Source organism: Ylistrum balloti, unplaced genomic scaffold (assembly GCF_031769215.1).
Source record: "Ylistrum balloti isolate Yb309-2 unplaced genomic scaffold, AGI_CSIRO_Ybal_v1 Utg370000, whole genome shotgun sequence".
In the NCBI taxonomy this organism is placed as follows: Eukaryota; Metazoa; Mollusca; class Bivalvia; order Pectinida; family Pectinidae; genus Ylistrum; species Ylistrum balloti.
Genome location: NW_026782078.1, coordinates 688,373 through 832,551, shown reverse-complemented (window position 1 = coordinate 832,551; position 144,179 = coordinate 688,373). Strand labels below are relative to the sequence as shown.

At 36.8% G+C, this 144,179-nt stretch overlaps 11 protein-coding genes across 11 annotated transcripts in view; 3 read left to right on the top strand and 8 right to left on the bottom strand.

Moving 5' to 3' along the window:
* LOC132548098 (ubiquitin-protein ligase E3B-like) overlaps nucleotides 1–15,683 on the bottom strand; it is a 25,502-nt gene extending 9,819 nt beyond the window's left edge. The window contains exons 1-14 of the mRNA XM_060211923.1: nucleotides 15,564–15,683; nucleotides 15,086–15,135; nucleotides 14,631–14,701; nucleotides 11,967–12,031; nucleotides 11,701–11,757; nucleotides 11,291–11,395; nucleotides 10,337–10,436; nucleotides 9,974–10,059; nucleotides 9,631–9,713; nucleotides 9,358–9,463; nucleotides 8,286–8,406; nucleotides 7,879–7,913; nucleotides 7,595–7,624; nucleotides 6,511–6,623 (exon numbers count right to left, since the gene is read on the bottom strand). Of these exons, the coding sequence (XP_060067906.1) occupies nucleotides 6,511–6,623; nucleotides 7,595–7,624; nucleotides 7,879–7,913; nucleotides 8,286–8,406; nucleotides 9,358–9,463; nucleotides 9,631–9,713; nucleotides 9,974–10,059; nucleotides 10,337–10,436; nucleotides 11,291–11,395; nucleotides 11,701–11,757; nucleotides 11,967–12,031; nucleotides 14,631–14,701; nucleotides 15,086–15,135; nucleotides 15,564–15,677 (1,136 nt within the window). The 5' untranslated portion in view covers nucleotides 15,678–15,683. The remainder of the gene's footprint in view (nucleotides 1–6,510; nucleotides 6,624–7,594; nucleotides 7,625–7,878; nucleotides 7,914–8,285; nucleotides 8,407–9,357; nucleotides 9,464–9,630; nucleotides 9,714–9,973; nucleotides 10,060–10,336; nucleotides 10,437–11,290; nucleotides 11,396–11,700; nucleotides 11,758–11,966; nucleotides 12,032–14,630; nucleotides 14,702–15,085; nucleotides 15,136–15,563) is intronic.
* Nucleotides 15,684–22,678: 6,995 nt separating this feature from the next.
* LOC132548097 (collagen alpha-1(XXII) chain-like) lies at nucleotides 22,679–37,642 on the top strand. The gene is made up of 7 exons (XM_060211922.1): nucleotides 22,679–22,760; nucleotides 28,749–28,782; nucleotides 33,958–34,114; nucleotides 34,378–34,669; nucleotides 35,549–35,675; nucleotides 36,597–36,659; nucleotides 36,969–37,642. Exons 1-7 carry the CDS (start codon nucleotides 22,716–22,718, stop codon nucleotides 37,511–37,513), a joined length of 1,263 nt encoding a protein of 420 aa, XP_060067905.1. The 5' UTR covers nucleotides 22,679–22,715; the 3' UTR covers nucleotides 37,514–37,642.
* Nucleotides 37,643–37,927: 285 nt separating this feature from the next.
* LOC132548079 (uncharacterized) lies at nucleotides 37,928–41,398 on the bottom strand. The gene is made up of 4 exons (XM_060211903.1): nucleotides 41,269–41,398; nucleotides 40,421–40,515; nucleotides 39,597–39,644; nucleotides 37,928–39,037 (listed from the first exon to the last, which is right to left on the bottom strand). Exons 1-4 carry the CDS (start codon nucleotides 41,396–41,398, stop codon nucleotides 37,928–37,930), a joined length of 1,383 nt encoding a protein of 460 aa, XP_060067886.1.
* Nucleotides 41,399–50,297: 8,899 nt separating this feature from the next.
* Nucleotides 50,298–52,779, bottom strand: LOC132548048 (uncharacterized). Its single transcript, XM_060211871.1, has 4 exons — nucleotides 52,590–52,779; nucleotides 51,071–51,174; nucleotides 50,676–50,744; nucleotides 50,298–50,423 (listed from the first exon to the last, which is right to left on the bottom strand). The coding sequence occupies exons 1-4, from the start codon at nucleotides 52,777–52,779 to the stop codon at nucleotides 50,298–50,300; spliced, it is 489 nt and encodes a 162-aa protein (XP_060067854.1).
* Nucleotides 52,780–54,376: 1,597 nt separating this feature from the next.
* LOC132548078 (uncharacterized) lies at nucleotides 54,377–61,981 on the bottom strand. Its single transcript, XM_060211901.1, has 4 exons — nucleotides 61,789–61,981; nucleotides 58,410–58,495; nucleotides 57,398–57,508; nucleotides 54,377–54,430 (listed from the first exon to the last, which is right to left on the bottom strand). The coding sequence occupies exons 1-4, from the start codon at nucleotides 61,979–61,981 to the stop codon at nucleotides 54,377–54,379; spliced, it is 444 nt and encodes a 147-aa protein (XP_060067884.1).
* Nucleotides 61,982–63,485: 1,504 nt separating this feature from the next.
* LOC132548046 (uncharacterized) lies at nucleotides 63,486–66,895 on the bottom strand. Its single transcript, XM_060211869.1, has 4 exons — nucleotides 66,182–66,895; nucleotides 65,868–66,005; nucleotides 64,544–64,648; nucleotides 63,486–63,974 (listed from the first exon to the last, which is right to left on the bottom strand). The coding sequence occupies exons 1-4, from the start codon at nucleotides 66,893–66,895 to the stop codon at nucleotides 63,486–63,488; spliced, it is 1,446 nt and encodes a 481-aa protein (XP_060067852.1).
* Nucleotides 66,896–74,052: 7,157 nt separating this feature from the next.
* Nucleotides 74,053–75,774, bottom strand: LOC132548077 (uncharacterized). The gene is made up of 3 exons (XM_060211900.1): nucleotides 75,642–75,774; nucleotides 75,068–75,228; nucleotides 74,053–74,817 (listed from the first exon to the last, which is right to left on the bottom strand). Exons 1-3 carry the CDS (start codon nucleotides 75,772–75,774, stop codon nucleotides 74,053–74,055), a joined length of 1,059 nt encoding a protein of 352 aa, XP_060067883.1.
* Nucleotides 75,775–81,146: 5,372 nt separating this feature from the next.
* Nucleotides 81,147–84,426, bottom strand: LOC132548047 (uncharacterized). Its single transcript, XM_060211870.1, has 4 exons — nucleotides 84,273–84,426; nucleotides 83,713–83,855; nucleotides 81,721–82,188; nucleotides 81,147–81,245 (listed from the first exon to the last, which is right to left on the bottom strand). The coding sequence occupies exons 1-4, from the start codon at nucleotides 84,424–84,426 to the stop codon at nucleotides 81,147–81,149; spliced, it is 864 nt and encodes a 287-aa protein (XP_060067853.1).
* Nucleotides 84,427–89,930: 5,504 nt separating this feature from the next.
* On the bottom strand, nucleotides 89,931–91,433 carry LOC132548049 (uncharacterized). The gene is made up of 3 exons (XM_060211872.1): nucleotides 91,217–91,433; nucleotides 90,468–90,646; nucleotides 89,931–90,023 (listed from the first exon to the last, which is right to left on the bottom strand). The coding sequence occupies exons 1-3, from the start codon at nucleotides 91,431–91,433 to the stop codon at nucleotides 89,931–89,933; spliced, it is 489 nt and encodes a 162-aa protein (XP_060067855.1).
* Nucleotides 91,434–106,457: 15,024 nt separating this feature from the next.
* On the top strand, nucleotides 106,458–108,975 carry LOC132548076 (uncharacterized). The gene is made up of 3 exons (XM_060211899.1): nucleotides 106,458–106,551; nucleotides 106,943–107,039; nucleotides 107,433–108,975. Exons 1-3 carry the CDS (start codon nucleotides 106,458–106,460, stop codon nucleotides 108,973–108,975), a joined length of 1,734 nt encoding a protein of 577 aa, XP_060067882.1.
* A 15,294-nt stretch (nucleotides 108,976–124,269) lies between these two features.
* LOC132548055 (sodium-dependent serotonin transporter-like) overlaps nucleotides 124,270–144,179 on the top strand; it is a 71,274-nt gene continuing 51,364 nt past the window's right edge. The window contains exons 1-2 of the mRNA XM_060211880.1: nucleotides 124,270–124,292; nucleotides 130,245–130,930. Of these exons, the coding sequence (XP_060067863.1) occupies nucleotides 130,342–130,930 (589 nt within the window). The 5' untranslated portion in view covers nucleotides 124,270–124,292; nucleotides 130,245–130,341. The remainder of the gene's footprint in view (nucleotides 124,293–130,244; nucleotides 130,931–144,179) is intronic.

Sequence of the window (144,179 nt, the reverse complement as noted above, 5' to 3'; positions counted from 1 at the left end):
CAGCTGAGGACTGGGTCAGGTCAGACTTACCACTGATCTGTGTTCTGGGAAAACCAGCCGAGGACTGGGTCAGATCAGACTTACCACTGGTCTATGTTCTGGGAAAACCAGCCAAGGACTGGGTCAGGTCAGACTTACCACTGGTCTGTGTTCTGAGAAAACCAGCCAAGGACTGGGTCAGGTCAGACTTACCACTGGTCTGTGTTCTGGGAAAACCAGCCGAGGACTGGGTCAGGTCAGACTTACCACTGGTCTGTGTTCCGAGAAAACCAGCCGAGGACTGGGTCAGGTCAGACTTACCACTGGTCTTTGTTCTGGGAAAACCAGCCGAGGACTGGGTCAGGTCAGACTTACCACTGATCTGTGTTCTGGGAAAACCAGCCGAGGACTGGGTCAGATCAGACTTACCACTGGTCTGTGTTCTGAGAAAACCAGCCAAGGACTAGGTCAGGTCAGACTTACCACTGGTCTGTGTTCTGAGAAAACCAGCCGAGGACTGGGTCAGGTCAGACTTACCACTGGTCTGTGTTCTGGGAAAACCAGCCGAGGACTGGGTCAGGTCAGACTTACCACTGGTCTGTGTTCTGAGAAAACCAGCCGAGGACTGGGTCAGATCAGACTTACCACTGGTCTGTGTTCTGGGAAAACCAGCCGAGGACTGGGTCAGGTCAGACTTACCACTGATCTGTGTTCTGGGAAAACCAGCCGAGGACTGGGTCAGATCAGACTTACCACTGGTCTATGTTCTGGGAAAACCAGCCAAGGACTGGGTCAGGTCAGACTTACCACTGGTCTGTGTTCTGAGAAAACCAGCCGAGGACTGGGTCAGGTCAGACTTACCACTGGTCTGTGTTCTGGGAAAACCAGCCGAGGACTGGGTCAGGTCAGACTTACCACTGGTCTGTGTTCTGGGAAAACCAGCCGAGGACAGGGTCAGGTCAGACTTACCACTGATCTGTGTTCTGGGAAAACCAGCCGAGGACTGGGTCAGGTCAGACTTACCACTGGTCTGTGTTCTGAGAAAACCAGCTGAGGACTGGGTCAGGTCAGACTTACCACTGGTCTGTGTTCTGGGAAAACCAGCCGAGGACTGGGTCAGGTCAGACTTACCACTGGTCTGTGTTCCGGGAAAACCAGCCGAGGACAGGGTCAGGTCAGACTTACCACTGGTCTGTGTTCCGAGAAAACCAGCCGAGGACTGGGTCAGGTCAGACTTACCGCTGGTCTTTGTTCTGGGAAAACCAGCTGAGGACTGGGTCAGGTCAGACTTACCACTGATCTGTGTTCTGGGAAAACCAGCAGAGGACTGGGTCAGATCAGACTTACCACTGGTCTGTGTTCTGGGAAAACCAGCCGAGGACTGGGTCAGGTCAGACTTACCACTGGTCTGTGTTCTGAGAAAACCAGCCGAGGACTGGGTCAGATCAGACTTACCACTGGTCTGTGTTCTGGGAAAACCAGCTGAGGACTGGGTCAGGTCAGACTTACCACTGATCTGTGTTCTGGGAAAACCAGCCGAGGACTGGGTCAGATCAGACTTACCACTGGTCTATGTTCTGGGAAAACCAGCCAAGGACTGGGTCAGGTCAGACTTACCACTGGTCTGTGTTCTGAGAAAACCAGCCGAGGACTGGGTCAGGTCAGACTTACCACTGGTCTGTGTTCTGGGAAAACCAGCCGAGGACTGGGTCAGGTCAGACTTACCACTGGTCTGTGTTCTGGGAAAACCAGCCGAGGACAGGGTCAGGTCAGACTTACCACTGATCTGTGTTCTGGGAAAACCAGCCGAGGACTGGGTCAGGTCAGACTTACCACTGGTCTGTGTTCTGAGAAAACCAGCTGAGGACTGGGTCAGGTCAGACTTACCACTGGTCTGTGTTCTGGGAAAACCAGCCGAGGACTGGGTCAGGTCAGACTTACCACTGGTCTGTGTTCCGGGAAAACCAGCCGAGGACAGGGTCAGGTCAGACTTACCACTGGTCTGTGTTCCGAGAAAACCAGCCGAGGACTGGGTCAGGTCAGACTTACCGCTGGTCTTTGTTCTGGGAAAACCAGCTGAGGACTGGGTCAGGTCAGACTTACCACTGATCTGTGTTCTGGGAAAACCAGCAGAGGACTGGGTCAGATCAGACTTACCACTGGTCTGTGTTCTGAGAAAACCAGCCAAGGACAGGGTCAGGTCAGACTTACCACTGGTCTGTGTTCTGAGAAAACCAGCCGAGGACTGGGTCAGGTCAGACTTACCACTGGTCTGTGTTCTGGGAAAACCAGCCGAGGACTGGGTCAGGTCAGACTTACCACTGGTCTGTGTTCTGGGAAAACCAGCCGAGGACAGGGTCAGGTCAGACTTACCACTGATCTGTGTTCTGGGAAAACCAGCCGAGGACTGGGTCAGATCAGACTTACCACTGGTCGGTGTTCTGGAAAAACCAGCCGAGGACTGGGTCAGGTCAGACTTACCACTGGTGTGTGTTCTGAGAAAACCAGCCGAGGACTGGGTCAGGTCAGACTTACCACTGGTCTGTGTTCTGGGAAAACCAGCCGAGGACTGGGTCAGGTCAGACTTACCACTGGTCTGTGTTCTGGGAAAACCAGCCGAGGACTGGGTCAGGTCAGACTTACCACTGGTCTGTGTTCTGAGAAAACCAGCCGAGGACTGGGTCAGATCAGACTTACCACTGGTCTTTGTTCTGGGAAAACCAGCTGAGGACTGGGTCAGGTCAGACTTACCACTGATCTGTGTTCTGGGAAAACCAGCCGAGGACTGGGTCAGATCAGACTTACCACTGGTCTATGTTCTGGGAAAACCAGCCAAGGACTGGGTCAGGTCAGACTTACCACTGGTCTGTGTTCTGAGAAAACCAGCCGAGGACTGGGTCAGGTCAGACTTACCACTGGTCTGTGTTCTGGGAAAACCAGCCGAGGACTGGGTCAGGTCAGACTTACCACTGGTCTGTGTTCTGGGAAAACCAGCCGAGGACAGGGTCAGGTCAGACTTACCACTGATCTGTGTTCTGGGAAAACCAGCCGAGGACTGGGTCAGATCAGACTTACCACTGGTCTGTGTTCTGGAAAAACCAGCCGAGGACTGGGTCAGGTCAGACTTACCACTGGTGTGTGTTCTGAGAAAACCAGCCGAGGACTGGGTCAGGTCAGACTTACCACTGGTCTGTGTTCTGGGAAAACCAGCCGAGGACTGGGTCAGGTCAGACTTACCACTGGTCTGTGTTCTGAGAAAACCAGCCGAGGACTGGGTCAGATCAGACTTACCACTGGTCTTTGTTCTGGGAAAACCAGCTGAGGACTGGGTCAGGTCAGACTTACCACTGATCTGTGTTCTGGGAAAACCAGCCGAGGACTGGGTCAGATCAGACTTACCACTGGTCTATGTTCTGGGAAAACCAGCCAAGGACTGGGTCAGGTCAGACTTACCACTGGTCTGTGTTCTGAGAAAACCAGCCGAGGACTGGGTCAGGTCAGACTTACCACTGGTCTGTGTTCTGGGAAAACCAGCCGAGGACTGGGTCAGGTCAGACTTACCACTGGTCTGTGTTCTGGGAAAACCAGCCGAGGACTGGGTCAGGTCAGACTTACCACTGATCTGTGTTCTGGGAAAACCAGCCGAGGACTGGGTCAGATCAGACTTACCACTGGTCTGTGTTCTGGAAAAACCAGCCGAGGACTGGGTCAGGTCAGACTTACCACTGGTGTGTGTTCCGAGAAAACCAGCCGTGGACTGGGTCAGGTCAGACTTACCACAGGTCTGTGTTCTGGGAAAACCAGTCGAGGACTGTGTCAGGTCAGACTTACCACTGGTCTGTGTTCTGAGAAAACCAGCCGAGGACTGGGTCAGATCAGACTTACCACTGGTCTTTGTTCTGGGAAAACCAGCCGAGGACTGGGTCAGGTCAGACTTACCACTGATCTGTGTTCTGGGAAAACCAGCCGAGGACTGGGTCAGGTCAGACTTACCACTGGTCTGTGTTCTGAGAAAACCAGCCGAGGACTGGGTCAGGTCAGACTTACCACTGGTCTGTGTTCTGGGAAAACCAGCCGAGGACTGGGTCAGGTCAGACTTACCACTGGTCTGTGTTCTGGGAAAACCAGCCGAGGACTGGGTCAGGTCAGACTTACCACTGATCTGTGTTCTGGGAAAACCAGCCGAGGACTGGGTCAGATCAGACTTACCACTGGTCTGTGTTCTGGAAAAACCAGCCGAGGACTGGGTCAGGTCAGACTTACCACTGGTGTGTGTTCCGAGAAAACCAGCCGTGGACTGGGTCAGGTCAGACTTACCACAGGTCTGTGTTCTGGGAAAACCAGTCGAGGACTGGGTCAGGTCAGACTTACCACTGGTCTGTGTTCTGAGAAAACCAGCCGAGGACTGGGTCAGATCAGACTTACCACTGGTCTTTGTTCTGGGAAAACCAGCTGAGGACTGGGTCAGATCAGACTTACCACTGGTCTGTGTTCTGGGAAAACCAGCCGAGGACTGGGTCAGGTCAGACTTACCACTGGTCTGTGTTCTGAGAAAACCAGCCGAGGACTGGGTCAGATCAGACTTACCACTGGTCTTTGTTCTGGGAAAACCAGCTGAGGACTGGGTCAGGTCAGACTTACCACTGATCTGTGTTCTGGGAAAACCAGCCGAGGACTGGGTCAGGTCAGACTTACCACTGATCTGTGTTCTGGGAAAACCAGCCGAGGACTGGGTCAGATCAGACTTACCACTGGTCTGTGGTCTGGAAAAACCAGCCGAGGACTGGGTCAGGTCAGACTTACCACTGGTGTGTGTTCTGAGAAAACCAGCCGAGGACTGGGTCAAGTCAGACTTACCACTGATCTGTGTTCTGGGAAAACCAGCCGAGGACTGGGTCAGGTCAGACTTACCACTGGTCTGTGTTCTGGGAAAACCAGCTGAGGACTGGGTCAGGTCAGACTTACCACTGGTCTGTTTTCTGGGAAAACCAGCCGAGGACAGGGTCAGGTCAGACTTACCACTGGTCTGTGTTCCGGGAAAACCAGCCGAGGACAGGGTCAGGTCAGACTTACCACTGGTCTGTGTTCCGAGAAAACCAGCCGTGGACTGGGTCAGGTCAGACTTACCACAGGTCTGTGTTCTGGGAAAACCAGTTGAGGACTGGGTCAGGTCAGACTTACCACTGGTCTGTGTTCTGAGAAAACCAGCCGAGGACTGGGTCAGATCAGACTTACCACTGGTCTTTGTTCTGGGAAAACCAGCTGAGGACTGGGTCAGGTCAGACTTACCACTGATCTGTGTTCTGAGAAAACCAGCCGAGGACTGGGTCAGGTCAGACTTACCACTGGTCTGTGTTTTGGGAAAACCAGCCGAGGACTGGGTCAGGTCAGACTTACCACTGGTCTGTGTTCTGGGAAAACCAGCCGAGGACTGGGTCAGGTCAGACTTACCACTGATCTGTGTTCTGGGAAAACCAGTCGAGGACTGGGTCAGATCAGACTTACCACTGGTCTGTGTTCTGAGAAAACCAGCCGAGGACTGGGTCAGGTCAGACTTACCACTGGTCTGTGTTCTGGGAAAACCAGCCAAGGACTGGGTCAGGTCAGACTTACCACTGGTCTGTGTTCTGGGAAAACCAGCCGAGGACTGGGTCAGGTCAGACTTACCACTGGTCTGTGTTCTGGGAAAACCAGCCGAAGACTGGGTCAGGTCAGACTTACCACTGGTCTGTTTTCTGGGAAAACCAGCCGAGGACAGGGTCAGGTCAGACTTACCACTGGTCTGTGTTCCGAGAAAACCAGCTGTGGACTGGGTCAGGTCAGACTTACCACAGGTCTGTGGTCTGGGAAAACCAGCCGAGGACTGGGTCAGGTCAGACTTACCACTGGTCTGTGTTCTGGGAAAACCAGCCGAGGACTGGGTCAGGTCAGACTTACCACTGGTCTGTGTTCTGGGAAAACCAGCCGAGGACTGGGTCAGGTCAGACTTACCACTGGTCTGTGTTCCGAGAAAACCAGCTGTGGACTGGGTCAGGTCAGACTTACCACAGGTCTGTGTTCTGGGAAAACCAGCCGAGGACTGGGTCAGGTCAGACTTACCACTGGTCTGTGTTCTGGGAAAACCAGCTGTGGACTGGGTCAGGTCAGACTTACCACAGGTCTGTTTCCTGGGAAAACCAGCCGAGGACTGGGTCAGGTCAGACTTACCACTGATCTGTGTTCTGGGAAAACCAGCCGAGGACTGGGTCAGATCAGACTTACCACTGGTCTGTGTTCTGGGAAAACCAGCCGAGGACTGGGTCAGGTCAGACTTACCACTGGTCTGTGTTCTGAGAAAACCAGCCGAGGACTGGGTCAGGTCAGACTTACCACTGGTCTGTGTTCTGGGAAAACCAGCCGAGGACTGGGTCAGGTCAGACTTACCACTGGTCTGTGTTCTGGGAAAACCAGCCGAGGACTGGGTCAGGTCAGACTTACCACTGGTCTGTGTTCTGGGAAAACCAGCCGAGGACTGGGTCAGGTCAGACTTACCACTGGTCTGTGTTCTGGGAAAACCAGCCGAGGACTGGATGCCAGTGGGTCAGGTTGGACTTCTTGTTTAGCACATACACTTTACAACTCTCCAACAAGCGGATCACAACCGTCTATAAAGCAAAAATGTGTTAAAATGTATTATTAGATTGCTTTATTCCCATTATATCTGTCCAGAGGGAAATTAATAATGGTCTAAAATTAGACACACAATTGAAAAGTACTTTATTACTTTATGCATTTTGATGTCACCAGAGAAAAGTATACAGAATAAATAAAGGATATTCTGTACTTCTTGATGAAAAGAAGTTTTAATTCATCAAGTGGGGTGAAAAGTGATTTTGTTTGTGCCTATGCTAGCGTGTTTGAACAATATGACAGTTTCCACTTCCTACCACTTTACTGAGCTTTCTTTGCCAGAGTTATTCTTCCTAGTCTACAAATGTTGTGATCTGATTTGCTAAAAATGAGAAAACTTATATTTACTGTACAAGAATGTAGCAAAATGATGTTTGTACTTGTGTCTGTAAACAATATCAAATTATGTGACAAACAGGTTTTTTACTTTACTGTGTCTGTGGTAAAATGAAAAATTCTTTACTACCATTCGAAAAATCTTGTCAGATGTAAAATGGTATCTTGCGTAAGACACAACATGTCAATTTATCTGTATGAATAGATACCAAGAAATCATATAACTGTGACATGTGTGTTCACTGTTTTATTGTAATGTATTATAAATTTTCTCTGTTTACATCAATTGTGAAACAATATGTAAAGAATAGAGCCAACGCTGCTGTTGCATCAATGGAGGTCTGCAGGTTCTTTGCCTTCCGCCTGGATACCTGAGGGGTATGCAGGGGATTGATGAGAAGGGGTGAGCTTAAATAGGGATGGTTCAATCCAACAGACTGGAGGTAGTCTCTTCAAAGTATTATTAGGTAGTTGGTCAAAGTTGGGACCTACCACTTAATAAAACTTTGAAGAACCCGCCTCCAGTCTGTTGGATTAATTCATCCCTATTTAATTGTGAAACAAGTTATATCAACTACTTTAGTTGGGACAGATCTTGTTGTATACTTACCATGAAGCTCAATGTATTTTCCACCAGACCCTGTAACATAGTAGTGGTATAATCATAATACATGTAAAGTTATCTAACTGAAAGTTAACAAGAAAATCAGCACCCATTTAACCATCATATTGATTATCATAATTCACACAAGTAACTCAAAAATTGGTTTACCTTATACTGTATTGTTAGAAATGTGCAAAGACAATTTTATTTTAGTATATTCAAAGTCATTCAAAATGGTGTGAAACAAAGTAACAAAACTGCACCAAATTTACGAACATTATGGTACTTACCTCTAGCTCCAAGTAACCAAGCTGCACGAGATTTGCTAAAAAATAAAGACATATTAATTAGTCATATAATACAATTGATGATATGTCAATAATTATACAGTATCTCATTAATTTTGTATATTCTCTCTCAAATGTTGTTGTTGTTATAGAACCATAAGCACAATTTCATTAGGAAAGTGACTTTGTTAACTCATAAGGTCTGATAAAGTATACATAAGAAAATTTTATTTGGTACTGCATTTAAAGTTAGCCCCATGTCACATATCTAAAACAGATACAGCTCTGTTACTTACAATAACTTATCACAAAATGTTTGTTTATCATGACAATGAATAACACTAGAAGCTGGAATGATTATTTTTTGTTTTACATCTGTAACAATCTGATAATCAGTATAAACAGGTTACCAAGGAGACAGAGGGCGTAGTTGCCCTCTAGGGAGTTGAAGATGATCCTGGTGCTTTGTTCATTGGTCAGAAGATCCAGGGACCGTTTGAATATTCTGTGAGTGACCATCTGGTTAAGGCACTGTAGGGGAAATCAGGACATATTAAACATACTGGCAGTGTCTATCTACACAAACATATATGAACTATAACTTGTATACACAGAACATTAACTAGCTCAATGTTGTGTTACAGTTAAAGTTATATGCTACTTTTTGATAAATTTGTACACGTATCTGTAATTTCTGATAAAGTTACATTTTACTGTATATAAGCCTTCACTTAAATAAAGCTTCCAGGAGTGGGGAGAGGTGTCATCTTAGTAAGGCTCCATGCAACTTTTGATGATTTTTTTTTTCATTGGAGGAGGGAGTTTATATACAGCAAAATACCTACACTGTATATACCAGATATGTGGACAGTGTTAGGACAAGGACATTTCTGCTTTAGTATACCTAATATATCAAGTTGCCAAATTGCCATACTTAAAGATCTTGTATTTAACATTTTATTGAGATGGTGTGTTCACAAAAGTTCAGTTCCTGTGTATAATTATTTACTGATATAACCCCTGGTTACCATACTTATAAGATCATGTATATAATTATTTACTGAGATAACCCCTGGTCACCACACTTATAGATCATGTGTATAAATATTTACTGATATAACCCCTGGTCACCATACTTACAGATCATGTGTATAAATATTTATTGATATAACCCCTGGTCACCATACTTACAGATCATGTGTATAAATATTTATTGATATAACCCCTGGTCACCATACTTATAGATCATGTATAAATATTTATTGATATAGCCCCTGGTTGCCATGTGTATAAATATTTACTGATATAACCCCTGGTCACCATACTTACAGATCATGTGTATAAATATTTACTGATATAACCCCTGGTCACCATACTTATAGATTATGTGTATAAATATTTACTGATATAACCCCTGGTCGCCATACTTTCAGATCTTGTGTATGAATATTTACTGAGATAACCCCTGGTTGTCATACTTACAACAGGAGACAAGGTTGACATGTGACACACAATAGCAGGCACTGAGAGGATGTGTAGTATAAACACGTTCATCAGGTTTTCAGAGAAATTGGAAGCAATGAGAGGCCTGAAAACATAAGGTTTATAAGATCATACTGATAATGTGGATATATGATCAGAGTATCCTATTAATCACTATTTAATCTTTGTTTGAAACAATGGAATAACATTTAACATGTATAGTAAATTGTTTCAGGAAGCAATATTAATGAATGTGCAGAATGAAAGAGATACCTTAATGCCAGGGTGATGACTGCAGACAAGGAGGCGTGTTTGAAGGCAGGTTTGGAGGCAGCCAGGCCCCTGTTGAGTAATCCCTATAAAAACAAAACATTCTACGTAATAACGACAGAAAGATAGTCAGACAATGGAGATAGGGGAGGTAGAGTGGGAGGGGGAGGGGGAGGAGGTGGGGTTGGTGGGGGGAAGGGCCTTAATAGCTCTGTTGGTATTAGGTTTAGTATTTGCTACTTGTAATCATGTGAGAGAGATAATTTTCACAAACATGAAGTTTTGGATAAATATTCCTTTGGTTAATATCCAGTTTGTAAATATTCAATAAAGGGACATAACTCACCTGAAGTATTGGGTACATTCCTTTAGTGTTGAGATTTCCCATCAAATTGTTGCAAAGTTGATTCATCATAGAGGCCAGAGGTTCACCTGTAGGTTAAATCAACTGCAGTAAACCTTGACCTTAGTTAACCATGACTTTTTGGTCAAGGTCACTGAAAGCCATAACACCTAACAATTAGACTTAAAAAGTGTTATTTGAGAAAAATTGGTGTATCTAAGTGGTATCATTTTAATGTTTTCTTTGTATTTTAATATACATCCAAAATTACGTCTGAAATATCAATAAGATTTTAAATGTCTGTAGTATATTTTCTTTCATCTTTCCAATGAGATACGAGATGTCTGTAGCATCTTTTTCTTATACCTGTCTTTCCCTTGAGTATTTTCCATGTGCTGGTGCTGGTAAAGGTGATCAACAGTCGTAAGTGTAACATAATGGACTGCATTTCTGTGTGGTTTTCAGGCTGTAATATGACACCAAAAAATCCTCCATAATATTAAAAAAAGATAATACATTGTTGTTTAAATCATAAGTTAGGTCTTAATTATTCTTCTTTGTGAAAATATCTCTGGATAATTTTCAGAATGATAGCAACTTTTAAAAATGTAAATCTTACGCAATACATTCAACGAGACAAAATTAAAGTAATACAAATTTCTATTTACATGTCTTTGTGAAATACTCCTGACCTTAAGTAATGTCTACAGAAGAATGATAGAAACCGACCCTGGGGGTAAAATGATAGAAACCGACCCTGGGGGTAAAATGATAGAAACTGACCCTGGGGGTAAAATGATAGAAACTGACCCAGGGGGTAAAATGATAGAAACTGACCCTGGGGGTAGAATGATACAAATTGACCCTGGGGGTAAAATGATAGAAACTGACCCTGGGGTTAAAATGATAGAAACTGACCCTGGGGGTAAAATGATTGAAACTGACCCTGGGGGTAAAATGATAGAAACTGACCCAGGGGGTAAAATGATAGAAACTGACCCTGGGGGTAGAATGATAGAAACTGGTCCTGGGGTAGAATGATAAAGACTGCCCCTGGGCATATAATGATAAAAACTGCCCCTGGGCATAATGATAAAAACTGCCCTTGGGGGTAGAATGATAGAAACTGACCCTGGTGGTAGAATGATAGAAACTGACCCTGGGGGTAGAATGATAGAAACTTACCCTGGGGGTAGAATGATAAAAACTGACCCTGGGGGTAGAATGATAGAAACTGACCCTCGAGATATAATGATAAATACTGACCCTGGGGGTAGAATGATAGAAACTGACTCTGGGGATATAATGATAAAAACTGACCCTGAGGGTTCTGAGACATGAACAGCTCTGCCACATGACATTCTTCGCTTGTTGAATCCACTCAACGACATAAGGTTTCATCAGAGCCACAGATACATAGCACAACTGAAACAAATTAAATTAAAACTGACTCAGCAAACTTGATATCATACATACCGGGTAGCTGAAAATCTAATGACTGATACAAGAGAGGAGAGGTAACTGCTTACACTGGGTACAGAGATATCAATTCATACAGAAACAGTGATGTACAAGAAATGTTCAGTGAGGCTTTTCTTTCACATTAATATCACTTTACTTTTTTCACTTGCAGACCGTCAAATTAAGTATAAGTTTTTTCTTTACATGAAACAGAGTCTTAGAGAATAATTATTGTGGTCATTTTACACTAATTGGTAACAGTCACCTACCTTTATCTGTTCTGTATCCATGGAGGCCAACAGATACCGACATAAAAATTCAAAATTCTACAACAAAAAGCAACATGTATAAGTTACTGGTGTTTTTCTGATAGGTAAAACATAAAAGGACAATTAGTCATTGGAAAGGCTATTCAACTGTGTGCTTTTCTTTTCTGTTTTCTTTTTTTACATCAGTATCAAATATCCAAGTATAAATTGTGTAGACATTGAAAAAAACAGCTTTATACACACATAGGTATATCTAATAACTTTACCTTTTTGTCATTTTCTGGTGAAAATGTAAAGAAAAATTGTTTGATTTTCTTGTAGGCTTCCAGGGCTGTGAAAGAGAATATAACAATATGAAAGGAGAATAAAAATTCAAGTACACAGGCATCAAATGGACGAGAATATTGCGATTAAATAAGACAGGTAAAGAAATGTTAAAATCTTATCTTATGTCAAGGGCAGACAACCTATTCTGGGACAAATGCCATGTCTGTTATGTTTAATATCTGTTAGGTTGGACCACTAGAGAATATATATTCACCATATTGTTGAAAAAAAAATTGTACACAGGATAACATATCTTTGATATTTTTTGTTTATGCATTAAACAGAGAATATACCATTAAAATTTTATCCCTCTATATACATTTTGTACATTTACAGGGCAAATCTAACCTTTCACATCCTTACACATGTACCAGTATATACAGTGAAATATATCCTTCTATGTCTAAAAAAGTAAATTTTAATTAACCACACTGCATACAGTAGCTGACTGGTAGGGCTTACTCGTAATGATCTTTTGTTCTGACTGGAAGGGCTCACTCATAATCTTTGTCATAACAATCTTTTGTTCTGACTGGTAGGACTCACTCATAATAATCTTTTGTTCTGACTGGTGGGGCTCACTCATAATGATCTTGTGTTCTGACTGGAAGGGCTCACTCATAATGATCTTTTGTTCTGACTGGTAGGGCTCACTCATAATAATCTTTTGTTCTGACTGGTAGGGCTCACTCATAATGATCTTGTGTTCTGACTGGTGGGACTTACTCATAATGATATTTTGTTCTGACTGGTAGGGCTCACTCATAATGATCTTGTGTTCTGACTGGTAGGGCTCACTCATAATGATCTTTTGTTCTGACTGGTAGGGCTCACTCATAATAATCTTTTGTTCTGACTGGAAGGGCTCACTCATAATGATCTTGTTTTCTGACTGGTAGGGCTTACTCATAACAATCTTTTGTTCTGACTGGTGGGGCTTACTCATAATGATCTAGTGTTCTGAATGGAAGGGCTCACTCATAACAATCTTTTGTTCTGACTGGTAGGGCTCACTCATAATAATCTTTTGTTCTGACTGGAAGGGCTCACTCATAATAATCTTTGTTCTGAGTGGAAGGGCTCACTCATAATGATCTTGTTTTCTGATTGGTGGGGCTCACTCATAATAATCTTTTGTTCTGACTGGTGGGGCTCACTCATAATAATCTTTGTTCTAACTGGAAGGGTTCACTCATAATGATCTTGTTTTCTGACTGGTGGGGCTTACTCCTAACAATCTTTTGTTCCGACTGGTGGGGTTTACTCATAATAATCTTTGTTCTGACTGGAAGGGTTCACTCATAATGATCTTGTTTTCTGACTGGTAGGGCTTACTCATAACAATCTTTTGTTCTGACTGGTGGGGCTTACTCATAATGATCTTTTGTTCTGAATGGAAGGGCTCACTCATAATAATCTTTGTTCTGACTGGAAGGGCTCACTGATAATAATCTTTTGTTCTGACTGGAAGGGCTCACTCATAATAATCTTGTGTTCTGACTGCTAGGGCTCACTCATAATAATCTTTTGTTCTGACTGGAAGGGCTCACTCATAACAATCTTGTGTTCTGACTGGAAGGGCTCACTCATAATAATCTTGTGTTCTGAATGGAAGGGCTCACTCATAACAATCTTTTGTTCTCACTGGAAGGGCTCACTCATAATGATCTTGTTTTCTGATTGGTGGGGCTCACTCATAATGATCTTTTGTTCTGACTGGAAGGGCTCACTCATAATGATCTTTTGTTCTGACTGGTAGGGCTCACTCATAATGATCTTGTTTTCTGATTGGTGGGGCTCACTCGTAAGTGATCTTTTGTTCTGACTGGAAGGGCTCACTGATAATAATCTTTTGTTCTGACTGGAAGGGCTCATTCATAATAATCTTTTGTTCTGACTGTTAGAGCTCACCCATAATGATCTTGTTTTCTGATTGGTGGGGCTCACTCATAATTATCTTTTGTTCTGACTGGAAGGGCTCACTCATAATAATATTTTGTTCTGACTGGTAGGGCTTACTCATAATGATCTTGTTTTCTGATTGGTAGGGCTCACTCATAATGATCTTTTGTTCTGACTGGTGGGGTTTACTCATAATGATCTTGTGCTCTGACTGGTAGGGCTCACTCATAATGATCTTGTTTTCTGATTGGTAGGGTTCACTCATAATGATCTTGTTTTCTGATTGGTAGGGCTCAATCATAATGATCTTTTGTTCTGACTGGAAGGGCTCACTCATAATGATCTTGTGTTCTGACTGGTAGGGCTCACTCATAATAATCTTTTGTTCTGACTGGTAGGACTTACTCATAATGATCTTTTGTTCTGACTGGTGGGGTTTACTCATAATGATCTTGTGGTCTGACTGGTAGGGCTCACTCATAATGATCTTGTTTTCTGATTGGTAGGGTTCACTCATAATGATCTTGTTTTCTGATTGGTAGGGCTCAATCATAATGATCTTTTGTTCTGACTGGTAGGGCTCACTCAGAATAATCTTTTGTTCTGACTGGTAGGGCTTACTCGTAATGATCTTGTGTTCTGACTGGTAGGGCTCACTCATAATGATCTTGTCTACATTAAACAGCTATAAACATACTTACATGGCAGTAACTTGGGTTTATATTCATCGTCTGGATTTTCTGGAATCTGGAGTAGTTCATTAATACTAGCCCTGTAAAACATGATTCTTTTGTCATAAATTTATCACAAAAAAGTGAACAACATGTATTAAATTTTTTAGTGTTCTTTTGTTTATTTAAGGAGATAACCTCATCAACACACAGTAACATTATCATACCTTTATCAGTCTGGTTTTTACTTATCATAACATGGCAATGCCTTGACAATCAATATTGCATCCAAATGTTTTCTAGGATCAATAGCACATACAAATGAAGTATAATTAACAGACAACTCCAATTATTCAGCAGGTCACAGACACAAGTAGTTTGATATAGAGGTTAGACTGCAGGTCTAGAAAAAAATTTTTACTGTATCTGAGCTAATTATAACTGCTTGGTTTGAACCAGAACTATACAGGAATATAAAAACGTACTTTAATCCTTTCTGAAACCGACGCCTGGTCAGAAAACCTCTGATGTGTGCCTGAAAAAAAAAATTGCAACAATCATTTTAACCAAATAAAAATATAAGGAGAAAATATCCTAGCTCATCATCATGTAAAACAATAATTAAATCATGCACTTCCCCTTAAAGGACCAATGTCAATCATTGATTGAAAAGCACTATGTCCAGATAACAGTCAGACAATATCTGTTGCCATTGTTAAAACAACAAAATATTTCACAGTCCTATAATAAGCCTATCCTCGACATAATGTAAATAGGTAAGTTCCCTCCTTATGTTTACTTCAGGATCAATACAGTCATGATATTGTTACAAAGAGTTCATGATCAAATAGCACATCAAGCTATTTCATTGTGAACTCTGTATTACTTTGTATTGTGGTAGAAATACAAGATAGTTTTTGTCTTTCTGAATGACAAATAATTATATATATATATGACACTTACCTGTAATGTTATAGCATACTTTTCTCGTTCCTTTCCCTGAGCTCTCTCTGCTCGTGCAGCCTTTGTCTGCTCAAGGAACTGGTTCTTTGAACTGGATCCTAACTTATTAAACATTTCTGTAATAATAAATGATAAAATGTCACCATTTTAAGTTATTAAGCCAGCTTACAGTAAATAAGTGTACACAACATGAACTGCAGATGGACTTTGTGTCCAGGCAGACTTTTTTACTAACATTCATTATTCATCATCTATGCGATATCTCTGCTTTTAAACCAATCAACACTTAATGTCATCTCTGGTTGAACCTGTTATTCACCATTAACAATAAACCTAAATAATTTTAATGTTATAGATGTGAAACAATAACAATAGATCTTGAGTTTATTCTAAATAGCTATAACATAGTTTATAAAAACTGTTTTTTGTATTCAGTTCCTACATTGTGTTTGTCCCAGCAGGCCATGATTGACCGAGAACTGAAGGTATGAGCTACACTTGAAGAGATGCTGTAACTGCCTTCCTAAAACAGCAGCTTCAACCTATTATTTAATCGGGTAGCAGAGTAAGAGAGAATTATTGTCATTTTTGCATATTTTCATTAGTTATTATGAACAATTACTATTTATTGATTAATGAGCATCATTACTATTCAATGTATATCTTTTCTTAATGTAAGTGTTTTTTATGGTATTTTCATCTCATTACTCAATAATCTTAATAACATTTCCTATTGACAGTACAAACTCACTCCCTGTCCTGGAGACATACAGTCTGACTCCAAATTTTCTTTGTTCCAACACCAAACACTGAAAATTTGATGGACAGATAGATGTCACACCAGACATGTACATACTACAAAATGTAAAAAATTTGATTTTCAGAACCAGGTGAAAATAGGTGGCCATTTCATGAAATATCAAAACTACTCATGTAATCTCTGACCTTTAAGTACCTCCAGATATGTACTTTATGCATGTTAGTATTAATTCTGCTGTAAAGCTAAACCTTCGTCCCCTGTTTCATCAACGGATGATCCCAATTTCTGTACTCTGCAGAAATATTTGAATCATGACTACTTAAATCACTCAAAAAATTTACAAGAAATGATGCGATTTCAGGGATGATCTTGTGGGTGAGTACAAGGTGTCCTGGGCCCCTCAAAACTAAAAATGACCTGACAGTTTTTCATTTTACATATGATGACCAATCTTACACATCACCAAGACTGTCAAAAAAGCCCATTGTTCTCTCAGCTTCATTATCTGTAACCCAAAACACTGCCCACACTCCTTCTGAACGTCAGTCTACCTCTGCCTTGTAAGGTTAATCTTGGAGTATGAATGTGTTGTTTTAGGACCCATTACGACATAGCAATCCTAAAAAGGGTATACATTACCACCATTGCCTACATCAAACTTCCTGACACCTGAAGGCAACTCCAAAAAAATATGCCCTAGATATTTCAGTGTTTTTCCCCTATAGCAATACAATATTAAAACATTCAAGTAACCACAACTAGAGATACAACGTTCAAGACGTTAGAAGCAACGAGTTTAAGAACGTCTTCTTCCCATGTAACATTATCGCCTGGTACATGCTTGATAAGAAAACAGTCAACAGTGCCACAACTGAGACCTTCAGTCATTGGCCTCCAGGAAAACTAAGTAACACTGAAACCTTCCCGGAATGCATTACATGTCCATAAGGGCATTGCATTGTAAACACACATCTTATTTATGGCATTGACTTAACAATGTTTTAAATGGCCAAGTCCCCAGGATTTTCTTTCTTCTCCGTAGTAGTACCCTGCTATGGTGAAAAAGTGTCCTTTAAAGCTCTAAAGAAAAGATGATCATTTACTTGGTATACAGAGCCATTATACCACAGGGGCTAGTCTAGATAAGTTAATTACATTTTATTAATGATTAAAATACAGAGTAAGAAAATTTGTCTGGACGAGCCCCTGTGAATATATACAAATCGATAGCCATATTTAACATATCAAACACGAAACAGTGTAGAAGAAAGGTGTATAATAATATGAAAATTATAATGGCACTCTAGTTCAAACGAGCATACTTTATGGCACCAAGCATCGTCGGCAAACTTCTTGTTTAATACGTAAACACAGCTGAGATCTTCTTCGGTACGGATTGTTTTCACGGAAGTAGATTCACAGGTGGCGCTCTTATTTCCGGTTTACAACAGGGATGATCTCAAAACTATTAAAACCATGGTTCCGTCATCTAAAGTCAGTACATTGGGGAACAATGATGTTTGAGCCATTGGTAGCATTTTTTGACTGAGTAGCAACAAACCTTAGATTAACAGAGACGTTCTTCCATGTCCCGAAACTAGAAATAAATTAGTCTGGAGAAGGGTAGTGAGTAATTATTTGTTGAAGCTACTATGCAATGTTATTACTGTAAGTTCCCGTCTGCATGCTGCTCGATATTGTTTTATGAAAATAATTTTTTACAATCGTTCATATTTTTTAATAATTTGGAATCAACATAATGTTGATTTGTTTTATCATATAAAAAATAAACTCATCCAAATTGATGCTTTCTAATCTAAAAATAATAAAATATAGAGAAATACGTGGCGACTATATATACAGCAGTCCATATTAATGACTCATCGATACAAGTACATTGATGCCATGTTTACCTGTACTGAGTTGGGAACTGAAATTATGTGTCATTTTCACCTAAAATATGACACAACTAATTTTTAATTAAAGTTTGTCAAAGTTATATCAATGTGATGGAAAATTACTATACTTGATAGCCAGAGACGAGATTTGTACATAAGACTGTTTTTATTTCACATTGAAGTGTCAAAATAATCGTTTTGTTAAGAATTTGACAAGACTATGAAGGAGATTCATGAGCGAGTTTCAACTAAAAAATGACACAACTAATTTTCTTTTAAGAATTTTGAAAATTATATATTTGTGATGAAGAATTGTTTGATTTCCTGACCAGAGGCATACATTTTGGAGTTTTTTTTATATAAAAAACGATACATTAACATTTTTCTGAAATGCCGCTTTATAATCTATAGTGAAATTATCGTTCACCTGGAGCGAGAAACTGCGCATGCGCAGCAAAACATGTCCAGAGCCAAAATACAACTTATATCTTAAGACACTGACCATGTACTCTATATATCCCGCAACACTGATTGAAAGTCAGACTATTGAAACTTAAACAGTTTTGTTGTTCATTCTGTGTTTACCTGATGTTGACGCTCCGCTGAATTTTGCCTTATGACGGACGCCAAAGTAATTGCTTCCAACCTTAATCGGATAAAACAGCAATTTTATGAATTTTCATAGATCAACATGTCCATTGCAACGTGTAAATCGTTTATTTCAACAACTATTTACATTTCTAAATGTAATATTTAAGTAAATTCAGAGAGGAATTCTGTCGAATTACCGCACGTGCTAAAACAACTGAATCAGTCAACCTTACAGCAGCATTCCATTTCTGGAAGACTTGGATGTCATTGGAAGAGTGCCTGGTCCTACAGTATAGGCATATCCAATAGTAGTGGCACCCAAGCCGAAAAACCCTGGAGAATGACGACTTTGCGTGGACATGCAACATGCTCCCAACACACGTAACGATATTAATTCACTGTTGATAACTGATTATCCATATCCAAAGAGGAGAGGGATGTAGTATCATCAGACTAAGAGTTTATTAGATTTACGTTGACAACAACCTTAAGGTCATCGTCTGTCTCAATCTCGGACAGTCTCTGTCCGGTACATGCTAGTCTGTATTAATAGGTTAGGTCTAGTCTAGTCTGTATTAATTGGTTTGGTCTAGCCTGTATTTATATCCGGTACCTGATAGCCTGTATTTATATGCGGTACCTGATAGCCTGTATTAATTGGTTAGGCCAAGCCTGTATTAATTGGTTTGGTCTAGCCTGTATTTATATCCGGCACCTGAAGTCTGTATTTATCTCCGGTACCTGAAGTCTGTATTAATTAATTTGGCCTAGTCTGTATTTATATCCGGTACCTGATAGCCTGTATTAATTGTTTTGGCCTAGTCTGTATTAATTGGTTAGGTCTAGCCTGTATTTATATCCGGTACCTGATAGTCTGTATTAATTAGTTTGGCCTAGCCTGTATATATATATCCGGTACCTGATAGCCTGTATTAATTGGTTTGGCCTAGCCTGTATATATATCCGGTACCTGATAGTCTGTATTAATTGGTTTGGCCTAGTCTGTATTTATATCCGGAACCTGATAGTTTGTATTAATTGGTTTGGTCTAGCCTGTATTTATATCCGGTAACTGATAGCCTGTATTAATTGGTTAGGCCAAGCCTGTATTAATTGGTTAGGCCTAGCCTGTATTTATATTCGGTAACTGATAGCCTGTATTTATATCCGGTAACTGATAGCCTGTATTAATTGGTTTGGCCTAGCCTGTATATATATCCGGCACCTGATAGTCTGTATTAATTGGTTTGGCCTAGTCTGTATTTATATCCGGAACCTGATAGTTTGTATTAATTGGTTTGGTCTAGCCTGTATGTATATCCGGTAACTGATAGCCTGTATTAATTGGTTAGGCCAAGCCTGTATTAATTAGTTAGGCCTAGATTGTATTTATATCCGGTACATGATAGCCTGTATTAATTGGTTTGGTCTAGCCTGTATTTATATTCGGTACCTGATAGTCTGTATTAATTAGTTAGGTTTAGCCTGTATTTATATTCGGTACCTGAAGTCTGTATTAATTAGTTAGGTTTAGCCTGTATTTATATCCGGTAACTGATAGCCTGTATTAATTAGTTAGGCCTAGCCTGTATTAATTGTTTAGGCCTAGCCTGTATTTATATCCGGTACCTGATAGCCTGTATTAATTGTTTAGGCCTAGCCTGTATTTATATCCGGTACCTGATAGCCTGTATTAATTGGTTTGGTCTAGCCTGTATTTATATTCGGTACCTGATAGTCTGTATTAATTAGTTAGGTTTAGCCTGTATTTATATCCGGTAACTGATAGCCTGTATTAATTAGTTAGGCTAGCCTGTATTAATTGTTTAGGCCTAGCCTGTATTTATATCCGGTACCTGATAGCCTGTATTAATTGTTTAGGCCGAGCCTGTATTTATATTTGGTAACTGATAGTTTGAACCGTACCATTATATATGGTTTTGAGCTATACCAGATTGTATTTCTATAGGTCTATTGTAAAGAACTATTCTGACACTGAAATAAAGGTTAGATTCCTTATTGAAATTATCATCGTTGAGCAATTTGCATATCCACTGGAAGAAATTACATTACTTAACTTTTTTTTTATTTAGACGAGGTTGGATTTTACGGAGACAGGTAACATTGGCCTTTCCAAGTCCCTTACGTTCATATGTATAATATATATATATATATATATTGATGATATCTTGTCATTAAATAAAAAAAGAAAATTGTGCATCACCACTAGTAAATCAAGAACTCTAACCAATATGGCCACAGTTTTCACCTAGCTGTATAGTAGGCGGGATGATTTCGATTTCACGGTGATTGTGAAAGTCCTATTTTACTTTCCAGCTTCTGTATGAGATTGTAAAAAAGGCACACAAGCGAATAGTAGTGTTCATTAGAAATTTAGCATTAGATAAAGTACAGCCATTCAGTATTGCATCATACATGTGTTTCGTCTTTCTAGGACTTGTCAGTGACATGAAAGGCATTTGAGGAAAATCGGAATTAATCGAAACCAGTATCCAACACCTAATAGGGAGATGCACTGGCTTCAAATTTCTATACATTTAATATATTTATTAATTTTAGATATTGAATGACAGGATTATTGTGTATTGATATCGCAGTTGATGCAATATTCCAGAGTTTGTTCCCAATATCACAATTTCCGTGTCGACAAGAGATGAACTATCAACAAAGGGTTTCGAGAGATGCATTTTGACCAAAACTATGATCACCAGTATGAGGTCATTTAGAAATATTACATTAACTCGGGAGATATGACGTAAGACGTGTTCGGTGCTCGTTGGCATAGTAGTTCCGTTGTTGTTAACATTGCTCTGATTTAAAATTCCATATTACCCCCTTGGATTGACTAAGAAGTCAGAAGACGCTTAACCTTCAGAAACACCTGTATGATCTTATTCCCTTAGTACTTTTTCAAAGATCTTCTCCTCATTTCATCAATTTGTAGTTTAAGATTTTTTAAAACAAATACAAAGTTTAGAAAAAATAAATAGATATAAATAATCAAAGACATTAATTTTGTAGGTATACATCATAACTAGGATGTATATCGAAACTCAAACAGGCATAGCCTGATGTCCGACCGCATATTCTGCATTAAGAAATTGCTTTTCGCAATATTCCATATTGTTTGGCAATAGTAATCTCACACCACTTACTGTCAAAATGTAAAGTAATCGAGGATGTCCATTTACATGTATTGTTTCGTGACTTTGTGATACACGATAATGAAGTTAATGATTAAATTGTACCGTTTTGTTAGTATAGCCGTGTATTAGTAAACAATTAGCTATTATTCGCCGGCGGCATGGTCGTCTGTTTTCATCCTGATATTAACACGTCTTTTTTGTGCCATATCGAGGAGAATTACACCATGTTTTGGAATATCTGACGATGCCCAGGTTTAATTTCCTGTCCCGTAAGACGGGTCAAACCATGGAAACCAAAAGGTCAGTTACTGAAGCTGTTGTTGCCAGAACGACCATCGCAAACATAGGATGTGAGGGTCCCTCGGGGTTTTGGGCTAGGCGGAGTTAGATCACTAATGAAAAACAGCAAGATAATACATCATCGGAAGTTACATTATTAGATTAAATGAAGTGGCATTGGATTCTATCGAATTTTTATTCATATATATTCATGAACATTTTTTTGTGAAACATATATAAAGTCCACAGCGCGCGATAGTTTTGCGCACCACTACGTCAAACGTTATTCATTCGATACTGTTTCTGCGCATGCTCAATTTTGCAAAGATCTGTCTTTACGGCACGAACTTGTTGTTGAAGTTCTAGGAGGTGCTGGAACGGAACGCAGTCCATTGCCGGTAAACAGTTCCAGCGCGTGTTTTATTAGCACGGACTTGTGGAAACGTCCGGGGATAAGATGGATTCGTATATTCTATTAATGTGTGTTTTGCAGCTATTGAAGGTAGGTTATTTTAAATTAAACTAATAAGATTAAAATGCAAAAAATACTTGGAATTCATTTCAGCAGAAGTCCTATACATGTTACTGTGCCCAATTAGTATGTATTCACCATTAATCAATGAACTAGGTTATTGCAAAATTAATTTCGATGCAATACAGACTTAGGGTTGGTGTTTCCCCAGCTTTTCATATGGTCTCTACAGCAAGGTCAGACGTGAAAAAATAATTGTATGAAATAGATCTCATAGAAAAACAGTTTATTTTAAATAGCATCTACAAATGAATATCCATTATCATTGTTCCTCGTGAATACTTTATTACGTGTTATCTTACTGGAGACTTAACACCAAACAAACGCCTACCAACATAAACTATAACTTAAGGGCAAAACGTGTGAATACGTGTCCGGCATTCCCTATCTCTATAATAATAATAAGAAGATTCTGTGTCCAAGGTCGACACAACAATATATCTTTAGCGTTAACGAGTAAATTTTGTAATTCAAACAATGCTATGACAACTGAAGTCATGATATATTAAATGTTGTTGTAACGCGTAGACAACAACGTTTTTGTTGCTTTTATTTTCGAGACCAGCGGCTTGCGGTAAGTCGACGGCGGTAAGATAATTTTCTTCGTCAAGTATTTGCTCTGTTTCAAAGCTGCGTTTTTCTGTCTTCATACTGAAAGCTCAGTGATGTTATAGGACTTGCGATGACGTACCAAATAGTGAAGTTACTTACGTCGATATGTCTGTGATTACGTCAGATTTGAAAAGGAAACTCATACAGTGAATATATCATCATACAATCCTATCCAGCATAGAAGGGTATTTATGGAAGAACTTTTCACATCATATTTACTTATCATCATACAATCTTATCCAGTATAGAAGTGTATTTATAGAACTTTTCACCTGATATTTACTTATCATCATACAATCTTATCCAGTATAGAAGTGTATTTATAGAACTTTTCACCTGATATTAATTCATCATCATACAATCTTATCCAGCATAGAAGGGTATTTATAGAACTTTTCACCTGATATTTACTTATCATCATACAATCTTATCCAGCATAGAAGTGTATTTATAGAACTTTCCACCTGATATTTACTTATCATCATACAATCTTATCCAGTATAGAAGTGTATTTATAGAACTTTTCACCTGATATTAATTCATCATCATACAATCTTATCCAGCATAGAAGTGTATTTATAGAACTTTTCACCTGATATTTACTTCATCATCATACAATCTTATCCAGTATAGAAGTGTATTTATAGAACTTTTCACCTGATATTAATTTATCATACAATCTTATCCAGTATAGAAGTGTATTTATAGAACTTTTCACCTGATATTTACTTATCATCATACAATCTTATCCAGCATAGAAGTGTATTTATAGAACTTTTAACCTGATATTTACTTATCATCATACAATCTTATCCAGTATAGAAGTGTATTTATAGAACTTTTCACCTGATATTAATTCATCATCATACAATCTTATCCAGTATAGAAGTGTATTTATAGAACTTTTCACCTGATATTTACTTATCATCATACAACTTTATCCAGTATAGAAGTGTATTTATAGAACTTTTCACCTGATATTTACTTATCATCATACAATCTTATCCAGTATAGAAGTGTATTTATAGAACTTTTCACCTGATATTTACTTATCATCATACAATCTTATCCATCATAGAAGTGTATTTATAGAACTTTCCACCTGATATTTACTTATCATCATACAATCTTATCCAGTATAGAAGTGTATTTATAGAACTTTTCACCTGATATTTACTTCATCATCATACAATCTTATCCAGTATAGAAGTGTATTTATAGAACTTTCCACCTGATATTTACTTATCATCATACAATCTTATCCAGTATAGAAGTGTATTCATAGAACTTTTCACCTGATATTTACTTATCATCATACAATCTTATCCAGTATAGAAGGGTATTTATAGAACTTTTCACCCGATATTTACTCATCATCATACAATCTTATCCAGCATAGAAGTGTATTTATAGAACTTTCCACCTGATATTTACTTATCATCATACAATCTTATCCAGCATAGAAGTGTATATAGAACTTTTCACCTGATATTAATTATCATCATACAATCTTATCCAGTAGAAGTGTATTTATAGAACTTTTCACCTGATATTTACTTATCATCATACAATCTTATCCAGTATAGAAGTGTATTTATAGAACTTTTCACCTGATATTTACTTATCATCATACAATCTTTATCCAGTATAGAAGTGTATTTATAGAACTTTTCACCTGATATTTACTTATCATCATACAATCTTATCCATCATAGAAGTGTATTTATAGAACTTTTCACCTGATATTTACTTATCATCATACAATCTTATCCAGCATAGAAGGGTATTTATAGAACTTTTCACCTGATATTTACTTATCATCATACAATCTTATCCAGCATAGAAGTGTATTTATAGAACTTTTCACCTGATATTTACTTATCATCATACAATCTTATCCAGTATAGAAGTGTATTTATAGAACTTTTCACCTGATATTTACTTATCATCATACAATCTTATCCAGTATAGAAGTGTATTTATAGAACTTTTCACCTGATATTTACTTATCATCATACAATCTTATCCAGCATAGAAGTGTATTTATAGAACTTTTCACCTGATATTTACTTATCATCATACAATCTTATCCAGCATAGAAGGGTATTTATAGAACTTTTCACCTGATATTTACTTATCATCATACAATCTTATCCAGCTGTATTTATCATACAATCTTATCCAGTATAGAAGTGTATTTATAGAACTTTTCACCTGATATTTACTTATCATCATACAATCTTATCCAGCATAGAAGTGTATTTATAGAACTTTTCACCTGATATTTACTTATCATCATACAATCTTATCCAGCATAGAAGTGTATTTATAGAACTTTTAACCTGATATTTACTTATCATCATACAATCTTATCCAGTATAGAAGTGTATTTATAGAACTTTTCACCTGATATTTACTTATCATCATACAATCTTATCCAGCATAGAAGGGTATTTATAGAACTTTTCACCTGATATTTACTTCATATCATCATACAATCTTATCCAGTATAGAAGTGTATTTATAGAACTTTTCACCTGATATTAATTCATCATCGTACAATCTTATCCAGTATAGAAGTGTATTTATAGAACTTTTCACCTGATATTTACTTATCATCATACAATCTTATCCAGTATAGAAGTGTATTTATAGAACTTTTCACCTGATATTTACTTATCATCATACAATCTTATCCAGCATAGAAGTGTATTTATAGAACTTTTCACCTGATATTTACTTATCATCATATCCAGTATAGAAGTGTATTTATAGAACTTTTCACCTGATATTAATTCATCATCGTACAATCTTATCCAGCATAGAAGTGTATTTATAGAACTTTTAACCTGATATTTACTTATCATCATACAATCTTATCCAGCATAGAAGTGTATTTATAGAACTTTTCACCTGATATTTACTTATCATCATACAATTTACTTATCATCATACAACTTTATCCAGCATAGAAGTGTATTTATAGAACTTTTCACCTGATATTTACTTATCATCATACAACTTTATCCAGCATAGAAGGGTATTTATAGAACTTTTCACCTGATATTTACTTATCATCATACAATCTTATCCAGCATAGAAGTGTATTTATAGAACTTTTCACCTGATATTTACTTATCATCATACAATCTTATCCAGCATAGAAGTGTATTTATAGAACTTTTCACCTGATATTTACTTATCATCATACAATCTTATCCAGTATAGAAGTGTATTTATAGAACTTTTCACCTGATATTTACTTATCATCATACAATCTTATCCAGTATAGAAGTGTATTTATAGAACTTTTCACCTGATATTTACTTATCATCATACAATCTTATCCAGTATAGAAGTGTATTTATAGAACTTTTCACCTGATATTTACTTATCATCATACAATCTTATACAGTATATAATTGTATTTATAGAACTTTTCACCTGATATTTACTTATCATCATACAATCTTATCCAGTATAGAAGTGTATTTATAGAACTTTTCACCTGATATTTACTTATCATCATCATACAATCTTATCCAGTATAGAAGTGTATTTATAGTTTTCACCTGATATTTACTTATCATCATACAATCTTATCCAGTATAGAAGTGTATTTATAGAACTTTTCACCTGATATTTAATTCATCATCATATCATCATACTTTTCAATATTTACTTATCCAGTATAGAAGTGTATTTATAGAACTTTTCACCTGATATTTACTTATCATCATACAATCTTATCCAGTATAGAAGTGTATTTATAGAACTTTTCACCTGATATTTACTTATCATCATACAATCTTATCCAGTATATAAGTGTATTTATAGAACTTTTCACCTGATATTTACTTATCATCATACAATCTTATCCAGTATAGAAGTGTATTTATAGAACTTTTCACCTGATATTTACTTATCATCATACAACTTTATCCAGTATAGAAGTGTATTTATAGAACTTTCCACCTGATATTTACTTATCATCATACAATCTTATCCAGTATAGAAGTGTATTTATAGAACTTTTCACCTGATATTTACTTATCATCATACAATCTTATCCAGTATAGAAGTGTATTTATAGAACTTTTCACCTGATATTACTTATCATCATACAATCTTATCCAGCATAGAAGTGTATTTATAGAACTTTTCACCTGATATTTACTTTTCATCATCATACAATCTTATCCAGCATAGAAGTGTATTTATAGAACTTTTCACCTGATATTTACTTATCATCATACAATCTTATCCAGTATAGAAGTGTATTTATAGAACTTTTCACCTGATATTTACTTATCATCATACAATCTTATCCAGTACAGAAGTGTATTCATAGAACTTTTCACCTGATATTAATTCATCATCATACAATCTTATCCAACATAGAAGGGTATATAAACTTTTCACCTGTTATTTACTTATCATCATACAATCATTACATAGATGTTATTTCAGATATATCATCATAAATCTTATCCAGCATAGTGTATTTATAGAACTTTTCACCTGATATTTACTTATCATCATACAATCTTATCCAGTATAGATATTTATTTTCACCTGATATTTATTTGGTAATCATATTAATGGCTGTTCTTTTACCGATTAGTTATCATCATACAACTATCCAGTTATAGAACTTTTCACCTGATATTTACTTATCATCATAGAACCCTTACCCATAGCTTTTGTATTCTTTCATCATACAATCTTAAGTTCGTATGTTGTTGAATATATAATCTTATCCACACATGTATTACTACCAAATTATCATCTCAATCTCCTCCAATAGGTCAAACAGATTACAATCATCCGAGTGTATATAAAAATATAAATAAATGTATAAACGTATTATAACATTCGTGTGTATGATTAGCTTTTGATATTAATGTATCACCAATCGATGATATTGTATCAAAAATCTTATCCAGCCTTTGAAATTTATAGATTCTTTTCAACCATGATCATCATACAATTTATCCAGTAAGGTCAAACTGTTACACCGATATTTACTTATATCATAAAATATGTATTACCATAAATTGTGAAATGTCCGCTTTGATAAATTAATAACATGAGTGTGTATGATTGGATGTTTCGGTAACGTAATGGACTGATAAATCGTTTTAGATGTCCCAATATCCCTGGTCTCTAATAGGATCCGGGCGTGGAGCAGTACTCATTAGACAGTACGCTGTATAACATAATACGAGGCGTGTTTATTAAAAAAGTATTCAAGCATAAGTCGTCTTGTTGTTAATGTAAAATATGATTGCTCCACTTATTCAATGAAGAGTTAATTACAACATCATAAAACATATGTATTTTCAGGTTGTTGGTGGATCTGGCGATTCAGAGATACAGGGTGAGTGGAGTGGTACTGTCTATAAATATAGGACACGATGTTACTGTCTATTATCATGTTATGACATAGTAACATATAACAGGTTAATGAATAATCACATTTCCTATTGTTCTTTATTCCTAATTTAGCCTGCCCTTTTTAAATCCTACTCCAGCCTGTTCCTTTGACTTTTTATTCCTAATCTAGTCTGTCGTTTTGTTTTTTTTGTTTACCGCTTTTGATACTGTATTACCATTCGTTGTCAAATCTCCCGCCTTTGATACTGTATTACCATTCGTTGTCAAATCTCCCCGCTTTTGATACTGTATTACCATTCGTTGTCAAATCTCCCCGCTTTTGATACTGTATTACCATTCGTTGTCAAATCTCCCCGCCTTTGATACTGTATTACCATTCGTTGTCAAATCTCCCCGCTTGTGATACTGTATTACCATTCGTTGTCAAATCTCCCCGCCTTTGATACTGTATTACCATTCGTTGTCAAATCTCCCCGCTTTTGATACTGTATTACCATTCGTTGTCAAATCTCCCCGCCTTTGATACTGTATTACCATTCGTTGTCAAATCTCCCCGCTTTTGATACTGTATTACCATTCGTTGTCAAATCTCCCCGCTTGTGATACTGTATTACCATTCGTTGTCAAATCTCCCCGCCTTTGATACTGTATTACCATTCGTTGTCAAATCTCCCCGCCTTTGATACTGTATTACCATTCGTTGTCAAATCTCCTCGCCTTTGATACTGTATTACCATTCGTTGTCAAATCTCCCCGCCTTTGATACTGTATTACCATTCGTTGTCAAATCTCCCCGCCTTTGATACTGTATTACCATTCGTTGTCAAATCTCCCCGCCTTTGATACTGTATTACCATTCGTTGTCAAATCTCCCCGCTTGATACTGATTACCATTCGTATTCCCCGCTTTGATACTGTATTACATTCGTTGTCAAATCTCCCCGCTTTTGATACTGTGTTACCATTCGTTTTCAAATCTCCCCGCTTGTGATACTGTATTACCATTCGTTGTCAAATCTCCCCGCTTTTGATACTGTATTACCATTCGTTGTCAAATCTCCCCGCCTTTGATACTGTATTACCATTCGTTGTCAAATCTCCCCGCTTGTGATACTGTATTACCATTCGTTGTCAAATCTCCCCGCTTTTGATACTGTATTACCATTCGTTGTCAAATCTCCCCGCTTGTGATACTGTATTACCATTCGTTGTCAAATCTCCCCGCTTGATACTGTATTACCATTCGTTGTCAAATCTCCCCGCTTGTGATACTGTATTACCATTCGTTGTCAAATCTCCCCGCTTGTGATACTGTATTACCATTCGTTGTCAAATCTCCCCGCCTTTGATACTGTATTACCATTCGTTTTCAAATCTCCCCGCCTTTGATACTGTATTACCATTCGTTTTCAAATCTTCCCGCTTGTGATACTGTTTTATCAATCGTTGTCAAATCTCCCCGCTTTTGATACTGTATTACCATTCGTTGTCAAATCTCCCCGCTTGTGATACTGTATTACCATTCGTTGTCAAATCTCCACGCTTTTGATACTGTATTAACATTCGTTGTGAAATCCTCAAGCTTTTGATACGGTATTACCATTCGTTGTCAAATCTTCAAGCTTTTGATACTATCATATCATTTGATCGAATATCTCCTTGCTTTTGATATTGCCTTTCCTTTCTTAGCACACTGTTGCTAATTTTATTATCGTCCCATTTCTTTCTTTGTTTTTTCTGTTCATTTTGACATATAAACACGTTTTATGTTGTCTTTCCTTTTATTTCGATATTCCATCACCTTCGATATTGTTTTTGTTTGGTTGTTCTTATTTAGTTTTTGATGTTGTTTCTGACTGCTGTTTTAAACATGTTTGAATTTTGTTTTTGTCAATTTGTATTTAATGATTTCGAATGTTTTTATTTCTCGTGAATATTTATCTTAACCTGTCCTGTTGTACTGTGGTTCCTTCAATGTCGTATTTCATTGCGTAGTGGATGGTGGTGTTGGGTGTTGTTTTATCCATGACGTTGAAGATCTTGTCAGTTTCTTCAAATTTACTCTTTATTTCTTTCAGTAATGTAACAATTATGGACCACGCCCTTTAGAATTGAAAACATGGCAGACTACACAGGAAATTCGATCTTTATTTCCAAGGAAATGATCATGACTCATTTCCAATAAGCGCGATGTTTTTAAAGGCATTGGTCTGAACCATCCATCACTGGGTAGTAACAATCCTGCTTCTCAAATCTATGTTGTTAAAATGTCGCAAATGATTCGATATTACATATTTTTTCTCTCGATATAACATTTTAACGATAGATGTCAACAGTTATTATTTTGAAATCATCCAAAGGTAGAGTTTTCACATACTCATATAAGTAGCGTTCTAGGTTGTGAAACTAAGGTACTTAGCATCACTGCTGATTCACTGAAGGACAAAACGTCTATATAATGTATAAAAGTCAATGTTTAGATAAGTTGTATATAATGATAAGGGGTATAAAAAGGATTTATTTCCTTGTTTGTTCCCTGTTTGCTTTCGAGAGAGATATGTACATATACATTTTTAAGGACTATGTTTTATTGTCATCGTAATAAAAGCCATAGTAGGTAATCTATTTTGTAGTACTTCATGTGTTCGATGTTGATAAGTATTAATCAGTTTTCCGTTCCTATCAATTCAGCTCTTACTTTGAGAACGTGACATTATTTTAAATGGTCTTCGAGGAAGCAAACGAGACCCACCATTACCAAACGTCGGGTTTTATTGTCTTGTTTCTAGGATATTAGTGTTCGTTAGTTTTTTCTTTTTTCATATTTTCATCCCAATTTAAATGTTTGAATAAAATACTGGACTATCGGTATTATTTTCTTGTTTTATCTTGCTCTATCTATTATTGATGTTAAACATAAAGATATATTTGTAGTTTGGTTTTATTACATAATGTTAAGACATTCTAGACTTATAATTTGATGATACAGCTAGTGATGTAAGTGCTGTCGAATTAATTGTATAAATATCAGGTGTCAATTCCACGACCGTATTATATATGACGTCAGCAATGATGTTATTTGATTGGAACAACCCCGGGATCGGTCCCTATTTGATTAGGAAAAGGAAAGTGTTCCTGTCATTCATTGATGTCGTTATGTAACCTAAGCATGTGGAGCTCGCTACTGGGAATTGATGAAGTATGTGACTAATGACGAGCTCGCGTCACATAAACAGAAAGACTGAATACCAAAGAAAATATATTTTAGGACAAAGGAAGTCTTCTCATCATCTTGATTGGTCTTAAACTGAATGATGACTCAGAATTATTGTATTGTCTTTATTTTTGAACACTACTTGTACTGAGTAGTTAATAAGACAGTTCCGCATCTAGTGTCGACCTAGATACTGGCGATTAGGTTCAAGACAGTTCCGCATCCAGTGTCGACCTAGATACTGGCGATTATGTTCAAGACAGTTCCGCATCCAGTGTCGACCTAGATACTGGCGATTAGGTTCAAGACAGTTCCGCATCCAGTGTCGACCTAGATACTGGCGATTAGGTTCAAGACAGTTCCGCATCCAGTGTCGACCTAGATACTGGCGATTAGGTTCAAGACAATGGTTTCGCATCCAACCTCAACATAGATATTAATTATCATATTCAAGACATTTGTTTCGCATCCAAGCTCATCATAGTTATTGACAATTATATCCAAGACATTTGTTTTGCATCCACGCCCAACCTAGGTATTGGCAATCATATTCAAGATAGTGGTTTTGTATTCAAACTCAACGTCGATATTGGCAATCATAGTAAAGACAGCGGTTTCGCCTCTAACTCAACATATTTATTTATTAATGATCATTTCCAAGATACTGGACAAAAATATTGGAAATCATAATCGAAACATTATTCTGAGTATATAGTATTTGTTAACCTTTTAAAAAAGTTGTTTTATATTACAAGACAATAATGAAGGCGTTCATGACAAAAAAGAAAATACCATTATGTCAATATAATTATAATCGTAACACAAATTCAATGAAACTAAGGTAAAATATGAACAAAAGAATTAGTTACACGGAAACCCCCGAAAAAGTACATGGAGTATAAGGTGTTCCGGAAGAGTGCGCCTCTTCTGCTTCATCGACGACACCCATTAGGTAAATCTAGGTAAATCCAAGTAAGTTCTCAAATGAGAACGAGGTATACAACAACGGAACCAACAAGCAGCAAACACGTCAAGCTTCATATTGCTCAAAATTGTGATATTGGGAACAGGCCCTTGTATATCAATCGAAAAGTTTACAACATGGAAATCGAAATCATAACGCTTATCATACAGCTTCATGGAATACTGTGCATGTCGGTTTCGGAAAGTAAAAGTAAGAAAAGAAACGAAACAGTACGAGGTGAATAAAGGGTAAGCGTTTTTTGCTTCATCAACGACATCCTGCTCAATCCTCAATTCTTAACGAGCGCAAGATTATACAAAAGATAAAGAAGAGAATAGTACCTTTCATCAACGGAAACACCAGGCGACAAACTAATATGTGTCAAACACGGTCAATGATATCATCATGACGTCTATAAAACTTCCCATTATATTCATCAACCTGCATCTCTTGAAACCTGTGTTGTGCGTTTGTGAATTGCCGACATCTTGCGTGAAAGTCTTGACATCGGGAAGAGGTCCTACATATCGACTCAACTGCTACATGTAAATAGTTTTTTTTACTAGGTTTGGGGTGTAGGAATGTTGATGTCCAGAAATGAAAAATCCAAAGATCACAAAACTCTTTTAAATTCATCAAAACACTGAATCTCATGAATACTGTAAATGAACTTTTATTTTAAACTGTAACATCAGCCGTGTTGACTATTTATTACGACACCGCTAAAGGAACAAATGTTGTTTTTGATGTCTGAGGAAAATCCCGCGGAGGATAAACAATGTGTCATCGGTGGGAGGAAAACCGACTCAACAGACATCGTCCCCCGCAACCAGTGCATCTTGAACCCATCTTCTAGGGGAAAGTGGTCTTAAGTTCACGCTTGATTAACGACAGTCATTCCTTAAGCGCATTGTCGATCACGGCTACCGAGGCACCCAGCATTATATAGTGCACTTTATTTATGTTTGTTTCTCCTGTAGCATGTGGCGGAAAAGCGGCAGACATCATGTTCGTCCTGGATACGTCCGGAAGCATCAACTACATGGACTTCGAGAAAGAGATCAATTTCACCAGAGATGTCGTTTCCATCTTCGATGTCGACTCCGACAAGACGCGTGTGGGCGTTATCAGCTTCAGGTAGGCGTCATGTTATGAAATTATTTTTTCTTCTAAATAATTCTAGAACAATTATGAAACAAACTATATTATGCTATGAAAACATTCAAGAGAGTCTTTATATGCCATGGCATCTGTGTACTCGAAAGAAACTTGCGTCGTCGAGCAAGCTAAATCATATTTTTGTCCTAGTGATCGAATGGACCACATTAAAATGTTCTTGACATGTCAGCAGCTCTTTCTGTCTAATAACTAGTTTGTCCTTACTTGTGACTTTTCAACAGTACCAAGGTCATAGAAGAAATCGGCCTCGGTGAAATCAGAAACAAGGATGCGGTCCTGCATCAAATCTCCTCCTCCAACATTTTCTATCAAGGCGGGGGAACACACACGGCCGACGCCTTAAATCTGCTCTGGACCGGTGTTTTTGTCCCGGGAGTCATGAGACCGGACGTGTCACACATCGCAATCGTTCTCACCGACGGAATGTCGTATAACATGGAGAAGACCAAACAAGAAGCAATGGAGGTCAAAAAAAGGGGGATAAGCGTGTTTGTTGTTGGAATAGGTGGCGATGTAAGTACACATTTTTATATTTACATATCGAATAGTATCATTAGCCCAGTTCTTTAATGGTGTTTAAAGTATTCACATGACATTGATAAAAGATAAACTGTGCAGTCACTGATATCTTAACAATTCTATTTTTTTTGTTGGTGATATTTTTGCTTTGAACTTCCTTTTGTATCCATAGCATAGTGTAATAGATACAAAATACACTCTAACTTGAGGATGGTATTATCTGCACATCTCCAGTCGTGTTTCGTCTTGATACCGTTCTCTTTAGTTTTTATAGCGTTGTGTTGTAGTTGAAAACTGTTGATATCAGTCATGACAAGACATATTCATGATGTGGTTTTGATATCAGTTGTGACAAGACATGCTAATCATGTGGTTTTGATATCAGTTGTGACAAGACATGTTCATCATGTGGCTTTGATATCAGTTGTGACAAGACATTCATCATGTGGTTTTGATATCACTTGTGACAAGACATATTCATGATGTGGTTTTGATATCAGTTGTGACAAGACATTCATCATGGGGGTTGGATATCAGTTGTGACAAGACATGTTCATCATGTGTTTGAAAGATACATTTACTGAACGAAAACGAATATTGTCAGGAGCTGATAGCAGACATCCTGAAGGTTACATCAAGAAAGTTGAATCTCCTGGGGCATTTCTGGACATACGCTTTTGCTCTCGTGGTTTGAATTAATGTTGTCACTCCTGGGTTATATTTTGAAATATGTTAATAGCTTTTTACCCATTGTTCTTACCGAGGCAAATTGATACTCATAACTCATTAATCTTACTGAGATTAGTGTTTTGGTAATTTTAATATTGATATTTGTTAAATTTTCTGGTTTGTTGTGATCTTCTTTACTTCTAGAGGAACGTGGACACTCAGGAACTGACTGACATTGCTAGCGAACCTACCGAAAACTACATGTTCCGGATTGCTAATTTTGATGCTCTGAACTCCATCAAGTCGAAGCTGGCTAACAAAGCATGCAAACGTAATGTACAATCCATTTCTAACATATGTCAGACTAAATTGAATGTATGTTAACAGTCATTATGCTATGGATGAACTCATTATCGTCAGCACTAAATCTGTACTCGTACACTCCTTGATTCTCTTCTCTACTTTTCTGTCACTTTACCTTAACCATATTTTGATAAATTGCTTTAAATACATCTGCCAACCAAAGATTTTGTTGAAATTGATAAGTGTTTGTATATAAACGAATGTAAATTTGTATGTCACGTGATGCAGTTTTGTAGTATTTATGAGTTCGTAAGTTGTAATTGCCTATCATCCCTTTTTGACATTTATAGAAAATCTAAATAGAATTATTAATTGATACAAAGTGACGTGTCGAGGATATGTGACTGCTGCTAACTTAGTATACATGTTAACGTCAATCTCTCATAATAAACATATCCTTTAATCAAATAATCCGCATGTTGTGTAATAAATTCACCAATGTAATAATTTTGCGTACACGTCACCAGTACAATACCATGAAAAGTGTTTCGCTGGCTGTGCATTTCTGATGTCACAATATAGACAATGATACTACGTCATGAATTGAAAACGACGTTACAAAACGTCTGTCTGTGTTTGATTTCGTCCTCCGCATTGCTACTTCAAAACTTGACAAGATGTAGTTTTTTCCGAGTCATGTGATAGAAAGTATGAGATTTTCTGAAATCGTCTCCAGGTTTTCAGATCTGCTCGCCATGGCTCACAAAAATAAAAAAAATATCTAATACTCGCTTCATAAAATCCCATTGACAAACGTGTGTTAGTATAGAACGATTGTCACTGAAAAACTGGTGACATTTTTCAATCTCCCACCCTTCATATTCAACCGTCAACTTAGTAATGACTTTGTCCAATAATGCTTCAATGAATGGTGTTTCTGTTCCTATAGAGGATCCTGTCACCACTCCGGCCCCCACCCTCCCACCAATGATGGACGATAGCGGGAACAAAGGTGAGACATACAAGATCTACATGACCAGTAAAGCGACATTATCTTTAAATGAAGAAAAGAGTCGCTCAGTTAATTATTTCATAAACATACTTAAACTATTAACACGTCAAAGCTATGAAGGAGCACCTGCCTCCTGCACTACATATGGAAAAGTCTTGTTGTCTACTCGATAACATACTTTCAAAAAATTTTAGTTCTCTTTTCAATAAGATTTTGGAATAAGTTTAATAATTTGTAGATTTGTCATGTGAGAAATCTGTATTTTATTTTCTTTTATAACAGTTTTACTGGTTTATCATTCATTCACAGTGTGCATTCCAAGAGGCCCAGTGAATGCAGTATTTGGCTTTGATATGTCGGCTATCGGCACGGAGAACGCTAAATTTATCCTCCAGTTCATCCATAAAATGTTTTCTGAGCTTCCGCAGATGTCACAGCGCATGACCGTCTCGGTCATATCCGGTGGATGTGGTATTAAAGATGGCGGAGGGGATGCCTTGATAAACAAGGCACACAGCACAGACGAAATAGACCGCGGGCTCGATTTCGTATCTGTCAGGCCCTTCAACACCATCATGAAGAAAACGCGAATCAAGTTTGAGAGAAAAGCTATGAATAAAGTCGGAATCTTGTTTTTGGACAAAACGCTGCAAGATTTCGAACTCTCCAAAGCAAAGAGGGAGGCAAAGTATGCCGCCTTCCAGAGAATTGACCTCTACGTCATCGGTGTAGGTGACAGAGTGCTTGGAGGTCAAGCACAAAATCTGACCACTGGAGGCAATAACTACTTCCACGTTGACAGATACGAAATGCTTGATGATGTTAAAGATAAGATTTTATGTGCGATGTCTTAAACGTTTAGTGACATCAGTGTAGAATATAATATTCTGGATTCGTGTGAAAAATGACACACTACCACATTACCAAATTTATCATAAGAGATTTAATGGCAGAATTGTTAAATAAAACAAAATGCTTCGATAGATTGTGTTTACGGGTAGTAAATATATTTTATATCTGCACTGATTAGCTTCCTTTAACACTATAGATAAAGACATGGATTTTGTACATTTTATTGTCCCTTTTTCAATCATATCTTCTTTACATATCATGTTCATACATGTAAACAGAAAACATAAAACATTATGAGAGCAAATTTGTATCTAACAAAATGGAGGATTACATATATCAGTGTAACGTTATGAAATATTCATGGTTAATCGTCTCTCGATGTTGACCCAATCGATGTCTGCTTAATTGTGTCATGTTTATATAGTATTCACTAACCGCAGAAGAGTATTGGAATCGTCAGACTTTTGTGTGCCTTTCGTACCTCCTGTGTTATGAGAGTTCTGATCAAGATCACTTCCTTCGCTGACAACAAGAGGTTTTGTCTCGAGTTTTACGTCGCTATCATCACCATTAGCCTGCTCAGTTGTTTCAACGTTTTCTTTGTCAGCAGATAGATTAGATTCTGTTAGTGGTCCACCGTTAGGTTCCAGACCACCAATGTAATCGTGACCTTGTCCTTGTCCCTTACCAGCTGGAGAAGACATTCCATGCTGAACCAGTTCTGTCTCTACAGTCTGAATCATATCACCCACGTTTTGCTCAATTGGCCATACTTCTTCCTCGACTCCTGTTTGTAATTCCTGTAGATGCAGTAATGGGTTTTCGCCATCGAATCCTCCAGACTCCTTCGCTGTGTTATCAACGTTATCTGACAATGTGTTGGGTTGTCCAGTCCCTTGAATCGGCGCTCCGTTTTCCGCTTCCTGACCTGGCTGTTGGATATTTGGTGAATCTGTGGATTCCACGGCTGTGTGGCTGGGTGACGACTCATTCGTTGGCATGGAAATTTCGGTCATGTTGTTTGCAAGAACAAACCCTGCTTGATCTATTTCATGCTTTCCTCCAAACACTTCGACTGGTTCAGTTATTTCCTTTCCAAGAACTCCTAACATGTCTTTAACATCAGGCTGGAATGGCCACTTATCCGGTCCATGTACCTGGCCTGGGAGACCGTCGCTTGATGACAAAGATTTCCCACCCGAGAAAGAAACATCCGGAATTTTACTATTCCCGAAGGCATCCCCAGTATCTGATGACTGGTAGTTATCCTGTGTGCTTTGTGTTGTTGAACCGATTTGACTTTCGTCCCCAGTTCTCTGATCTGAGGTTTGATCCTGATGACTTTCCTGGTATTCTGGACCAGGCACATTAGTTGCACTGTCCTGGGATTCATCGGTGGTTCCATGATCTCCCATGACTGTTGGAGGCGACAGAGCTTCCTCGTCGATAGATGGACTCTCTGTAGAATGCTTAACATCGTCATTGAAAAAGATTTTCTTCGATTTCATGTCTACCTTCATGCCAACCTGCCAGGAGAGAATCACAATTTAATTATTATTTTCTAAACATAATACCCTTAATACCACTTTTCTGCATATATTAAAATCAACTAATGAATTTGCCTTATACAAAAATAGTATTTTCTCTCCATAAAACATTATGATAGATTGCAGACTTTGTATTTGAATAAATTCATACAGTCAAACCCTCTCAACTAATATTCATGATTACCTATATAAAGATATATATATAATTATGAGTATTAGTTGAAAGTTATTGAAGTTGAAATGCAAGTCACTTTCCATATCAGCATGATGTGCCGAGCCATGATAACAGTTGACAACCTGCTCCTAATCCTTGGTGAATCACTCATACTCCTGGGAAATATATTCCTTATATAATATCCTTTAGAGTGCTTGCTGGTTACCTACTCGGCTGCATTGTGAACATGTCCCAGTATTTTGGCTTTCCCAATCATTGCTCTGATAAGGTCTTTAAGGTTCAGTCTATTTCCCAAATTTTCCTCGTTTGACCTTTTCCCCTCCTTATTCTTGGCATTACTTAAGTATTAAATTTGCAACTTACCTTGGTGTCATGATTCGTCTGATCCCCAATGTCATTTACTCCAGCATTCTAGAAAAGTAAATAACACAGCTAAATAGTTATACGTATGTAATACGCTGTTTGTGTAATCAAAGGAAAAAACATAAATAATGGTGATAACAAAAATTACCTGGCCTTGTGCTGAAACTGAAGTCAGATTCACTATTCATGAAAATTGCTTCAGACAACACTTGGACAATATCCTTGAATGGAAGAGGATTTTTGTGAACTTAGAATTCTCCAGTTTTGCCCAACCCCTCCCGCTCCAGGTGGCCAGTATCCACAGGTTGTACAGAACTTATTCCGCTTCACTCAAGAGCACTTCAGACCAAATTTGCACAAAATTAAATCATTGCTACAAGAGGAGTAGAATTTCGAAGAATCTGCATTATTTTCTATATTGAGCTCCGCCCTTGCAGCCCCAAGAGGTCGAGACCCACCAGTTATACAAGATTGATTCCTCTTCATCCAGGAATGCTTCATACCAGTTTTGGGCAATTTTCATCCATTCATTCAGGAGGAGTAGGAGTTTGCAAAACTTTCCCTTTCGGGACCCGTCCATCACACCACTGGGGGCTGAAAACCAATATTTATACAAACTTCGTTCTTCTTCCGCGAAGAGTGCATCATACCAGTTATGATTACAATCTGTTCTGTCGTTCATGACAAGTAGCGACATTTAGTAAAATTTAGATACGCCGACGACGAACGCTGCGCCATGGAGTAAGCTCACCGGTCCATCTGTTAGCTAAACATGATTACAAATGTTTTGGTAACTTTTGATGACGTAAGATGAGACAACATACCTGAGTCGTGAGATTTGTGGATCCTCCAGCCGTATCGAGTCCAGGAACAAAATCCTTTGTTGCTTCGAATTGTGACCTTACGACGTTGAGTATTGCTTAAAGAAAAATCACAAGAATACCAGGATGGTATGAGTGTTCCTAAAGGAACCATTTAAACAACATGGCAACGTCAAATTTAGAATGACACAAACATAAACATCGTCACATCAGCGTGTAGGGTGATCGGAATAACACACCAATAACACATACTGATAATTACTCTGGTAACATGCAGCTACTATAGAAATAAACTTTTATACGTGTGTAATACTAATGTATTTCTTAACCTATATATCGTACAACTTGTAATTTTCACGGGTGAAAGCTTTTACGATTTTCTTTAAAAATTATATATATTTCTTAATGAACATTTCACGATCTGGTCCGATAAGAACATCTTAGATACAATTGTCTCGTTAATTCACACTTTATTAATGTAACTTGACCATCATCCCGTGAAAATAATCGGTCATACAGTACAACAGGGACAACCCATACATGATGACATAGAGCAAACTATCGGAGCATTGACAGATAACAAAAAGGACCATACGACTGAAAAAATCACCAAGATTTTACCACGTCAACACACCGGGACAAAAGATGACGATAGAAAACCAGGATATACAGAAACAGGAAACATACGCGTACATTATCGCAGATAAAGAATCCCCACAACGCTATTAAAATATATCTAAATCAAACCACATTAAAAATAATGGTATGAAAGAATCAAATTTCATAATGCACATCTTTTCAAAGTTTTCGAAAAACATTATACTACTCGAAACAGAAAATCCCGGTTATACCTTTAAACAGGCTTCCGAATGCATTTCCTATCGCGTCATTGTCTTGTTTGGTAGAATTCACACACACGATAGATGTATATATAAGTAAAACACTGAAGGAGAACCACAAGCCTTTTCTGGACAGAAACATTGTCTATATGATAAATGACTTCACTGGAAATTCACAAGTCCTTCACAGAATGGCACATGTTCCGTATTATGATATGTTTGCCTGCTCACACAGAAGCCTTTTACAAAAGGATCTTTCGTTTGCTGTAAATATTTTTATATGTTCCTTTACATAAAGATAAAGACAAATATGAGCATGTCACATGACTATTACTTAATGCATGTGTCTGTAGTTGCTGTGATATAACATCTCAGTATTCCATCTGTTACATTAGTTAGAGAGACGGTAATGGGGGCTAGGTCAAAGACACATGTCAGGTAAAGAGAGTTAATTTAGTCATTAGTAAAAGCTAAGGGTCGATATATATAAATGATCAAAACATCTTAAATACTTGTGACGTTTGTTATCTAACAGAAACATTATAACTATGAATAAGTGTAGATTGCTGACGTTGACTCTTTCTTCCGTGAAAGTGTGACGATAATGTCGACATACTGTAATATGTATAAAAAGTAACAAGATAATGTCGACATACCGTAATATGTATAAAAAGTAACAATATGATGTCGACATACCGTAATATGTATAACAAGATAATGTCGACATACCGTAATATGTATAAAAAGTAACAAGATAATGTCGACATACCGTAATATGTATAACAAGATAATGTCGACATACCGTAATATATATAACAAGTAACTAGATAATGTCGACATACCGTAATATGTATAAAAAGTAACAAGAAAGTGTCGTAATACCATAATATGTACAAATAGTAACAAACTAATGTCGACATACCGTGATATGTATAACAAGTAACAAACTAATGTCGACATAATGTGATATGTATAACAAGTAACAAGATAATGTCGACATACCGTAATATGTATAACAAGATAATGTCGACATACCGTAATATGTATAACAAGTAACAAGATAAGGTCGACATACCGTGATATGTATAACAAGTAACAAGATAATGTCGACATACCGTAATATGTATAACAAGTGTGAAGATAATGTCGACATACCGTAATATGTACAAAAAGTAACAAGATAATGTCGACAAACGGTTATATGTATAACAAATAACAAGATTATGTCGACATACCGTGATACGTATGACAAGTAACAAACTAATGTCAACATACCGAGATATGTATAAAAAGTAACAAGATAATGTCGACATACCGTGATACGTATAAAAAGTAACAAGATAAGGTCGAAATACCGTGATATGTACAAAAAGTAACAAGATAATGTCGACATACCGTAATATGTATAACAGGTAACAAGATAATGTCGACATACCGTGATACGTATAACAAATAACAAACTAATGTCGACATACCGTAATATATATAAAAAGTAACAAGATAAGGTCGACATACCATGATATGTATAACAAGATAATGTCGAAATACCGTAATATGTATAACAACTAACAAGATAATGTCGACATACCATACATAATATGTATAACAAGAAACAAGATAATGTCGACATGTTACAAACATTGTAATTCGAATACAAAATTCATGAGACGACATCTTCAGCTACGTTATCCAAGGTCAACTTAAGCAGTGTTGAGAACACATAATACAAAAATGTCAATATTATCATAATCCGAACTTAAATTAAATAAAAATAGGGCGAACTATAAACAAAAACTTATTTGCACAGAGGCGTCTGAAAAAGTACAAGGATAATAAGACCAAGTGTTCCGGAAGAGTAAGCATCTTCCGCTTCATCGACGCCACTCCCCAGGTAAATATTGGTCAATCCAAGAACGTAATGCCACGTTCTCAAATGAGAACAAGATATGGAACATTTGAACCAACAGGAAAACTAACGAGAATCAAACACGTCCAGTTTCTTACTGCACACAGAAACAGATTGTTTCTCCATGAGATCATAATGATGGCTTTCCCATGGTTTTCTCTTATCCGCATCTTTTGAAACCATGAGTTTGTTCGACAGTTGAAAACTTGTTACACGAAAATCGTGATAATGGAAAAAGGCTCTTGACTATCGAATCAATTGCGGTATGTAAACACCGTGGGTAGGGGACACAGGCTGAATCATCACGCTTATCATACAGTCTGGTGAAAAGTTGTCCATGTTGGTTTCGTTGAAGGAAAAGATCGGGATAAGCGGCTGATGTAGAAGAGTCTTTCGTGTCTTTGATATCCCATTCTGGTAGGTACATGCGATAGACGTAGTCAATAAATGTCTTGTTATTTAAAGACAAGACGTCATCCTAAATATATATTAAAATGAAACTGAATGACTTTACAAGGTCTTTGTGACTGTTTTGATAAGCGTAAGCTCCTTGATAAATTCAGACTTGTCTGAAAACAAACACAAGTCAGCCAACAAAGGGGCACAGTCAGTTATCATAGGTATACCAATAAGACCTGGGGTGATTATGACGAAACGACTAGGCCTGCTTCCGACTTCTCCGACCTTGTTCTCATTTGAGAACTATACATTGCTTACTTAGATTGAGGAAATTTAACATGGCGGGTGCCGTTGATGAAGCAGAATACACTAACTCTTCCGGAACTCCTGATCTTTTTGTTCTTGTACTTTTTCCGACGTCTCCGTGTAAATCGTTCTTTTGTCTTTTGTTCATACTTGTTCTATTATTATGGGATCAGAGATTGAATTATGGTTCTGTTAACATGTCAGAATTTTCTTTGTTCCTTTGAATACTAAATTTGTTTTTGACGTAGAACGATAAATTTCGATTTTGATCTTATATCAATAGAATCAATAGGACCAGGCAAGGCGTACATACTTATAAGATTTTTCACTCTGACAATCTAGATATCGAATATTTCATTAAGCAGCTATAGTGTTAACTCTTTCAATGCCCTAATCCTCAGCAAAATGCATCTAATATATGCTTGTCTTTTACAATATACCCTCAAAACAGTTCACATCTTTATATCATTCATCCAACCATTTCATCTTTTGCAAAGAGTACATATCCAAATATAAACTTTATATCAAAAATAAATTTTACCACTTAATGAGTATGGAATATTGTCATACAACTATTGCCACACTTCAGGAGTACAGAGTATCACCATACAACTATAGTCACACTTCAGGAGTACGAAGTGTCTCCATACAACTATAGCAACACTTCAGGAGTGTAGAGTATCACCATACAACTATAGTCCCACTTCTGGAGTGTAGAGTATCACCATACAACTATAGTCACACTTCAGGAGTACAGAGTGTCTCCATACAACTATAGCCACACTTCAGGAGTGTAGAATATCACCATACAACTATAGTCCCACTTCAGGAGTGTAGAGTATCACCATACAACTATAGTCACACTTCAGGAGTACAGAGTGTCTCCATACAACTATAGCCACACTTCAGGAGTGTAGAGTATCATCATACAACTATAGTCCCACTTCAGGAGTGTAGAGTATCACCATACAACTATAGTCACACTTCAGGAGTACAGAGTGTCTCCATACAACTATAACCATTCTTCAGGAGTACAGAGTGTCTCCATACAAATATAGTCCCACTTCAGGAGTGTAGAATATCACCATACAACTATAGCCACACTTCAGAAGTACAGAGTGTCTCCATACAACTATAGTCCCACTTCAGGAGTGTAGAGTATCACCATACAACTATAGTCCCACTTCAGGAGTGTAGAGTATCACCATACAACTATAGTCACACTTCAGGAGTACAGAGTGTCTCCATACAACTATAGCCACACTTCAGGAGTGTAGAGTATCACCATACAACTATAGTCCCACTTCAGGAGTGTAGAGTATCACCATACAACTATAGTCACACTTCAGAAGTACAGAGTGTCTCCATACAACTATAGCCACACTTCAGGAGTGTAGAGTATCACCATACAACTATAGTTCCACTTCAGGAGTGTAGAGTATCACCATACAACTATAGTCACACTTCAGGAGTACAGAGTGTCTCCATACAACTATAGCCACACTTCAGGAGTGTAGAGTATCACCATACAACTATAGTCCACTTCAGGAGTGTAGAGTATCACCATACAACTATAGTCACACTTCAGGAGTACAGAGTGTCTCCATACAACTATAGCCACACTTCAGGAGTGTAGAGTATCACCATACAACTATAGTCACACTTCAGGAGTGTAGAGTATCACCATACAACTATAGTCCCACTTCAGGAGTGTAGAGTATCACCATACAACTATAGTTCCACTTCAGGAGTGTAGAGTATCACCATACAACTATAGTCACACTTCAGGAGTACAGAGTGTCTTCATACAACTATAGTCCCACTTCAGGAGTGTAGAGTATCTCCATACAACTATAGTCCCACTTCAGGAGTGTAGAGTATCTCCATACAACTATAGTCCCACTTCAGGAGTGTAGAGTATCACCATACAACTATAGCCACACTTCAGAAGTACAGAGTGTCTCCATACAACTATAGTCCCACTTCAGGAGTACAGAGTATCACAATACAGATACAGCCACACTTCAGGAGTACAGAGTGTCTTCATACAACTATAGTCCCACTTCAGGAGTGTAGAGTATCACCATACAACTATAGTCACACTTCAGGAGTACAGAGTGTCTCCATACAAATATAGTCCCACTTCAGGAGTGTAGAGTATCACCATACAACTATAGTCCCACTTCAGGAGTGTAGAGTATCACCATACAACTATAGTCACACTTCAGAAGTACAGAGTGTCTCCATACAACTATAACCACACTTCAGGAGTGTAGAGTATCACCATACAACTATAGTTCCACTTCAGGAGTGTAGAGTATCACCATACAACTATAGTCACACTTCAGGAGTACAGAGTGTCTCCATACAACTACCACACTTCAGGAGTGTAAAATCACCATACAATATAGTCCCAGATGTGGTATCCTTACTTCAGATGTGGTAACCTTACTTTAGATGTGGTGACCTTACTTCAGATGTGGTAACCTTACTTCAGATGTGGTGATGTGGTAACCTTACTTTAGATGTGGTAACCTTACTTCAGATGTGGTATTCTTACTTCAGATGTGGTAACCTTACTTCAGACTTCAGATGTGGTAACCTTACTTTAGATGTGGTGACCTTACTTTAGATGTGGTAACCTTACGTAACCTTACTTTAGATGTGGTAACCTTACTTCAGACTTCAGATGTGGTAACCTTACTTCAGATGTGGTAACCTTACTTCAGATGTGGTATCCTTACTTCAGATGTGGTAACCTTACTTTAGATGTGGTAACCTTACTTCAGATGTGGTAACCTTACTTCAGATGTGGTAACCTTACTTCAGATGTGGTAACCTTACTTCAGATGTGGTAACCTTACTTCAGATGTGGTAACCTTACTTCAGATGTGGTAACCTTACTTCAGATGTGGTAAGCTTACTTCAGATGTGGTAACCTTACTTCAGACTTAAGATGTGGTAAGCTTACTTTAGATGTGGTAACCTTACTTCAGATGTGGTAACCTTACTTCAGACTTCAGATGTGGTAACCTTACTTCAGATGTGGTAACCTTACTTCAGATGTGGTATCCTTACCTCAGATGTGGTAACCTTACTTCAGATGTGGTAACCTTACTTCAGACTTCAGATGTGGTAACCTTACTTCAGATGTGGTAACCTTACTTCAGATGTGGTATCCTTACTTCAGATGTGGTAACCTTACTTCAGATGTGGTAACCTTAATTCAGAATGTGGTGATGTGGTAACCTTACTTTAGATGTGGTAACCTTACTTCAGATGTGGTAACCTTACTTCAGATGTGGTAACCTTACTTCAGATGTGGTAACCTTACTTCAGATGTGGTAACCTTACTTCAGACTTCAGATGTGGTAACCTTACTTCAGATGTGGTAACCTTACTTCAGATGTGGTAACCTTACTTCAGATGTGGTTACCTTACTTCAGATGTGGTGACCTTACTTCAGATGTGGTAACCTTACTTCAGATGTGGTAACCTTACTTCAGATGTGGTAACCTTACTTCAGATGTGGTAACCTTACTTCAGATGTGGTAACCTTACTTCAGATGTGGTAACCTTACTTCAGATGTGGTAACCTTACTTCAGATGTGGTAACCTTACTTCAGATGTGGTAACCTTACTTCAGATGTGGTAACCTTACTTCAGATGTGGTATCCTTACCTCAGATGTGGTAACCTTACTTCAGATGTGGTAACCTTACTTCAGATGTGGTAACCTTACTTCAGATGTGGTAACCTTACTTCAGATGTGGTAACCTTACTTCAGATGTGGTAACCTTACTTCAGATGTGGTAACCTTACTTAAGATGTGGTAACCTTACTTCAGATGTGGTAACCTTACTTCAGATGTGGTAACCTTACTTCAGATGTGGTAACCTTACTTTAGATGTGGTAACCTTACTTCAGATGTGGTAACCTTACTTCAGATGTGGTAACCTTACTTCAGATGTGGTAACCTTACTTCAGATGTGGTAACCTTACTTCAGATGTGGTAACCTTACTTCAGATGTGGTAACCTTACTTTAGATGTGGTAACCTTACTTCAGATGTGGTAACCTTACTTCAGATGTGGTAACCTTACTTCAGATGTGGTAACCTTACTTCAGATGTGGTAACCTTACTTCAGATGTGGTAACCTTACTTCAGATGTGGTAACCTTACTTTAGATGTGGTAACCTTACTTCAGATGTGGTAACCTTACTTAAGATGTGGTAACCTTACTTACTTCAGATGTGGTAATCTTACTTTAGATGTGGTAACCTTACTTCAGATGTGGTAACCTTACTTCAGATGTGGTAACCTTACTTCAGATGTGGTAACCTTACTTCAGATGTGGTAACCTTACTTCAGATGTGGTAACCTTACTTCAGATGTGGTAACCTTACTTCAGATGTGGTAACCTTACTTTAGATGTGGTAACCTTACTTTAGATGTGGTAACCTTACTTCAGATGTGGTAACCTTACTTCAGATGTGGTAACCTTACTTCAGATGTGGTAACCTTACTTCAGATGTGGTAACCTTACTTCAGATGTGGTAACCTTACTTTAGATGTGGTAACCTTACTTCAGATGTGGTAACCTTACTTCAGATGTGGTAACCTTACTTTAGATGTGGTAACCTTACTTTAGATGTGGTAACCTTACTTCAGATGTGGTAACCTTACTTTAGATGTGGTAACCTTACTTCAGATGTGGTAATGTGGTAACCTTACTTCAGATGTGGTAACCTTACTTTAGATGTGGTAACCTTACTTCAGATGTGGTAACCTTACTTCAGATGTGGTAACCTTACTTTAAATGTGGTGATGTGGTAACCTTACTTCAGATGTGGTAACCTTACTTCAGATGTGGTAACCTTACTTTAGATGTGGTAACCTTACTTTAGATGTGGTAACCTTACTTCAGATGTGGTAACCTTACTTCAGATGTGGTAACCTTACTTTAGATGTGGTAACCTTACTTTAGATGTGGTAACCTTACTTCAGATGTGGTGATGTGGTAACCTTACTTTAGATGTGGTAACCTTACTTTAGATGTGGTAACCTTACTTCAGATGTGGTAACCTTACTTCAGATGTGGTAACCTTACTTCAGATGTGGTAACCTTACTTCAGATGTGGTAACCTTACTTTAGATGTGGTAACCTTACTTTAGATGTGGTAACCTTACTTCAGATGTGGTAACCTTACTTCAGACTTCAGATGTGGTAACCTTACTTTAGATGTGGTAACCTTACTTTAGATGTGGTAACCTTACTTTAGATGTGGTAACCTTACTTTAGATGTGGTAACCTTACTTCAGATGTGGTAACCTTACTTCAGATGTGGTAACCTTACTTCAGTACTTCAGATGTGGTAACCTTACTTTAGATGTGGTAACCTTACTTCAGATGTGGTAACCTTACTGTAAATGTGGTAACCTTACTTCAGATGTGGTTACCTTACTTTAGATGTGGTAACCTTACTTCAGATGTGGTATACTTACTTTAGATGTGGTAACCTTACTTCAGATGTGGTAACCTTACTTTAGATGTGGTAACCTTACTTCAGATGTGGTATACTTACTTCAGATGTGGTAACCTAATATGAACTGATAACAAAACAAACATTTCTGCTGGTTTTTTTTTTATTGACATGAACACTTAGAGTCGATTACAGAGATGCTTGGTCTATTTGCCTGATTTATAATTTACACGGACCAATATTAAACTAAATGTAAATTACAGGAAAAATAAAAAAAAAACACATCAAAACAAACAAAAACAGAAACAATAGCTTTTACTGTAAACATCTTGTTTTAACAGTCGTCAAATTATGTCTCAAATTTAAGTCAAAGTCTCAACACACACTGCTAATGTAGGAATTACAAAGCTATATGTATATACCACATTACGTATGAATAATGATAGAAATTTCAAATCAACAATCTAAATCAAAACAATCAGATTCATGTGATTTTAAATTTGTAAAATCATGTAACGTGTGATTTTAATCCCATTTATTTAATAAAGGAAACTAAATAAAAACTAGCGATATTATTCTAGTTGAATTCAATTCCACCAACTTACAAACTTAGGATACATAATGACATTAGTGTAGGTATACACCATAAGTACAGTCCTCACACAGGTGACTATACCGTAGCTTTAGTGACATGGTGATAACATTACGCTAAGTTGCCGTTAAATAAGTCATTCCTAAATGAAGGTCACAAACATCGTACACTTTTTCACCAGACACTCCATTGGCTAAATGCGATATGTAATCGCAAAATTGTAACATAGAGTTATGAAACTATATCACTTTGTTCTAAAAAAGTGATAATTCTTCTTGGACTCTGACCTTTTGCGGATACCATTTTTAATTTTGGAAGTTATGATATACAATTTCTCTATAATAAGTCTTCTATTTTCAGAGCTCATTCTCGCCTGAATCCATTCCTTCCTTGCTGAGACCAGCCCCCTCAACAGATATGCCGCCATCTTGCTGACCGGAAACATAGTGCACCTCGTGGCTGTTATTTTGACGTCGTTGTTGCTGTTCACAGATAGGAAGTACAGGAATTAGCAGGGTTTTGTTTATGATTAAAGTCTTATGATTTATTTCATTCACACAGTACTTTGACACTGATGTGATACACAGAAAGAAGAAAAACTGCGCCATACATGTATAAATGTGTGCTTTTTAATTGGTATACAGAATCTACAACAGTTTACGGAGAAATCGAATTAGTAATCTGAGTAAAGAGGCGAGTTTTGTGAGCGAGAGTGACGGAAACAGAAGTCTTACATCTCTTATGGCGTCGTATATGTTGACGTCCCTGGAGGTGGCTACAAGTGTCCCGTTCACGTTCTCAATCTAAAAAAAACAAAGTATTTATTAAGCGGATTCATTATTATTGTAGAGGGAGTGTCTGTATATATTGAAAGCTAACAATGGGTCACGTGGGAAATATGCTAACCGAGGAAGTCAAATTATATCATGTTGGAAATATATTGGAGATACAATGGCCGTTAAAAGAGGGAGTTACATGATAAGATCACGAGAGAGGAAAAGTTATCAGAGGAAGTAACACGTGGTCACATGGGAGATACCGTTGTAGAGTAAGTAACAGGTCATGTGGTATGTATGCTGATCGTTACTAGAAGGAATGGCGACATGCAATTGTTTGAAGATAAACTGACCGTTATTAGAGGTAGTGACATGGGGTCACGGTTCGGGTCATCTTCAAAGTCAGGTATAAGATCTTCGGTTGACTTAATCTCAACCCTTATCAGTCTGAAGATAGCTGGAACATGACATAAAATATCAATGATAGTCACTAAAGAAAAATATTGTCTAAACCCTGTACTCAAATGCAGAACCGATCAAAATGATATCAGAATTTGAACGAAAGAAAGAAATACACACCTATTCATGAATAAGTACCTGCAGATTAAGAATAATAAAAACAAACAAACAAACATGTTTTCCGAATGAGATCATGGCGTCGAATATCAAACCCTGCCTAAGATATGATAATTCTTTAAATTTCCGAACATTTGCTGCATTGAACTATTCTTCACTATGTGTTAGATTAAATCCGTTTTATACTTGTCTATGTAGGATTCGAATTCAGATGAAATAACTTAGTTGTAATAAATTTCCGATGATAATACATACACTTTAGATATACCTGATGTTATAAACGTCAGCTTGTATTCGGGCGGCCTGTCACATTTATATACATGCTCTGCTTCAGAGTGATTAAGGTAATTCTATCAGAAAATACAGGTACATTTACAGATCATTCTTTCTTTCTTCAGATTTGCGATTTCCGCCCCCACCCCCATCCAAATTTCTGAAGACATTACCTTTGAGGTTATCTGCAAGCTCCTTCCCAACAGATTCCTGCACGCGTAACCTTTGATGAGATCTACAAGTTCCTTCCCCACAAATTCCCGGACACGTTACCTTTGATGAGATCTACAAGTTCCTTCCCCACAAATTCCCGGACACGTTACCTTTGATGAGATCTACAAGTTCCTTCCCAACAAATTCCTGCACACGTTACCTTTGATGAGATCTACAAGTTCCTTCCCCACAAATTCCCGGACACGTTACCTTTGATGAGATCTACAAGTTCCTTCCCCACAAATTCCTGCACACGTTTCGTTTGATGAGATCTACAAGTTCCTTCCCCACAAATTCCCGGACACGTTACATTTGATGAGATCTACAAGTTCCTTCCCCACAAATTCCCAGACACGTTACCTTTGATGAGATCTACAAGTTCCTTCCCCACAAATTCTCGGACACGTTACATTTGATGAGATCTACAAGTTCCTTCCCCACAAATTCCCGGACACATTACCATTGATGAGATCTACAAGTTCCTTCCCCACAAATTCCCGGACACGTTACCTTTGATGAGATCTACAAGTTCCTTCCCCACAAATTCCCGGACACGTTACCTTTGATGAGATCTACAAGTTCCTTCCCCACAAATTCCCGGACACGTTACCTTTGACGAGATCTACAAGTTCCTTCCCCACAAATTCCCGGACACGTTACCTTTGATGAGATCTACAAGTTCCTTCCCCACAAATTCCCGGACACGTTACCTTTGATGAGATCTACAAGTTCCTTCCCCACAAATTCCCGGACACGTTACGTTTGATGAGATCTACAAGTTCCTTCCCCACAAATTCCCGGACACGTTACCTTTGATGAGATCTGCAAGTGCTTTCCCCACTGTACTTTTTCTTCCTGGATCGCTGCTGATATTTCTGGGCACGTCCTCATTCTCTGTGCCGTTAGAGGGCGCAGTTTTGCCGTAGGATACTGGTGACAGTACTATCTGAACTACGAATACTTGAATACATATCAGAATGATGTATTTTTGAAACATCATTTTTGTGTCACACATGTGTTAATAGGATCATAAAATGGAAAGTAAACCCAACAGAGGACAGTATTTGTATGAGACTTATCTCGGGATCGTACAACAGGTTGTAAACACCTCAGATCACGTGTTTGTAACTGTTTGTGTTATGCTGGTACATTTACGGTCATGCCAGCTGTAGCAATCATGAAAGCCAATGATATAATCTCTTTGTCGACAAACAAGTACTTACTCATACTTACTCAAAGCGGGCACTAATACCTCCTCAGTCAGGAAAACTGCTGACAATTCTTAAAATCTTCCTCATTACACTCTGGTCTGGGCTCTGTATCACTACACCCCGGTCTGGGCTCTGTATCACTACACCCCGGTCTGGGCTCTATATCACTACACCCCGGTCTGGGCTCTGTATCACTACACTCTGGTCTGGGCTCTATATCAATACACTCTGGTCTGGGCTCTATATCACTACACTCTGATCTGGGCTCTATATCACTACACTCTGGTCTGGGCTCTATATCACTACACCCCGGTCTGGGCTCTGTATCACTACACTCTGGTCTGGGCTCTATATCAATACACTCTGGTCTGGGCTCTATATCACTACACTCTGGTCTGGGCTCTATATCACTACACCCCAGTCTGGGCTCTATATCACTACACCCCAGTCTGGGCTCTATATCACTACACTCTGGTCTGGGCTCTATATCACTACACTCTGGTCTGGGCTCTATATCACTACACTCTGGTCTGGGCTCTATATCACTACACTCTGGTCTGGGCTCTATATCACTACACCCCGGTCTGGGCTCTATATCACTACAACCCGGTCTGGGCTCTATATCACTACACTCTGGTCTGGGCTCTATATCACTACACCCCGGTCTGGGCTCTATATCACTACAACCCAGTCTGGGCTCTATATCACTACACTCTGGTCTGGGCTCTATATCACTACACTCTGGTCTGGGCTCTATATCACTACACTCTGGTCTGTGTTCTATATCACTACAACCCGGTCTGGGCTCTATATCACTACACTCTGGTCTGTGTTCTATATCACCACACTCCTGTCTGGGCTCTATATCACTACACTCTGGTCTGTGTTGTATATCACCACACTCCTGTCTGGGCTCTATATCGCTACACTCCTGTCTGGGCTCTATATCGCTACACTCTGGTCTGGTCTATAGTTTAGGTCCTGCTTTGTCTGAACAGTATTCAGTTCAACGTTTTCAGACTGGCCACAATGGAGATTATATCAGTGTGAAATTTCACAGTTTCAGGTTTAAGCCAATTTCAAGACAAAATTATTTTATACTATGTAGGAAATCCTTGAAAAGCAAAAGTAAACTTCAACGTAAGCATTGCGACGATTGTTTTTATTTCAAGTGCTCAATATTTCAACATAGCATTATACAAGCTAGAATTATGTTTACCCTACATTTGAATAGGACCATATATGTGACAATTATTTGGAAATGATTATCAACATATATGCGTCAGTGTTTGATATTTTGGTTCTAATATGAAACAATCAATTTATCATGAAAATCCTCTGTATGATCTTGGTGATATCCCTCATCATCGGTATTTCCCTGAGCCCCTAATCGACATCCTCCGACGATTCGCCAGCTTTTTTTTGTTCTCCCTCCGTATTCTAGTCAAAACGTCATACAAATAACATTATCTTAGATGTGAAAATGAAAAGGAAGACTTTAAGCTATATAACACAATTACCATATCATCAAAACAAATTAAGAACTGTCATTCTGAATTTAATCCGAAATACAGAACAAGACGTCCTCATTACAACAGTACTAGACGTCCCATTACAACAGAACTAGACGTCCCATTATAACATTGCTTGACGTCCCACTACAATAGAACTAGACGTCCCAATACAACAGAACTAGACGTCCCCATTACAACAAAACTTGACGTCACATTACAACAGAACTAGACGTCCCATTATAACATTGCTTGACGTCCCACTACAATAGAACTAGACGTCCCAATACAACAGAACTAGACGTCCCCATTACAACAAAACTTGACGTCACATTACAACAGAACTAGACGTCCCATTATAACATTGCTTGACGTCCCACTACAATAGAACTAGACGTCCCAATACAACAGAACTAGACGTCCCCATTACAACAAAACTAGACGTCCCCATTACAACAGTACTAGACGTCCCATTACAACAGAACTAGACGTCCCATTACAACAGAACTAGACGTCCTCATTACAACAGTACTAGACGTCCCAATTACAACAGAACATGATGTCCCATTACAACAGAATTAGACGTCACATTACAACAGAATATGACGTCACATTACAACAGAACTAGACGTCACATTACAACAGGACTAGACGTCACATTACAACAGAACTAGACGTCCATATTTCAACAGAACTAGACGTCCCATTACAACAGAACTAGACGTCACATTACAAGAGAACTAGACGTCCCATTACAACAGAACTAGACGTCCCATAACAACAGAACTAGACTTCCCATTACTACAGAACTAGATGTCACATTACAACAGAACTAGACGTCCTATTACAACAGAACTAGACGTCCCCATTACAACAGAACTAGACGTCCCCATTACAACAGAACAGACGTCCCATTACAACAGTACTAGACGTCCATATTACAACAGAACTAGACGTCACACTACAACAGAACTAGACGTCCCCATTACAACAGAACATGATGTCCCATTACAACAGAATTAGACGTCCTATTACAACAGAATATGACGTCCCATTACAACAGTACTAGACGTCCCATTACAACAGAACTAGACGTCCCATTACAACAGAACTAGACGTCCTCATTACAACAGTACTAGACGTCCCAATTACAACAGAACATGATGTCCCATTACAACAGAATTAGACGTCCCATTACAACAGAATATGACGTCACATTACAACAGAACTAGACGTCACATTACAACAGGACTAGGCATCACATTACAACAGAACTAGACGTCCATATTTCAACAGAACTAGACGTCCCATTACAACAGAACTAGACGTCACATTACAAGAGAACTAGACGTCCCATTACAACAGAACTAGACGTCCCATAACAGCAGAACTAGACTTCCCATTACTACAGAACTAGATGTCACATTACAACAGAACTAGACGTCCTATTACAACAGAACTAGACGTCCCCATTACAACAAAACTAGATGTCCCATTACAACAGTACTAGACGTCCACATTACAACAGAACTAGACGTCCACATTACAACAGAACTAGACGTCACATTACAACAGAACTAGACATCACATTACAACAGAACTAGACGTCACATTACAACAGAACTAGACGTCCATATTACAACAGAACTAGACGTCACATTACAACAGAACTAGACATCACATTACAACAGAACTAGACGTCCCATTACAACAGAACTAGACATCACATTACAACAGAACTAGACGTCCCCATTACAACAGAACTAGACATCACATTACAACAGAACTAGACGTCCTATTACAACAGAACTAGACGTCCATATTACAACAGAACTAGACGTCCCATCACAACAGAACTAGACGTCACATTACAACAGAACTAGACGTCCCATTACAACAGAACTAGACGTCACATCACAACAGAACTAGACGTCCTATTACAACAGAACTAGACGTCCCATTACAACAGAACTAGACGTCCCATCACAACAGAACTAGACGTCACATTACAACAGAACTAGACGTCCCAATTACAACAGAACATGATGTCCCATCACAACAGAACTAGACATCACATTACAACAGAACTAGACGTCCCCATTACAACAGAACTAGACGTCCCCATTACAACAGAACCAGACGTCCCATTACAACAGAACTAGACGTCACATTACAATAGAACTAGACATCACATTACAACAGAACTAGACGTCACATTACAACAGAACTAGACGTCGCCATTACAAGAGAACTAGACGTCCCATTACAAGAGAACTAGACGTCCCATTACAACAGAACTAGACGTCCCATAACAACAGAATTAGACGTCCCATTACTACAGAACTAGATGTCACATTACAACAGAACTAGACGACCCATTATAACAGAACTAGACGTCCCCATTACAAGAGAACTAGACGTCCCATTACAAGAGAACTAGACGTCCCATTACAACAGAACTTGACGTCCTATTACAACAGAACTAGACGTCCCCATTACAACAGAACTAGACGTCCCCATTACAACAGAACCAGACGTCCCATTACAACAGTACTAGACGTCCCCATTACAACAGTTGTTGCTATGTTGAGTGAGACTATAACTACCACTGGTTTATGCCAACACAATGGCTAATGGCTTCGCCACCTATTCCACGTTTTGTTTGCTGATATGAGTAGATCTTCGCCATTTCAATTTATATATTAATTAGTATACCAGGATTTTTTTAATCAATATATCGGGATGATTAGATTTTGTCCATTTAAATCACTATATGGGGATACCACTCTGTCAAATCCTTCACGAAAACCCTTGTGAGTTTCATGTACTTTTCTAGTATGACACAATTATATTGACAAAAGTTACACGGAGATAAGCTTAATACGTCAGACTTTACCTTGCCGAGTACTTTGGCCTGCTCTATGTATAATTTTGCGTCCTTATCACCAACACTTCCGTTGATGACTGTTTTCTTTGTCTCAACATCATACCCATTTTTTGTCTCCACCTTGGAATAAATGCCAGAGAACATCGGCTTAGTGCATTGTTAAATAGTGTCATTACAATAACAATAAGGTATTAAAAAATTAAGAGATATATTGGGAGTTTTTTTGCACAGCCGTTGATCTGTTGATACATGTCAATTTGCTATTTTCAAGTAAATTTTGTTATGGAAGTTTTTTTTTCAGTGGCATCAGTTAAGATTTTTCAATAACTACTGGTTTATTCTAGCCCAGACAATGGTTTAAGTCTAGCCAATCTTTGAACAACTCCGGATGCAAGTAGTTTCTTTTTCCAACACTTTATAGTCTCTATACCTCTTGTATATACTTAATTCTTCATCCTTGTCACTAGAAGTATCCTTTCCCATTGCTTGTCGACCACATTTCCAGCAGTGATTTGTTTTCTCTATACATTACATCTGATCTATCAAACTTACTTGCATCTATTGTTTGTTCAGATCTATTTGACCCCTGACCTCTATCATTTTCTATCAAACTTATATATCTCTATTTTTAGTTCCTGATCTATTTGACCCCTGACTCCTATCATTGTCTATAACACTTATATACATCTATTGTTTGTCCCCAATCTACCTGACCCCTGACCTACATCATTGTCTATTAGACTGACATACCTCTATTTTTAGTTCCTGATCTATTTGACCCCTGACCTACATTATTGTCTAACATACCGGTATTGTTTGTTCCAGGTTTCTCTAACCACTGACCTTCATTTCCATTGCTTTTTCCTGGTCTATCTCACCACCCTTGATCTTTGTCATTTCCATCGATTGTTCCAATTAACCTGTTGACCCCTGACCCCGCTATAATTGTCTATAAACCTTATCAATAATTAATAGTGTTCTTTTATCCGAGACTATACAATCGCCCGTTAATACTGTATACTAGTACCTCAATACTTTGTTTTTTATCCGTTTCCGGTACTAAGTCGATGTACTCGTCAATCTCAGCGCTTATATCTTCCATGGCCTCTGCAACGAAATAGGATGACGTCATCGTAATTTAAGACGGTATGAGAAGACATTGAATGGGACATTTAACTGCCAGATCAACATGAATATGACATTATGTTTTCCCGCCTTTTCTATAATTATACCACTTAGCTCGTCGACATAAACATTTTGTGAGGAGCTGATGTTAGTTGTCAGCTTATTTGCATATAAAGATTGATACTTAATGTTGGCGCCTTAATATCATTTGGTGTATATAGAGGATATAACGCACAGTATATTTTAATTCTTTAAGGCAACTGGACCTGTGTAATGTTATTAAATGATATTGGTTACAACAGAAGTCATAAAAATGTTGGATTGCGGGTGTATCACAACTTATGATATTTGAAGTCACATTTGATTCGGTTTTCAATTTATTTTCCCGATATCACGATATTCGTGCTATGTGTCGGCAACTGACATATTCACGACACAGGCTTTATTGTCGTCATAATGATCTCATTGAGAAATGTTCTGTTTATGTTTGCGGTATAGAGTTGGGCGTGTTCGATGATGTTGCTTGATGATTTCCTTGTTGTTACCATTGTCCTCATTTGGGAACGCGACATTACTTACTGGAATTGACCAAGATTTACATTGAGAAACACTTGGTCTTATTTCCTTGTACTTTTTCATGAGTCCGGTTTTGTCCTAGTTTTATTGAAATTGAGTTTGACTTTCTGTAGACATGCCGGTATTTTGAGTTTGTTTTTGTGTAGACATGCCGGTATTTTGAATTTGACTTTCTGTGGACATGCCGGTATTTTGAGTTTGACTTTCTGTAGACATGTCGGTATTTTGAGTTTGACTTTCTGTAGAAATGTCGGTATTTTGAGTTTGACTTTCTGTAGACATGCCGGTATTTTGAGTTTGACTTTCTGTAGACATGCCGGTATTTTGAGTTTGACTTTCTGTAGACATGCCGGTATTTTGAGTTTGACTTTCTGTAGACATGCCGGTATTTTGAGTTTGTTTTTGTGTAGATATGCCGGTATTTTGAGTTTGACTTTCTTTAGACATGCCAGCATTTTGTGTTTAACTTTTTGTAGACATGCCGGTATTTTCTTTACTGATTCTTTTAGCGTTGATTTATTTATAGGAATTAATTGCTACAACACAAAGACGCTGTCCTTCATTGTCCTCTTGTTTCACTGTAATGGTACAGCAACTAGTACCACACCGGATGTTCTATAGAGTGAAAGTTGTACATATTTATGTTAGAGTGGGTCTATCAAGTTGTAAAAGATTTTCAATATAAAACTATCTGAAAAGCAAAACCTCTTTGCTTAATGGTGAGAATTATGTAACCTTTTCTGTCATAAAGGTTTTCTGCCGTCATAACGAATAACCCTGACACAGGAGGAAATGTAATAGAAAATAGCCCTGACATAGGAGGAAATGTAATAGAGAATAACCTTAACACAGGACGAAATGTAATAGAGGATAACCCTGACACAGGAGGAAATGTAATAGAGAATAACCCTGACACAGGAGGAAATGTAATAGAGAATAACCCTGACACAGGAGGAAATGTAATAGAGAATAACCCTGACACGACGAAATATAATAGAGAATAACCCTGACACAGGAGGAAATGTAATAGAGAATAACCCTGACACAGGAGGAAATGTAATAGAGAATAACCCTGACACAGGAGGAAATGTAATAGAGAATAACCCTGACACAGGAGGAAATGTAATAGAGAATAACCCTGACACAGGAGGAAATGTAATAGAGAATAACCCTGACACAGGAGGAAATGTAATAGAGAATAACCCTGACACAGGAGGAAATCTAATAGAGAATAACCCTGACACAGGAGGAAATGTAATAGAGAATAACCCTGACACAGGAGGAAATGTAATAGAGAATAACCCTGACACAGGAGGAAATGTAATAGAGAATAACCCTGACACAGGAGGAAATGTAATAGAGAATAACCCTGACACAGGAGGAAATGTAATAGAGAATAACCTTAACACAGGACGAAATGTAATAGAGGATAACCCTGACACAGGACGAAATGTAATAGAGAATAACCCTGACACAGGAGGAAATGTAATAGAGAATAACCCTGACACAGGAGGAAATGTAATAGAGAATAACCCTGACACAGGAGGAAATGTAATAGAGAATAACCCTACAGGAGGAAATATAATAGAGAATAACCCTGACACTGGAGGAAATGTAATAGAGAATAACCCTGACACAGGAGGAAATATAATAGAGAATAACTCTGACACAGGAGGAAATGTAATAGAGAATAACCCTGACACAGGAGGAAATGTAATAGAGAATAACCCTGACACAGGAGGAAATGTAATAGAGAATAACCTAACCCTGACACAGGACTGTAACACAGGACGAAATGTAATAGAGAATAACCCTGACACAGGAGGAAATGTAATAGAGAATAACCCTGACACAGGAGGAAATGTAATAGAGAATAACCCTGACACAGGACGAAATGTAATAGAGAATAACCCTGACACAGGACGAAATGTAATAGAGAATAACCCTGACACAGGAGGAAATGTAATAGAGAATAACCCTGACACAGGAGGAAATGTAATAGAGAATAACCCTGACACAGGAGGAAATGTAATAGAGAATAACCCTGACACAGGAGGAAATGTAATAGAGAATAACCCTGACACAGGAGGAAATGTAATAGAGAATAACCCTGACACAGGAGGAAATGTAATAGAGAATAACCCTGACACAGGAGGAAATGTAATAGAGAATAACCCTGACACAGGAGGAAATGTAATTGAGAATAACCCTGACACAGGAGGAAATGTAATAGAGAATAACCCTGACACAGGAGGAAATGTAATAGAGAATAACCCTGACACAGGACGAAATGTAATAGGGAATAACCCTAACACAGGAGGAAATGTAATAGAGAATAACCCTGACACAGGAGGAAATGTAATAGAGAATAACCCTGACACAGGAGGAAATGTAATAGAGAATAACCCTAACACAGGAGGAAATGTAATAGAGAATAACCCTGACACAGGAGGAAATGTAATAGAGAATAACCCTAACACAGGAGGAAATGTAATAGAGAATAACCCTAACACAGGAGGAAATGTAATAGAGAATAACCCTGACAAATGAAGAAAGGTGAACGAAATCATACAATGATTTATCATAAGAAAAAATTCAGGAAATGAATGATTTCGTCATATAATAGAACTGATAATGGAGATAAACGACATGAAGTTTAAATCCTTGCTATCGTTTAAATCTTACTTTATAAAACTCACCCTTTATGATGTTAATAAATTTACTGTCGTCATCATTGTTGTTGTCGCTATCGTTGTCGCTATCGTTGTCGTTATCGTTGTCGCTATCGTTGTCGTTCGTACTTTGTTTGACAACGAGCGACTTCCCAGAAGCATTATCTGCTACAGCAAAGAGAACTAAAATAAGTATTATCAGACTGTATCTGGGAATCATGGCTGTCTTCTCCACAAGAGTTTAAGTCTCACCAGATGACACAGGAAGCACAGAGTTATGATAGAAAGACCAAAATCAATGATATCTTTTGTTGATAACTGATACTGTATACTGTCTTATCACGAGGCACAATCTGTTAACGTGTGCGTATTTACTTCTTCTTAATTTTCAATTTACATTAAAACTTTAGATTCAATTAAGCCTTTTCAATGTAAGCTCTTGCTATGATATTTTGTTCGTGAATGTATTCGTGTATACTTTACCAAGAAATGTATACTATATAGGCGTATTGGAAGCAAACAATTATTGATCTTCACGATGATAAGGGTAATGTTGTCATATCTTTTCATATCTAGGACTGTGTTTACTCACAAGTCATATAAAAGTCTTTTATTTCCTTGAATCAACATTTGAACATTTTGTAATGAACAAATCTGATCTATTGTCAATTTTGACAATAATCTGCATAAATCATTGATGTACTGTGTACAAACTATGAAGTTTTATGTACTGATTAAACATATCACACATATCAAACATAGCAAGTTTATAGTTTCAGATATAAATATAACTGACGATATCATATTTTCCTACACACAGGTTGTTCCCCGTGATAAAAAGGATGGCCTACAGCTGTCGCAGAGATACTTCTTTACACAACATAATCAATGGCATCTATTTGTGAATGGTAAGCAAACCACATACCTACAAGTCTGATCATGTGACTTCTAGCATGTGACTGTACCACGTGACTTATCATACCCTATCATTTATCAGCTATATTTACTGCCCGTATGTGGACACAAGTGGTTGTTATTATTTATTCTAAAGTGAAAATGACTTCCAATAAGAACGGTAAGATACCATCCTTTGAAGCTATAACTACATTTACTTTGTTGTACTTGAATGAAGCTTTATGACACACATGTAACTGACAAGATATCCCACTCTACTCGCTTGATAAAGCACCGACTGTTTCCTTCATAATGATGACTAGAAGAACACGTGAAGTAATACAATTTAGTACACAACGTACATTTCAGATGGAAGTGTAAATTTTATTGAGAAAATCTTGTAGAACATAAAAGGATGGCTCTGTATACTTATGGACAGTTGAAATATAGACAAACTTTCACCAGAACGAAGGGTAGATGACTGAGCATGTTTTGAGCTCTATCATTTTCTCCAGATCATTTTCATGAAATCGATGACAAAGGTACACAGAGTTAATAAAACGTCATTAAGAACATCATATACATGTAAATAATTGTATATGGAACTCTGAGTAGTAAAACATCTACATTTAATGAAAATACTAGTATGATCCGAAAAATAGCAAAAATCAAAACAAGCATGGATGATGTCTGATGAAATTGTGAAAGTGTACGTTATGTCAGAAACACGTGGTATTAAGAAAAGTCACCATCGTACTGCCCCTCCTTGAGACGTTAACCGCAGTGGAAGCAGCCGGTACAATCGTTACACTGGCCTCTCTTCCCGGTGTTTATTTGTCGGGAACACTCGGTACGTTGCTAGGAGGGCGGTTGTACTGGTCCCCCTTTGGACTTCCCTGGCCCTGCGGTACGGTCCCTCCGCCGCTCGATTGTGTCTCAGTAGCTTTGTTGTTCTCTTTTTTTCCTTTTACTTTCCCTGGTTTGTTGTCCGGGACTTGCTGATGCGAATCTCCAGCAGCCTCACCACCCTCCTTCCCCGGGGGTTTCATTTTACCGGGAGACTTATTTTTATCATCCACTCCATGACTTCCGGTTGCGGACATACCACTGTAGTTGACTTTGAATGGACTTTTGTTGTTGTTCCCGACACCACTTGATTCGTTGGCGCTTGAGTATCCAGCGCCGCCATTTTGCATGGTGATTTCGTCTGGGGGTATGTTGAAGTCGGCGCTCTGTGTCTTTTCGCCACCGGAAGCATCTGTGTGTTCCACCTCATGCTCTCCAGCTTCGCCAAATGTCAGCATTGACTTAGCGTAGGGCTAGGTAAATCAAAGAACAGCAGCACGTGTAGTTAATTCATATTACGTCATTCTAACAACACGAATTAAACAATGCGCTGGAATAAACACAGATAAGCAGGTTCTAAATACAATATATCGGTGTTGACACATACAATAGTTTAAATAAACAAGTTCTTATAAAGATGCAGATTTTGTCATAAACTAAGAATCGACAAATCTCGCTTATCACTTTTCTGTGAAATTGTATTTATTTCGATTTCATAGTCAGAAAAATGAAATATTTTAGACTATGTCAAAATAAGATTCAATCAAATGATTAACATGCTATGGAGCCATCAAAGGCATTTTTTCTGTCATGATTTCTGTTTTGTAACTGTTACAATTTCCTGAAATAAGATTCCCAGTACTGGTACTCTTCATCATGAAAAATGTTCTGTATTTTGTATTTTGCTTGTATCGTGGCAAATTATTATGATTATTGTACTTTTATGCGGATTTATTTCGTGGGTTGGAACTTAATCTTGCCAAACTCAAATGTGAACCATTATTTCCTCTGCATTTTGAGTGATCAAAGGAAGAATATTTACCAAATTCTCCATGTATTGGTCCATTACATACGTGTCGGTATAGGACATGTTGTTGTTCTGTTTGTATGTGTCTGAATTGTCCTCAGCCTGAGTCCCATTCCTCTCCTGTAAAATTATAATTAACATCACTGTAGACAGAGTTATTATTATTCATCTGTGTCCGATTCGTCCTCTTCCTATGTCCAATATCTAGCATATAAAAATTCATATAGGCTAAATGACTTTGTATTTACAATGGTCTAAATTTTCCCCTATCCTCGTTCGAAGAAAACCCACGTTTTGACAACTTTTGTGTCCGATTTATCCTATGCCTGTGTCCAGTTCTTTGCCGGTAAAAAAACCCCAACGTAATACTTCACCGTAGTACATGTAGGTAACTGCTATCAATGTTTCTTTCCTTCGTTTGGTGTATTTGTTTTCTGTTAATTATAACTACTATAATCGTGATTTTGAGCCCGAATCGTCATCTACATGTGTCCAATTTGTCTCGGATAAATATATATATGTTACAAATTTGTATAAAGGACATAGAAAAAACAACGAGTGACAATAGAGCTAGATAATGAAAGTGTCTCGCACTGCGGCAGATCGAAATAAACGTGAAAAACCAGACAAAAACTAGTACTTATGATACAGTAAACATAAACAAAACTATATGTTTAGCATATACATTTTTAACACATTCTAAAATATAACATAAAGAACATTCTCAATCTGATTGAAGAACAGCAGATTTTCTTCTGTTTCTAATACCTATCGTTAACTAATTGTAGAAGATAAAGTCATACAAAGTGTCTTTGATATCATTGAGATAAATTAACCTACTGTGTCTGGTATCACGATTTAAATACTTCTTGTATAAAGTATGACCGTCAGCTACCGTGTCTTGTATGAGCAATTTAAATACTTCCGGTATAAAGTATGACCATCACTTACCGTGTCTTGTATGAGCGGTTTAAATACTTCCGGTATAAATTAAGATAGACACCTACCATGTCTTGCATTAGCGGTTTAAATACTTCCGGTACAAAGTATGGCTGTCACCTACCGTGTCTGGTATGAGAGGTTTAAATACTTCCGGTACAGTATGGCCGTCACCTACCGTATGTGGTATGAGAGGTTTAAATACTTCCGGTACAAAGTATGGCCGTCACCTACCGTATGTGGTATGAGCGGTTTAAATACTTCCGGTACAGTATGGCCGTCACCTACCGTGTCTGGTATGAGAAGTTTGAATACTTCCGGTACAAAGTATGACCGTCACCTACCGTGTCTGGTATAAGCGGTTTAGATACTTCCGGTACTAAGTATGGTCGTCACCTACCGTGTCTGGTATAAGCGGTTTAAATACTTCAGGTACAAAGTATGGCCATCCATGGTTACTTTTGCTGACGGTTTCCTGTCCCCTTGTGTTGTTTTTCTTTCCTTCTGCGGTCATAGTGTGCTTGGTGTTGTTTTTCTTCTGTTATATAGAAATGTGACATTCAGCATTTTATTTTTTATGAAAGTTAAAATACATTTGGCATCGTGCCTTTTCTATATCATGGAAATACCTATCTATTACTGATATCTTATTTCTAAAATGTCTTTTAAAGTCCTCCAATGATAAGGATTAATAAAAATATTGATCTCTCTTACCGCCTCGGGTACGAGACTTTTGAACATGTCGGGTACAAGTTTCGGCCACTGTTTCTTGCCACCTGATGTATTTTCACCTCTTGGGCGACCATCATCCTCTCCTCGGGGCCTGCTTTCATTGCTGTCGTCTTCTCCTCTAGATCTACTTTCATCAATATCACTACTCGATTTGCCGTCTGCTTCTCCTGGTAGAACAGTTTCAGGCCCATCTTTAACAGAAGGCAGAGAAGCCCCTCCCGTCTCACCAGCAACACCATCCATGGATCCAGATTTGGTTACAGCGTGGACAATCGCCGCATTGTCTAGTTTTGCTTTCTTGATGTCGCCAACATCTTCTGATTTCTCCTCGCTATCGTGTTCATTTTTATTATTGTAAATTTGTTGTAGTTTATATTCATTCATGTTTTTTCCTTTCTCGTCACCTTTCACTGCCTGCAATTCCTTGCTATTTTCATCGTCGTTGTTTCTATTTCGACTGTCGTCATCTCGTCTATCTTCATCACTGTTTCTGTCATTGTATTGCCTATCATCATTTCCACGTCCATTTGTTTGTGCATCGTCCCTTTCGTCTTCATTTGATTCACTGGACGACGATGACGACGACGATGACGACAACGATGAATCGGAACGATCTGAGCCGTCGGAGCCGTCTGAACCGTCAGAACCATCGGAATCATTTAAGTCATGTACCACGATTGATGGGCTGTGTTTCATGCCGATTGGGACACCTACAATAACAAGGTTTGGCGTCATAGACCGACTAACTATTGGATATCAAAGTAATTAGTTTATACATCGTGGAGAGACCATATCATTCCTTGGATATATCAAATAACAAATGTTTCATAAACAGTGATTTAGTATGGGGTTCACTTGCCCGACATTGTGGGTTTTCCTCAGGTACTGCGGTTTCCTCCCTTAGTAGGAACTCTCGTGCTCTTCCATCCGGGTAAACATGAGTGATCAATATTATTGATATTAGCCGTTAGCTTTTACTACACTTTTAAAGAGCTTAAAAGGGATGAATAAGGATAAGTGTTGGTACTGGAAGTAAAAATTCCGAATTCCGTTTAAAAAATAATTTTTGGAATTTTTTTTATTCCAACTCTTTTGATGAAAAAAACTTAACTTTTTTCATTTACCATCAATCATAAATAACAAGTTGTATATTACAGTCCTATCGATTTCAGCTTTGTTTGGACCAACACTATACCTAATACTCCTTAATGAAAGTACACGTTCATATCAATACAAATTTTCTTTATAAAAATACAAAATAAATAAACATATATACAAGGATTGTTACAAAAAATGACAAAGAAAACTGATGACTGGTACAAAACATACCAGTGACACATTCTGATTAAGTTATAAATAAATAACAATACTTTTACATCGCACATGTTTTAGTCATAAGACACGACGGTACGACAAGAGCGTGGAAAACACGAGAAAATACAAGTGAGAAAAATCGCATGAACCTTTGGATATGAACATATTAAAAGGACGGCGCGCTTACCACGTGATTACTTTCGTTTATAAAACCATAAACAGCAAAGATTAGGCTTTATATTAATTATTGCTTGTTGGATAGTGTATATTTTTTCATATTTAAATGTTGAAGTTTTTGTAAATTTTAAAATTTCTGTAGAATCTGTGCTGATATGTTACTTTAGTTATAGCAATGCCATGGTATACATCATACCATTTTCGTGGATATTTTTATTCGTGGTTTTAATCCTGTCATATCGAGTGTAAATTTCATTCTCGTCACATAACTATACACATAATACTTCAATCGGATGTCTCATTTAGCTTTACCTGAACATTCAATGTTATACAGTATACGCTGTACACGCTGACAGAAATATACATTTTTATTTATAGCTTAAAAATTGTGACGATCAAATATATAGAATTATGACTGATATCGTTAATTAGACAAAAATAACAAAAAATAGATATATTCTCTACTATATCTCAAACAAAACCGTTGACGGGAACAACAATAACGAACTTGCCATTTACTTGGTAGAAAAGACAACACTCACCAAATAATACGTCCTGGAAAGAACCTCCATTAGTCCCTCTGTACCCCGTGTAGGGACCACAAACTACGGGTATAATACCCCTCTGTAGAATGAACAGCCTAACCAGCAAACAGATGTACCAGTCGTGCATCTCTCTCTGTAGCCTTACACATTCACGTGATGTAGTGAACAGTCTACGTAACATAGCATGCACATTTTTATTGATGTTGTAACTATGATTCCGACTTAAAAATTCGGTTCTCACAATTGTTATTTACTGGTAAAACATTTCTAAAACACACCAATCAAATTTGTGGGAATGCATCTAGATACTTAAATCCGTTTCGTAAATGGTTTTTTGGATGAAAACGAAAATACACATATACATATATATGCACATATACATATGTAAAAACTATGTCTTAGTGTTAGATATATATATATCTGTAAACACAATGTCTGAGCGTTAGATAGGGTAGTGGACAGAAATCTCGAGTTATTGGCGCTGTGGTATACACTGACCGCTTTTATTGGCGCTGTGGTATACACTGACCGCTTTTATTGTCATTGCGGTATACACTGACCGCTTTTATTGGCGATGTGGTATACACTGACCGCTTTTATTGGCACTGTGGTATACACTGACCGCTTTTATTGGCGCTGTGGTATACACTGACCGCTTTTATTGGCGATGTGGTATACACTGACCGCTTTTATTGGCACTGTGGTATACACTGTGCGCTTTTATTGGCGATGTGGTATACACTGACCGCTTTTATTGGCGCTGTGGTATACACTGACCGCTTTTATTGACAGTTGAGTATATTCTATCGATGTTTATTGGCGATGTGGTATACACTGTGCGCTTTTATTGGCGATGTGGTATACACTGACCGCCTTTATTGGCTATGTGGTATACACTGACCGCTTTTATTGGCGCTGTGGTATACACTGACCGCTTTTATTGGCGCGGTGGTATACACTGACCGCTTTTATTGACAGTTGAGTATATTCTATCGATGTTTATTGGCGCTGTGGTATACACTGACCGCTTTTATTGGCGCTGTGGTATACACTGACCGCTTTTATTGACAGTTGAGTATATTCTATCGATGTTTATTGGCGCTATGGTATATTTTCCCGTGTATATTGGCGCTATGGTATATTTTCCCGTGTATATTGGCGCTATGGTGTATTTTCCCGTGTATATTGGCGCTAACCGCTTTTATTGTATATTGGCGCTATGTATATTTTATCGATGTTTATTGGCGCTGTGGTATACACTGATATATTGGCGCTGTGGTATATTTTGACCGCTTTTATTGACAGTTGAGTATATTTTCCCATGTATTATTGGCGATGGTGGTATACACTGTGCGCTTTTATTATTTTCTAAATGTTTTTATGTGGTACACTGACCGTGTTTATTGTTGCTAAGGTGTAGTCTAAAAGTGTTATTGGCGCTAAGGTATAGTCTAAGTGTGTTATTGGCGCTAAGGTATAGTCTTCCTGTGTTCATTGACGCTAAGGTATAGTCTAATTTTGTTTAATGGCTCTCAGGTCTGGTCTGTGTTTATTGGCGTTAAGGTGTAGTCTTACTGTGTCTTATTGGCGCAAAGGTTTCTGTTAACTGGCGTTAGAATACATTTGTGTATATTGTAATTGTGTTTATTGGCACTAAAACGTAGTTTGTTTATTGGCACTAAGGCGTAGACTGTGTTTATTGGCGCTAAGGCGTAACCTGTGTTTATTGGCGCTAGGTTTCTAGTCTAATTGTATTATTTCTGACCGTATTATTTGCGCTTGGGTATAGTTAGGTATAGTCTATCTGTGTTATTGGCGCTAGGTATAGTCTATCTGTGTTATTGGCGCTAGGTATAGTCTATCTGTGTTATTGGTATTGCGGTACATTGTAAATTCGTTACTTGACGCTTTGGCGTACTACAAGTACTTTTTTTTGTAAAAGTTTAAAACTTGTGAAAGATGGGCAATGCATGAACAAAAGACAAATTTTCAAATAGAAAATTGGGCCAGTAATGTGTTCGATGACTTTGTGTATCAGGTGGATGATAATGAAACATAACTTACCTGAATAATTTGACGGGTGAAAAAAGTCTTCAGGAACATCAGAACTAAGTGTGCTTTTTAAAAAGGGCCTCTTTTATTTGTGAATATTTCCATCTAGTTTAATGTGAATGACGATTTTGATGGCATTGCGGTGTGCTCTTGTTTTTTTGGTTTTGTTTACGCTGTGTTATAACGTATCTCGTTCCTATCTGACACTGCTGTATAGTTTGATATAGTGTGTTGTGTACCTCTAACAATGAGTGAAGTAATTTAATTGGTTAGGAGTACTTATTGCTATTTATGTGAATAGTTTGAGAAAATCTTATTTCCTCTTACAAAACATGTGGAAAAAAAATCAGGCTACACAAACTTATTTATTGAAATGACATATATTGAAAAACTATAGTATGCTAGTATGAACGACAAAAACTAGAATTGTGATTTTTCCCCCTTTAAATCTTGGAGTCTGCAGTTCTAAAGCATTTTTATAAGACGTTCTTTGTACTATTACCCAAAATCGAATGTAAGTTTAGTATTAGATAAAATTAATTACATTTCTGGATAGCAATATCCCTGCATCTCCAACCTTTGGTATTTACTTGTCACAACTGATTCGATATTCAAGGGCCAGTTCCAATTATCACGATTTATCGTACAAGATGTCGTCAACTGACTGACAAACTCTTACCACAATGGTTCTAAAATGCAGGTTGATGACAATTATGGTTTTATGGTCGCCATAGTGATCTCATTGAGAAATATTCTATTTCTCTGAGCGACATGAAGCTGGACGTGTTTGATGCTCGTTAATTTGCCTTTTGGTTCCGTTGTTGTATACCTTGTTCTCATTTGAGAACGTGACATTACTTACTTGGATTGACCAATGTTTATATGGGCTTATTTTCATGGAACTTTTTCAGGAGTCTCCGTGTAAATCTCTCCTTTGTTCATATATTCCCCTAGTTTTATGGAATTTGAGTTTGAATTATGATTATGTTACCATGTTGGTATTGTCTTTATGTTTTATATACCATGCTCATCCAGCCCAATGACTTCCATGAATTATATTCTTCTATGGTACAGTTTTTGATAGTTCATTAACATGATATACACCGTTAAAAATGGTTTCTTTATTAAACGTGCCAGAATGCTGATCGCCTTAGCTATGGAACCATAACTTTTACGTCAGCGTTGTTATCTGCTGATCCATATCTTTCCTTCTTTCTGTGTGTCTGGGTACTAAAGCTATGACCTTTCATAACCTTTTAATAAACTAAGAAGATCTGCTCCAAAACTTTTTTTGATATAGCATTCGACTTTTCAACTCACTAACTTACTTGATGAAAACTTCATGACTTAATATAATGACTTTTCCCTTGTAGCATTGTAGAAATTAATGTATTTTGTGAAATATATGGGTTTGGAATAGATGGTATGAGCTGATGATATTATGATAAAGTAAAATATCTATTGCACCGGTGTCAGTTTTACTAACAGGTTGTTTGTTTACCATGTATCTAGAAATACATTATGTAACATATGAACAACATTAAAACGTATTCCGCGCGTTTCTCGTTGATAACATCTCTTTAATGTTTTGCGGTAATATATTCCAGCAGTTAATTGGTATACCTTTACGAATAACTTGTTCTCCTCTCTTGGCGGATTTGTTTTTGTTTTCATGCGTGGCTGAATTATCAAAGAGCTTTTAATATCACTTTCAGATATAACGACGACGTCGACAACAAGAGATTTATCAGTAATGTCTATCGTAAAGCTTCACTGAATTGATAACCTAAGACACGACAGACTCGTCTACATGAGCTTCGTACCTTGACTTTTTTTTAAACAACGAAACCAACAGGGAGGGTTGTACAATAAGTATGATGACTTTAATTTCCGTATTGTGAATTTTCCATTTCTGGATATCAACAGCCTTGCACTCCTTACATCTCATATATGGCGTTTGTCGAACTTGATTAGATATTCAAAGGCTTGTTCCCGATATAATGACTTGCAATTGAAACTCACAACTCATGGTTTCGAAATTTGCAGGCTGATGGAAGAGTTTAACGGAACTCATAATGATTTGATAGGAGAAATATTCACACAACTGGTGTGGTATGAAGTTAGACGTGTTTGATACTCGTTAGTATGTTTGATAGTTCCAGTTTTGTTTATATTGAAAACACTTACTCTTCTGAGACAACTTATCCTATTCTCCTTGTGCTTTTTCAGGAATATCCATGTAAATCTTTCTTTTGTTTATATCTATGCCATAGTTTCATCAAATTTGAGTTCTATTGTACAAAAGACACTTGTGGATATCGCCGTTATATGAAACTGTAGTGTCATATAAAGAATAAATCTGCGTCTTATAACTGTTTCGTCCTTCAAGTACTTGTTAGTGATGTTAAGGACCATTTTCTTAAATGTAGGAGGCGACTGAGAAGAAATCAAAATTAATTGAACGAATTAAGAACATATGACGATCTAGAAGGAGTAAGGAAAATGGAAGTTTATAGGTATAATTTCTAGTGCATCTTGCAGTTTTGTTATTTCTAACCTATGATTAGGAAGCCAATCCTAGATTAACACGGCTATGCTGTCAATGAAGAAGACTCTTACCCATTCAGGAACTCCTGGTCTATTTACCTGTATACTTTTTAGTAGTTCAGTATTGCTCTTGGTTCATTTAGTTTTAGTTCGAAATACGGTGCTGTATTTATTTATTTTTTTTGGAAATATATATGTTAAATTATTTTTCAGTCCAAGGTACAATATGATATTGATAGCGATTCCAGGCTGGGATAGCGCTGATTTCATCTATCCCATAATCAGACACAGTTGGTTATTTTCACTTTGTCATTCACGTAAATGTATACATGACAGAATACGTAACATTTATTATTTGTATTATCACTTCACTACCTCCCGGAACACATACACTTTTAATATCTGTACGTTTTACAAGGTCAGTGAATAATCCATTTCTTAGTGCATATATTGCCTTTTAAAACTCTAACTTGAGATTTAAAAAAAAATTCTTTTGTTATGTCCTTTATGAAAAATAGCGAGATCTCGAGCAGAAACTGTAAGCTTAAGGCAAAAGGCCAAATACTGAACAGAATCTATATATCTTTCTTTTAATTGCATAACACTCTTACAAATACAAAAACATGTGTTACAGTCAAGATCACCGAATATTCTTAGAGTTCATATGACTGATGTAAAACTGCAGCACGTTTAATACACTCTCACTATTACTGATGTCTATATTTTACCACAATCCGAAGCAATTATTGATGAAAATAATTTTAACATATTGTCATTGTGACTTTTCATTTTATGTCCACTTGTATTTCGCTTGTCATCTCCTGAAAGAAAAGGAAAATGTGATAACACCAATTTCTATGAAATATTGATAATTATTATACATTATTGGTAACAATGCAAATGAAACAGGATATGTCAAATTCTGTGAGCATATAAGTATTTCTTTTATCTCTAAAATCAGATGTAGATATAAGCAGGATTCAACGACATATTTCAAGAAACAATTTTTATAAACATAAAATAAGTATTTAAGACGTAAAACGAAAGATTCATAACAGTTTGTTTTGCCTTGGAATCACTGATGAGTCCTAGAAAGACTAAGATATAGGAGGCGACTCAAAATCAGACTCAATACCCATATAATGACTCATAAAACTTTGACGAATTATTATTTCAGCCCAACTCAGATCAATGGGAAATGAATTTCCCAATACTTACCTATCGTCTTGTTTGACGTTCTTTTTCTATTTCATCCTCTAGGACCTCCGGTGATTCGCTTTCCCATGACAAAGGTTGGCTTTGTTCAAACATAAGTGCATTTCCTGTGGAAACTGTTGTGTTGGAGTTGACATCATGGTCGTTGTCAGATAAGCCAGATTTAGCTGGCTTTGGGTTGACATTGTCATTACCCAGATTTTCAGTAACACCGGCATTAACTTTTACTTCGGCTTCCTCGGTCTTTTTCAGATCGTCGTTACTTTTCTGCTTTTCTGATTCTTCCTTTTCTTGTTCTGCTTCCTGTGATTCATCTTCCCACGACAGTGCTGCTGCCTTATCATTGTCATGAACAGCGTTTAACGCCGTATCGTGCACACCTGTCGGTAGCTGGGTAATTGATTCATGTTGCGTCATATTATCACCTGTTTCATTGACCATCATATTCGAATCTACATTGGGGCCCATATTTTCAGTTATTCCTTCATTAACTTTCGCATTCTGTTTCTCAGTTGTTTTGTCTTGCTTTTCGCCTGAACCATTGTCCGCTTTTGAATCATGTTTATCATCTGTCTTGCCACTTGCCTGTGTATCATAATCATCTTCTGATATGTCGTCTTGGGTCCCGCTATCCTGTTTGTTCACTTTTGTATCTTGTCCCATGTTCTCTGTTACTCCTGCATTGACTTCAGTGGCCTGTGGATCTACCTCTGTGACGTTAGAGCTGGAATCGTTATCCTGCATGTCTTCTGTCGAGGTGCTGTTATCCTGTACCGCAAAGATAGTATTCCAAATGAACAAGTGTTACCAGTGATGCTTACGTTATATAGCTAAGTTATCTAAATGTTTAATCATAGTGATTTATACGTAGATTTTGAAGAAGAAAATATCTAAAATTATTGTAACTATGTGTATGCCATAACGATTTGCCCTCCAGCCGAAAGATGAAGCTCCTACAATATTTTGACACTTGTGTTACTCATTGTCGATTGATGTGATAGAAATATGTTCACTATACCTGGTCTCCGTCTGGTATAAACGCCTTAGCTATGTCAGGTATCATGTTTTTCCAGGAGCCACTGGACGATCCCCCGGCATTGCCGTCTCCTCCGTCGCCTCCTTTCTGATTCTTACTCTTACTGCCCGGGACGAAGTTGGTTTTAATAGATTTCAAGATGTCTGCAGATACATAGAAAGGTATTGGTTACATTCCTTCACATTGATAGCAAATCACAGATATAATCGTTCGTTTATTAAATCATTAATAACTGTCCTCTACTTTTACAACAAACATCAAATAAACTACAGTGTAAGTACTATGTATAAAAACTCCTTAATGTAGCCACCAAACAACAAATAGGCTAAACCAATCACATTGACGCTTAATGATCTCAAGTTTTTATCAAAGTATTCCTCTCTTTTTCACAGTTTACTGATCGACAAATAGTGAACAGATATTGTATTAATTATGCTTTGGGTTGTCCTCCCACTTTAAAAAAACTAAGATTGCCGATTTCAGAGGATTTCTTCAATAAGAAATTATGTAAGTCGGAGTTTAGGATAAAAGTTTTTTTGAATTTCGTTAGTATTACCTTTAAACATGCCACCCATAGCTCGCTTGTCATGGTGTTTGGTCTGCTCATCATCAGATCCGTTCGAAAGTTGGGGAAAGTATAACAATAGAACGAAGACAAATAGCAATGATATGTCTACCTTCCTGGCCATAGTGTCCACGAATGTTTAATACAACACAGTCTCTATGCCTTCTTAGGTAAATGACGTGATCACACTAAGATCCATTTGGTGACGCATTTTTACATGTATATCTATAATCAGCATAATGCTGGTAGTTAAACAAAGAGACAATACACTAGTAATGTGTTTGTACAACTGACAGGTGTCCAACAATAAATATTTCATATTCATTGGAAAAGCTGTTTCAGTGTGCATCAAAACATATATCTTTATTACTTAGGACAAAGCTTTTGTCGAAAGACAAAAATATAGGGATAGAAACGGTTTCAAATGCTTCAAATTAACTTTAAGACTATTCAGATCGTGTTGCTTTTTTGCGTTTTTTCCTTTTTTTCTCTCTTTTCTATTCTAAATGTGTATACCGAGACTATGCTTAAACCAATGTCAGTACTGGTTACTTCGTTCTCCATTTACCACGTGATAGAAAGGTAAAAAAAATCGCGTCGAGTTTCATATGAAATGGAAAACCAATGTTATGTTTTTTAGAAAGTAAACTTTCACAGACATTAATGCAAATAGTATTTAATTTAACCGATACAAAATGTTAAATTGATATATTCTCGCTCATTCTATAATTTTTTGGTGATGTCACAATGCATATCACGTCATAAAGCTATGACGTCAAAATGAAAACAACAGGAACATTCAGGCAGCCATAGCCCCTCTAGGTCATACTGAAGTGCGTAATAACAAACATATGTATTGGGTGTTATTGTAATTATAACTGATTAGTCATAAAGCGCTAACGTGTATTTTTCGCTTATCAATGTTTGTGTTAGAATGATGAAACTGTCTTATACTAGTCACATCTATCATGAAATAGATATATACCTTACAAATGGAAGTACATTTCCATATACTGATGCGTGTATTTAAATGTATGATTTAGTATACTTACACGTTTCTCCGTCAGCCCTTTTACTATGTTTTTCCAATTTCGGCCATTTTTTCATATGAATCCAGCAGTGTATTCGAATTTGGGGCTCAGCTCACCATTATCTTTAAATTTATATTGAAAAGTGTTATTCACTTTGTCTTTTGTAAAATTCTTTATCATACATTGATTTCACGAATGTTTATGTGTATATTCTTAAATCAGGAGCCTTTTCTTAATGACTAAACAACATTGCATGGTTTATTTGGTTGAAAGTATTGATTTAACAAAACATATATGCTTTCTAACACAAACTGGAAATGATATTTAGTTGTACATGTATTAATGTTATAATCCATCCAATCTCTTAAAATACACCTTATTTAAAATCTTAAAATATCATGTACAAAGTGGTGACAAATATAATGACATCGATAAAGTTGACAGAAAGACACCATGAACAAAACAAAATGTTGGGACAGAAGACATGACTGCGTTGTAATATGTTGCTAAAATGATAGAGGTGCTCATGTATATGAAATAAAGCATGTACACACAGTGTTTCTATATACATTTATATACAGTGATAGAATAATACATTTATACACAGTGTTTCTATATACATTTATATACAGTGATAGAATAATACATTTACACACAGTGTTTCTATATACATTTATATACAGTGATAGAATAATAGATTTAATAACATAGTTTATATATACATTTATATATAGTGATAGAATAATACACGTACACAGTGTTTCTATATACATTTATATACAGTGATAGAATAATAGATTTAATAACATAGTTTATATATACATTTATATATAGTGATAGAATAATACACGTACACATTGTTTCTATATACATTTATATATAATAATAATAGGATTCATGTAACCGCAGTGTTAATGTACTACAGTACATGTTAACAGAGTGTTACAGAGAGTTAATTATGGGGTCTAATCTAGAATATGTTCAGACAGTGTTCTTTTTTTCGTTTTGAATACTTAAAAGAACAAAGTACCATCAGATTTTGTCAATGCCACATGTCAACATGTAATTTATCCAAGAAAATGTCATTCACGGCACCAATAAATATTTTTCATTATCTCTCTTCGATATCTTGATAAATGCCAAGTTAACCTGTTGATTTATGGTATCGATATATTATGAATACAAACAAAGACAAAAATCTTGTTTTTGCAAACACGTATCTACATTTATTTGGTATCACAATTTGGACGAACATAAGACGAGACTGCAGATGTATATGCCTTCGATATATCAGTTAAAGAATATGAAAATTTTGAACTTGTCATCCATGTCTACAGTTGATCAAGAGATTAAACAAGAGGGTAGACAAGAGCATCATGGTCACGAATGTCAGCATTTCAATCGACAAGTAACTAGAGTGTTATAACTAAAGAAATACTGACAAGTGAGAACTCTACACAATTTAACGAAATCGAACAAGAACTACTATATAGAACACAACTATCGACTGACTGTTCACTTGGACGCTTTATAAGAACCTGTCTCATTACTACTGGTTATAAAATGTTCCTTCATTAGGACATCAATGTAAGTAAATAATAAACGTGTATATCTTCTAAACAAAACTGTTATATGCCATTTTGAAGGGAGAAAATTCGGATATGGGATAGGAAATTTGAGGTCAGAGGGAGAACCGAACGTATGGTGGTGGGAACCGGAAATTAGTGACTCCTGTCTGCTTGGTAGTTTGACAGGAATTCTGTTTTTCCCCTCCCGTGTCCAAGTATCGTCTCACCGACAAACGTCAGAGTTATGGCGACGTGAGGGGGCGACCTGCACCCCCCTCAGTAGGATGAAACCGTCGGCATCGGTTAACGTTTATTTATACTAGTTTTAGAAGACGGCTCCAAAGCCTAATAATGCCTTATACCAACTCAGTTGAAACATGTCCAGAAGATGAAAGGAAGAATAGGGGGTTTACTCAGATTTTATTTATATGAGGATAATTTTAAAGTCTGTTAAATGCCTTAAAAGTATTTGTATATCCTAACACTATCCAGAAACCCCTGGACCGACGTTATTACGACTACGCTTTTTCTAAAAGCCACAGAGGGATCTTAGCGTGCTGAGAGTGGACAGTCCCCACACGGGCCATGACCCCTGTCGATGTACTCCCCGTCTTATGTGATACAAATCTCTGCCAGAGTTGTCGTTCCTTAAAAATCACAATATATTTTCCAAACCTTCATTGCACGTGGATTTTTCGGTATTGACTTTCCTTTTTAAGCCCACCATCTGATGCTGGTCGGTTATTAAAATTATCCTCCGTTAGTAGTCCGTGGTCGATCCTTCATTTAACAATTTTTGTTATTGCTATTTTTTGACAAGTACTGGATGGATCTCTCAAACTTCATATGTAGATCATGATCACCGTTGATCCTAAGTTATGTCCGTTTGATTTTTAAGACTGATCAGAAAAAAACAAAATTGTCGACAGGCGGTCTTCCTTGATTTTTACATTTTATCTAAGAAAGTTTGTTATCGCTATTAAGTACTGTATGAATCTCTCAAATTTCATGTAAGTTACTCTTGTCCCCTAGGTATTCCTGTTTTGGTTTTGGCCGACTGATATTTGGGTTTATGGTGAAATATTGTTATCGCTATATCTTGAGAAGTATGGGATGGTTCTCTCTCAAATATCAAACACAGGTTCCTTTTGATTTTGGGACGATTCAGACAATAAAATAGCCTATAGGCGACCATATTGGGTTTTTACAACGAAAGTTTGTTAGCATATTTCTTGAGAAGTACTTGATAGATCTGTCTCAAATTTCATGTGTAGTTTTCCCCTGATCCCTGGTTGTGACCGTTTGATTTTGGGACTGATCACAAAACAAGATGGCCATGTTTGATTTTGACAATTAAAGCTTGTTTTCAATTTTTTCTTGAGAATATTATAAGTAAATTGGCATTGATTCCATGTTGTGCCTGTTTGATTTTGTGACTGATCAGATAAAAAGGCTGATAGGAGGCCATCTTGGATTTTGAATTAGTTTGTTATCCCTATTTTTGAGAGGTACTGGATGTATCATTCTCGAATTCCACAGATAGGTTTCCCTTGGTCCTTGGTTGTGCCCGTTTGATTTAGTTGCTAATGAGAATACGAAATGATTGACAGACGGCCATTATCCTTTTGGCAATAAAAGACTTATCGCTATTTCTAATCAGAATTTTTTAAAAACAAATTCATATATAATTGAAGAATATTATTATATTGTTTCCAGAAGAATGAATACCCTAATAACAATTTTAAAGGCGGTATGATAATCAATCGTTATTTGTTATCTAGAAGTATGCATTTGGTAACATCGTAACAAAACTTTCATCTTTGTTTTTCAAATAAAGTTTTCGTTTTGTATTCAGTGCTTCATTATCTAAATTTTACATCCTATCCGAGTGTCAAGAAAAAAGTATGCTTTCAACTTTGTTCAAGAAACGGTAGCCAATTTCATTTGATGAATTCTACTTTATTAGGAAAACGATTTCTGATATCATTGTTTACTTTACCTTGTGTGAGTGACATCTGATGCCTTCGCGAGATCTCCAATATAAATTCAGGAATAGTATCCTAAAATACTGACTAACCTTCCCCCATTTCCATAGATTTCGTATATTGTAAGGTGTAGCTTATAGTGAGTCCCTCCTTTAATATCTTAGTCAAGCATTCATGTTGCTAGTGTGACGGGTTTGATAAAAGATGAATAATCATACAGTTCACATTCAATTGATACAATTTGCAATCACGTCTAGAGAATAAGGTGATCTGTACTGGACTCAAGAGGTCATAGGGTCATTGGAAAATAAAGTCAATGTGAACTGTCAATGAAACAACAAGGTCCATGTGACCTGTCATTTAAACCATTATTGATAGGTTGTAACACAGATAAGTTTCTATCTCTAGGTTAGAACATATTTTAGGGATATTTGAAAGTAAGACCAAACAATGTCAGTTTTCTTGTAAACCATTTTATTGGTTTTCTGCAGTTGTACATTTATATACGAGATATTTACAGGATTGCCATGTTTGGATTGGTGGGAATCTGAAATATACAAGACAAAACAAAATAAGAAAAAGATCTGTAATCAATTGACGATATATTAAGATATTCTTAACAAATTGGGGCGAACAAACAAGTGTTGAGTTAAAACATTTAATTTGGTTCTATAGATTAACATTATTTCAAAGCACAAGCAGTAATACTCAAAACACTCCATGTTGCATTGTTGCAACACACATGAAATGATAATTTAGTTTGTGTTATATCAATGTTTCAATAACTTTAATACAGGGACATTGCCTGTACTTTTTGAGAATTGTTATTTTACTATATCTATAATCAGCATTAAAGACTACAGTTACGTACATGTTCAGTTATTCAATGTTTTATTAGTGGTACCGTGAGGACTAAATGGTAGTTTCCTTCTTTTCTTCTACATCAGTGACCGGCTTCTCATCGTGCTTGAGGGACGCCTTACCACTCATAGCCATCTTTAGAAACATAGACTATATATGCTCGGTTAGCATGTCCAATAACGCATAGAAAAAGTGGTAATTATATAGCTTACGTAGAAATCTAACAATAACACAGAATATCTTCACAAGAATCATATTGGGGTCGTCATTTCGAGCTGATGATTCTAATAATTCTAATCGGCTGCGAAACTGAAATTCTTCAATATTTTTACATGAATTTTTTTTTCGCTCTGGTAACTGACAGTTAATAATAATAATTAATTACATATACATCATACAAGTGAAGAGTATTGTTCGTTCTTAGTCAATTCAATAACTTTCAACATAAACAATACAAATCATTATAACGTAGACAAACAATGTGATCCTGAACAGTTAATATTTCCTGAACATCACGTGATAATTATCGTGACGTCATCTAGGTAGTGCCCTGTCTTGATCACTACAAAAAAAATCAGCAAATATTTTAACAACATAATGAATGCCTTAATTCTTAGGTATATACCTTTTTTGCATCTGTGTCCGGCTCCTTTTCTTTCAAATCTGTTTCTGTATCATCTAACTGTGTGCCAGTGTCTCCCTGAGGATTAAGGTCTTCATCTGTTGTTTCCGCTAAATCGTTTTCTAATTGTGTCATGTCACCATCTTGTTCCTCATTTGTGCCAGACAAATCTGTTGGAGTTTCCATTGCTCCTGTTTCGCTTGACTGTGTATTGATATTCGCTAGGTCATTCTCACCAGTAAGAAGTCCATATTCCGACGGAACATTGTCGTCAGTTGACAGAACTTCCGGTAGCGCGGTGGTATCGACTGACTCGCCATCTTGTGACGTCATTGTTTCGTCTGCAGTGGATTTGTCATCTTTGAGGGCAGCGTTGACCTTGAACGATCCCTCGATGCCCATTGAAGTTGAGTTTGTGGCAGAAGAATCTGTAACAGCGTCCTCACTGACAGTGCTGTTATCTGTACCATCCTGGTGAAAACACAAAACACTTATACATCTTTTATATGAAGTATGAATAATTAACTATCAACTCGTACAGCAAAAACATGCTTATATTACATCAAACTAGAACGAACCAGATCAGAATTTGTTACTTTCCTTTATAAAATTATTAATCATTAAATTCTAATTCGTCAATAAAATAGAAACGGGAAATATATATGGTGTCAGCCTCATTTTCATTTTGAAAACATTTCCGCAATTTTCATTCAACGTTCATGTTATTATATTTTAACCCATTATCTCAATCTTAAACAGGAAATATGTTCACTATCATAAAATTACGTATATTACATACCCCAGCAAAGAAATAATGATAAAAACAAGCAATATACCATAGACACTTATCTAGGTAGCATCAGAAATGATTTGTTTAGATACAAAACACAATATCAATCTTTACATTGATATATCCTTACCTATATAAGGGCACTGATTTCTCAACTTCCGTAACTCTACAATCCCAGTACATTTATATAGCCTTGCATTACGTACCTCTACAACTACAACATAAAGACACCGATTCCTCACCGTGCGTAACTCTACAATCCCAGTACATTTATATAGCCTTGCATTACGTACCTCTACAACTACAACATAAAGACACCGATTCCTCACCGTGCGTAACTCTACAATCCCAGTACATTTATATAGCCTTGCATTACGTACCTCTACAACTACAACATAAAGACCCCGATTCCTCAACTTCCGTAACTCTACAATCCCAGTACATTTATATAGCCATGCATTACGTACCTCTACAACTACAACATAAAGACACCGATTCCTCACCGTGCGTAACTCTACAATCCCAGTACATTTATATAGCCTTGCATTACGTACCTCTACAACTACAACATAAAGACCCCGATTCCTCAACTTCCGTAACTCTACAATCCCAGTACATTTATATAGCCTTGCATTACGTACCTCTACAACTACAACATAAAGACACCGATTCCTCACCGTGCGTAACTCTACAATCCCAGTACATTTATATAGCCTTGCATTACGTACCTCTACAACTACAACATAAAGACACCGATTCCTCAACTTCCGTAACTCTACAATCCCAGTACATTTATATAGCCTTGCATTACGTACCTTTACAACTACAACATAAAGACACCGATTTCTCAACTTCCGTAACTCTACAATCCCAGGATATTTATATAGCCTTGCATTACGTACCTCTACAACTACAACATAAAGACACCGATTCCTCACCGTGCGTAACTCTACAATCCCAGTACATTTATATAGCCTTGCATTACGTACCTCTACAACTACAACATAAAGACACCGATTCCTCACCGTGCGTAACTCTACAATCCCAGTACATTTATATAGCCTTAACTTACGTACCTCTACAACTACAACATAAAGACACCGATTCCTCACCGTGCGTAACTCTACAATCCCAGTACATTTATATAGCCTTGCATTACGTACCTGTGCTAAATCTGTAAAGAACTCTACCCATATTGTACATACCTCTGCACTATCAGGAATAAAACCTTTCGCGAAACCCGGTATCATATTCTTCCAATCACTAGGGGAAGCGTCACCACCATTACCATTACCGTCGTCCTTCTTGGATCCGGGAACAAAACTTGTCTTAAAAGACTCCATCATACCTGCACATTTTGTATACATTTAAGAAATTACAACATTTTATCTATATCATGGTTTGGTTGTAAATCATAGTCATAATTCTTGTGATGTCAAATACATTGTATCGTCAAAATAATGTTAATAACCAAATATTGGCGGTGTTACGATACCGACTTTGGAGTATAATTACATTTGCGATATCCATGATACGATATGCTTTATTATGTGTCTTTCGCTATTTTTTTTTAGGAAAAAACTAATATTTTCTTTAAATAAAATCGAATGAAAATACTAAGCATTTATAAAGAAAACTTTAGTTCTCAACTTAATGCTAATACCAATTACTAACAAATGAAAAAAGACTCCAGTTGCAAATTCAAGGTTGTTTTTCACAATTTCAAATATTATATACTGTTTATCAGGTATAATTCTCGACTTGCCTTTGTACATATTGTCCATGGCCCGTTTCCCGTCGTGTCTAGATTGTCCAGGCTGGTCGTCATTGTTTCCCTTTCCCTTAACAATATGGCTGGATACCACTGAGAGGGCCAAACCAGCCAGCACCACGAGATGGAGAGATGTTTTCACGAGCATTGTTGTCCTGGTCTCAAACACACTACATGTTTCACATCCGAGACACTGTGTTTTATAATGATGATCATGTGACTAAGACTGATGTAGAGATACCTGTTGACTTAACATGCTGGTACCTATCTACCTGTATACAGGTATATATATATATATATATATGTTGACTTAACATGCTGGTACCTATCTACCTGTATACAGGTATATAAGGTAACTGTATTGATTAATATTACAACCTTGACAACTGACATTTACCATGTGTTGTGCCCTGACACTGAAAAACAAAAGAAAACAAGCAAAACAAAACAAAAAATAAAAAAATATAAAAAAATAACCGTACCAGCATTTGATACTTAGCTAAATGTTGTTGCTAAGAAATTATAACAAACAAAAAACCCAGCGTTTGATAAAAGTGCTTTGCAGTGTTAAATGACATCGGCAATGTTTGTTAGGTATTCTTCCTTTCGTTGGCCGTGTCATTATTTTTTTCTTTAAGCGTTTATGAAAATAGACCTGTGTAATAACGATTGAAAATGTCGATATATTCATTCATTTCAATATTTCATGTAAACAAATTTCCTAATGAACCGAGCGCAATGTGATATGATTGTCTAATTGATTTCTGTCATACACTGTACAATGCATTGAAACATTACAAAACAGCAAATGTACTATCAAATATTTAACTTCTATAATCATCCTGCTTTATGATCTAAACCTTCATTTTGTTTGAAAAATGGATTTGTACTAATAGTGAAATAGCAATCCTGATCCAACAGAAAGTCTTCAAGTTCTCTAGATGTTTCAAGATGCTTTATCAATAATGAAAATGTTTAAACTCGCATTGTACAATTGTTTGTGCTCAAGAAAATTTCTATGTGTGCACACTACATGTGTATCGTACGGTAGATCCTTACTCGTTCATAATAGTACTTTATATTGAAACAATTACGTTATGACTGTGTTTCATTTTATAAATTGATTAGAAACTGCACCATATACTCTAGCTACCTGGACATTCCGACAAGATTGTGCGCTGTATTACATAATTTGATAATTGGATGTATTTCTCGGATGAGACTCCTATTTGGGTTTGTTGTATAGAATGATATTTGTGTAATAAATGATAAACAGCAGTGATTAATTGTATCAAAGCAAACAGCTGTGTAGGGTAATATCACCCATCAGTTAACACGAAACACTAATTGACTACTTCTAGAATTTGCGGGCATACTCAGATCGTTAAATGTTGCAACATTGATGAATCAATTTGAGGTACAGACAGTGACAGACAGTGATATAACAAGTACAAGACATCAGTTCGATGACTAAGTTTTTGTTCCCACGTGTCATATAAATGTACAAAATATATTTCTGTCAGATGATGATTTTTGACAATAACCAGTTTGATTGAATAATGAACTTGTCTCATCTTGGCTCGTGCCTAACCAAGGGACGAAACAGTAGTATGATGGTGTATATATCATTATTTGACTCTGCTGAATATTATTCCTAATTTGTATTGGAAGCGCCGATTCAAGTGTGTCTTTTGTATAATCCTGTTTAGGCCTATTGTGATATCCTTAGCTTGTAGTTTAAATATAAGTATATACGCTAGCATCATTAAGAAGTCCTCAAAGGATAGATTAGATGTATGAAGCAGGCTAGACAAATTGTTATCACTGATGATGAAGCACAAAGCAGACTAAGTCTGTCTGTACGGACGGACAAGGTATTCCGGCAACTCGGTAATTCGAGAAAGTCGAGTTTTCAAACAAGTACGTCGAATCAACATTCTACCATGGTGACATTAATTGCATTAATCAACATACTTTTCATTGCTTGATGAATTCAGAATATCTAAATAGAGCTAATTCTTCAGCATGTTTTATCTTTCCACAAAGTCATAGTCCAGTTGTACATGAAGCTACAGTCTAGTCATTATTCCATCCAATATGTGGTGTTTGTTATGTGAGAGGCCGAAATATCCAGAAACTCTATTACCCAAAATATGAATTTTACTTGTCATTGTCGGAATACACTCACAACATGTATTCATGTATTCGGCAGAGACAGAAAACAGCTGTATTTTAACACATAGAATTACATTCTGGTTTACAGAAATATTACATTTGAAGATAACAATAACTTTCCAAATAAACAATTTTATTTGTTGAAGCAAACAAGGTTATTCTAAGCAAATTAATTAAATTGCAGTTATATCATTTGAAGTTTGAATCTCTGTTTTCCGAGAAATAATTTTGACTTATGTCATCAGACATAACTCTGTGAAACGTCAACGTCAGATAAACAAACATTGAACAACAGACTCTGAAGTTTCAATTGGCAGAATTTGCATTAGATGTTGCAGGATAAATAGAATGCGTAGCCAACGTCTTAAAATATATTTTGGCTTTATAGAGAAAAACACTTTCGCTTTCCTTAACCTCAACAAAAAGGTTACATGTTTATTCTAAAACACTGAACATGCATTCTTAATATATTCATGGATGCTATGGAAAACCAAGCTAGCGAATGGGTACTACCATATATGCTGCTGCGTACGATTCATTGTCAGGGTGTATCAACTCAATTAAGTAATTAAGAATAAACAGCTAAGTTATAAAACAAAAAACAAATCTGTATGTCTTACTGCCGGTGACTTCATAAAACATTCAACACCTTGATCAAAGTCAGATGATATAAATAGATATTCCATGTTTACAAGAACACCAAGGCTTGTTTGATTATAGGAGAAACCCTACCTATGAATTATCCAATCTTTCTAAAGACTATCAAACTTCATTAAAAATCCTCCTGATAACCTGTTAATGACAATGTCATGGGATTTCCTCATTTACACTGTATAAGTACCATTATATTGTTGGCTCATCCAGTCGTTATTGCCATCATTTCTGCTATTAAAACAGGGTTATAGTCTTCTAAAGTACTGTTTACTCTAACAGTAGAAATGATGAAATGTACGCTCAAAAAATCTCTTCCGTGAAAACATTTTATTTTTCCCATTTTTTTTAAACGACTAAACCATATTCTCAGCTAAAGGAACGTAGCGCCTGCATTCTCTAGTTTTGACATCTTTATTTATCTTTTTTTAGAAGAATATTCAGTGTTATTTCGTTAAAGGTTCTTCTGAAGCAAAGAGGAAATATACCGAGGATGAACTCCTGAGAATGATCGAATTTATGGCTGACAATATCTTCGATGAGATTGCTGTTAGAAGCTTTAAACAGTTCATGGCATACCCAACTAACTGCGCTCCCTTTACTAGATAACTCAATCTTACAAACAGATTCGAATTAATCGTATCGGTTATTGAAACAGGTAATAAAGAGCTTGATATTTTTTGATATTTTACTTTTACTCATATTCACTATTTTGTTCCGTCTTTATATGACAAAACCGTCATTGATCTTACCCAACAGTGTTGAATGTCACAGCCATGATTATCTAGATAACATGTTGTCTCGATCTTTGATTACAATGCAGTCAACAATTTACTAAGCTGTATGGTTTCGATTTCCTCATTGTCAAATGATTTAATCTATTTATTCTAGTTGTGTTAAGTCTACTTCCTGAGTAAAGGTGTTTACATATAACAGCTTATTTGCTGTCCTACGACTGGTTCCCGCTATCATGACTTCTTTGAATGATGTCAATAGCTGACAAATAAAATTACACAAAAGGAAATGCAGGTTGATTAATGCTTATAAGGTGGTGATATAACTATGATTTAGTTGGGAACAATTTCATTTCCATGTGTGACGAGAAACTAGATGTATATCATTGTTCCCGGTCTCGTTGTTATAAGCCTGGTTCTCATTTGTTAATGAGAAGTTAAGAACACGAGTCGTACAATTTCCCCATAAAACAACCAACAAGATATATAAGACATGTGATGATTCCGCTTTCCCTTAAATGAATTTTCCAGTTCTAGTTTGCGAAATATTTTTGTTTGTGAGCTGAAATGCACATAAATTCAACGTAGGACCACCGTATCTGTAATTTCCATAAAAGTGATACTTACCAGGGGATGCAATCAATAACGCCTAAATAATATTTTTCTTAAAATGGCGTCACATTAAGACGTAATTGTATAATTCGTCTTCTTTATCTTGATCAACCTGAGGTTCTACCCTTCTTTTCTCTCTATCAGATGGTATGGCAATAAACATGGCAGTCGATAGGGCCGGGAATGGTCCTCTTTAACTTAATTAAGCATTGAAGATACGATATTATGTCTTTCACAGCTAACGAATAAATTTAGATTGTTCAATTATTGGTCTGCATTTAACGATTTGTCATCATACAGAAGCTCTCTTCTTACAGTATAAATAAAAACTAATATCAACATCATGAAGACCAGTTTGTTTTATTTTTTCATAAAATTGCAAGATATAGATATAATGATAATCATGGAAAAAGTGTGGACGACTTCTCTGTGCTGATTCCAAACCTGTTGTTGTTGGTACGTTCTATGCTGATTCCTGGAATATAAATAAAGATATTAAACTTGTGATATATAATTGATACTTTGCGACTTGTATAATCAGCTTTTCCCCCCCACATATATGGAAATCTCTAGGCATGGATTAAAATATTTTCGAAGATTTGAACTATTCCAATAAACATCACGACCGTTAGTCTATTAATACACGCAATTTGTCTCTCTACCTCACCTTTGAAATATTTTAATAGGCTACGAAATCACATTTCTATGGATCAGTAAAAATACGCGGTGTTTTAAAAGCTTGTTCATTTCACAAGTTACGTACCCTCATTCACATCCCTTTAACCCACGCTTTGATACAGATTAATTTATCATGACCAAAAACCATGACAACAAATTATAAAATAATAAACATTAATATGACATAGTGAACGATAGGAGATAATGGTACACAAAAGAAAACGATATCAAAAACTGAAAAGCGACAATGTTGTCACGTGTTGTAAACATTTTCTCTGGAAAATATCGGAAATTTTGAAACTATGGCTTGAGTTTTTAAGATTACAAAATATATTTCAGAAAACTGTAGCAAACATGTGATTTAAATGATCAAACATAATTCTCTCTGTAAAAATCGGATTAAAAATAATCTTGGAGATTGGAAGTGGGATATGTTTAGTTTATAAGTCGGTTCCCCCGTATAACACATCTAGTTTCGTAACAAAAGTGAACTTCAAATTTGTATTGAGCTAACAATGTAAAAGCTCACTAATTGATTAACGTTACAGAGTATCTCCTTCTGTGATTTGACGTTTAATGATACCGATTTATTAATTATCTTCTGAATTTCAATGACCCTATTAATACTGGAGGGTCCTAGAGGAACGAAAATTACGTATGATGTAGTTTTATCGACTGTCTGGAATATAGTCTATAATATCAAATTTACAATCAAAGGTGATCCTCATGTGACCAAGGCTACACCTTACTTGATCTTTATTAAATCTGAGAAAACCTGATACATTCCTGTGATAAACCTCACCTATCCTTTGAAGTACTTGGCGAAAGCCTGAGATATTGTGTCGTTCTGTTGCTGCTGCTGGGTCTGGTTCGTGCTATCTTTATCGTTAAAACCCTGCATCGAAATAGGTGTATAGTAAATGTATTGTTTAGCCTTAAAATTTCATTATCAGTCATAAATATGTTAATGTTTGAAAAGAAAAGCTGAATCGATAACTCAATAAGATCACAGTAAGGTACAATGACCTCAAACAGCCCGCAAACAAAGCGTGGGTTAAGAACATGTTTTGTCTTGGGAAGATATATTGATTTGTGTATTTAGAGAACAGTATGTTATCATTATTGTATTTTTCCGTTGATTGTGAGGGGCATATTTGTTGAAAAAATCACTATGATGATGGTGTGCAACAAATATACGACAAGTAGCATAAAATTGATAGAAAAGTTCACTCAACCTTCTTTTCTAATTTTTTGTGAATTATGTAAATTACATCGATTTAACAGAAGAATTAAAATGGCGATACTGATTTTGTGATGTCAGTATAAAAATATAATGTACCTGGCTGTTTGTTCCATTCATGTACTTGTCAGAAAACCCAGCAAAGATAGAGGCCCAGTCCATTTGATCCTCATCGCTACTATCATCGTCATCTTCATCGCTGAAGTCCTCTTCACTGTCGTCATTATCGTTGTTCATGTCTGGTTTAGGTAGAAATCCCTTCAGGTTTTCCATGATGTCTGAAATAAAATGACCCGTATGTACTCTCTGCTCATTTATAGCCGAAGTTTCCGAAATCTAGAATTATAAACAGAAGAAACACGTATATATAGCGCGCTTCTGTTTTGTAAAATTGTCTATTATCATAATTCTTCCTAGCAAAAATTAGCAAGATACGAAAATTGACTTTTATCAATAGGACCTAAACGTGGGTAGTGACAATCTTAATGAACTAAGACACGATATGGCTGCTGCAGAAGGACTTATATATGACTAATGTATTTAAATATTCGATACAAACGAAAACTTCAGCGCCTTCAATAAAAGTAGTTCAGAATGAATTCCGCTCGTCTTTCTATTTTCTTATATAGCAAGAGGTGTTCTATCTCAGTGACGAATCTTTACAGAGCTCTCGTTCTCCGTTGAATGACATCCCTTTAACGATAGAACATGTAACCTCACACTGACTACATACATTAAAGAACTTCCCCCAAACAACGCAACTTTGATCTAATCTTTTCATATTCCTTATTTAGTAATAATCCCTTTTTGAACTTAACAGAACTTTAATTTTCCATTTAACCACACACCTTTATAGAACTTTGAGTAGTCCCCTCCGCCAGCTTTGCTGGGATCTCCCTTGCCCCCCTTACTACTGCCACTACTGCCACCGTCCCCTGCCAATACGTCCTGTGTAGCAGCCGATCCTCCATTACTGTCCGACCGACGACGGCGGGTTACGATATCGCAACAGGTCTGTAATACTAACAGGTATACTACTGTTACCAGTAAAGTTTGGCGCAACATAATGCCTTAGCAACCAGCAGCACTTCGTGTAACACGTAATATTACAACGAAGAAGTATATATTACCGTACCTTAGTCACGTGGACACTGTTTTCGGTTTTCATTGGCTGAAATTTACTTTATATATTTTTATATGACTTTAGTATAAGATTCCAAACATCAGATAAAAACAGTAGTTAATAGGTTCTTAATGAACCCGCATGAAACGTTCTCTCTACAACATCAAAGCGTATCTGATAAAGTTTTTATTCTCGTAGATCTATAAGCGTTTGACATGTCTGGGACTAGTGAGATATTTATTTTAGAAAATTGCATAAAGACAAACCCGCATAAAACTGAACATATAATATACCTTCTTATTATTGAATTTTATTTTCATTTTCTATGTTGTACGATCCACTTTCGTTTGGCAAAACTAACAAAAATCTCATCTGAATATTATGAAAAAGTATTTTGTTCCGTCGTCTACAAACTTATAGAAAAATAAATTGGAATAATAATTAAGACAATTCTACTAAATCGGCTGTATCACTAAAAAACATTCAGAACCAAACTCCAGTACATATTCTGATTATTAACATTCCAGGAATCGATAGCTTTGTGTTATACGTAGCCACATCAGACACCACTGTGGGTAGGTATTTATTAATCCCCGAATTGTCTGTGTGCTGATGGTATTAAAGACACAAGTCACTATTTCCTTTACATATTTTCTAATTATAGAACTTTATTGTTTGATACTTTGTGTGACTTAGATGTAGATTTTAATACAGAAACTTTCTGATGGGGCGGCGAAGATGTTTTTCGCATATGAAATTAAATTCTAATATCGTCAGATCTGTACAGAATTTTATAAAACAAACAAAGCGTTTTAATACTCCTGAATCTGAACTGTTTGTAGTCGGCACTAGATCGATAGAATCTCTTTTTGTGTTCTATTATTCTAGTTTCGATCTTCTTATCTTCTACTCTTTTTGACAAAATTATTTAAATGCACAATTGTACGACTACGAATAACATATTTTCATATTTATAGAATAAATATGTCACGTGCAGTATATCAATTAATTGTGATTTATTTATAGAGAAGATGCTTGAACTTGTCTCCTATTCCTTGATTTTTTTTCTGAAAATAAAATATGTTTTAATCAAATCATCTAACTCTCTTTGGTTCCACATTTTCTGAAAACCTGTACCTATCCTGTAATTACGATTGTCCAGTGTATTCATACTTTACCCTTTTTAGATTTTGTGCAGAACGCACACCGTATTCAACATTTTCAAGGTCCTTTTATTTATCATTATAACTCTACATTTAGATTGTCCTATTCTATACTTTCACATCAGAAATTGTTTTTGTGTGTTTCTATCTTCAGTAAAACAACGTACTGAATTCAAGGAGATATTTACGATATAGACGAAGGTGATTGAAGAACGAACTACAAATACATTGATCTAAACCAGTCGAGGATATAAGATAAAGGAGAATCTTATTTTTCTTTAACACAATGCTTTATATCGATTACATGTCATCATTGTATAGATTTGTCGTGTTGTACTTACACAAATGGCGTCATGTTTCTATGTACGAAGGGAGACAACTCTGATAGCATTGTCACTGTTACATTTTGAATGAAGTTATTGATGTGTTACGTGTTTGTTTTATGTTACAATAACCTTATTTTACTACAGGTTTAATGAGATACACTTTGTTAAAAAAAAAAAAAAAAAAAGAAATATATATTTCACAATACCACAATGGATATATATATTGATTGTAAAGTGACGAGATGTTTAAAATGTCTTAAGAACGCTGAATTCTGACTTTGATGTTCTGCTATCTGTTATATGAACAACACTAGTTTAATTCCGTAATGTTAAACGAAGTATTTTTTAATCCTTTATCTAAAATTACTGTAAAAGCAAGATTGCCTCACATTTTTTTTATTTATCTATGAGATATGATATCTTCCATAGTTTTACATCAACCTCTGCTTCCCGAATTTGGTAGAAGACAACCGGGGGTATATGTCTTCTATGCAAGAATTCGTCAACTGACAATACTGACTAGTTATATATATTTATCCTGTTTGTTTTTATGTCTTAAAATGCTTCAAATATTACTAAGCTTAAAAATGAAGCTTTCGAGGAATTATGAAAATTCAATTTATTACATTTTCCCCATTGAAGTATAGGAATTTACACGGAAACCGTACCAATATGCTGTTAAGCACCACAGTAATGAAATGTATATTGGAAATTCCCTACATGATAAGAATTTGTATCATTATGTAAATATAAAGTATATTAGTGCATTTATGAATACACATACAAAAAGCAATAGATTTTAAACGAATGTATTAGTTACGCTTAAAGATATTTTTTAATTAAAATATCACTTTACGTGAAATCACATCACTGATGAAGCGATTCCAACAGGCAGAGTGCCAACAATTAAACTTTTTGACGGTCTACCTGGACTTACCTGGATTTACCTGGATTTACCTGGACTTACCTGGACTTACCTGGAATTACCTGGACCTACCTGGACTTACATGGATTTACCTGTATTTACCTGGATTTACCTGGATTTACCTGAACCTACCTGGACTTACCTGGAATTACCTTAGACCTACCTGGATTTACATGGATTTACCGGTATTTACCTGGATCTACCTGGATTTACCTGGACCTACCTGGACTTACCTGGAATTACCTTAGACTTACCTGGATTTACATGGACTTAACTTAATTTACCTGGGTTTACTGGACTTACTTGGATTTACCCGGATCTACCTGGATTTACCTGGATTTAACTTGATTTACCTGGACTTAACTTGATTTACCTGGGCTATGTAAAATATCATGTATTGAAAGAATGTAAAACAGCATACCGAAATCCGGAAGTGAAAATTTCAATGCGCAGTAAGGAAAAGCATCACATGAAAGATGAAGTCACTGATAGTACATAGCAGGGTGTGGACATGATAATGATTTATCAGAATGTTTCTCTAGGTGTCATCACTATAAATAAACTGTAACGATTCATTCTGAGAAGGATTTTTCATACGTGATTATAAAGAATCTTTTTAATTAACATCTTTTAACTAAAATATGAGAAAACGTGTTTACTTCAGGCAAATACAAGTTATTAACACTGATGACGTGACAATGTTGTATCATTTATGTACTAATTTCAGGAAAAACCGTACAAAAAGAAATAAAAAAGTTAATTACATCAATTAGTGTCACTATCTAAACCAGTTATTGCAGCCATGTCAGTCCATAAAATTGAAATGAGACATCCCATTTAGAAATCGCTTAAACATTGAACTATAAGTCAATATACTTGTCAGTTAGACTCCGACACTTGACGGTGTCATGGCTGGGCTGATAGGATTCAAGTTCATAAGGACTTTACACAGGTAAAGACGAGAGGAGATAGTAAACAGCTGAGTAAATTAACACACGTTAAACATTCCTGGAAACATTTTGTCACTGGAAATACCGGACTTAGGAGAATTATTGTGGATCTCTTCAGTCAAATATTTACGGAAGCCGGTTAGTGCCACTTTTTTCATGAGTTAAATTTTTTTTTGAGTCGTATTTACGACTTAACTATCTCATAATTACGACTTTGTTATCTCGTTATTACAACTTAGTCATCTTGTGATATTACGACAAAGACCGAACTGTTTTGCGGCAATGTTTACTTCCGTCGACTCACACACGTGTTTTTGACAGATGGCATCGGAAGGTTCCCCAGTCCTGAAGGAAAAAGAAAACGTATACATGCTTGCATAAACTTACCATTCGACGGATATGAGATAGTTAAGTCGTAAATACGAGATAACTAAGTCGTAATTACTAGATAATTATGTCGTAATATCGAGATAACTAAGTCGTAATTACGAGATAGCTATGTCGTAATTACGAGATGTTTAGTCGTAATTACGAGATGCCAAATCGTAATTACGAGATACCTAAGTCGTAATTACGACTTAAAAAAAATTAACTCATGAAAAAAGTGGCACTAACCGGCTTCCGTAAAGATTGTTTGCGGTTGATCACTACACTATTAAAATATATACTACTATTAAATAGATGTTCGCGTGAGGTAGAAATATAGCGATATTTGAAAACACATTTCAACATATCAAATTTACGCTTTTACATACAGGTGGTTTGTTGTTACTGAACGATAAAGGCACTCCTTCAAATTAGACCACTCTGAAGTGTGAAACTGAAGTAGTAAGAACTGATAAGACATCCAGATCTGCATTTCCGTAATAACAACTCCTTCCTCATGTGTCAATTAGGAAATACATCATCCACGCGAAACTGCAGTTATGTGATATCAGGTTTTCACCAGTTAGTCCCCTATAAATCGTACTCGTTAAATATTGATGAACTTTGTTCAATGATAGTGCATGATCGTACACTTCAGCGTAATTCTAAACTCATATTGAAGCTAAATGTAGATATGTACTATGTACGCGGAAGCAGTTAAAAAAATGATGTTACATTTCAATGTTCATTATCAGCTGATATGGTATGTTATGATAGGATCAATATTTATTACTTTGTATAAACATAATATTTTCCATTTAATTGTTACCTGACGAAGTTGATTCGATGCTCGTTGACCTTTTCCCTATATCACTATTTCTGTGAAAGATTCCGACAACTGAAGGATCAAATTCCCGCAACAGATTTTCGATTTTAAGTAACCTTGAAAGCAGCGTTGTTATTATTTAGAACTTGGTGGAAAACTGGCCCTTGATTCATCTTAGAAAACAGTCGATATATGAGGAGGATCAAAACCAGGCTGATGTGTCTTACTTTTTTTTCTGTTGGGTGCATTACAATGTGAATTATGTCTTCATGTATAAGAAATGGTCAATATATTAGTGTATTTTGATAAACTTTTTGTTAAATGGAGTCTCGTAATGGGACGTAGGCATACTCTGGCTTACTGCAAGCCCAGTATCCATTGATAGTTAAGTCTGTGTATTAACAAACTTCAACATTTAAACATAAGGCAGTAAGTGGCAATAAGGTCGACTAAGATAAAGACGTATTCCACGAAATCATCTATCAGCCTGCATTCTCCAGTCACCTATCTAGACACATAGTTATACAGAGGTTATTGAGATAATCCTGGACACTGTAGTGTATGGCTATCTAGGTTTATATTTCAGTAATCGACAACCAGACCGCCTTAAGATATGTACCGAAGGATTGACACCGAATTATCTGTTTGAGACTGGGCAGTACAAATGGATGAACATCAATGCAGTTAGTTAATCAGGAAGGTAAATCAAATGTCTATGTGTGCTTAATTATATGTGCTCGAGCTGTCAAAGATAGATTGTATCTTGATCATTCTGTCAGTTCAGTTATAACAAACACAGCATTATCTGTTACATTTCTCGAAGCGAAATACAAAGTTTTACCGCGAACATATGAATGATATTTTCACTTCAGAGTTTTGATATTTCAAACTTCAGGGACAAAATTCGGGTACAGATAGCCATACGAAATAGCAGAAATTTCGCTTATCTTTGAAGTATTGATCCTGGTCACTCTGAAATTAATCACATCTTAATAAAATATTGACAATTAGTTAAACGGCGTAATGATGTGTCTTATATATGAAACTACGCCATACTTATCAGATGTATAGACAGGGGGACAAATTCTTTGAATTCAATGAAAGGCAAGAAGAATGAAATAAGCAGGCTGTGTAAAATATCCAAAGTTCCATTCGATAAAATATGACTGTAATTCATCAAGGACCAAGAAATGTCCTCTGTTTATTGTCTTGGTTGAAACAGAGTGATATTTTGATTTTTTCACTCATTGTTGACCAATTAGATCACAGTATTTGCAGGGATAAGACAGACAGGCAGACAGACAGACTAACCGACAGGCAGACAGACAGGCAGCTAGACATACAGGCAGACAGACTAACCGACAGGCAGACAGACAAACAGGCAGGCACGAAATTTCGTATGTCAAAACATTTCCTAAAACATGTATATGCAAACATGATTCTGCATTTAATATTACATAGTTGTATTTTAAAAATGTATAACTCATTACACAAAATGTTCACTTGTCTTTCAGTCTTTTATAATATATTTTTTACACATATGTGTATACATTTAAATAAACATACATTTATAGGTTAATTATAGCAAACTTTCCATCTCACACACCACTCCTTTGATATTTCTAGGCGTTTTTTATCATCTCTCCAAATCAGTCAATTATACATGTTAACGATCACCAATTTAACATAATACACTGGTCTTCAATACTTAATTCAGAAAATTTCACATATGGTAATACTTCTATTGAATTTTCGACACTATCATTTCATCACGACCTAGATAGAAATCTGGACATTTTACAATAAAATACAATATAATATAGTTACCTATTTTCTCACATATCTTGCGCTTTACAGTTTCATTTTCACAGGAAATGGAATGTTTAAGTAATTCTATTAAATCCCAAACATGAAAATTTGTTTGATGTATAATTGCAATATAGGATTTATTAGTGGATCACTCTTGATATAGCCATATATCTTAAGCTCATTCTGTGTATTTAGTTTGTCTTTCCACCTTCTGTTATATAATTCATATAAAACTTTATTGGAGAAACGTTTCCAGCACATTGTCGTAGGTATGGATATATTAAAGGCATAGTCATTAATGAATGAATGTAACACAACAAGGCGTGAACTCTTGCTTCATATTTGATAACATAGTTTATTAACAGCATCAAAGTTCTATATACAAACGCATCGTGATCGTATAATGTCTTCTGTTACAATGGCCTAGTACTCTCTGTAAGTTAATCAAGTACAACTTCCTAATGTCTGACATTACTGGCCTCTTGGCGTCGTCTGTCCCGAGGCACCATCATAGGCACTCAGGGTTTCTCATCACTGCCCAACTCTTAGCTGGTACTGATAACTCCCCAGCTCCCAACTCGTACCTTACTCGACTCTCCTCTTACTCTTCTCCACTCCCCCTCTGTACTATAAAACCCTGTCTTTTATCCTCTCTGTAAACTAGATGTATCCAATCACTAACTGCCCCGTGTGTCGGGTACCTGATTATCTTGTGTTAGTATTACCTAACCCTATCGAGATGTTTACTTGAGATCCTCATTACCAGCAATCTTTCCTGTAGCGTGCTGCGCATGCGCCAGCCTGAGCCGATTTTTCACCTGTACTGTTACTATAGATTATATATAGAGAAAATCTTTAAACATGAATAAAGCATTTTTTCGTTCAAATGACAGTATTTTTCCCGTATACATTTGGATGATAATTTTATAAGCTTTAATATGATCTTTGAAAATTAAAAATAAGTTGTGAGGAATCGGTGCCTTTTTTGAGTTAAAATTCAGAAGTTTATTTACTATGAATAAAGAAGGATTTCCACTAGAAATTCGCTATATCACCGAATTCAAAGTTAGATAACAAATATTTCCCAAACTTTGTGAATATTTTTCCCGTATAGGTTAGTTTCTAAATTTATCCAGGATTCCGACACTATATTTTTTTTAAAAAATAAGTGTTTAGGAATCGGTGCCTTTTTTAAGATATATGTACATAGGTGTAGATTCAGAAGCCTCATTTTACGCTGGTGTGACGTCATGGGACCAGGGTTATCGGGTCTCTGTACACTGTGTTGACTTAAATATCTGTACATACTCAAGTGTAAATATAGTATGGTATAATTCTAATCTGCTCGGTAATTCTCTCTTCCAGCTTGTACCTCCCCTATCAATAGTCTACTGGCTTGAGTCTATTGAATTATCCATTGCCCATGACTTTGTTGCATGAATCTACGTTAAATGTTACCATCATGTTATATATATATCTGGCAAAAACCCTGTTAGAGTAAATGATGAACTGCCATACATAAATTGGCATTGTCTAGTCATAAAAAGAGTTTTCCATAGGAGCTTGGTACTAACTTAACAGAATTTGTTCCAAAACAACATTTTTCGTCTCTCAACATATCACTTATCAATTGCTCCTAGACACTGAACAGCTCCTGCTGAGGAGTCGCTGCTGAGGAGGAGGTTTTAGGGAGACCAATAAAACGTCTACATGCCTATCTTTGTGTACGTAAACTATCAACCATATATATATCACTATATATTGTCACTATCTCAGCATGGCACGTAATTATACACATGTAATGGAAGTTATATTAAAGGATGAACTATTGACAATTTACAAATTGTGTTTAGTTCACTTCCTCATCGGTATTGTTTTAAATATGTTTCGACCCATTTGACTTCCCTTCTTTGCCCTCCAGATTGTTGTATTTATAGAGTTGTCAGGAAAGTCTCAGAAGGACAAAACAGGTGTAAATACAATATCATTCATCATTAGATACATAATACTCAAGTAACTTTATCTTCACCACTGGTATCGTTATTGTTAAACCTGTTTTCATTTGAGAATGTGTTGGATAGACCGATATTTACAAGGCGGGTGTCGTCGATGAATGTGGTGCTTATTCTTCCGGAACATCTAATTTTATTCTCTTTACTCATGTACGTTTTCACAGGTTCCCGTGTGAAACTCTTCTGTGTTATATATTTTGCCCTGTTTTAATCGGTTTTAGGGTTTTAATTGGGGTATGGGAAGTATATTATCGAACCTTGAGTCTATTGAATTATCCATTGTTTGATATGAAGACCAACATCACACGTATATTTCTCTAATTCGGTTCCCTGTTTGACGTTGCTTGGGTTTAACAATTTACAAATATAATTTAAAATTTTATATTATAGAAAAGTACTTCTAGATGATTAGGCTTCAATGCATGGTAACTAAAGTTCGTAACTTTATAATCAGCGTCGTGATTTCCTCGTCTTTAGGTAATTATGTTCCAAACGAAAACTTAAATCGATAGATTATGAAATGTGATAATTCCTGAACGTAAATGCTTATGTTGTTGTCTGTATCGTCCATTTTATTAATACTTCCATCATGAAAGATAAATTTTGTGAATCTTAATGTATGATTACCATATAATCAATGGTGGGTGGGAACGGTTTACGATATCATTAAATACATCATTTTGAAACACCCATTAAACATCTAATTATCTTACTTCGTCCCGCGTCAGCGGTAGTTATGATAGATCAAAATTTTTCCTGCTTTTTATTTTTTTGGGTTTTTTTTCCGTTTCCATCAGAGTGTTTAAATTAAAACTTCCCTTTGACTGTCATATAACAACAACAAATGAGTTCCACCAGTGCGTTTGTAGAATGTTACATGTTGGTACTGTGTCAGTATAAGCCTGGCAGTCGAGCGGTAACATTGAGGTAAGGTGACCTCTCTAGTCTGTTGTACCCGAAAATAACCCTGTAAACCGTACCCGTAAAATGATAACATGTTAAATGTTCGTACGAGTCATGTATCTCTTTTAAAGGTGTTTGCTCGGAGTACCGAGGATTAATCACTGTAGGAACAATTACCACGGAAGGCTTGGTATTGTAGATCTACTACATACAGGCAGGTTGTTCCCAGGAATCGATAATCCAAACCTAAACAAGCAAGACAGAAAGGCTGCCGTGGTATTCACGGATCTATATATAACAAGAGGAGATCTGACGTGAGGATATGTCCGGTGTACACACCCCTGCCTCTCCCCCTCGGTGTGTCACAGGTGTGACACAGGTATGATTGCATATAAACAACTATTAACGATGGAGGACGGTCAACATAGATATGTGATCAACAATAGGTATGTATTCATTGATTGTTACGTACACATTCGACACACCTGGCGGAGATTCCACGTGTGTTACACCGTTTATCTGTGTACAATGTATATGTTCTTTAATATAGAAATGAGGTAATGAATTATTAACACACGCGTATGGAGTCTTTGCATGGGGCAATAGGGCAAAAATGTGTGTACAGCTGTATCTATTACAGTGATATACTTTATACATATCATGTGCGGCCATGTAGAACCATCTCAGGTTATTTACCAGGTTTATCAATGTATTAAGATACGGATCAACGTCACAAGAACACAATATACATCACACTTAGTGGTATTTAATTTTATATCGTTAACTAACGCCACACGCCTGCTGTATGTGAGTGCAAATGTTGTTCGTGATTCGCGACCATTACCTTTGCTGTGAATATTTAATTGCAGATATGGACTGTGATGAGAAAGCAACGTAGAATATATACCAAAGCTTCAGTAAAATTTGACATAATAACTACTCTGTATACAATTAACCATAATTAAGTGGAGATCCAACGATATGCTATCAGTCTTAATGACGAAAGGAATTCCACTATATAAGGTATGTGCAGGATACCAATGTTTTTGTTCCACACAGTAAGGTTAATGTAATCATATACTTGTTACAGGTGATATATCTACATTGCATATTAGTTTTCACTAGACATACAAACTTAAATGTGATTTACATATACTTTATATTCAGCGCTGTCAGTTTTAATATAGCATTCTGTTGAATTGATGTGCAGTTTTTATCATTGAAATTGTTATCCTACCGTGAATACCTCCATTTACATTGTTTACGATAAAATAATTTAAGAAATATTTTTGTTACAATATTTGCAACACGTGACAACTTTAAAGTAAATTATGTACAGTTTGTAAATATGTAGAGTTTAAACCTTGCATGTTAATTCACGACCTTTAAGAAACAATTGTCCATGTGTTCCATTTTTCATTATGAAAATTAGAAACAATATCTGCAGTTTTAATGTTGTACATGTAAATATACCCTTTATAACATCTTAGTATTTACAGCGCAACAAAGTCTATACTTTTGTACAATATACTCATGCATGTATATTGTTTGTATATCTATGCTGTTTGTTATTTGTACAGCACTGTATATGTATAGAAGCGATATTATATACACACTGGTACAACGTACGTTGCATCATATTATTCTTTGTATATAATTTGAACAATGTAAAATGATTATGATACTATTGGGCTGAGTTAGTGATTTCGGTAAATATACTTTTGGACATTACACATTGTGATGTATTTTATGTGTACAGTATAAGTGAAGTAGCTACTATTTTACACTTAACTTAATTTGTACATTGTAATGTATTTGTGCAGTATAAGTGAAGTAGCTACTATTTTACACTGAACATGATTTGTACATTGTATTGTATTTGTGCATGATGAGTGAAGTAGCTACTATTTTACACTGAACATGATTTGTACATTGTATTGTATTTGTGCAGTATGAGTGAAGTAGCTACTATTTTACACTGAACATGATTTGTACATTGCAATGTATTTGTGCAGTATGAGTGAAGTAGCTACTATTTTACACTGAACATGATTTGTACATTGCAATGTATTTGTGCATGATGAGTGAAGTAGCTACTATTTTACACTGAACATGATTTGTACATTGTATTGTATTTGTGCAGTATGAGTGAAGTAGCTACTATTTTACACTGAACATGATTTGTACATTGTATTGTATTTGTGCATGATGAGTGAAGTAGCTACTATTTTACACTGAACATGATTTGTACATTGTATTGTATTTGTGCATGATGAGTGAGATAAATGCTATTCCACACTGTAATTACTTTTACATTATCAACAATTGGTGCAATATGATTGAGGTAAAAACTTTTGTACAATGTACATATTTTTGTAAACATCCAATACAGTACACATTTAAATGTTATAAACCTCCCGTACAATACATATCTAAATGTTTCTATAAACATCCCACACCGTGGATATTTTATGTTTCTTTAAACGTGCCACGCAGTACACATTTAACTACTCCTGTTAAAATCCAACTGAGTACATATCGAAAGGTTGTTTCAAACGTCCCGCACCATATATATTATAATGCTTCTCTATACATCCAACACGGTACGTATCTAAATGTTTCTATAAATATCCCACACAGCACATATTTTAATGTTCCTGTAAAAATCCCATACAGTACATATCTTAATGTTTCTGCTGACATCCAACACAATACATATTTATATGTTTCTGTAAACGTACAACATAGCACATATCATAATGTTTCTGCTAACATCCAACACAATACATAATTATATGTTTCTGTAAACGTACAACATAGCACATATCATAATGTTTCTGCTAACATCCAGCACAGTACATATTTATATGTTTCTGTAAACGTACAACATAGCACATATCATAATGTTTCTGCTAACATCCAGCACAGTACATATTTAAACGTTAATGTAAATATTCCACACAGTACTTATTTATATGTTTCTGTAAATATTCCACACAGTACTTATTTATATGTTTCTGTAAATATCCAACATACTACATATCAAATGTTACTGTAAACGTAAAACACAATAAATCTTTTAATGTTTATGTAAACTTTCAACACGATACATATCTTAATGTTTCTGTAAATATCCCACACAGCACATATTTAAATGTTTCCGTAAACATCCCACACAGTACATATTTAAATGTTTCCGTAAACATCCCACACAGTAGATATTTAAATGTTTCCGTAAACATCCCACACAGTACATATTTAAATGTTTCCGTAAACATCCCACACAGTACATATTTAAATGTTTCCGTAAACATCCCACACAGCACATATTTAAATGTTTCCGTAAACATCCCACACAGTAGATATTTAAATGTTTCCCTAAACATCCCACACAGCACATATTTAAATGTTTCCGTAAACATCCCACACAGTAGATATTTAAATGTTTCCGTAAACATCCCACACAGTAGATATTTAAATGTTTCCGTAAACATCCCACACAGTAGATATTTAAATTTTTCCGTAAACATCCCACACAGCACATATTTAAATGTTTCCGTAAACATCCCACACAGCACATATTTAAATGTTTCCGTAAACATCCCACACAGTACATATTTAAATGTTCCCGTAAACATCCCACACAGTAGATATTTAAATGTTTCCGTAAACATCCCACACAGTAGATATTTAAATGTTTCCGTAAACATCCCACACAGTAGATATTTAAATGTTTTCGTAAACATCCCACACAGTACATATTTAAATGTTTCCGTAAACATCCCACACAGTAGATATTTAAATGTTTCCGTAAACATCCCACACAATAGATATTTAAATGCTACTGTATACGTACAACACAGTACATATTTTAATGTTTCCGTAAACATCCCACACAGTAGATATTTAAATGTTTCCGTAAACATCCCACACAGTAGATATTTAAATGTTTCCGTAAACATCCCACACAGTTGATATTTAAATGTATCCGTAAACATCCCACACAGTAGATATTTAAATGCTACTGTATACGTACAACACAGTACATATTTTAATGTTTCCGTAAACATCCCACACAGCACATATTTAAATGTTTCCGTAAACATCCCACACAGTACATATTTAAATGTTTCCCTAAACATCCCACACAGTACATATTTAAATGTTTCCGTAAACATCCCACACAGTAGATATTTAAATGTTTCCGTAAACATCCCACACAGTAGATATTTAAATGTTTCATATTTAAATGTTTCCGTATCCCACACAGTAGATATTTAAATGTTTCCGTAAACATCCCACACAATAGATATTTAAATGCTACTGTATACGTACAACACAGTACATATTTTAATGTTTCCGTAAACATCCCACACAGTAGATATTTAAATGTTTCCGTAAACATCCCACACAGTAGATATTTAAATGTTTCCGTAAACATCCCACACAGTTGATATTTAAATGTATCCGTAAACATCCCACACAGTAGATATTTAAATGCTACTGTATACGTACAACACAGTACATATTTTAATGTTTCTGTAAACATTCCTTCACAATATATGTTTAAATAACCGATGAATAAAGATACGGACAAAGGGACACCTAAATATACAAACTTACTACAGAAATACATTTCATGATTTATTGATATTGTGACTGATGTTCTCAGATAAGGTTTGTTTTGTCTAATCACCACACAAAGGTTCAAAGATAGATAGAACACACCACACAGAAATCACATGTATTAGCTAGCATGTCAAGGGAAATTTACAACGGCCTCTTTCCTTCCCAATTTAATGTGGTGTCTGATGCGAAATCAATCAGTAATTTCATGTTTGTAGGTAAACAGAATACCTTTAATTATTCAACCTGGCATGGGTAGTAACAACAGCGGTGTATTTGTCGTCTTTGGAGAAAAGCACAATGGCACTGTTACAGTCAGTCTGGCTAAAAAATCATTAAAGTATTGAAGTCACAATAGATTAAAAAATATTAATGAACAACTGGCCCCTGTTTGCTTTGAGCGCCATTAAATCCGTAGCTTCAATCATCTGCCCCAACATACCTTTACCTTTGAACTACTACATATAACTATCATATATCTGCATGGCAAAACCATCAAATATATGTTTTTATGCTGTTTTTTTTATCCAACTGTTCATAGCAACAAATCTTTGTCTTCAGCATAGGCTGATCTAAGAAGTTGGGCTAGTGAATCTCACCATATAAATTTTGATAAGTTCTTTTGACCAGTTTTAATTTCTAAGGTTTAAACTTTCTATATATAGGATGAGAAAGGCAAGAATGTGTTTTTCTTAGCTCTGGAACCTTTCACACATACGTTCATTCTCTTCTTACTCGGTCTATTTGAATCATATTTACATTCCGATGGTGACTTATTGATAAATATCTGACAGCTTATTTCCAGAATCAGGCAAGGATTCTCAAACACCTTTTTCAGTGAATGCATGTATGGTAAGACATATATAGAGAGCTCTTAAATGATCGATACATTCATTCTTTGATCTAGGAAAAGACATTCTTTATCAAAGTTTGTGTATCGCTATAAGATAAAAATTTCATAACCTTACAGAAGCCTGTTTTTTCTAGACATACAACATGTAATATAGGGCACACATGTGGTCTTTTCTTACAGACATGGATAGTGTAAGGTACTATACAGATGAATAATACAAGCTCGGAAACGTCCACTACGCCAGGAGTAGCGCCAAATGACGTCACTTCAGCAGGACTCGCAAACAATGGCGGTAACAGTGGTAAGGATTTTATCTGTTGAATTTTTTTCTAATATTAAAGTAATTATAATGAAAAAATGGGAAAAAATCATATGAAACATATCAATATATATAATTCAGCATCTCTGCTATCATAAAAAAGTTTGTTAATCAGAATTCACGGCGAATTATATCTGACTACGATGAGTATGAAAACGTTTCTGTGACCCTGATAAGGGTAAAGCATTTATGTCACTAAAATTAATAGTGGAGTTCATCAGTGGCCAAGTTGCATAGATGTTTCGCAAATAAAGTGTATAAAATACACAACGTATGTATTGTTTTAGTAATAATCTGGTTTGGACACAGATAAACACAAATATGCTGTATCCCTCCGATATTTTTCTTAAATGTGTATTTTTCTGTATTCTAGGAAGCAGTGGTAACAGCGAGCTCGTCGTCGGCCTATCAATTGGTGGGGTGCTTCTAGCAGCAATTCTGGTATTCTTTGTAGCATATTGCGTCTTCAGGTAAGTTTCCGTCGGTGTTTTTCCTAACTTATCCTTAATATTTTAACGTTTAATTTATCTTATAGGTTAATATTTTCCAACAGGTAAGCTGTGTGCATGCGATGGAAGCTGTTTCATCTTCAATGTTCGTGTGTTTAATGTCAGATACAGCATGTATTGGCTATAATCGATCGACATGTTCGCTGAATTAACAATCAGAAAAGTAAAGACTTCCCTTGGGTTGCATGAAATAATTATACTTTCAACAACGAATTGCAATCAACACTGTGAAGTTAAATAAGGAAACGGTGATCGATTTTAGACAGTTAGAAGGTCAGCAGTATAATCGTTTTAAGAACAAAAGAAATTTCTTATATGGTTACCTCATAGTTACGTACATCTTTGATATTTCAGTCGCCGAAAGAACATTGAAGCGGACAACATCAATGTGCAGAGAATTTCCATGAATAGTGAGAATTTTTCGCATGTGACCAACTTAAAAAAACTAGAACCCCTAGAAAATAGAAATGGAAAAGCAATTCCAAAACGTACAAAACCAACATTGGACGAGAAACGCGAGGCCGGAAAGACTGATGATCTCTCTGATGTTGACCTCTCTCTATTTTCGGGAGAAGGTCAGCTAAACCCAGCCTTTGTCGACGATGAGGAAGTACACCATTCTCACCAGGACGATCGGAAGACATCTGATACCGAGAAAGACGATAACGTGGTGATATTCAAGCTCGAGGGAGTTGTTAAATTCGATATGTCACAAATGGTAGGATTCGATAAGAACCTAGCACTGTCCCTCGAAAGTCAGACTAGTGCTGACTTGCAAAAGATCGTCACCACAAATGGTGACGTAAACAAATATACGGCTTTAGATAAAGATGATTCGGTGAGAAATGGGATTTCTGAGGAAAAGATCGTCACAACGAATGTGGATGATATAAATAACACGCAAAACAAAAGTTCTAGAGACACGAAAAAAGAAGATGTCGATTATAAAACTAACCCATCAAAGGATTCAAAAGATTCAAGTGTTCCTACAAGAACTGTGAATTACGAAACTGTTGAGAGTGTTGATAGAGAATATTTGTCAAAAATGCCACAACATCGTAGTGACACTGTAGACGATGTCCGCCCAGGCACAAGTAAGGGTAATATGTCAACTATCATTTCCTTCGATGAAGATAGTATTCAGGTTATAAGCGAGGACCCACCATCTAGCTCAAAGGATAAACAGGCAGGCAAGCGAAAAGACTCACCTACTAGCTCAAAAGTTTTGACTATTCCAACGCAAATGTCTGAAGTGGTATCAACAGCAAATGAATCCGATAAAACAAACAGATCTCAAGTAAAAGATAGCAGCCATAGTTTCGTTAAGGAAACTTCTCAAGACAGGAGTGTTTCTGTTATAGAAAAGTCTATTGACCTAGAGGATGAGGAATACAAACGAAGGCATAGTGTCCGCGGCAAAGAGGTCACAACCATATTCATCGGTGAAAATACCAAGACAGGCGATAAAAGACGAGGACGTCATGATAAGATAGTGTTCAAATCAAATCCAAAATCTGATAATTCCTCAGGAAAAGGTGATCATAGGAAACGCCATTTAGAAAACGACCCTCCTTTGAAAGCGAAGGATATGAACGTACCTGTTAAAATTGATCCTAGAGAAACAGGGAGAGTGAAAAAGTTCCGACACGATTCTTCGGATAAACCTGTAGAACACAGTAGTCGGTCAGTCCCGATTACAAAATCAAAGAACAATGATATAGGTAAAGGAAAAACCGTGCCCACGAAGCCTCCACTCTCGCGAGAGGCGAGTACTTACGAGATTCCGTGGGATTTGACAGATGTGGGTGCTCTGCTGATGCAAATAAACGATATTGCTGAATCAAAAGAAGTGCGTGTCGATACTGTGTCTGGAGGAGTCGTTTTTAATTCACATTGATTGTTGGTTTTACTTCATGATGTTACGAGAGTGAGATATGGAAGGAAAGAGGGAGACCCACGTTATACACATCATTTCTGTTAACTCGTGTCAGATTTTAGTGTTAATCGAGTATTTCAACTCCAATTGTTTTCACGATCAATGTAATATGTATAAATGTGATTACGATTAATGTTATTGTGTTGTTTAAATATCTGTGAATTGAATATTGATAAGTAAATACATGATACATAAACTCCATACCTCTGACAACACCACACTATTAAAGTTCAAAACTGAATTATTTGTAATAGTATTGCTGATTATCTAATATGACACTGATTTAAAAAAAAATCCTTTTTTCACTTTTCTAAATCGCTTTCGTTTTCTAATCAACTTTAACAAAGGGAGTGATCCCCCTTTACGTAATCAAAACGGCTGCGAATCATTGCCAATGTTTTTGTCACAATGAAATGTTTCCATTGTTGAAATGTTCTCTTTGGTCTCTGTGGACTAACGTTATGCTAATTTTTGCTTTCATTTAATGACTCAATGATATTGTTTGCAACAACGACAATGATTACAAATCATACCACGTGGTCAACCTACCATGAGGAAATAACACAAAAAGTTATAGACGTCGAACAAAACTGTAATTCAAACTCAAAATCGAATAGTATACTAGTATGACACATTGTACTGACGGTTTGTGAAAATGAGAATTACACCAGGTTTTTCGATAGAGTAAGTAAGATAAAATATACCACATCGATAGGAGATCATAATTTCTTAAAACATGATGTAAAGACTCCTGGATAGAATATATAAGATATCCAGCTCACCACGATTAATTAAAACACAATATCGACGATTGTAGACCAAAATATTTCACATAGTCAGCACACAACGATCAATTAAAACACGATTCCGATACTTGTAGATAAAATAATACTATGTAGTTAGGACACAATGATTGACTGAAACACTATATCGACGTTCATGGACACAATATATTACATAGTCAGCACGCGACTATTAACTAAAACACGATTCCGATACTTGTAGATAAAATAATACTATGTAGTTAGGACACAATGATTCACTGAAACACTATATCGACGTTCATGGACACAATATGTTACATAGTCAGCACACGACAATTAACTAAAACACTATATCGAAGTTCATGGACACAATATATTACATAGTCAGCACGTGACTATTAACTAAAACTCTATATCGACGTTCATGGACACAATATATTACATAGTCAGCACACGACTATTAACTAAAACTCTATATCGAAGTTCATGGACACAATATATTACATAGTCAGCACACGACTATTAACTAAAACTCTATATCGACGTTCATGGACACAATATATTACATAGTCAGCACGCGACTATTAACTAAAACTCAATATCGACGTTAATGGACACAATATATTACATAGTCAGCACACGACTATTAACTAAAACTCAATATCGACGTTCATGGACACAATATATTACATAGTCAGCACGCGACTATTAACTAAAACTCAATATCGACGTTAATGGACACAATATATTACATAGTAAGCACACGACAATTAACTAAAACACTATATCGACGTTCATGGACACAATATGTTACATAGTCAGCACACGACTATTAACTAAAACACGATTCCGATACTTGTAGATAAAATAATACTATGTAGTTAGGACACAATGATTCACTGAAACACTATATCGACGTTCATGGACACAATATATTACATAGTCAGCACACGACAATTAACTAAAACACGATTCCGATACTTGTAGATAAAATAATACTATGTAGTTAGGACACAATGATTCACTGAAACACTATATCGACGTTCATGGACACAATATATTACATAGTCAGCAACGACTATTAACTAAGACTCGATATCGACGTTCATGGACACAATATATTACATAGTCAGCACGCGACTATTAACTAAAACTCAATATCGACGTTCATGGACACAATATATTACATAGTCAGCACACGACTATTAACTAAAACACTATATCGACGTTCATGGACACAATATATTACATAGTCAGCACACGACTATTAACTAGAAAAGTAGAAAAAATGTGCAACATAACATTGAATCAGGGGGTTAGATCTAGTATTTTTGGCGGATATGATCTCGTTCACCAGATAGAGTTTTATTAATTCATTATGTCTCCCTTTCTGTACGGCGAAGTAGGTCTTCAGTTATATCACTCCCTCGCTTCACCCAAGGTCACTTGAATACGACCTTGTCACATTACACTGACAACTCCCGTAGTTAAGCTTGCTGCTTTAAAGCGGAATATGACAGCAAGAGAATTGATAGGCTCTAAACAAGATCTTTCATCAAGTTAACGAAACGGAAAGGTAAAAGAAAGTCTCTGCTTTGTTATATTAAACAAATACATTTTTATAAGGAAAACGTTAGAAATGTACTTTATGCTACAACGGGTGCAGGATATATATTTCTGTATTTATTGACATACAAAATTACTCTGTTGGTTGTTCTGAATTAATTCCATGTACATATCGTAGGTTTTAGGTAGTAAGTGGTTTCCCTGTTGGTGAACAGCATTGTGTTAGACCTAGATCAGTTTGTATGTAACTATGGTGTTCTCTGAATTATCACACGTATATATTCTCAGAGGAACTATTAAATTCAATTGCAACCTCTTCTATTTTATTGATATAATATTCTAATTTGAAGGTATGTTTTACTGTGTTTGTTTGTAGTATTTATCGGACACTCTTGGTGAGAAATAAAGATGTATAGCAGTTACAACTGTACACTGACTAGACCAGTATCTATATGTCCAAGGGCTTTAATGCATGCATACGAGAGAGGCTAGGAAAGACGTATTCAACCGTGACGTGTACATGTTTACGTAAGGCTTTACAAGTTAGGGTAGGCGAGGACAGCACTGAATTAGAAGTCTCCAAATACATATACTGTTTGACATTTTTGATAGAATCGTGTTCAGAATGTGAATGAATCCTAAACCATTTTATTCAGCATATAGATTTCGTGGTTTAGTTATATAACCATCCTTGATGATATATGTATATATGTGTGTAGAGTCAGGTTTCTGCCATATCCGAACCCTCTCTTGAAGCAGTGTAGTCCGTTTTTGCTCCGACACACAAAATCTAGCTTTAAAACGTTGACGGGCCGATCACTGGCGTGGAGCTACAACGTGTTTTTAACCGGATGTAAGAACTTCTATAACACCATTTGGTGTCGAAAACTTTGGGGTTGTAGATAAAAGTTAAAAACAAATACGTGGTGACATTATGAAAATAGCTGAAGTAATAAAATCAGTCTTCTTTAATTTCGGATCAAGGGTATCTCCTTTCATGGAATGAAAAGTTTGACCACGACGACGACGACGACGACGACGACGACGATGAAGAACAATATTTTCAGAACTTTGTATAGAAAGTACAACTACAACACATATGTAAAACATACTAATCATAGTGGTGGTCGAGAGTACATATAGAGTTGAAATGAAACCAGTGTAAACTGAATTGCTTAAGTTCACACCACAGAATATACGTGACTGAAGGTTCAAATACTTGAGCAAATATCGTCTATTGACTTTACAAATGTAAATATAAGCAGACCGAAAATCTCCAGTTGGAGTCTTGGTGTCATTATCACGTATGTAAGTTTATTTATTCAATGACTGTTAAAGGATCAAACGCTAAGAAAATGCTGAGAAAATACCACATTAAAATTTTGATATAAAACACAATAATTAAATCAAACCAATGCCGAATTGACAAATTACTGTCTGCAATTCCACTCATTTCAAAGAAAAACAGGGTTTTTTTTTCAGTTAATTTAATTATGAAAACTGTGTAGTACATAGTAATATGAAAGGTCAGTGGATATTGCGTTTACTCGATCAAGTATGACGTCACTTGCCTAATCACCTTGGTTTTCCCTGAATATATTAATTTCTGGTTAACATCTTCGTCGACTTTGGTGGTAAGATCTTCCAACAGATTATTGGCATACATATGGGAACCAACTGCTCCCCTCAGTTGGCTGACTTGTTATTGTTTTCATACGAAGCTGAATTTATTGTAGTGCTTATCAAAACAGATAACAAAGACCTTGCAAATTCGTTTGTATTGATGACGTCTTGTTTTTAAATAACAAGAAATTTATTGACTACGTTCATCGTATAACCACCAGAACTGGAAATAAAAGATACGACAGACTTTTTTGTTTTTACAAAAGCTGCTTATCTCGATCTTTTCATACAGCGAAACCAGCATGGGCAGCTTTTAATCAAGCTGGATGATAAACTTGATGATTTCAATTTCCCTACTGTGAACTTTCCATTTCTGGATAGCAATATCCCTGCACCTCCGACCTAAGATATTAACATGCCACAGCTGATTCGATATTCAAGGGCCTGTTCCCATTAACACGATTTTCGTGCAAGACTTCATCAACTGACTGACAAACTCGCAACACAAGGGTTCAAAAGATGCAGGTAGATGTAGATTATGGAAAGGTTTTCTAGCCGCCATAGTGATCTTCTTTTTGTGACATGAAGCTGAACGTATGTGATGCTCTTTATTTTGCCTTGTTGGTTCCGTTGTTGTATACCTTGTTCTTTTTTGAGAAAGTGACATTACTTACTTGGATTGACCAAGATTTACATAGCGGGTATCGTCGTCGATAAAGCAGAAGACGCTTAATCTTCCAGAACATCTGGTCTTATTTTACTTGTACTTTGACAAGAGTCACTTTCTTTTGTTCGTATTTTGCCCTTATTGCCCTAATGTGTGTGTTTCATCATGTATATACTTCACTTCAGCATAATGGACACTTACGAGACAAGCGATCATTTAAGTATATAATGTTACCGATATATCTCTTTGACAACTTTTACAGATTTAATGTTTTAATGTACCCCTGAGACAAAGACTTGGAGTACACAAGATCCTGACTAGGGAAGCGGTATGACAATGAATATTTACATACTGCAAAAACAATATGATTACCATGACAATATTCACCACATACAAAGTATGTTAGCAACTGAACCATTACTCGGAAAGTTTTTCCCGTGGCAGTTGAGTGAATGTGAATTACCTCCCTTGAGTGATAAAATTGATATATTATCTTTGTTACCTTCCGGTATCATATATATTACAAAGTCAAACAAATAAAATGATTAAAAAGTAAGAAATGCTGGACATTTCTTGATGAGTTTTAAACTTTTAATTCCTCGTCATTGATTTAAATAAAAGCTTGCTGGCTTAAGATTGTGTCTTGATTCAACAGTCCCTTCCCTACCCCTAAACCGGCCGTAAAAATGTTGATCTCCGTAAAGCGTAAATCACTGACTTAGTACAGAACAGAGTACCGTGGATGATCAATGACCTTGTGAGTTGAAGTAGACTGTAGTTATACGTAAATCTGTTACCTTCAGCTTCAACTTGTGACAGACAAGAATAATCGAATAGACAAAAGGAGGAACATGCAAGCCGACTCTAAGATAAAGTGATCGATCGTGTGAAAATATCCGACAATATCTCACGATTACATCCAACACATCTTGTTTAAAGTTACCTTGGAGACCGAGTCCTAATGTAGTGTATTGAAGTACAGCAGAGACTAAATCTATGTCGTTTATTCAGATGAATTCATGTCTGTTCGTCGTATATCTTTTGTGATTGGCCATTCACAAAATTCTGTTTTAAACGGACCTGTATCTTTAAAGGTTACACGTTATTTAGGGATGAACTTCTATCACCCCTCCTACATACAATACACATCCAGGTGACTAGTCAAGCAGAGTGATCGTCCCAGACGGATACATAGCTATTCATTGTCCCTTTATCCATACTGACACAGGGTAGCGAAGTGACCACAACTTGATGTCAATAGGGAACTCAGGTAAACAACTGAACGGCGTCAACAGATATTACAAGGTATCCCCACAACGGTAAGTGTAAGACGACAAAATATTGGTTTGCTTGAGAGTTAAGTGATTGCGTAAATATTGTACTGACAGTCATGTCGATATATACAATTAATTGTTAAGAGATGTACGTGTTTTGTTATTTCAGTAATACTGCACCTTGTGGGAATAAGGCACTTCAGGAAAAAACAACACAAAACAAAAAGTGCCCTTCTTATACTGCTTCCGTCACTTCAATCTGGAATTTCATCGTCGTTTCTTAATTTGAATAATCTCCTAACTAATTAATAACATAGCATTTTACTGAGGATAAAAAGCAAGTTTATTCAAAGACTATTCGGCATGGCTCTTCTACTTTACTATGACCAATGTATGTAATATGTATATAAGACAGTACAAATGGCAATCCAAACATAATAATGTAAATTTATACAACAAAATACATAGCGAATGTCCAACAAGCTGCCTCCTATAACAGTTGTGTCCTTTCATGTGTCCTCAACCTACTCCTAATAGATTAGATATGTAAAATTTAGACAGTCCAGTGGGAGATATTAACACGTGTGATACTTCTCAAAAATGAGAAAATACAATGGTATCGCTTTTATGGTATATCAGCCTGGTAACTCCAGGTATAAATCTTGTTCTCACAAAGGCCTTCTTAATCAGGATGATTTTGTATCACAAATACCACAAAACCTCTGATATCTCGATGTGGTATTTTAGATATAAGTAACAGATTTATTGCATTATTATTTATTACATAGTCTACTTTTAAGTAACTAAGTCTTTTTGGAATGCTTGCAACTTTATCAATCCGATAGACTTTAAATTCGTTTGAAGTCACCTGTAATGTTGTACTTACCTGTGTTAATCAGCCCGATAGACATTAAACTTGTTCTAAGTCCTCACTGTTCCTTCATCTTCATTTCCTTAATTTACCTGTAATTCTATGACTTACCTGTGTTAATCACCTGTAATTCTATGACTTACCCGTGTTAATCACCTGTAATTCTATGACTTACCCGTGTTAATCACCTGTAATTAATTCTATGACTTCTGTACCTGTAACTGTAATTCTATGACTTACCCGTGTTAATCACCTGTAATTCTATGACTTACCCGTGTTAATCACCTGTAATTCTATGACTTACCCGTGTTAATCACCTGTAATTCTATGACTTACCCGTGTTAATCACCTGTAATTCTATGACTTACCCGTGTTAATCACCTGTAATTCTATGACTTACCTGTGTTAGTCACCTGTAATTCTATGACTTACCTGTGTTAATCACCTGTAATTCTATGACTTACCTGTGTTAATCAGCCTGATAGACATTAAACTTGTTCTAAGTCCTCATTGTTCCTTCATTTTCATTTCTTCATTTTATTTTGTATCGTTGTTACGTACCTTCTTTAAACATTAGATTTTTGTCTCCATTTTAATTATCTTTAATCTGTATCTATTTCATTAGAATTTCCATTTTGCATTGGAATTTGACATCATTCTTTCATTTTTTCTTTTCACTTGTAAATTTTAGTTATATTACCTTTCATTTTGTCACGTTCTGGTTTTTGAAAAAAAAATCCATATAGAAACTTGTGTTGTATTGAATGCATACTATATGAAACACAGTGTAATCACTACAGATACAACCTGATTTTAAGGGTTTTTACAAAATTTACCTACCTCATCATAAATTGTTTATACTGTTTTAAAGACCGTGACTTTTATCACAAAGGTCGTTTTATAACCATTATAGTTACAGCTGATAATGGGTTAGAAATTTAGATATGTATCCTATATAGGTAAAATATAAATACACACCTGATATTTCATGTTTTAAAGTACTCAGTATCGTAAGATGAGTTAAAAGAATTCCAAGGGATTTTTAACTGTGTGATGTATATGTTTTTACATTCATTTAAATATCTGACATTGATTTTAAATCATATGATTTGGGACAGAGCTTATATAGACTGTTGCTTAATATTACTGATTTTTAAAGTATTTGATATGAAAAGGTTTTTTTACACGTACCGGTTCAATAGTGTAAGTCTTAATCTCTCTTGTCAATACCAACCAAGATATATGTATATACGTAAAGAAGATTTATTTATTTCAATTCGCATTTTTCAATATTGTGGCACACTATACCAGACACGTATTATATAATACTGATACGTGGTACGAATTCAAGTCTAATTCCTTCAATAGCACTAGATCGTCAACACGATAGAAAGTTTGTATTGACCTGTTAGTTAGAGACGGCACTGATAGTTGTATTACGGCGATGTTCACACTGTACTTAATCAACTTTAAGATCACTTTATATTAGAAGTAACATCTACAGATATAAACTCATACAAAAGATAAATGGAGTGCGAATCTTTTTGAACGATTGAGTAAGTTTTTTTTTAGTTAGAGAAACAAATTTTAATTTTACCAAATAGGTATGGCTGAATCGTTAGACAATGGTGAATTAACTGGTACTTCCGTCGCCTACATAAATTAACGGTGAGATGGTGTAATTTCTATATTTATAAAGTATTTTCTTGATGTTGTACATGTTTATTGATGGCTCGCTGATTTCATGTCGTGTTACTCACACGTTTATCGGGTATTGTATAGAACAATTAACACCACGTGATACAGGTGTACAAAATAACAACGTATTTCCTAATAAGGGCGAGGGAAGAGTTTGGGTTGCTTTGACAATACAGCGGATGAGAAACACAATCATATCAACAATATATCATTGAGGATACAAAACCAAATTTTCTGTCCTTACTGCTACATTTGAGATGGGATTATTCTGCTTTCTCTCTTCTTCTCTTTGCAGTAACCTTCTCTCAGAGGTCCGTCCTCCAAGGATCTTGATTGTAGAATGAAGTCACACATCAAATAAAATATTCGTCCTCTACAGATCTTTACTAGAGAGAGGCCAATACACTTAATCTATGTGTAATTCAAAATGGCTGTCTTCAAAGTCAGGAAAATTTGAACAGAACAAGTACGTGTTTGTATAATGTAAGATTAGGGTAGATAAATCCCCTAGCAAGTTCAGTATCAAAAATCCCTTGATATGTTTAGTTCTTTCACTCATCCCAAAGTAAACTGCTTAAAAAGAGTGTTTGTAAAGAAAAAACTTGGTCTTTATTCTTTAAAATCGTTCCTCTATTGATGCTCTGCTCTTGATCTGTAAATGTAGGATGGGAACTTTTTTTTTTACACGTTGATATTTTGTCTTGATTTGTTTTTGAACACGTTAGTCCAAAGTCACACGAAGAATCACACAGCAAGCAATGTACCAGTCGTGATATCACGCTCGACTAGAGAAAACTGAAGACACAGATTCCAGGATTAATTCCTAAGGGAAACACTGTTTACACAAAACACTTACCACTTTCTTATATTTCAATTAACTTTGATTTTACGTCATTATTAATGTCTATTTATTTGTTATACATTACATTGCTGTTATGTAGATATCACTGTTTCTAATGTATATGTTAGATAATTATGTTACTTATGGTATCTTTTATTTGATATTATTATTTGGTCATTTTGGTGTTTTCTCGAGAGTTCTGACCGTTTTAACCAAGTCTAGGATTTGGGAATATTTGATCCATTATTCCTGAATTGCATACTAGAATCACCTGGACTATCATAAATAAACGTTAAAAAACTTTTCCAGATTTTTTGTCCCAGCTGACAGATTTTCAATCTAACAATAGATTTTCGTACATTTTGCAGTTTATTTCTATTCAACACTGAATGATAATTTATTGATTGGCTCAGCTGTTTCTGACTCTAAACGTATGTCTTTAGTACAGCCTTACAGACTGCAGGTGGTAGACATTGCTGGTGAACTTTTCGTCTGGATGCCACACTTTTATTCCATCGGCATGATAGAGAATTTGCACATGACTTGATGCTTTCTAAAAATAACCGATATCTGAAAATTACGAAATTTGTTGAATTATGCAACTAGATCTTGATTTTGACTTTTCTTTCGATAACTTTGGATTTTCCTCAGTCATCTTCTTAACGTTAAAATTAAATGTATGATACAGTTAGCTTAACTGTTCGGCTGTCCTATATCTACATTCCTATTTTTCGTTGGTGTGTCTTTTGTACAATCCTTTCTTTCGTTATTATCAATTTGAATTGAGACATTTTTTAGATAAAAACTTTTCTCTAGATGCAGTTAGATTAAATTATTGACCATTTCCTTCATATATACATATTCTTCTCCCCAGGTCTAGACACGAAAGACTGTACTATATCTGCCGATTTTTTCAATACTTATCTACAAAACAATGTAGATTGATATGATAAACTTTACTTATAGTCATCATGACCTCATCGGGAAAAAATAAGATTTTATGTCCTATATAAAGCTACAAATGTAGCTTGCCTGACAGTGTAATTATTATTAATTTGTCATATGACAACGCAACATTACCTAATAAATTTTACCAAAATTTACACAGTAGGTTTCAGCAATGAAGCAGAAGACATTTAACCATCCAGAATATATTTATTCTTCTTATATTTTCAATGGTAGCCATGGAATATCTCTCCTTGCTTTGTCTCGATTTCGTTGATTTTGAATACAATTTATGTTGGTATTTTCTTGGTGTTCCTTAAATGTCCTGCTATCGACCAAAATATTAGTTCACATGGAAATCTGGGTCAATTTTATAAAATGTTTTTCAATTTCAGACACTTATCAGTCGTCAGTGGTGTTTTGTGTTTATCTGGGGGACACATTTTGACTATCGCATGGCAGTTATCAACAGGATGAACTTTACTGTTACTCGTGCTGACACGGGTGTTGTTTGTGTAACCATGTTATATTTGTCCTGGTAATTCTTCAGTTGCCAGTTGATATCGGTCGTGGTAATTTGGACATCACTTATTGTTTATGTCGGGGGAGTGGTGCGTACAATAGATGTGTTTTGGTTTATTTTTGTAACATTTACCTCCTTAAGGTAAAAGGCGGATATTTTCTATGGGATCTAAAACCATCCACTCCACGAGGAATCAGCCCACTGGTATGTATATATACAAATGTACTCTTACTAAATCTTGTCTCTGCCTCGTATAAGCCAAGAAAGCATACTCTGTCGGAACACATGGTCTAATTGTCCTCGTATGTTTTCATGAATCTCAGTGCAGCACTTTCTTTGATTCCTTTTTTGGGTTTGTATTCCTGCATCTCTTCGACATCATACATTTTGAAATGTGTTTTTTTCTTTTTTATTTGTGGAGCTTCTCTTCTTCCTTGTTTGAGTATCATGCCCCAGTAACACATGTGTTTTTAATTTAAAGGCAGTCCCTTTGATTTTTTTTTCGAATTTAACGGGTAGAACTTTAATGTAAAATTAAGAAAACTCTTAAGTAAAGTTTATCCTTTTGAAAGCATTATCAAATTGAAAAGAACATTTTTTAAAGGAAATTGAATTAAAAAAATCCACACACACTAAATAATAGCACCTTTGTATACATCTTTACAATCACTTACAGTAGATGTAAACAACGTATTAAATTGCATTATACGGGTATTTCGTCCTCGTCAGTGCTAAGCGCCTACATTTGAAAACCTTGGAGGCGAGAAATAGGAAACTCAAACGTGAAATCTAGATTGAACTTACCATCTTCAAGTGAATTAGAAGGCGTTTGTTATCATATCATCGTTGTATCGTGTTATAATTCGTTTTCTCACAACATACACGGTAAGTTTTAGTATTAATATTAACAATTCGTAACATGTAATATAAATCTTTATTTCGTTCATTAAAGATTGTGTCTTTAATGTAATAATACTATTTAGATAAGGAACATTTTATTATAAATTGTTGATATACATATGTGATAAGTTACCCCATATCTATAATTAACTGATATTATGAATCGTCCTTGTTTTAGATGTTTATGTTACAACATGTCTATAATTAACTGATATTATGAAGCGTTCCTGTTTTAGATGTTTATGTTACAACATGTCTATAATACGCTGATATTATGAATCGTCCTTGTTTTAGATGTTTATGTTACAACATGTCTATAATTAACTGATATTATGAATCGTCCTTGTTTTAGATGTTTATGTTACAACATGTCTATAATTAACTGATATTATGAAGCGTTCCTGTTTTAGATGTTTATGTTACAACATGTTTATAATTAACTGATATTATGAAGCGTTCCTGTTTTAGATGTTTATGTTACAACATGTTTATAATTAACTGATATTATGAAGCGTTCCTGTTTTAGATGTTTTGTGCTACAATGTATATTCTGTTACTTCTAAAGCAGGTTATCCGTAAAATAACTATCAAAGAAAGCTTAATGTAGGAAGCCAAATTAGGTTTCCCGAATAAATCAAGGCAAACTCACTAGGAGTTTTAAGTAAATTGACAAAACTGATTAGCTGTGTCAGAAAGTATAAACAATATATTGCGGATATGTGTTTCCAGATATAATAATATGATAATAAAAAATGAGATACACATTCTCAGTTGATATTGGAATGTCCATGATTTAAAGACTACAACTACTCTCCGAGTTTCATAATTCTCCAGTCAAAATTTAATCTGTTGTATGTAACTAGGTAGAATTAATACCATGTTGTATGTAACTAGGGAGAATTGATACCGTGTTGTATGTAACTAGGAAGAATTGATACCATGTTGTGTGTCACTAGGGAGAATTGATACAATGTTGTATGTAACTAGGGAGAATTGATACAATGTTGTATGTAACTAGGGAGAATTGATACAATGTGGTATGTAACTAGGGAGAATTGATACCGTGTTGTGTATAACTAGGTAGAATTAATACCATGTTGTGTGTAACTAGGGATAATTGATACCATGTTGTATGTAACTAGGGAGAATTGATACCGTGTTGTGTGTAACAAGGGAGAATTGATACCGTGTTGTATGTAACTAGGGAGAATTAATACCATATTGTGTGTAACTAGGGAGAATTGATACTGTGTTGTATGTAACTAGGGAGAATTTATACCGTGTTGTGTATAACTAGGGATAATTGATACCGTGTTGTATATAACTAGGTAGAATTGATACTGTGTTGTGTTTCAAAAGGTAGAATTGATACCGTGTTGTATATAACTGGGGAGAATTGATACCGTTTTTATGTGTAACTAGGGAGAATTGATACCGTGTTGTGTAAAACTCGGTAGAATTGATACTGTGTTGTATATATCTAGGGAGAATTGATACTGTGTAGTATATAACTAGGGAGAATTGATACCGTGTTGTGTGTAACTAGGGAGAATTGATACTGTGTTGTGTGTAACTAGGGAGAATTGATACTGTGTTGTGTGTAACTAGGGAGAATTGATACCGTGTTGTGTGTAACTAGGGAGAATTGATACCGTGTTGTGTGTAACTAGGGAGAATTGATACCGTGTTGTATATAACTAGGGAGAATTGATACCGTGTTGTGTGTAACTAGGGAGAATTGATACCGTGTTGTATGTAACTAGGGAGAATTGATCATGTGTTGTGTTTCAATAGGTAGAATTGATACCGTGTTGTGTGTCACTAGGGAGAATTGATACCGTGTTGTATAAAACTAGGAGAATTGATACCGTGTTGTGTGTAACTAGGAGAATTGATACCGTGTTGTATGTAACTAGGAAGAATTGATACCGTGTTGTATATAACTAGGGAAAATTGATACCATATTGTGTGTAACTAGGTAGAATTGATACTGTGTTGTATGTAACTAGGGAGAATTTATACCGTGTTGTGTATAACTAGGGATAATTGATACCGTGTGGTATATAACTAGGGATAATTGATACCGTGTTGTTTAAAACTCGGTAAAATTGATACTGTGTTGTATATATCTAGGGAAAATTGATACTGTGTTGTATATAACTAGGGAGAATTGATACCGTGTTGTGTGTAACTAGGGAGAATTGATACCGTGTTGTGTGTAACTAGGGAGAATTGATACTGTTTTGTATATATCTAGGGAAAATTGATACTGTGTTGTATATAACTAGGGAGAATTGATACTGTGTTGTATATAACTAGGGAGAATTGATACCGTGTTGTGTAAAACTCGGTAGAATTGATACTGTTTTGTATATATCTAGGGAAAATTGATACTGTGTTGTATATAACTAGGGAAAATTGATACTGTGTTGTATATAACTAGGGAGAAATGATACCGTGTTGTATATAACTAGGGAGAATTGATACCGTGTTGTGTAAAACTCGGTAGAATTGATACTGTTTTGTATATATCTAGGGAAAATTGATACTGTGTTGTATATAACTAGGGAGAATTGATACCGTGTTGTGTGTGTGTATATATCTAGGGAAAATTGATACTGTGTTGTATATAACTAGGGAGAATTGATACCGTGTTGTGTGTAACTAGGGAGAATTGATACCGTGTTGTGTAAAACTCGGTAGAATTGATACTGTTTTGTATATATCTAGGGAAAATTGATACTGTGTTGTATATAACTAGGGAGAATTGATACCGTGTTGTGTGTAACTAGGGAGAATTGATACCGTGTTGTGTGTAACTAGGGAGAATTGATACCGTGTTGTGTGTAACTAGGGAGAATTGATACCGTGTTGTGTGTAACTAGGGAGAATTGATACCGTGTTGTGTAAAACTCGGTAGAATTGATACTGTTTTGTATATATCTAGGGAAAATTGATACCGTGTTGTATGTAACTAGGGAGAATTGATACCGTGTTGTGTGTAACTAGGGAGAATTGATACCGTGTTGTGTGTAACTAGGGAGAATTGATACCGTGTTGTGTGTAACTAGGGAGAATTGATACCGTGTTGTGTGTAACTAGGGAGAATTGATACCGTGTTGTGTGTAACTAGGGAGAATTGATACCGTGTTGTGTGTAACTAGGAAGAATTGATACCGTGTTGTGTGTAACTAGGAAGAATTGATACCGTGTTGTGTGTAACTAGGGAGAATTGATACCGTGTTGTGTGTAACTAGGGAGAATTCTTACTCGTTATGATTTTGTATTATTACTTCAGCTTTCTCTAACATTTTATATACAACATGGAATTTATGTTATTTATTACATATTGTTATAGTGTTACGTTATGTGTGTTATATTATGTACTAATATTTAGTACTGTACACAACACATCCAGGCTTAAAGTGTCTTGTCCAAATCTACTCGTCTATACAATAAATGTCCCTCACTTCAGCAATGCGCGTGCATGCATTCCTGTTTTACGTCACGAGCTGGTATATTGTATATTACACTTCATGTGTGCCAGTGTTTAGGATGGATCGCCTCTCACTTTGTATGTCGTTTACCGTTGTCCTCGGGCGGTAGGTATGTTATTGATATTCATGATCTTTTTTTAGCCTCCAAACTCATCACTTCAATTCAAACAATTATATTATTTCTGTTTGGTACGTATGACCTTTTCGTGTAACGTTTCAGATTTAGACGTTTCAGATTTAGATCAAAGAGCGATAACTCTTCCTTAAGACCACACACGGTATTAACTGAAGTGATCTTATCATATATTATGTAATAAATAAGAAAATTAACTAAGAAAATTTAACTGATGTCCCGTCATTTGTCTACTTAGACAGAATCTAAGCTGCTTTAGATAACAAGCTCTCTCCATATGTTGCACAATACACGTTCGTAATGAAGATAGTGATGCATGCAGCGATGGGATTATGTGTTGGTTACCGAGAAGTACGATAACTTGTGGACTTGCCAAATGACGTTAGGAAGAAGCAGTCTGTCTTAATTCTAACATGTAGTTCACCGTCAATCTGATCGGAATATTACCATTATTTGTTAATTTGTGTTGTAGGAATATAATTTTTTTGACTTTCACTTCGTGAGTGTTGTAAAAATAGAAAACTGTTGACATTCACTCCGTAAGTTTTGTATGAAAAGAACATTGTTAGCATTCTCTCCGTGAGTATTGTATGAAAAGAAAAGCGATGACATTCATTCTGTTAGTGTTGAAGAAATATATTTATTTTGGCTTTCACTCTGTGAGTGTTGTTTGAATAGAAAAATGTTGACTTTCACTCTGAGAGTTGTATGAACATGTAATTATTGACTTTCACTCTGTGAGTGTTGTATGAACAGAACAATGTTGACATTCACTCTGTGAGTGTTGTATGAACAGAGAACTGTTGACTTTCACTCTGTGAGTGTTGTATGGACATAAAATTATTGACTTTCACTCTGTGAGTGTTGTATGGACATAGAATTATTGACTTTCACTCTGTGAGTGTTGTATGAACAGAGAATTGTTGACTTTCACTCTGTGAGTGTTGTATGAACAGAACATTGTTGACATTCACTCTGTGAGTGTTGTATGGACATAGAACTGTTGACATTCACTCTGTGAGTGTTGTATGAACAGAGAATTGTTGACTTTCACTCTGTGAGTGTTGTATGAACAGAACATTGTTGACATTCACTCTGTGAGTGTTGTATGAACAGAGAATTGTTGACTTTCACTCTGTGAGTGTTGTATGGACATAGAACTGTTGACTTTCACTCTGTGAGTGTTGTATGAACATAGAATTATTGACTTTCACTCTGTGAGTGTTGTATGAACAGAACATTGTTGACATTCACTCTATGAGTGTTGTATGAACAGAGAATTGTTGACTTTCACTCTGTGAGTGTTGTATGAACATAGAATTATCGACTTTCACTCTGTGAGTGTTGTATAAAACAGAGAATTGTTGACAGCATGAATAACAACTGTATAGAGATGAGATTGCAAGACTTGTAATTAGCCTGAGCCCAGTGAATATCCATTAATTGTCTGGAACTCTTCAGCTTAATTAGAGTAGACAGTGTCAATTTTCGGGCGGTCAGAGTTAGGGGTTGAGTAGCAGTTTATTCCGGTCAGGTATATATATATATATATTTTCATCATGTGTTTACTCCCAAACTTGCACACACCGATACATTTTAAATAGTATCCTAAAGGTGTATTTTGTTCATTTAATTAAACTCGGTCGGCTCTTCTTCTCTCGAAACGTTTTATATACCAGCCTTCGGCAGGTCGAGCACAAACTGTAATGAGGTGATCGCATTTACAACTGTGCCCTTAAATAAATATGGAACGGTAAAAAGTAGCTTGGCGTGTGTGTGATATCTTGAAAGGAAGAGAACTAATGTGTATAAAAGAGCATTAGAAAAAAGATTCAAGTGTAATAGAGTGATAGAACTTGTAGACAGTCGTGTATAATAGAGTGATAGAACTTGTAGGCAGTCGTGTATAATAGAGTGATAGAACTTGTAGACAGTCGTGTATAATAGAGTGATAGAACTTGTAGTCAGTCGTGTATAATAGTGTTATGGAACTTGTAGACAATCGTGTATAATAGAGTGATAGAACTTGTAGTCAGTCGTGTATAATAGTGTTATAGAATTTGTAGTCTGTCGTGTATAATAGTGTTATAGAACTTGTAGACAGTTGTGTATAATAGTGTTATAGAACTTGTAGTCAGTCGTGTATAATAGTGTAATAGAACTTGTAGTCAGTCGTGTATAATAGTGTTATAGAACTTGTAGTCAGCGTGTATAATAGTGTAATAGAACTTGTAGACAGTCGTGTATAATAGTGCTATAGAACTTGTAGACAGTCGTGTATAATAGAGTGATAGAACTTGTAGTCAGTCGTGTATAATAGTGTTATAGAACTTGTAGACAGTCGTGTATAATAGTGTTATAGAACTTGTAGTCAGTCGCGTGTAAAAGTGTTATAGAACTTGTAGACAGTTGTGTATAATAGTGTTATAGAACTTGTAGTCAGTCGCGTGTAAAAGTGTTATAGAACTTGTAGACAGTCGTGTATAATAGTGTTATAGAACTTGTAGTCAGTCGTGTGTAATAGTGTTATAGAACTTGTAGACAGTCGTGTATAATAGTGTTATAGAACTTGTAGACAGTCGTGTATAATAGAGTGATAGAACTTGTAGTCAGTCGTGTATAATAGTGTTATAGAACTTGTAGACAGTCGTGTATAATAGTGTTATAGAACTTGTAGACAGTCGTGTATAATAGAGTGATAGAACTTGTAGTCAGTCGTGTATAATAGTGTTATAGAACTTGTAGACAGTCGTGTATAATAGTGTTATAGAACTTGTAGTCAGTCGTGTATAATAGTGTTATAGAACCTGTAGACAGTCGTGTATAATAGTGTTATAGAACTTGTCGACAGTCGTGTATAATAGTGTTATAGAACTTGTAGTCAGTCGTGTATAATAGTGTTATAGAACTTGTAGTCAGTCGTGTATAATAGTGTTATAGAACTTGTAGTCAGTCGTGTATAATAGTGTTATAGAACTTGTAGTCAGTCGTGTATAATAGTGTTATAGAACTTGTAGTCTGTCGTGTATAATAGTGTTATAGAACTTGTAGACAGTCGTGTATAATAATGTTATAGAATTTGTAGACAGTCGTGTATAATAGTGTTATAGAACTTGTAGACAGTCGTGTATAATAGTGTTATAGAACTTGTAGACAGTCGTGTATAATAGTGTAATAGAACTTGTAGTCAGTCGTGTATAATAGTGTAATAGAACTTGTAGTCAGTCGTGTATAATAGTGTAATAGAACTTGTAGTCAGTCGTGTATAATAGTGTAATAGAACTTGTAGACAGTCGTGTGTAATAGTGTTATAGAACTTGTAGTCAGTCGTGTATAATAGTGTTATAGAACTTGTAGTCAGTCGTGTATAATAGTGTAATAGAACTTGTAGTCAGTCGTGTATAATAGTGTAATAGAACTTGTAGTCAGTCGTGTATAATAGTGTAATAGAACTTGTAGACAGTCGTGTATAATAGAGTGATAGAACTTGTAGACAGTCGTGTATAATAGTGTAATAGAACTTGTAGTCAGTAGTATATAACCTGGCCTCCTCCTAGTTAAGGAGACCGACACTCTGTAACCAGTTTGGTATTAAAGCGGCCTTATTCTCGTATTATGGCTACTCGCCTGCTTTTCATTTTACATCTATACGCGAGTTTGCGAGATAACCAATGTCTGATCATTTGTTACCGAATTCTAAGCAAAACTCCACCGAAATTCTCATTGGTAAAATCATATCGTAACTGAAGGAAAACGTCACCCTCCTCCAATTTCGCGAGACCTCGTGAGACTTCGAAAATTATAAATTCTACAATAAGAAATCCTTTTAACTAACCAGACAAAGCTTCAAATGCTGCATGCTTAATCAATATTAATGAACTTATGCAAAGTTATTTTCTAAAGTCCTGTTTACTGGACCTGGTCCCGTTCACTGGCCCTGTTTAATGGCCCTGGTCCCGTTCACTAGCCCTGTTTACTGGCCCTGGTCCCGTTCACTAGCCCCGTTTACTTGCCCAGGTCCCGTTCACTAGCCTCGTTTACTGGCCCTGGTCCCGTTCACTGGCCCCGTTTACTGGCCCCGTTTACTGGCCCCGTTTACTGGTCCTGGTCTCGTTCACTAGCCCCATTTACTGGCCCTTGTCCCGTTCACTAGCCCCGTTTACTGGCCCTGGTCCCGTTCGCTAGCCCCGTTTACTGGCCCTGGTCTCGTTCACTAGCCCCGTTTACTGGCCCAGGTCCCGTTCGCTAGCCCCTTTAACTGGTCCTGGTCTCGTTCACTAGCCCCGTTTACTGGCTCTGGTCTCGTTCACTAGCCCCGTTTACTGGCTCTGGTCCCGTTAGCTAGCCCCTTTTACTGGCCCTGGTCCCGTTCACTAGCCCCGTTTTCTGGTCCTGGTCCCGTTCATTAACCCCGTTCGCTGTATTTGATTTCATGATAGGCTAATCTTGCATGAAAGTTACGGTAAGGATATGTTATTTTACACATCAATAATTACTTTGATATCTTAATATCCGCGTAGGGTTTTATTTATGTATGATTACTTAAATCTAACATTTTTATTGTGTTATTGGTGCTTTGTTCGCTCCAGACACCATAATATAAAATATTTTAGCTATTCCCAACCGTGATATAGAATATCAAACAAATATTCGGCAGCAAGTAATACAATCCTCAATACAGCAGGGTGTGGATGCCACATATATACTGTAGATAATAGTTCGAGTCCTAAAGGCGTTCCATTTGTGATCTTTCTTGGGATCTAATTGGTGCATTAGAAATAATATTATCTGAAACAGGAATTCTTACATACGTTTGAAAGTTGTGGTCTCGTGGGGTAAGTCAGATATACAGGTGTATCCGATATATAGACCGGTAGAGGTGACCTTACCAACAGGTCAATATGTACCAGATAAAGGTACGTATATCCCAACACATAGTGTGGATCTTAGGTCGATATTTACGTATATTAACGACCTAACACCTAACAATCACTGTTTAGTTCAATCACCGCATGTTGTCAGTATTGTGTAAATTAATAGGAAACCTGCAGGAGACTTTCGAAAGGCGTACATCTACCTGTATTTATGTGAATAACCTCATAGTTTTCTATTCAATATCTCAACCGATAAGAAAATATTTTGTAAGAATGATAATTTCTTTGTGATGATTTGACGTAGAATGTTTACAAACATCGGTAGTTAATCCGGGACAATGTTCAGGTATATTGTTTGATGTCTCACTCCTACATGATGTATACCGTACCCCCGGGGAAGTATGTAGGTCAGAAAAACTGGTCAGAAAAGTCTCACCACAGTCAGCTTGAAGGTCAGAGAAAGAACGTCATAACATAGCTCTTAAAACGCTTTAGTTATCAGAGCAGTGAAATGTTGCTGAGCACTAGTGATTATATATGTACCGAGAAGGCGGTTGTAGATATGTAAAGAAGTTGATGATATATCTCACTAAGTACACTAGACTTTATAGCAATATAAGTACGTCATGCTGGTATGGTCCCGTCAGAGCAGGGGTGACGGTATTCAAAAATACTCATTATATAATCTCAGTGAGAAACATTCACGATTACATAACCTAAAGGAATTCTTGTTTTTAAATTAATATCGTATTTTAAGTGTTGGTGTAATATTTCAACAACTGATATCTTTATTTATATTTGATGGTGATATGTTTTTTACATCAAAATTCTTCACCAATCTGTAGAGCTGGGATAGAACGGTCACGTGTAGGCCTGAGCCGTGTGAACGCCTGGAGCATGGTGATCACTAGGTCATATCAACGATAACCCCCTCCCTACAATCTAACTTATAAAACGATGTTTATGTCCTAGGTACACTGGTTAAGAGTGCGAAAACGCACTTATTATAAAACTAAAACAGATTAAAATTATTTGTCATTTCCTTTCTTTTCAGGTGATCGCCGCGGTCGGTGACCTAGGAGTCCTTACCAACAGTGATGAACAGCGAACCTCAGATTTAGAGTTAGTAAAGGGAGAAAACTCGTCCAAAAATGTCTCGACCAATCAAAGGCAGTAGAGACCAGTCCATTCATCATATGTACGATAATACGGCGTTCACTATTAGTTATCCTTTCATTGAAAACGGTGATGGTAGTAGTGAGAGCCGGGCACAGCAGGATCTAGAACTTGCAGTCGTGACAGGACAGCCATGGCAAGACTCTTCCTCCCCACCCACGGGCGCTGAAGGGAGGGGCTCACTATATCTTAATGTAAATAACAAAAATGATAAAGTTCGGGAAAACGCGCCTCCGTTTAGTGTCAATGTAGCTACAGAGGAAGGGAATTGTTTCAACCTAAAATCTTCCCCCGGGGATTCTCTCACCCCAGGGTCAACCTTAGAGAGCAACATGTCTCTTAGTACACCATTTCTGACCCCTAACGGCAGGGACGGAGTGAATGAAAAAACTACAAGTTCACAGGAAGACTTGGAAAAGAATGGAAAGTTAGAAGGGGGAAAGGAGCACCCCGAAAGAGAAACTTGGGGAAAAAAGGTGGATTTTCTACTCTCTGTGATCGGATTTGCCGTGGATCTTGGAAATGTGTGGAGATTTCCGTATATATGTTACAAAAACGGCGGAGGTAAGTTTTCACTTGTGTTTTTGCCTTTTGTAATATTGTGCTATATATATGCGTGTGTGGTGAATATGTTTGATACAGAGTTTGACAAGCGTAAACAGTACATCTATAAAGTGTATGTGACACAGAGTACATACAGACGTTAGACAAATACTGTTGTAGCCCAGGGCCACACGACAGTAGTGTAAATCATACTTATAACATACACGATCTCCTGACAACAAGAGAATTTGTAATTCAGTGACAGATATCGAAATGTACGGCGGTCCGTCGGATCGATAGTCACGTTTACTGTGCGTTAAACAAGCAGTGCTACACGGGCGAAAAACAAACCAGATTGTCTTGTGTTTTATTCAGCTTTTATATGTAAAACCCTCCCCAGTATTCTCTACACGTACCGAGACAGATGCTGCTGTGCTCACACTCTCTAGCTAATTCTAAACTCGCTTCTTAGTCGGTGATACCAGAAATATCGTACATAACTAAAGCTTTGTTATGTGATCTGATTTTCTTTGTACGAACAGTGATTACGGATGGTTGTGATATGTAGGCATATATGTCGTGACGTTTTGCTGACAAAAAAAGAAAAAAAAAAGGAAAAAAAGTCAAGGCCACGTACAAATTCTTCCAATAATTCATATGATTGTGATTTCGGTGTTTCGTTTACATGTAGCTGAGTTTAACCACGGTGTAATGTTATTTTGGAACAGATTCAAGCTTTAAACATACAAAAATGTAAATAAACGTATTACCTGGCCGATTTAGATACGGTCGTTTTAACTTTTCTATATAATACCAGCTTTAATAATCTACTCAAGAGTTTTCACGGCTGAACAGATAAAGCTATTTATTGGGCTCTATGTATTTTGAATTGAAAAGTAATGAAAAACTATATGCCTTCCCGTTTATAAGTGTCAATTGTAGCGGCTGTAACCTATTTCTGAAGTAAACGCCCTCTGTAAAGCGTAATCTGCTTTCAGTTCTGAAATAATTGTCCTCTATAGGTAGTCAGCTATTAACTGCTGAAGTGATTGTCCTCTGTAGCGGCCGTAACTCTAGTTAAACTACTCCAGTTTTACTTCTGAAGTAAGACCCTCTGTAGCGGCCGTAGCTCTAGTTTTACTTCTGAAGTAAGACCCTCTGTAGTGGCCGTAACTCTAGTTTTACTTCTGAAGTAAGACCCACTATAGTGGCCGTAACTCTAGTTAAACTGCTCCAGTTATACTTCTGAAGTAAGACCCTCTGTAGCGGCCGTAGCTCTAGATTTACTTCTGAAGTAAGACCCTCTGTAGCGGCCGTAGCTCTAGATTTACTTCTGAAGTAAGACCCTCTGTAGCGGCCGTAGCTCTAGATTTACTTCTGAAGTAAAACCCTCTGTAGCGGCCGTAGCTCTAGATTTACTTCTGAAGTAAAACCCTCTGTAGCGGCCGTAGCTGTAGATTTACTTCTGAAGTAAGACCTTCTGTAGCGGCCGTAGCTCTAGTTTTACTTCTGAAGTAAGACCTTCTGTAGCGGCCGTAGCTCTAGTTTTACTTCTGAAGTAAAACCCTCTGTAGCGGCCGTAGCTGTAGATTTACTTCTGAAGTAAGACCCTCTGTAGCGGCCGTAGCTCTAGTTTTACTTCTGAAGTAAGACCCTCTGTAGCGGCCGTAGCTCTAGTTTTACTTCTGAAGTAAGACCCTCTGTAGTGGCCGTAACTCTAGTTTTACTTCTGAAGTAAGACCCACTATAGTGGCCGTAACTCTAGTTAAACTTCTCCAGTTATACTTCTGAAGTAAGACCCTCTGTAGCGGCCGTAGCTCTAGATTTACTTCTGAAGTAAGACCTTCTGTAGCGGCCGTAGCTCTAGTTTTACTTCTGAAGTAAAACCCTCTGTAGCGGCCGTAGCTCTAGATTTACTTCTGAAGTAAGACCCTCTGTAGCGGCCGTAGCTCTAGTTTTACTTCTGAAGTAAAACCCTCTTTAGCGGCCGTAGCTCTAGTTTTACTTCTGAAGTAAGACCTTCTGTAGCGGCCGTAGCTCTAGATTTACTTCTGAAGTAAGACCCTCTGTAGCGGCCGTAGCTCTAGTTTTACTTCTGAAGTAAGACCCTCTGTAGCGGCCGTAGCTCCAGATTTACTTCTGAAGTAAGACCCTCTATAGAGGCCGTAGCTCTAGTTTTACTTCTGAAGTAAGACCCTCTGTAGCGGCCGTAGCTCTAGTTTTACTTCTGAAGTAAAACCCTCTGTTGCGGCCGTAGTCTACTCTTCTGATGTGAGCGTCCTCTATAGAGGCCGCAGTAGTTTGCCCTTACTTTTGAAGAAAACATCTTCTGTAGCGGCCGCAGTTTCTTCTTACTTCTGAAGTAAGTATCCTCTGTACCGACCGTAGTCTACTTTTACTTCAATAGAAAGCGTCCTTTCTGATAGTCATGCTATACCACTGAAGTAATGAAGTGGCCGTAGAATAATCTTACTTCAAATGACCTATGTTGAGGCCATACTTTACTTTTACTTATGAAGTAAGCGTCCTGCATTGAGGCATTACTCTATTCTTATTTCCGATGTAAGTGTCCTACGCAGAGGCCACATCCTACTCTTTCTTCTGAATTAAGCGTCCTGTGTAGCGACCACACTCTACCCTTACTACTGAAGTAAGTGTCCTGTGTAGCGCCCACACTCTACCCTTACTGCTGAAGTAAGTGTCCTGTGTAGCGCCCACACTCTACCTTACTGCTGAAGTGAGAGTCCTGTGTAGCGCCCACACTAACCTTACTGCTGAAGTAAGCGTCTTGTGTAGCGACCACACTCTACCCTTACTGCTGAAGTAAGCGTCCTGTGTAGAGACCACACTCTACCCTTACTGCTGAAGTAAGTGTCCTGTGTAGCGCCCACACTCTACCCTTACTGCTGAAGTGAGGGTCCTGTGTAGCGCCCACACTAACCTTACTGCTGAAGTAAGCGTCTTGTGTAGCGACCACACTCTAACCTTACTGCTGAAGTAAGCGTCCTGTGTAGTGATCACACTCTAACCTTACTGCTGAAGTAAGCGTCCTGTGTAGCGCCCACACTCTACCCTTACTGCTGAAGTGAGGGTCCTGTGTAGCGCCCACACTAACCTTACTGCTGAAGTGAGAGTCCTGTGTAGCGATCACACTCTAACCTTACTGCTGAAGTAAGCGTCCTGTGTAGCGCCCACACTCTACCCTTACTGCTGAAGTGAGGGTCCTGTGTAGCGCCCACACTCTACCCTTACTGCTGAAGTGAGGGTCCTGTGTAGCGCCCACACTAACCTTACTGCTGAAGTAAGCGTCCTGTGTAGCGCCCACACTCTACCCTTACTGCTGAAGTGAGGGTCCTGTGTAGCGCCCACACTAACCTTACTGCTGAAGTAAGCGTCTTGTGTAGCGACCACACTCTACCCTTACTGCTGAAGTACATGCAAGTGTCCTCTATAACGATCGTAGTCGACTCTCACGTCTGATGTCAGTATAGCGGCTACAGTTTTCCCTTATTCAAGAAGTATAGATCCTCTAACGCGACCGGTACCTACTCTCAATTTTGAAGCAATCTAAAGTGGATGTCGCTTGCATAAGAGACATGCGCAAAAGCTTTAGCGGAGTTTGCTTACTGTGTACAAAATAGAAATAAATTTCTATGAAGGTTCAAGCCGTTAGTGTTTGTTCTAGAGTTATTATAATCTTTTTCGTTCATTTCCTGTCTGATTAGAATTAAACCTTGTGTCTACTAGAATGTGGATAGAATAGAGGTTTTCGTCATGAAGAGTGCACTATGGCCTGTTTATGTTTGACAAACTAAGGAACAAAATGCACGATAACCGGTGCGTGTGTACCCATAGATTGATTCGACACTCAGTGATGTCAAGAAGTCAACTAAATTCTTGTTTCTGTCTAACCGAATCGATAAGAAATATTACACACAATCTGTATGTACGAAAAATCACCGTCTTATCACACTCGTCACAATAACTTACAGTGGAAGAGGGGAGGTGAAGCGAATATTCGAGGGTAGGAGCGAGAGGGCAAAAAGAGCAGGGAAGGAGGGCTAGGGAATAAGGGGAAATTAAGGATTGAAAACGAAAGATGACGGAGAAAAATATGAGGAGAACAACAGGTAAGGGTAGGAAAAACGAGAAGGGACGAACGGCGAATGAGAAGGAGGGAGGCAGATGGAGCGGACAAAAATAGAGGAAGGTTAAGGGAGGGGAGGGAAGGAAAGTGAGGAGTTGGGAGGGGATTAAGGACGTGAACAGAAAGGAAGAGGGACGGCGAAGAGAACAATGGGCGACGGGAAAAGAGGAGGACAAGTGAAAATAATGAGGAGCGTGAAGAACACAGAGGAAAAGGGACAGTGAAGAGAAGGGGGACAGTGGTGAGAAGGGGGACAGTGAGGAGAAGGGGGACAGTGAGGAGAAGGGGGACAGTGAAGAGAACGGGGACAGTGAAGAGAAGAGGGACAGTGAAGAGAAGGGGGACAGTGAGGAGAAGGGGGACAGTGTAGAGAAGGGGGACAGTGAAGAGAACGGGGACAGGGAAAGAGAAGGGGGACAGTGAAGAGAAGAGGGACAGTGAAGAGAAGGGGGACAGTGAGGAGAAGGGGGACAGTGAAGAGAAGGGGGACAGTGAAGAGAACGGGGACAGGGAAAGAGAAGGGGGACAGGGAAAGAGAAGGGGGGACAGTGAAGAGAAGGGGGGACAGTGAAGAGAAGGGGGGACAGTGAAGAGAACGGGGACAGGGAAAGAGAAGGGGGACAGTGAAGAGAAGGGGGGACAGTGAAGAGAAGGGGGGACAGTGAAGAGAACGGGGACAGGGAAAGAGAAGGGGGGACAGTGAAGAGAACGGGGACAGGGAAAGAGAAGGGGGACAGGGAAAGAGAACGGGGACAGGGAAAGAGAAGGGGGACAGTGAAGAGAAGGGGGACAGTGAAGAGAAGGGGGACAGTGAAGAGAAGGGGGACAGTGAAGAGAAGGGGGACAGTGAAGAGAACGGGGACAGGGAAAGAGAAGGGGGACAGTGAAGAGAAGGGGGACAGTGAGGAGAAGGAGACAGTGAAGAGAAGGGGACAGTGAAGAGAACGGGGACAGGGAAAGAGAACGGGGACAGTGAAGAGAAGGGGGACAGTGAGGAGAAGGGGACAGTGAAGAGAAGGGGACAGTGAAGAGAACGGGGACAGGGAAAGAGAAGGGGGACAGGGAAAGAGAACGGGGACAGGGAAAGAGAAGGGGGACAGGGAAAGAGAAGGGGGACAGTGAAGAGAAGGGGGACAGTGAAGAGAAGGGGGACAGTGAGGAGAAGGGGGACAGTGAAGAGAAGGTGACAGTGAAGAGAACGGGGACAGGGAAAGAGAAGGGGGACAGTGAGGAGAAGGGGACAGTGAAGAGAAGGGGACAGTGAAGAGAACGGGGACAGGGAAAGAGAAGGGGGACAGGGAAAGAGAACGGGGACAGGGAAAGAGAAGGGGGACAGGGAAAGAGAAGGGGACAGTGAAGAGAAGGGGGACAGTGAAGAGAAGGGGGACAGTGAGGAGAAGGGGGACAGTGAAGAGAAGGGGGACAGTGAGGAGAAGGGGGACAGTGAAGAGAAGGGGACAGTGAAGAGAACGGGGACAGGGAAAGAGAAGGGGGACAGTGAGGAGAAGGGGACAGTGAAGAGAAGGGGACAGTGAAGAGAACGGGGACAGGGAAAGAGAAGGGGGACAGGGAAAGAGAACGGGGACAGGGAAAGAGAAGGGGGACAGGGAAAGAGAAGGGGGAGGTTGAAGATATGTTAACGTATACCGACAAAACTTTGCATATCACCTGTACCAGAAAAACTATAACTAGCACGGACTAAATTATTAATTATTGAATTATCTGTTAACCTTTTCTGACACAACTGTCTTTACCTAGTCTGATAAAACAATCTTAACTTACACTGACAAAGCTAGTTTTTGATCTGTACTGACAAAACTATGCTAACCTACATGTATACTGACAAAACTATGCTAACCTACATGTATTCTGACAAAACTATGCTAACCTACATGTATTCTGACAAAACTATGCTAACCTACATGTATTCTGACAAAACTATGCTAACCTACATGTATTCTGACAAAACTATGCTAACCTACATGTATTCTGAGAAAACTATGCTAACCTACATGTATACTGACAAAACTATGCTAACCTACATGTATACTGACAAAACTATGCTAACCTACATGTATTCTGACAAAACTATGCTAACCTACATGTATTCTGACAAAACTATGCTAACCTACATGTATTCTGAGAAAACTATGCTAACCTACATGTATTCTGACAAAACTATGCTAACCTACATGTATTCTGACAAAACTATGCTAACCTACATGTATACTGACAAAACTATGCTAACCTACATGTATTCTGACAAAACTATGCTAACCTACATGTATTCTGACAAAACTATGCTAACCTACATGTATACTGACAAAACTATGCTAACCTACATGTATTCTGACAAAACTATGCTAACCTACATGTATTCTGACAAAACTATGCTAACCTACATGTATTCTGACAAAACTACCTGAACCGTTATTTAAAAAAAAAAAAAAAAAAAAGCCATTTTTCACCTATTCTGACAAAACAACTTATACTGCTAAAATGATCTTTTAACCTATGTTGTCAAATCTTCGTGTATCTTTACACAAAAGCGTTATAACGAAATGCACAGTTTGATTTTCCGGAGTTGTACGTAAAAGCGAATTTCTAAACGGCTTTATCAAGCGAAAAAATGTATACGTGTGTAGAAGTGACAGAAAAGCGATTATTATGTACTAGAGAATGAGAAACCAGTATCACGTGACCACCATCATTCCTGGTTTTATCTAGGGATTATAACCACATGCATCATCACCGAAATAAAGTGGTCAATTTCACACGTTACCACACGAAAGGTCAGTGTACAGATCTGATATCTCACATCGACAACCTTGTATAGACCGTTTACTGGCTCCATCTGTGAAACTGGGACGATTCACGGAATGAACGTAACCATTCACTATAATTAAAATCCCATCTTATTCCTGACACATGATAGGATTCAATGCGATTTCCCAAATGTGATATTTCATTCCGAATTCAAAAATTAATGAAATAACCCGAATTACGTATCGCATGTCATTAGTGACGTGTGACCTTCAGTAGACAGAGATAAAACTGTGCTTATAAATTGTGTCAACAATGACTATCTGTCATAGAAACCCAGACTTATAAATCGTGTCAACAGAGCAGATTCATATCTTCCATATCAACCTAGTCATAACTGTAAGTCGTTTCAACTGAGCGGGTCTACTTCTAGAATCACGTACTTATAAATGGTGTCAACTGAGCGGGTCTGCTTCTACCAAAGAATCACGGACTTATAAATGGTGTCAACAGAGCGGGTCTACTTCTACCATAGAATCACGGACTTATAAATCGTGTCAACAGAGCGGGTCTACTTCTACCATAGAAACACAAATTTATATATCGTGTCAACAGAGCGGGTCTACTTCTACCATAGAGACACGGACTTATAAATCGTGTCACCAGAGCGGGTCTACTTCTACCATAGAAACACAAATTTATATATCGTGTCAACAGAGCGGGTCTAATTCTACCATAGAAACACGGACTTATAAATCGTGTCAACAGAGCGGGTCTACTTCTACCATAGAAACTCAGATTTATATATCGTGTCAACAGAGCGGGTCTACTTCTACCATAGAAACACAGATTTATATATCGTGTCAACAGAGCGGGTCTACTTCTACCATAGAAACACAGATTTATATATCGTGTCAACAGAGCGGGTCTACTTCTACCATAGAAACACAGATTAATATATCGTGTCAACAGAGCGGGTCTACTTCTACCATAGAAACACAGATTTATATATCGTGTCAACAGAGCGGGTCTACTTCTACCATAGAAACACAGATTTATATATCGTGTCAACAGAGCAAATCTCCACCTACCATAAATACAAGACGTGTCTTCTTTAGTGACTATCAGAGAGCACTCACTGCCATTTTATAATCCATTGTCTTTCCCCACATCGTCGATGCTCAACGAAACGGAATTGAGAGGTAGACACAGAAGGAAGATAAAAGTTATTTCCGAAATGTAAGGAACAATTAGTCACCATATTTGATCATTCAATGTAGACATCAGTCACACCTCTTACACTTTACATTCAGGGCGTTAACAAAACTTTTAAAAATCAATACAATTTATATTTTCCAGTGTGTTCATAGAATTGTGTATCGAAACCAGAAAATAAAGTTCTTCAACATTTAATATTTCTAGTTGAGTTTGCAGAAATATTTCATTTTAAGCGGAATACCGGTTATTACTTCGATATCCATCACATTAATGGAATGCAGCATGCGTACGATAGCTAGGTCAACTGCGTTCGGTAGCACATGAAGGCAACAAGCTAATTTTATTACAAATGGTTACACGAACATATAAAAATCAAATACAAGTGGTGTTTGAACAAGGAAAGACACTTTATCTCACCACTCCGATCTATAGTTGTAAAACACGTGCCTATTCTACATAAAATGTGCGGCAGGCCTAAATATTCGAAAAACATAAATCTTAAAATAACTTCAAACAGATATTAATAGCTATCTGCTCTCACTAGCACGTACACTGCCATGTCCCGGGGGGATCCACACTGATTCCTCATACAGATCTTGAGTCGATAAATCGACGGTATTCTTGTATTCTCCGCACCGTTAACTTTTCACGAGTGTTAACCATTCTATTCTGTATCATCAGACACCCTATTTCCTTATTTATGTTCATAAGTCTTAAATTCAATAATTTTTAATATTTTAGTAGTTTTCCTTCCTTTACTGTGCGGGGAGATTCCTCAGCTTTTATCTAAATTTTAAAATGAAGGTTATTGACCTTTTTATCACCATTATCATGACGATAGGATCTCCTTCATTTTATATCCATCATAAACATAAATATGGACTTCCTCTCACTGTGTCTTCTCCTTCATCACGATTATCGACTATTTTTCATTTCATTTGAATAATTACATATTTGATAATAGATTATTTTTTTTTCATTTCGTTTCTATACTCATAGTCATAATTATTGGCTATCTTTGTTTAATTTTCCACCTCATGTACATTATGATCAGTTACTGACGTTTCTGTACTATTCCATATGCATTATAATTGTCAATTTTAATGTCATATTTGCATAACCTTGCTGATTATCATTTTTCATTTACATTGACCTAATTATTAGCAATATTGTGATTTTAATTTCTATATACCAGAACAATATCACATTAGTCGCCTTATTCTGTATTTGCAAAACTCAGTTGCTGCACGGATGAACAAAAGGGACTACTGTATAAAAAATTTCATCGCATGTTTTATATCAAAATATCATTGAAATTAGATTTATCATACGTTTTTTCTTTTGATATCAATGTTTTACGAAGATTGATCATATGTTTATACACACTTATATCTATACAAATACATATATCTTACATGTGCTGTGATATATAATATTATAATTATCATTTTTGTATAATTCGGTTTCCATATTTATGATTAATATTGATGATCTGTGACCCTTCCTTTTATCCCATTTCAGTATATATAATAATTGACCTTTTCCCACCGACCGCTCTAATCCCTATCCCGGATTCTTGTCCCCTCCCTTCCATACTTCTTCGTTGACATTTTTGAACATGACCAGTATCTGTTCCTGAATCCAGGTCATGGGTGATGCCCGGTGTGGTTTACTGACCTAAGGCGGTCGTGTGAGAATTAAGTGAAGTAGGTTTAAATAAATCTGCTGTAGACGTCAAAATTACAACTGAAGGTATTTTGTACGTACAATCAGATTAAAGGCTAAATATACATAACTGTAATATCAAAGGGTCCATGTAACGTTCGTCTAGATTAGGTTCATATTAATACTGTATAATGCAAGATCGTCAAATGTTTGCAGGACGTTTGCAGGACTCAAATTTCTCCGTAGAATATATAAAAACAAAAATGCGTTATAAAGCCACTCCCGGATTTAAGAAATATACACATGAAATTGTGTTTTCGCCCCTTCAGAACCTCCCCAGATTTGTTTTTTTAATAAAACTGAATAATGAGTACAGTTAGGTAAGGTACCTTTTAGTATCGTTAGTTAAAGTCCCCGTTAGTATATTTAGTTAAGGTCTCCGTTAGTATAGTTCGTTAACTTCCCCGTTAGTATAGTTAGTTAACTTCCCCGTTAGTATATAGTTAGTTAAGGTTCACGTTTGTATAATTAGTTAAAGTCCCCGCTAGTATAGTTAGTTAAGGTTCCTGTTGGTATAGTTAGTTAAGGTCCCCGCTAGTATAGTTAGTTAAGGTCTCCGTTAGTATAGTTAGTTAAGGTCCCCGTTAGTATAGTTTCTTAAGATCCAAGTCAGTATAGTTAGTTAAGGTTCCTGTTAATATAGATTGTTAAGGTCCCCGTTAGTATAAGTAGTTAAGGTCCTCGTTAGTATAGTTAGTTAAGGTCCCATTAGCTCAGTTAGTGAAGGTCTGTGTTAGTTTGGTTTGTTAAGGTCCCCGTTAGTTCAGTTAGTGAATGTCTCCGTTAGAACAGTTAGTTAAGATTTATTTAAGTACAGTTTATAAAACCCCTTTTAGCATATTCAGTTGATATCATCGTTAGTACAGTTGATTAAGATCTACATTAGTAAAGCTAATTACCATTCAGTACAGATAATGAAGGTCCACTTTCGTCAAGTATGTTACGGCCTTCGTCAGTACATTTTATTAAGATTCCCGTTAGTATATTCAAAGCTAGTTTACTTCTTTGTTAGATCATTGAGTTTAGGTCCCTGTTATTTCCGTTAGTTAAGATCCCCGTAAGCACTATTTGTTAAGGTTTACGTTTGTTCAGTTTATTAAACTCCCCGTAAGTGTAGTTAGTTAAAGTCCCCGTAAGTGTAGTTAGTTAAAGTCCCCGGTAGTGTAGTTAGTTAAAGTCCCCCGTAAGTGTAGTTAGTTAAGATCTCTGTTAGTACTGTTTGTTAAAGTCCCCGGTAGTGTAGATAGTTAAGATCTCTGTTAGTACTGTTTGTTAAAGTCCCCGTAAGTGTAGTTAGTTAAAGTCCCCGATAGTGTAGTTAGTTAGTTAAAGTCCCCGTAAGTGTAGTTAGTTAAAGTCCCCGATAGTGTAGTTAGTTAAGGTCTCTGTTAGTACTGTTTGTTAAACTCCCCGTAAGTGTAGTTAGTTAAAGTCCCCGGAAGTGTAGTTAGTTAAAGTCCCCGATAGTGTAGTTAGTTAAGGTCTCTGTTAGTACTGTTTGTTAAACTCCCCGTAAGTGTAGTTTGTTAAACTCCCCGTAAGTGTAGTTAGTTAAAGTCCTCGATAGTGTAGTTAGTTAAAGTCCTCGATAGTGTAGTTTGTTAAGGTTTTCGTTAGTTCAGTTTGTTAAGATCCCCGTTCATGCATTTAGTTAAGGTCTTTATTCAGTACAGGTATAAGGTGTCCGTTAGTAGTGTTCGTATTCTCACCTATCTACATGTAGCATTGGTTTCAGTCTTTATCAGATAGTAATTCTGTGTTGAGATGATTTAAATGTTGTCTCCTATTCTAAACCTCAAAGATTTCGATTTAATGTAGCTTTTGAGGTTACATTTCATCAATATAAGAGATTTACAGAAACACGTGTTTTGTGGTACTCTTCCACAATGAAATAGGAAGATGGTCAATGTTTAAAAAAAGATAAAAGAAAACAAAAAATATGAGATTACTAGATTGTGATGGCGCATGACACGTAACATTGGTTCTAGTGTAGCACTTGCCAGCCAGTAGACACATAAGGCGATATATGGACCCCAAGATAGTGTCAGTCAACGATACTGTATTGTCAGGCTCTAAATACCTCAACGCGGATAAGGCAGCTATGTTCTGTCGGTTATTATCACTGAATACCAGGTTATAAAACCATCATATCAACCTCATCCTGCTAAGATTAGGCAAGGGTCGTCATAGATATCGATCATACAGTAAAAACTGAAAACTTGCCTCGGCAGATATAGACTCGAAGATAGGCCAACAACACTTGTTTAAAAATGATATCATTGGTATTTCTCATAAAAAACATGTTCAAAGTTTTTAAAATGCCAAATAATTCATCTGTAAGATAGCTATCGCCTGGTGTTGTGTGTAACCTATTCTGGGGTATATCTATTTGTTGGTGTACGAAAGCATTTGTCGGGACGATACAAGATAGGTGTGATAATGGGATATCGGTGGCTGAGTGGAACAAACACAGTTTTAAATGGTGTATATAGAAATGAGAGAGAGAGAGAGAGAGAGAGAGAGAGAGAGAGAGAGAGAGAGAGAGAGAGAGAGAGAGAGAGAGAGAGAGAGAGGGGGGGGGGGGGGGGGGGGGGTAGTCACAGGTGTCGTGTAAGTTTTATGAATATGGAAACGACTTTAACATAAGAACCAAAAGGATTAACTAGATCCATGTCACTGATGTTACCTATGTCACTGATGTTACCTATGTCACTGATGTTACCTATGTCACGTAACGTTTGTGGTTCGTATTTTAGCATTGTTGTTAGCTTTAACACAGTATAGATCTGGGGTAGTTTTTTAAACGCAAATCTAATACAACATTTGAATTAGTTGTGTAATCTGTCGGTTCCCAACGGTACACATTCTTACGTTCATTATAGAGGGGCCATCAGGAAATCAGGTTATGTTCCGTTTGATTTTCAATTAGAGGACAGTGTATGTTACACATATTTGACAGACGGTCCGATGAGACCACTCAGAATAATGGTTTCTTCGCGTAGTTAATACATCCAAACGAGGAAAAAACGTTTTCGCGAACAGCTCACAGTTGTGGTTAAAGCACACAATCGAAAGAAGGCACTTTCGTGATCAGCTCACGACTGTGGTTAAAGCACACAATCGAAAGAAGGCACTTTCGTGATCAGCTCACGACTGTGGTTAAAGCACACAAACGAAAAATGTGCTTTCGTGATCAGCTTTACAGTTGTGGTTAAAGCACACAATCGAAAGAAGGGACTTCCGTGATCAGCTCACGACTGTTGTTAAAGCACACAATCGAAAGAAGGCACTTTCGTGATCAGCTCACGACTGTGGTTAAAGCACACAAACGAAAAATGTGCTTTCGTGATCAGCTTTACAGTTTTGGTTAAAGCACACAATCGAAAGAAGGCACTTTCGTGATCAGCTCACGACTGT

What these genes read in the sequence shown, in the direction of transcription:
- LOC132548049 (XM_060211872.1), bottom strand. Translation starts at nt 91,433, where the DNA reads ATGTTGCGCCAAACTTTACTGGTAACAGTAGTATACCTGTTAGTATTA. An exon ending in CTACTCAAAGTTCTATAAAG is followed by an intron (nt 90,647 to 91,216) that starts GTGTGTGGTTAA and finishes ATTTTATTTCAG; the next exon opens with ACATCATGGAAAACCTGAAG. An exon ending in TGAATGGAACAAACAGCCAG is followed by an intron (nt 90,024 to 90,467) that starts GTACATTATATT and finishes ATTTCGATGCAG; the next exon opens with GGTTTTAACGATAAAGATAG.
- LOC132548047 (XM_060211870.1), bottom strand. Translation starts at nt 84,426, where the DNA reads ATGCTCGTGAAAACATCTCTCCATCTCGTGGTGCTGGCTGGTTTGGCC. An exon ending in CATGGACAATATGTACAAAG is followed by an intron (nt 83,856 to 84,272) that starts GCAAGTCGAGAA and finishes CAAAATGTGCAG; the next exon opens with GTATGATGGAGTCTTTTAAG. An exon ending in TTATTCCTGATAGTGCAGAG is followed by an intron (nt 82,189 to 83,712) that starts GTATGTACAATA and finishes TGTTTTCACCAG; the next exon opens with GATGGTACAGATAACAGCAC.
- LOC132548079 (XM_060211903.1), bottom strand. Translation starts at nt 41,398, where the DNA reads ATGTTTCTGTCCAGAAAAGGCTTGTGGTTCTCCTTCAGTGTTTTACTT. An exon ending in ATTCGGAAGCCTGTTTAAAG is followed by an intron (nt 40,516 to 41,268) that starts GTATAACCGGGA and finishes TTTTTCTTTAAG; the next exon opens with CAATACTCAACGTCGTAAGG. An exon ending in AGACGAATCATGACACCAAG is followed by an intron (nt 39,038 to 39,596) that starts GTAAGTTGCAAA and finishes CTCTCCTGGCAG; the next exon opens with GTTGGCATGAAGGTAGACAT.
- LOC132548046 (XM_060211869.1), bottom strand. Translation starts at nt 66,895, where the DNA reads ATGAAACACAGCCCATCAATCGTGGTACATGACTTAAATGATTCCGAT. An exon ending in AAAGTCTCGTACCCGAGGCG is followed by an intron (nt 66,006 to 66,181) that starts GTAAGAGAGATC and finishes TCTATATAACAG; the next exon opens with AAGAAAAACAACACCAAGCA. An exon ending in ACCAATACATGGAGAATTTG is followed by an intron (nt 63,975 to 64,543) that starts GTAAATATTCTT and finishes TGATTTACCTAG; the next exon opens with CCCTACGCTAAGTCAATGCT.
- LOC132548097 (XM_060211922.1), top strand. Translation starts at nt 22,716, where the DNA reads ATGGATTCGTATATTCTATTAATGTGTGTTTTGCAGCTATTGAAG. An exon ending in TGGCGATTCAGAGATACAGG is followed by an intron (nt 28,783 to 33,957) that starts GTGAGTGGAGTG and finishes TTTCTCCTGTAG; the next exon opens with CATGTGGCGGAAAAGCGGCA. An exon ending in GTGGGCGTTATCAGCTTCAG is followed by an intron (nt 34,115 to 34,377) that starts GTAGGCGTCATG and finishes ACTTTTCAACAG; the next exon opens with TACCAAGGTCATAGAAGAAA.
- LOC132548076 (XM_060211899.1), top strand. Translation starts at nt 106,458, where the DNA reads ATGAATAATACAAGCTCGGAAACGTCCACTACGCCAGGAGTAGCGCCA. An exon ending in AAACAATGGCGGTAACAGTG is followed by an intron (nt 106,552 to 106,942) that starts GTAAGGATTTTA and finishes TCTGTATTCTAG; the next exon opens with GAAGCAGTGGTAACAGCGAG. An exon ending in GTAGCATATTGCGTCTTCAG is followed by an intron (nt 107,040 to 107,432) that starts GTAAGTTTCCGT and finishes TTGATATTTCAG; the next exon opens with TCGCCGAAAGAACATTGAAG.
- LOC132548048 (XM_060211871.1), bottom strand. Translation starts at nt 52,779, where the DNA reads ATGATGTTTCAAAAATACATCATTCTGATATGTATTCAAGTATTCGTA. An exon ending in ACTTGCAGATCTCATCAAAG is followed by an intron (nt 51,175 to 52,589) that starts GTAACGTGTCCG and finishes GTCATGTTCCAG; the next exon opens with CTATCTTCAGACTGATAAGG. An exon ending in TGTCACTACCTCTAATAACG is followed by an intron (nt 50,745 to 51,070) that starts GTCAGTTTATCT and finishes TGTTTTTTTTAG; the next exon opens with ATTGAGAACGTGAACGGGAC.
- LOC132548078 (XM_060211901.1), bottom strand. Translation starts at nt 61,981, where the DNA reads ATGATTCCCAGATACAGTCTGATAATACTTATTTTAGTTCTCTTTGCT. An exon ending in ATTTATTAACATCATAAAGG is followed by an intron (nt 58,496 to 61,788) that starts GTGAGTTTTATA and finishes ATTTCGTTGCAG; the next exon opens with AGGCCATGGAAGATATAAGC. An exon ending in AACAAAGTATTGAGGTACTA is followed by an intron (nt 57,509 to 58,409) that starts GTATACAGTATT and finishes ATTTATTCCAAG; the next exon opens with GTGGAGACAAAAAATGGGTA.
- LOC132548077 (XM_060211900.1), bottom strand. Translation starts at nt 75,774, where the DNA reads ATGGCCAGGAAGGTAGACATATCATTGCTATTTGTCTTCGTTCTATTG. An exon ending in TATGGGTGGCATGTTTAAAG is followed by an intron (nt 75,229 to 75,641) that starts GTAATACTAACG and finishes ATGTATCTGCAG; the next exon opens with ACATCTTGAAATCTATTAAA. An exon ending in TTATACCAGACGGAGACCAG is followed by an intron (nt 74,818 to 75,067) that starts GTATAGTGAACA and finishes TTTGCGGTACAG; the next exon opens with GATAACAGCACCTCGACAGA.